The sequence below is a fragment of the Mytilus edulis genome, chromosome 4 (genome assembly GCF_963676685.1).
Source record: "Mytilus edulis chromosome 4, xbMytEdul2.2, whole genome shotgun sequence".
Taxonomy (NCBI): domain Eukaryota; kingdom Metazoa; phylum Mollusca; class Bivalvia; order Mytilida; family Mytilidae; genus Mytilus; species Mytilus edulis.
The window spans coordinates 46,076,765-46,220,943 of record NC_092347.1 but is presented as its reverse complement, the minus strand read 5'-3'; the positions used below and the strand labels follow the sequence as shown (position 1 = coordinate 46,220,943).

At 31.7% G+C, this 144,179-nt stretch overlaps 7 protein-coding genes across 9 annotated transcripts in view; 1 reads left to right on the top strand and 6 right to left on the bottom strand.

Annotated features, from left to right (window-relative positions):
- LOC139519793 (uncharacterized) overlaps positions 1 to 11,674 on the bottom strand; it is a 14,377-nt gene extending 2,703 nt beyond the window's left edge. Inside the window, exons 1-3 of one of the 3 annotated variants that reach the window (XM_071312057.1) lie at positions 11,577 to 11,668; positions 4,428 to 4,637; positions 2,534 to 2,566 (exon numbers count right to left, since the gene is read on the bottom strand). In XM_071312057.1, coding sequence (XP_071168158.1) covers positions 2,534 to 2,566; positions 4,428 to 4,620 — 226 coding nt within the window. In that variant the 5' untranslated portion in view covers positions 4,621 to 4,637; positions 11,577 to 11,668. Of the gene's footprint in view, positions 1 to 2,533; positions 2,567 to 4,427; positions 4,638 to 11,576 lie in introns of all 3 variants that reach the window. The other 2 variants (XM_071312059.1, XM_071312058.1) reach the window with 2 other exon arrangements.
- A 7,318-nt stretch (positions 11,675 to 18,992) lies between these two features.
- LOC139519823 (microfibril-associated glycoprotein 4-like) lies at positions 18,993 to 22,864 on the bottom strand. The gene is made up of 6 exons (XM_071312097.1): positions 22,757 to 22,864; positions 22,371 to 22,460; positions 22,009 to 22,139; positions 21,487 to 21,583; positions 20,737 to 20,901; positions 18,993 to 19,283 (listed from the first exon to the last, which is right to left on the bottom strand). The coding sequence occupies exons 1-6, from the start codon at positions 22,860 to 22,862 to the stop codon at positions 19,036 to 19,038; spliced, it is 837 nt and encodes a 278-aa protein (XP_071168198.1). The 5' UTR covers positions 22,863 to 22,864; the 3' UTR covers positions 18,993 to 19,035.
- A 29,982-nt stretch (positions 22,865 to 52,846) lies between these two features.
- On the bottom strand, positions 52,847 to 98,572 carry LOC139519792 (microfibril-associated glycoprotein 4-like). The gene is made up of 6 exons (XM_071312056.1): positions 98,474 to 98,572; positions 93,578 to 93,706; positions 93,316 to 93,446; positions 92,602 to 92,698; positions 65,789 to 65,953; positions 52,847 to 55,718 (listed from the first exon to the last, which is right to left on the bottom strand). Exons 1-6 carry the CDS (start codon positions 98,556 to 98,558, stop codon positions 55,465 to 55,467), a joined length of 861 nt encoding a protein of 286 aa, XP_071168157.1. The 5' UTR covers positions 98,559 to 98,572; the 3' UTR covers positions 52,847 to 55,464.
- Positions 98,573 to 102,445: 3,873 nt separating this feature from the next.
- On the top strand, positions 102,446 to 103,039 carry LOC139521409 (SUMO-specific isopeptidase USPL1-like). The gene has a single exon (XM_071314887.1). It carries the CDS (start codon positions 102,446 to 102,448, stop codon positions 103,037 to 103,039), a length of 594 nt encoding a protein of 197 aa, XP_071170988.1.
- Positions 103,040 to 111,897: 8,858 nt separating this feature from the next.
- LOC139519820 (microfibril-associated glycoprotein 4-like) lies at positions 111,898 to 119,802 on the bottom strand. The gene is made up of 6 exons (XM_071312095.1): positions 119,704 to 119,802; positions 115,371 to 115,532; positions 114,903 to 115,033; positions 113,809 to 113,905; positions 112,990 to 113,154; positions 111,898 to 112,187 (listed from the first exon to the last, which is right to left on the bottom strand). The coding sequence occupies exons 1-6, from the start codon at positions 119,786 to 119,788 to the stop codon at positions 111,940 to 111,942; spliced, it is 888 nt and encodes a 295-aa protein (XP_071168196.1). The 5' UTR covers positions 119,789 to 119,802; the 3' UTR covers positions 111,898 to 111,939.
- Positions 119,803 to 127,820: 8,018 nt separating this feature from the next.
- On the bottom strand, positions 127,821 to 133,872 carry LOC139519822 (microfibril-associated glycoprotein 4-like). Its single transcript, XM_071312096.1, has 6 exons — positions 133,779 to 133,872; positions 132,782 to 132,913; positions 131,677 to 131,807; positions 131,178 to 131,274; positions 130,424 to 130,588; positions 127,821 to 128,113 (listed from the first exon to the last, which is right to left on the bottom strand). Exons 1-6 carry the CDS (start codon positions 133,861 to 133,863, stop codon positions 127,866 to 127,868), a joined length of 858 nt encoding a protein of 285 aa, XP_071168197.1. The 5' UTR covers positions 133,864 to 133,872; the 3' UTR covers positions 127,821 to 127,865.
- A 5,070-nt stretch (positions 133,873 to 138,942) lies between these two features.
- Positions 138,943 to 144,179, bottom strand: part of LOC139519819 (uncharacterized) — a 28,039-nt gene continuing 22,802 nt past the window's right edge. Inside the window, exons 17-18 of the mRNA XM_071312094.1 lie at positions 141,828 to 141,922; positions 138,943 to 139,676 (exon numbers count right to left, since the gene is read on the bottom strand). Coding sequence (XP_071168195.1) covers positions 139,476 to 139,676; positions 141,828 to 141,922 — 296 coding nt within the window. The 3' untranslated portion in view covers positions 138,943 to 139,475. The remainder of the gene's footprint in view (positions 139,677 to 141,827; positions 141,923 to 144,179) is intronic.

Genomic DNA, 144,179 nt, shown 5'->3' with positions numbered 1-144,179 from the left:
TGAGGGTCTCCTAATGGAGCTACACATACAGGTATTATATAAACTCTTTTAAGTCCCTGTCCTAACCTTGCATTGTTGCCTAAATGTACAAAGGTAAAATTTCAAATTGATGTCAACCTTTTCATATCCAATCTTTTGTAGTAATAGTCTTTACAAATCACAAAAATGTGAGCATTTACCTCATAAACATACCAAACCTTTAAACAGACTTATTGAGAAGGGATGTAGTTAAGATACTGTTGCCAGGTCATTAAAGATGGCACATCTTTGTATTTCTATTTATTCACTCATATATATAGGGTCTTTGCATTGGAAATAAACACATTTATTCTAAAACCAGTTGTTGGCATGATACAGGTTATGTCCATCACATATATTTTAAGATGGAATGATACTAAACCCCTAACGGGAGTGATTGTGTCTGATTTTTCACATGATGAAGGCATAATCTTTTAATCAGTGTAATATATAAATTCAGGTCCTGAGCTGGCATGCCAATCATGTCAGTAACTGCTAGTAGTCCTTTGTTAATTTACGTATCATTGTCATTTTGCCTAGTTTCTTTTGTTACCTTTTCTGACATCTGATTTGGATTAGTAACTCAGTTTTAAAATGTCTATTGCTGTGTGTTTGTTTATTCTACATTGGCTCGAGGTATAGGGGGAGGGTTAAGATCTTACAAAACATGTTAAACCCCAACACACTTTTGCTGTTCCATAGTCTGGCGCCTCTGGCCTTTGTTTGTCTTGTAAGATCCCCGTGCCGGATTTTTTTCATTGTATTAAAGACACATTGGTCAGATTGTTGTCTCTTTGACACATTCCCCAATTCCAATCTCAATTTTATTTTTTTTATCCAAAGAACAAAATGATCAATTCAAATACGTACAGGTACAACAAGTGGCATGAAAGGGATATTTAGAGAGCAAAGCAATGTAAAATGCTACAGTGCGGAAGCTCAGGAAGTATTTATATCTGGTCAAAAGAAACATTTCTAAGATGGAAGGGGAGGTAATTTCTTACTTGTCTTTCTATCAGACAATTGACATCTTAAATTAATGCTTTTGATTAAGTTAAACCAAACATGTTATTTAAGTCCAATATATTGCCTTTTTCAAATAAAGAAAAGGGCGTACATGATAAGTATGTACAACATTAACAAGCATTTTTTGTTATCTCATAACTCTATTTTATGTATGTACAATTTATAATTTTAAAAATATCATTATCAAAAAATTTAGTAAGTTAGTTACACAATGTAAAAATCTTATAAAAGGTGACTCCACAGCATTTCTTTGATTTCAGTGTATAAGTTATTATAAAAGGAGGTTAAATCATGGGCAGTCAGTGACACATTCACTAAATTCTCTCTTAAATCATGGGCATGCATTGGCATTCACTAAGTTCTGTCTTAAATCATGGCCATCCCTGTGCACATTCACTAAATTCTCATTTTAATCATAGGCAATCACGTGCACATTTACTAAATTATCACTTAAATCATGGGCAGTCGCATTCACTAAATTCTACTTTAAATCATGGGCAGTCACATTCACTAAATTCTCCCTTAAATCATGGGCAGCAACATTCACTAAATTCACTCTGGAATTAGTATAGGTTAAAACGACCAATGATATTATTGTAAATCCAAAACCCTAGTTTGCATTTAAAAGGCCTCAAGAACATTTGAAATTTCTGCATAATATTCTTGAAAATTATTATACTTACTACATATTTACTAGTAGTGTGTTAAACATGGTGTTATAGGTATAGAACCACTAATTCGGCATGTTCACAAAAAACATACAAGACAGTAGTACAATGTATATGATTTAAACAAAATAGTTCCTTTGCATAGCTGTATATTCGTAACTTTGTCAAAAAGTGAACATTTGGGTAACTTTTGGTTTTAATTGAAAGCTTTTAAAGGACTTGGGATCACTCAGTCATGGCTGTTGCAAGTTTCTCTTGTATAACAAAATAAATATATGAAGTTTTAATAGTAATGCATTTTTGCTCTGTTGCTCAGATCAGAAGTGCCTTTTTTGTACACCCAAGTTCTTGGAACCAGTGCACTCTAATATGCAATTAAAGGTATGTTGAAGTTTTCAGCACAAGTCAGGATATGGTATAGTCTTGCTATGAAATGTACATAAGACCAAATAGTTATAAAAGCTTCAAATCACATTATATGAAATGAACATAAGACCAAATAGTTATAAAAGCTTGAAATCACATTATAATAGAAAAACAATGGACTAAGAACTAGTGGTTTTATTCCTGTAAACAATGGTAAATGCCAGGCGGAAGATATCAAAAATATATTCAAACTATAATCAATCATATCTTAAAAGATTTGCATTCACTTTAAACTAATAATGCAAGAATGTGGTTGTTCAAATATTAGAAATCTCTCTAGACAAATAAAACATCATATCACAAGAAAACAGTTGTAAAATATCTCTACAATTAGTTTACAAGTTATACAAAGCTGAGGAACAGAATTGGGAGAATTGTTGTGTGCTTAGTTCTACCTGTTCTGTGATGTGGCAGACATTGTTTTTGTCCTGTAAGATCAAATCAAAAATACAGCTCACTATATTGTGGAGATTTATCTCATTGGTGAAGTTGTTAAAATCAATTTAATTTGGTTTTTGGTGGATATACATATTAAACCACATCTCATTATACATGTATATAATATAAGTCATTTATAGATAAAAATTCAAATAAATTGGGAATGTGTCCATGGGACATTAATGATGCCCATGCTTGCATAACATATATTGTATAAAGAACGGTTAAAGTGATACCAAAATGTGTACTTGATCTGAGTATTGCAGTTTTAAGTATTGTGTAAGTTTCATAACATTTGGTTCAGGCAAACTTAAAAGAGGGACGAAAGATACCAAAGGGACTGTCAACTTAGAGAACGGAAACAAAAAATTCAGCAATTTTTCCATTTGTAAAGAGGCAGAACTCTAGAACAGTAAAACTAAAAGTGACACCACCCAAATCCAATCTTAATTGGTATTTTGTGGTAATAAGAATTGTGTATAAACATTTTTGGTTGAGGGGGTCTTAAATGAAAAAACGCAAACAAAATTTCATCAAATTTTTCCATTTGTAAATGGGCATAACCAGTCTAGAACGATTAAAGTGTTATCACCAAAATTCAAACTTGATTGATTATGTGGTTATAAGCGTTGTATATAACATGTATAAGTTTCATAACATTTGGTAAAAGCAAACTAAAGTAAAAGAATGGAAACGAAAATTTCAGCATTTTTTTCATTTGTAAAGGGGCATAATTCTAGAACAGTTGAAATGATGCTACCAAAATTCAGACTTAATCAGTGTTTTATGGTAATAAGCATTGTGTATATGTTTCATAACATTTGGTTGATGCAAACTTAAAAGTAAGAGAACGGAAACAAACTTTGGGATTTACAGACTAATGAACGTATGTACGGACCTACAAGGGTAAAACTTAATCATGAAGTTAATGCTCCCTCTGCTACGAAGTTCTATGGAACCTTTTTTCTCAACTTCCATTGCTGCTGTGAGTGCAAAAGTGTAATGTTGACCAAAAATACAGAATGAAAAATATAAAGCTTTTTCTTTAGATGTTTTTTCTTGATCTTGAAGATTACCTTCTGTCTTAAGTTTCATAACAATCAATGAAGGTTTAATTTGTATGTCAAAAGAATTTCATCCGAGACAGTCTTTTTTTAAAGGTGGTGATGGTTAATTTGAGCCATGCATAGATTGAGACTGGAATTTAAAAAAAAATGGAAATAAAATGCATATAGGCTTTTACTTTTCCTTTTCTATACGTCTTTACAGCTTTAAGATTTAAATATTTTTTTATTATAAATATAAGTAAAAATAAAATTGTCTCTATTTTCTTCTTCTCTTGAATTTCTTCTTGACTATACATTCCACTAATCAGTAATGGAGTGTTTAACTTTGTGTTATTAATAGCTGCCTTCATTATGAATAAAAAAAATACTGCTGATTTATAAGGGGCAATTTTTGAGAGCCTTAATTAATATCTTTGGGCAACAAATTTCTTTTCCTTGTTCTTGAGATTAAATGTTGAAAATTAACTAATAATAAAAAACAAGAATACTTATGTTAAGGCATTTTTTAACATCCCAAAAGTTGAGAATTTGAGAGGTTGTAAAAAAACCTAAGCAGTCTGATAGTTGTATAAATAAATATTTGGAGAAGATTAAGGGGAGACAATTCAAACCTGGAAAATAAATTAAAATCTTACAAAATTACTTTGTAAAGTAAATATATTTTACATTTTCAAGTAAATAAGGACGACTTGTTTAAGTATTACCCCTGACTGTCAGACAGATATTCATAAATTCTCAAACCTTGAAAAACTATAATTTAAAGGTCAAATGTCTTATATCTTACCATCCGTTTCCTCTGGTATAACATTAGTATATCTTCCAAAAAAAGGAAACAAATTTAAACTTCTAGGGAGCTGTGGTAGAAATCCATATCCACTGCTGGCCTCACTTTTGGCAACATCAACTTCAGGCAAAGAAAAATCTTTTGCATCTATAGTTGGCATTCCACCACTTTGCAAAGCATCTTCGTTCTCCATAATTCAGTTTTAATTTTCTAGAATAAAAAAGGATGAAATCAAAACATTAAAATAAGCCTTCAAAATAAATGTATAAAGTATCATTAAATAGACTATGTAAAGAGTATAATTTTCACTGTATATATTAATTTCAATAATTACTATAAAAGCTTTTGAAAAATAATGACCAGTACATGTAGATGCATATATGACCTGGAAAAAATAATTTCATGATCACAGAAAATTACCTACATGTACATGTAACCACAATATAACAAGAATGTACACATGATGTAACAACTTTTTAAAGGATGTATATGTACAAAAAAAGTATTTTTAATCCTAGATCTCCATTACTTAGCATGAACATGTAACTAAAATGTAGTTTAACTTACACATGTACATTTTTTTATGTACATGTAGTTTTAGACTTATAGACTTATCTATCTTTGAAATTTTTTTTTATATGCTTTAACAAATGGTATATTTACAAAATGTAAATGATTAAATTTTGTGTGGGCACACATAAACATACTAAAATGTAAGTTAATATTATGTTCGTATTGTGTTACAGGAAAACAACTTAAACATGTCAATAAATAGGAAGTTGAGCACCAGCAGTGATCATTGATTGACATTAAATAAATCACCACCCACTCATTGCTTATTGATGTACACTTTGATACATGTATACACATACACATGTATGTATGTATACACATATGTGATTGGGGTAAAAACATATAAATTGATTTTATTGAAAGTCATAACATAACATTTCCTATCATCTCCTACTATAAACAGTTGTACAAATATTTTCAATAGATAAGATTGTGTTCATACATGTACAACAGATTTTTACTTATTAAATTAATATTTCTCATCTAGTATGTCTATGTAAAATAAAAATTAACAAAAATTTAAAATAAAGTCAATGCTGCTGTGTATTGCAGTAAAAGCTGTTCATCCTCCAATAAAACCTGAAGATCATAATTATACTTTTATTGTGTTTGTGCCAACAGATTGTCAATGGTCCATTTGGGTGGAATCAGAAAAAATGAAGATTTTAACATATTGGGGCATATTGTTTCCCCCATTATATTTAGGAAAGTAAATTAAATGTCAAACCAACAAGTTCAATACCAGCTAACTTGCAGCCAAATTTCATTTAGATATCTTGTACCAGCCAAAAGTTTTATTAAAAAAAACATGTCAAATTTGTCAGGAGTGTGACGCTTTTTGTGTGACAGGATTTTTTTTTAATAATTTACATGTTGAGTAAAAATTATTATGATGAATGCATGTATATGAAGATGGTTTATAACCATTCTTCAATACTAGGTTTTGTAGATTATAGATTGGTGTTATCATTGCACAAATATTATGTAAATAAATATACATTGTGAAAAGGTATGTACCAAAAATTAATATTGGCAAAATTTGATAATTTCTAAATTAAAGTGTTATGGTTGTATTTTAAAGGAGTATTTGTGTGTAAAACTGGTAAGTATTTATTGTATACATGTATAAGCTATCCATAAAAGGCTATACAGACATCCTGAGGTGCATAATTCACATATTGGATTAACTTCTATACAAGCACCCAAAAATGTCAGGAGTGTGACAACTGTCTTTAAACATGTACCAAAGAATACATAGGACTTAAATATGTTCTTCTTCTTTATTTTTCAGTAGTGGCTATTCCAAAGAGAAGAAAAAAATTTATTACAACTGTGATATGTTTATATCATAGATGTGGGAGTGCATTATATATGTCAGGAGTGTGACGCTTTTTTTAAGGCATTTTCTGTCAATTCATAATTTCACAAGGACAAGTTCAACAGGTTTCTTTGTGTTAGAAATGTTAAAACAAAGTTATATTCCTATCATTTACCTCTTAAATGTGTTATTTATCATGATTGTTTTGACACAATAAGTTTTAATTAGTCATTTTTCTATTTTTTGTGCACAGTAATGTCACACTCCTGACATGAATTTAACAATTTAAGAAAAATATGAAAATTAGCTTTATTTTTAGGACAGATAGTTGAAAGACAGCTAGTAATTTAGAAACTTTTGGTAAATCTTCCATTCCTTAAAACATCCACTAGACTTGCTGACATAAGCCAGGCAAAATTATCTGGAAGAAATGATTCAAAGAAAGAGACTTGGAAAAAGAAAACCCGCAAATATTGGCTGAATATAAAATTAAAAAATTATCAGAGGAAGTTGGACAATCTTAAACAAAAAAAAAACTACAAAACCATGCTAACAAAAAAAGGCTTAAAGAAAGAAGAACTTTGAATTCCAAATTTGATAAACAATATAAAGAAAAACAAAGGCAGTAGCAGAAAAACAGTAGAAAAAAAGGAAGAAAGATAAAAAAGAAGTTGGGTTAAATAAGGACTTAGAATCGAACAAAAACAGCTTAAAAATTCAAATGAGAACAGATCTGTAACTGTGTCAGATTCCAGATCTACAGTGAGAAAACCTGCACAACACACAAGAAAACAACTGCCACAAAACCCAAATGCTTGGACGAGTTCTTTGAAACACATCATAAAAAATGCTACACCCAGAAGGGCCTTCTAGAAGGGATCATTTATAAGCATTTTTGTTTTGTGGCAATTGTTTTCTTGTTTGTTGTGCAGGTTTTCTCACTGTAGATCTGGAATCTGACACAGTCACAGATCTGTTCTCATTTTAATTTTTGAGCTGTTTTTGTTCGATTCTAAGTCCTTATTCAACCCAACTTCTTTTTTATCTTTCTTCCTTTTTTTCTACTGTATCTCTGCCACTGCCTTTGTTTTTCTTTATATTGTTTATAAAATTTGGAATTTGAAGTTCTTCTTTCTTTAAGCTTTTTTTTGTTAGCTTGGGTTTATAGATTTTTATTTTAAGATGGTCCAACTTCCGCTGATCAATTTTTAATTTCAGATTCAGCCAGTATTTGCGAGTTCTCTCATTCAAAGTCTCTTTCTTTGAATCATTTCTTCTAGAAAATTTTGCCCTGCTTATTTCAGCAAATCTGGTAGATGTTTTAAGGAATGGAAGGTTTACCAAAAGTTTCTTCATTTTACTAGCTGTCTTTCAATTATCTGTCCTAAAAATAAAGCTAATTTTCATATTTTTCTTAAATTGTTAAATTCATGTCAGGAGTGTGACGAATTACATCTGAATGGTTAATCCTTGAAACATCTTTAAATATACCATTTTAAATCAAAATAATTGTTCTATTTTGTACAAAATTCATTTCCTCACTTTCCTATATGATATTATAGTTGTACACACTTATTTCCTTTGATAAATTTGCATTACTCAGTGCACAAAAAATAGAAAAATGACTAATTAAAACTGATTGTGCCAAAACAATCATGATAAATAACACATTTAAGAGGTAAATGATATGAATATTACTTGGTTTTAACATTTCTTACACAAAGAAACTTGTGGAACTTGTTCTTGTGAAATTATGAATTGACAGAAAATGCCTTAAAAAAGCGTCACACTCCTGACATATATAATGCACTCCCATATCTATGATATAAACATATCACAGTGGTAATGATTTTTTTTCTTCTCTTTGGAATAGCCACTTCTGAAAAATAAAAAAAAATAAAACATTTAAGTCCTTTGTATTCTTTGGTAGATGTTTAAAGACAGTTGTCACACTCCTGACATTTTGGGGTGCCTCTATTTGTGTTTTTTTTAAATGGTCCTAAAAAGAAAGTCCTGTTCTATGGGTAAAGATATCAGAAATTGAAATCAATGATATAGCAATGTGTTTAGTGATTTTTTGTGAAAGTTTAAAGCATTTTTCAATCTTTATAAAATATGTCAGGAGTGTGACAAAATACTGAAAATAGAAGGCTTTTTCTACATACAATTACATTAAAACGGTACAATGAAATGACATTTTGTTTTTTGCAAATGATCACAAAATCTCAGGGCTTTCAAAGTTTACTATTGTAACTGAAATATATTAAGATTCTTTTTATTGGCAAAAACTTCAATCACTAGTTACTATTATTTTTTTCAAATTAAGCTATTCAATTTGATTGTTATTATATGATTTAGCAGAAAAGATGGAAATTTTGGTTTTAAAATTTTCCTTTTTATATTGACTTTCATTTGGAAAAGGTCTGAGCAATGTTTTCTTGACTGTTTTATTACCAAACTTGTTTTTAAGTAGTATGGTTTCTGTTAAATATTTTTGAGATGTATGTTATTAAAATTTAAGATTATTCAATGTGTCTGTTTCGTTCGGCCTGAAACTTTGGAAGTATAAAATTTAAAGTATTGGTAATAGGGCAAGACAAAAAGAAATACAAAATATTAAGTTTGAAATTGGACCCCCCATGTCACACTTTTGCTTCATTTTTTCTGATTCCACCCATTTGCCTATTCCCTTAATTTGAACTTGTAATTAGAGACCTTTTTTTGAGTTGTCTCCCTTATGAGGGACATTAATTTTTATCAACAATGGAGAGCTAGCAGAAGGACCAAATTTACCTGTGCTTAATATGAGTAATCTTTAGACTGTTAATGTTATCAAGGTTTTTAAATCTTTTTTTTTCTTCATTATGAACTAGAACTATTTTTGACCTTGGTGCCTTATTTTTTGTTAAAATCTAAACACTGCGACGTGTTTTTAAAATCTTTGTTCCCATAAAACTTTATTTCATCAAGGTCTCTTCTCAGAATATCAGCCATCTGTCTGGCACAGGATAACAAATCAATATTTAAGTAAATTTAAGTTGTGTGGTAATTCTTAGTACATTTGCGTAAATTAATCTTATCTTTGTGCCGCATAAGCATCTCTATAATTCAGCACATCCCTGAGCCACGACATTATATATTTTATGCATTGCATGCGCTTCTTTTTATTACAATTCAGACCGGCTAGTAACCGTTGTATAACTTTACACGTCTGAAGACGAATATTTGCGTGAAACATTTTTGTATGATTTTAATTCTGGAAATCAATCTGAAATCTACAACAGTCCATTTCCGAAAGTCGGGCTGGACCTTTACTTTTATGTGCATTCGGGATTTACACAAATTGTAACCCGAATAATTCAGTCAGTTACAAGTATCACAAAACTTCCCTGACCTCTTTTCTTTAACCATAATAGAGGGATGGAAGGAGGGATCCAGATCCCGAAATCCTGGGCTTAAAAACACGAAATCCTGTGAGGTCCCGAATTAAAAAAAAGTTAAATCCCGACTACCTGAAATTCGGAAATAGAATTCCCAGATCCCAAAATTCCAAGCTTAAAAACACCCGATCCCGGAGTTCCGATAAAGGTCCTACCCCCTCCCTCCCCCGTAATTCTATATTCTATTCATTCATAATCTTGAATTGAGACTTGATACTTCAAAATTACATTCTCTAATTGCACACAGGCACAATAAAAGAAAACAGATTTCGCTCTATATCTCTTCGAAATTGGAATTTGTGAAAGAAGAAATGACATGTTACATTTTATCTTACATGTGTACGTACTTTCAATTTCAATATGGTTCTAAATTTAGATTTAGTTTTCCCATAAATTGCGGACGGAATAGAAGACACCTGTTTATTTTATGCACATGTAGAAAAAGTTGAAAACTGGGAGTTGAATGACATATATTTTACTTATTTTAAGATAAATGTTAGAGTGAGACAATTTTTAAGTTACTGAGTAATTTTTGGGGCATAATTTGTTTATTTTTTGTTTCTTTTCAGTCTTTGTTCTTCCGACTGGTAAGTTTTGCACTAGTGGTCAAATTATTCTCTAGGTTTCTTATATGAATATAAATCATGTCTTTAAATTTTCAATAGCACAAAATACGAACATTTCAACGTCTTTTTAATTAAACAATTAAATTCACACTCTTTCATTAATTATTTGTAACCTATTATGAGGGGGGATAGGAACTTTATCGGGACTCCGGGATCGGGTGTTTTTAAGCTCGGGATTTCGGGATTGACCCTTTCGGGATCCAAGTCTTTTTTCGAATTTCGGGACCTCAGGATTTCGTATTTTTAAGCCCGGGATTTCGGGATCTGGTGTTTTAAAGCCCGGGATTTCGGGATCAGGACCCTTCCTACCCCCTCTCTATTATAAAACTTACGTTGAGTACTGTGTTTTTTGTTCAAGACTACGGTTTTTTAAAACGATATTGTTGGGTCAATTCAGGTTTCATTTTAATTAATTTGATATCAATAGAAGAAAAATTTTTACATGTTTATTTGTTTATAATTTTGTTGTGAGGCTTTTTTTCTTTCTGTTGATATCATAAACACGAAATGCCTTCTACGCGTCTAAAACAAAAAAAACCCAGTGTTTTTAAGTCAGGCTGCACACAGAACAACGTACAGAATGCTGTGATTTCTAATAGGAGTTATTTAGATAATTTCTATGGGGTTTAAGACAGCACAGGCGTGCTTGTTGGATTCATTATAAACCGCAGAAAGTAGTTTCTCTTTCGTGTGTCCTTTCTTGGAGTAAGGGAGATAACTTGCGTAACTAACGACGAACGTTTTTAATCCCGTATTCCGCTAGAGGCGTGCAATTACTTACACTTCGCCTTAAATGAATTAAAGAAAACATGGATCCATGCCTGTGATGCCTTTAGAGCGTTTTAAACAGCAGATATCTGGTTTAAACTAGACCATCATGTCCTGTTTTAAACTATTTTTATTCCATGATGGCTACTCAAACACTGCCATACAGTACTTGTTTATACTTGTTTTATCTTAGAGAGAATCAATAAATTTCTGTCAATACGTATAATCTAATTAACACAATCACTTGGACTTTTATTGTATTGTTCGTGTATTATATTAAATTACTGATTTAGCCCATATTATCATCCCCCCTTTTTTCATTGTTATCACTCCAATCGTCTAAAATCCTACCTAAAAAGTAGGATTTATACATTTTAATAATCTAATGTTATTCCTCCTAAAATATAGCAGAAAAAATACCTACTATGTATTATATCAACAGAGAATTATCATTGCGTCTTTCTGATCAGCTGTCTCCTTGTTTGCTATTGGACGTCCTTTACACACCACAGAAAGTTCAAGTTGAAGGTCGATTAAATCAAAGTACTAACGTACTGTTTACTCTGATGGCTAAAAAAGGAGGGTAAACACTCTGAGGGTAAACATTTTTTGGCTAGCCTATTTTGCCGGCACCGGCAGAGTAGAAAATATCTTATTTTGCCGGCTATTTTTAAATTCGTTTTCGTTGCTGGGGAAATAAAAAAAAATTGTTTACATCATTTTGGTCTTTTGTGGATAGTTGTCTTTTTAAACTTGTTTTTGAAGCAATGCGATTGATTTTGAAATATTCAGGGACATATGTATTTACAATGGGCTTTACTTTTATTTTTCATATAAGTTACACATAGTTAAAAAAAAATAATAAAAAAAACAACATATGACATTTCAGTTCAGTCAAGTATATGATTAGTTTTTGTCAGTGATAATTTTTTATTTTCACTTTGCCTGATTAATGTTTTTAAAAGATTAGATGTATCTCAAATATTGTTAACTGTTTTCTTACTTAACTACCGGTAAATAAGTAATTATTTGATTCTTTAATTACAGAACAAGAAAAGTCAATATTCATTAAGTCTTACCTCTCCAATTCATTAAACATAACTACAAAACACACAAGAGCCACTCAAAAACGGTTATTATAGGGTACCTATGAGAGATCTCGAGTCACAGGTTTTATTTGACAACTCGCAAGTTGAAACTTTCAAAAGTAAATATCAAATTTCAAACAAGGAACCGACTATTTTTTTTGTCGTCTATTACTAATTAATGTGTTCAGTGACGTAAAACCGTGCAAAGAAATCCTCGCTCAAAACTCCGGTGGACCTTCTACGGCACCCATTTGCAGTTAAATATCTTATTTCAACAAATTGATTTTATGCCCTGCATGTGTAACAGTAAATTCAGTCCAGTAGTAAAATTTGCCCGCAAGCCTTTTAATTTCTTCTTAGGCAATCAAGTCCGTCACCGTAGTTTTATTAGATATATTAGTCCCTGGATAAAGCTTGTGTTGTCATTTGTTATATAAACTGTTATCGGCAGAAAACTCATTAGAACTAAACCGAGATTACCCAGAGAAAAAAAAACATTTTCCCATCCGGCAAATCTTCTGGACAAATTGTTTATTTTTCTCAGCAAGTAAAGAATTTAACTGGTAGTATGACTATTTTGATGCCTTCTTCAGGTATATTAACAATAATGCCTTAATCTAGCGTATCCCTTTAAAGCTGAATGCTGAATTCTACTGTTGGAGATCGTTTATATGTTGACATGCATGGATGTCTTTCTGTTTTATTATCATAGTGTTTTTATGTGCATTACATGATTTTAGATTCCTCTAGAAAACTTTCACATTCAAATAATCCAATGCCCATGCACAGGTTAACCTAGTACATATTTTCATCTTTTCCTTTTTTGTATAACATGTTTAGTATAAATAGTCATTTTGTTTTTAAATCACACACATTTCATATGCTAAATAATAATGTCACTACCACATCTGAAGATATCTGAACATTTGAAGGTCCCCACAATTCAATGGTTACCTTAACTACGTGCTTTTAATGATCCTTTTGTGGAACAGAATCTGCTGACCCTTCAAGAGCACCTGCATGAGACCACCCCCAGTTTTTGGTGGGGTTTGTATTGCTTAGTCTTTATTTTTCTATGTTGTGTTTTGTGTACTATTGTTTGTCTGGTTTTTTTTTAATCATGGCGTTGTTAGTTTATTTTCGATTTATGAGTTTGAATTCAATTCAATTCAAAGTTTTATTGCCATATAAACTATACAGTTTGTGACATATAACAACAACAAAAACAAATAAAGACAATAACTAAGTAACTCAATATATATATACACAAATTCAGGTAAATATTAAAGGGTCCCCTGTCCTCAGTTCCATTGACTTTTTTATAAAGGATCCTAGTTTATTCACTTGTGTTGGTGTTGATGGGTTAAGTATATATATAACTTTAAATTTGTCATTGTCAGTGAGATTAGCAAATGAATTACTTTCTCTGTTAATGCAATTAAAATATGTTAATCTAATATTTGAATTTTGAGAACAATTTATTAAGAAATGTTTCTCATCATCTAGTACTTTGCATTTTTTGCAAAGTCTCTCTTCGCGAGGAATTTTAAAATGCCTTCCTTTTTCAATTAATAATGAATGGTCACTGATTCTATGTTTTGTGATTAATTTTCTAAATTCAAAGTTTGGGTTAGAGAGGTAAGGTTTGATCAATAGATTTGGCTCAAGTCCTTTATAAAAATTTAATTTACTTTTATCATCAATAGATTTCAACTTATCCATCAACAGGTTGTTGTAATATGAGTTTATTTGGGGTTTAATATAGCTTTTAATATTTTTTAATTGTTTTAAATGATTACAGGTTTTTAGTCTATCTATATCAATGTTAGATTCAGAAAGAATATCTTTTGCAAAAGTGAACCATGAATAGGAGCCACTAGAATCCAAAGTTTTAGTTAATTGAAAAGATTCATGTAATAAGGGATTCAAATTTGAGGTGAAAAGCCTTGCTAAATACATAATAGTTTGGGTTTTTATATGACATTCAATAGGCAGTCTTCCCAATTCGTTCCTTGTACCAAAATTTGAGGCACTCTTGTTAGTGCCAAGGGTAAACTTGCAATAACGAAGATGCAAGTTTTCTAGTGGAGTCTTGTCAATAAAATTAAATGGGTCCACAATTTTTCCAGAAACCAAAGCTCTTTTTTTAGCTTTGAAATATGTTATATATGAGTCCAAATATGTTATCTCAGAATTATAAGTTAATATAGGTCTCACTAAGGTGTCAAATAAGTCTCTTATTTGACACTCTGATAGGAAGGCTGTCAAGAGAATTAGTATATGTTTTAATAGAAAACAAAACCTTTTTTGCCTTTTTTTGTTAATTCAGCTGTACTATGACTGAGATTACCATTTGATTTAATCAGCAGACCCAAGTAAGGATATTCCATAACATTCTCTATTTTTTGGTTTTTATATACAAGTATAGATGTTTCAGGCTTTTGCTTTGTTGTTGAAAAGACCATACTTTTTGTTTTATTTATGTTTAGAGAAAGCTGCCAGTTTTCACAAAACATGGAAACTTTATTTAGACTATTTTGGAGACCCTCCTTAGATTCTGATAGTAAAAGAAGATCATCAGCAAACAGGAGGGAGCCTAGTTTACTATTTATGAGCTCCAATGGACTTGAGTTGTCATCTTCCAAACCTTTAGTGATATCATTTATAAAAATATTGAACAAAGTAGGACTTAACGAGTCCCCTTGTTTCACACCTCTAGTAATGTCAAAATAGTCAGAAATGTGATCTTTATATTTTAAAGAGGATTTTGTATTTAAATATTGTTGTTTTATTACCCTGTAAAAAGACTTTCCTACTCCCATTTTGCATAATTTATATAGAAGGGCTGTCCTCCATACAGAGTCAAATGCCTTTCTTAAGTCAATGAAGCATGCATATATTTTTTTGTTATTTTTGTGTATATATTTATTAATTAAAGATTTTAATATGAAAATACTGTCAGCAGTTCTGTGGTTTTCTCTGAAGCCAAACTGACAGTTATTCAGCTGTTTATCCACAACTGTGATTAGTCTATTATTGAGTACAGCATTGAATATTTTAGGAAGATTACTGATTAAAGATATACCTCTGTTTGTTCCACTAGTTTCTTTCGCCCCTCTTTTGATTCGGTTGACAGTTTTGAATTTTCCATTCTCTATACTACACTTCCAAACTATCTTACCAAACGAATGTTTTTCCTATCTTTTTTAATGGTCGTTTGATACTCTGAATCTGGTTGCAGATTTATTTGCTGCAACTCATTGTCTCTAAGGAGAAAGGTAGTAAACATGCTAGATATATACTTCATGGAGGTGAGAAGAAATGATTTAAGCACTAAATTTTCACTTGACAACATTTATGAACGTTTCTTAAAGTTTATCGACAGATTGTACCATAACCATAAGGCCTGTGGGCACCAATTATGCACATTTAATAGCAGACTTGTTTATTTACTATTATGAATCACATTTTATGATCGAACTCAGTAAATTTCATTTAAATAGATTCAAAATCACTTTCCGTTATCTTGATGATAGATTCGTTAAAAATTTCTTTAAGAATTTCTTCATGACCAGCTTCATGTATGACATAGAACCTATGTCTCTAAGGACCTCGATGGTTCCCTTGTGTCTTCAGCAATCAGACATGTGTTTAATACGAAAGCAAAATTCCAAATATTGACAATTAATTGTGTTTAAAAAAAGGTCACTTTATCAATATTGAATATTGTCGGATAACATTAAATTTGAAGAAATCAATATCTTAATGTAAAAAACTAGCCAAAGCTTTAAACAGACTTATTCACAAGGGGTATAGTTACGATACCTCTGCCAAGTCGTTAAAGATGGCATATCTAATCATTTTGATTCACTCATTGGGTCTTTGCATCGGTAACCATTTATTCTAAATCCAGTTGTTAATCTGATGCAGGTTATGTTTTTCTTGTAAGATTTATGATGTCATGGTACTATACGCTTAACGGGAGGGATTTTGCATGATTTTCATATGACGAATACATGATCTTTTGATCAGTTTGAAGTAAGTAGCATGTTGGTCAGTGTTAGTAGGCTATAAGTCCTGTGTGTATTTATGTTCATCACTGTCATTTTGTTTGATTTCTTCTGTTACTTTCGCTAACATCGGACTTCGACCTCTTTTAAAATGAGTTTAACTGTGTGTATTCCTGTGTGTTTTTTTCTTTCAACATTAGCTAGAGGTATTAGGGGGTCTGGTTGTTATTTAAAAAAAAAACATGATTAACCCCACTGCAATTTTTGCACTTGTTCCAAGATCTTCAAAGTCAGTAACCTCTCGCCTTCTTTAGTCTTATGTGGTGTTTTTTTTTAGTTTTAGTTCAATTACTAGTAAATGTTCCGCCGGAAGTTTGATATGCCGTCCATTTCATTGAATAAGTATACATTATCATGTTAAGGCCAACTTAAGTCAGCGTAAGTGCACGGGGTTATCTCGCTTCTTGATGACCCATGTGTGGCCTTGGGCTGATTTCTGCTTTTTGTTTGAGTTGTTGTCTCTTTGACACATTCCCTGTTTAGATAACTAATTATATTTTTTCCTGTATCTTTTTGACAAAAAATTAAGTCTGCGTCAGTGCACAAGGTTGTCTCGCTTCTTGATGACCCATTTGTGGCCTTGGGCTGATTTCTGCTTTTTGTTTGGGTTGTTGTCTCTTTGACACATTCCCTGTTTTAATAACTAATTATATTACCTTCATGTATTTGTTTAACAAAAACGGTATGTCGATGTAACACAAAGGAACCGATAGTCATTTCTATGAGTTTTTTTTTTATATATATGCAGAGATCTGAGCTGAGATTAAGGTCAAAGGTCAAGGTCATATATATAATACCATTGTAGTTTTGTTTTACGTCTTGATGCAACATCAATACATTTGTGTAAACGTTTTCTAGTTACAATTTTTAAGAAGGAAATTAGTTCCCTCAAATTTAAAAAATGGTCAGTTTTGCATTATAAAAGCATAAATCTTGCTTAAAAGATACCAATGGTCTTTCGAATAAAGATTCATAATCTCTGACCTTCATTTATGTCAAGGTCGATTTGACGTTCTACAAATTGACCATTTCTATAACTTCATTTGGTATATTATAAATCTATAAGGTATTTTGCATTGGATTTGATGACATATAATGGTCGTTCGGTTTATGATGGACATTTGTCTCCTTGCCAACCATACCAAATCTCCTTATTTTATATATGTTATTGATAAGGTCAACTGGGAGTGGCCTCATGTATAGCGAAAGTAACATACTTTAATTATAATGTATGTAAAAAAAAACCCAACTAGAAACAAATATCTTTTTAAAGCAGTGTCATGTTACCTATCATATCATAAAGGGAAGTAGCATTTTGTCACTTGGAAATTATCTCCCTTATTTCAAACAAAAGTTCATGGATATCAAATGTTTCTAGGGTTCACTTTAAAAGTCCTATCAACTGTAATCAAACGTAGCTTTTTAAACCGTAAATTGCTTATTACATGTTTTTTTTTAATTCAAGGAATAATATTTTTTTGGAATCAGTCTGAAAAAAACTATCGTCTATATGAATGGTACATTAAACCGTAAGACTTTAAGTTACTTTTCAACTGCCATGTAAAGAAGCAAACATCTAATGTCTAACATCTAATGTCTATATTATTTTTAATTCATATCTGCATTTTCAGTACGCATCCTTTAGAATACGGATCAGGAACTCATCTCACCATGGGGTGATATCAATCTAAAAATCTGATAATAACACCAATTAATGTTTTTGACTGAAAGTAGTCCTGTGTTTTTTTGTTTTTTTTTTGTTTTTTTTTTGTTTTTGAAATATTGTCCAATCGAAAACAGTCCTAAATTATCAGACTATTAAATATGTGTCAAGCTGCTTCAAATTAAGCTGCTAGGTAAAAGTAATTGCAATCCGTGACAGTATATAATTATCACCTAGTAAAGGGATGCGATTCTGCAGAATTTTTTCATAAATTGAAAAAATGCCCATAAATCATTTCTTTGGTTAAAACTTCATGTACTTTGAGTTAGTCTATTTGTTTCTGACTTTGATTCTCTCATGACAACATAATGAACTCATCATAGATGACACTGAGAGATACCAGGATTGACAATTTGTATTTGCGCCAGACGTGCGTTTCGTCTATAAAAGACTCGTCAGTGTCACTCAAATTACAAAAAAGTTAAAAATGCCAAAAAGATACGAAGTTGAAGAGCACTATAATATAGTTTAACGGCTGAACTCACAACAAAGGTAAGATACTCGTACAGTCTACTACTAATACCTTATTGATATATGATAATAAGAAATTACATATAAGATATAATAAAATAAAACTTTTTAATCCAAATAAAGCTTCATTAATATATCATCTTTGACATCCTTTAGAATACAAAATAAGAACTCTTTTTATCTATGGGGTTTGATACCAATAAATAAATGTTAATGGATAAGACAATTCAAACTGTAGGGATCTGTTGACACTAATAATCTATTAACAAAAACTATAAAAACAAAGACTGGTTCACTCTGCATAATGATTTGAATAGAAAAAAGTAAAATCACAAAAATACTGAACTCAGAGGAAAATCAATTCGGAAAGTCCATAATCACATGGCAAAATCAAATAACAAAACGCATCAAAAACGAATGGACAAGAACTGTCATATTCCTGACTTGGTACAGGCATTTTCAAATGTAGAAAATGAAAAAAGAAACAATCAAATATGTTTTATTAATTGGTCAGCATTTATATTCATCTATCTAGGCTTTGCGGATCATCATGACTGTTTCTTTCAGTGAGTAGTGATAGCCTTTCCAGTGGTACCAATTCACACCATCAGCATATGATTTGTGATTCCCTTTTAGATAGGAACCATTCAGGTTGCTGTAGTGACATCTATTATACCACCAACCTCCCTTGTAAGCCACTGCACATGACTTCCCATATGTATCGTTATCCTTATCTTTTGTTGAGAATTTCTGTCCATTCTGAACAGCGAACGAATTTCCTATAAATGTAAGAAGTATTTTACTATAGAAATTAAACTACTTAAGTCATATCCAAAATGCGTAACAACGATGGTTTTGGCAATTATGTAGCTATGTGTCGGATGATCATGTAACATATAGTTGTGACAACTCGCAATAATTTTTTGAATCTACGGTACTTCGATGTTTATAAAACTCGAAAAAGAGTTCATGACACTATTTATATAAACAATTCACCACAGTTTCTTGAAAGTTGGAGAAAGTGCGTTTTAGTTATTGTCAGAATACTGCAAAATTCCCTTTTTTGTGATGAATAAAACCCCATAACTCGGAAACGTAAAAACTTAAATATAAATATAAAAAAAAATCAAAACGAATGAGAGCCCAGGTCAACAGATATAAACAATTCACCAAAGTTTCCTGCAAATTGATTGAAGCGTTTTTTAATGGACTGATATGCTGACGACGGACGGATGGACGGACAACGGTACACAATCATACGTCCCGTTAACAGGCGTATAGAATAATTCTGTGACCAGCTTCCCCTCTTTAACTTAAAGAAATTTTGGGAAATCATTTTAAACCGAAACACTTCAAAATTAAAGTTTAGACCAATTTTAAATATTAATAACATTTGTAAAAGTCCAAGATCTTTAAGTTAATTTTAGTCAAAACATTTACTATTCAGTAAGATTTTGGGAACGATAGGAATGTAGTATAGATTTAATTTTGAAAGGAGTAGGTCCGGTAAGGGCCGATTTTGGCCTCAAATTTCAGGTTCATCTAACGAACGTTTTTGGACACTTTTTAAACACTTAAGTGTCTATTTCAATTGATTCGATTAGTTTATGTGAAAGATTTTAACTGATTTAGTCATTAAAAACGCTCTGATTCACGCTTAAATATGAAAAATCGATCAAATATGCCAAAAAACGTAACTTTTTAGATGGTTTTTGTCAAAAATGAATGTGGCCGCATCTGTGTTCATCCTCAACCTTTATATATGTTTTGTATTATCATCAAATACAACTTACATTTCAATATTATGAATGAACACGTATGCGGCCACTTTCATTTTAGACGGAAACCGTCTAAAAATTGACCAAAATGCTAACATTTTGAAGATTTCAGTAATTTAGCATGACTTAATGATGCTAGAACGCGATATTTGTGCATTTTATCGTCAAAAACAGCTCATATTTATGTAACAGAAGCATTTTACCTTCCAAAATATAGCTTAAAGATTACATTTTCACAATTTTCTAAAACTGCTATATTTTGGGGCCAAAAAGGGGTCTTAGTGAAACTTCTCCTTTAAAGTGGACTTGAATTCCTCAAAAAATTATAAAAATATTACGTCACCAGACAAATGTTCCTGTCAAGAAACCAAAGGTCAAAGAAGAAAAACAAAGTATAAGTTAATAAAAAAAAAAAAAAAAAATTAAATGTTAAATTAAAAAAAAATATGCCTACCTGCATCGCCAGAATAACCACTCACATCCAAGATATAACCAGAACTTTTGCTACCAACGCCGAACTTGTCATACAGGGCAAACTTTTTGTTGTTTTCGAAGTCTTCCATATCAATCCTCATTTTATATTTACCTTGAGAGGTAAGTTGATGCAGATGGTCGTTACCTATATAAATTTAAATTAATTGAACTGCTAATGACTATTCACTTTTTTAAGAATAAATTGATAATGTCAAATCTTGATGGCATCTGCTAAATTTAACATCTGTATGTTTTTGAAGACTGCATGTGACCATCTATTTGCCTTTTTGGTCGATGGATTGCTAAATACATATTTAGACCAATGAATAAAAGGAGATTGTATATATTTGTCATTATCACAGCAACATATGTAGGCAAAATGTGTTAAGCTCTAAATCGACCAATGTCTAGAAATAATATACTAGATTTTACAGAAGTCACAAGATCCGACAGCAAAGCTGAATTCCTTAAAAAAACGAAAACATTAAGTTAAAACAGTCACCACAGAGTTTCTCTACTAAAAAAGAGCACATAAACGTGTTTTGTTTACACCTTTCGTACTTTTTTTACATTAAAATAAAGAAGCCACATGAAAAAACGAACGATAAAATCAGTATAGAAAAACTCTTAACAAAGTCGAATCTTTTTTTTTTATTACATTTGTTATCTCCGAGTATAAAATGACAGTATAGTAGACGAACTATATATTGATGCGAAAAGTTTTAATTACCCAACCAAAATTCTTCATTCTGGTTACCAAATCCTTCTTTATAAGTGTCCCAGTCTCTATAGAAATTAGTCTTTCCATTCATTCTACGTTGAAAAACCTGAAAATAACAGCAAATATCAAATTACAATTAGGTACATATGCAGACATATGGTCATATGAAATATAGCAACTCAATGGAAAATGTAATATTTTTTCAAACACTGAATTACAAAAAAGTTTTGATTGTTAATAAAGAAAACAAAAAAAACAAAAATAATATTGATAAAAAAATTATAATAAGAAAAGAAAAAACAGAAATTATTCATAATGATTGAAATATAATATAATACAATATAAGAAAACATGTTTTCTTCTTTAGAGATAAGCAATACAAATATAAAAAGTAATATGCAAACTTTCTCCCTGTGATATAAATTGAATCGTAGTTTGTTAATATACAATATTTCAAAAAGATTGACTAATTTGCTAATTCAATAACATTTAGCTGTTTAATTTTTCATCTAGTATTCCCTTTAAACTCACAGTCCAGCCCCCACCATGTTTCTTCATTTCACAGAAAACCTTGAAACCAGATGTTTTATCAGGAAAGATCTTGTAAATTCCACTTTTACAAGTTGATTTGTCCAGGTCACCACAATCGGTTGGTCGTTTTACTGAAATATAAAAAAAAGTAACTTTTTGCCCCTAGCAATTTTTATTCATAACGTATAGTGAAAAAAATCAGTTGGCTTGATGTCTTAATTGTAATTCAATAACTAATCAAACGGTTAATTATTACAATCTTGATCCACATAAACACTTAGAGGAACGAATACACCCATGTTTAATACCACATTAGATCAGATAATATGTAATTAATTATATGAATGGCTTAAATTTCATACCTGTGCATGAGGAATCGGCTGTTTTGAATGCACAGTTGTCAGAGAGTAACTCGACGACTTTATTAGCTGTTTCACCGTAAAATGTAACCGCTACAAAAGAAATAAATTTAACGAAATAATTCATCATACATATGATAGTTTTTCATTTAAATATGAAACTGACGAAACAAAAATCTCAAACTTAAGGGAAGTCAAAATAAAATTTCCCAGTCTTCATTTAAACTTTATCAATCAAAAATAGGATAAATTTTCTTTTGCTCACCAGTCAACAAATTCAGGCAAAAAATGCTTCAAGAGCGATTCTTTGTCAATATATTATGCGCTTTTTTTCATTTATTATTAAGAAATAATCTAAAGCAGAATTAAATTAAACAAAAATAGCATACCAGATGCGCAGTCCTTTCCTGGTGTTGGTTCTGCAAAAGTGTTTCCCGTAAAGAAAATCAGCGTTATGACCGTTAAAAGAATCATCTTGATGTCTAAAATGTGCATTCCGAAAGTTTGTTAACCTTGTAAGAAATATCGTTTATATACATGTACTTTAAATTGATTTTTACAAGGTGTTACATTTTTGGCAAATTGAATACATTTCCTAATACTCTGTTAGCATGACAAAAATAAATAGATATGTTGACATATTTTAATAGAAGATGAACAATGTCAGAAAATTTTCTTTGAAAACACATTATTATAGATTCGACTTTTAGAGTAAATTTCAAATTTTAGATAATTTAAAAAAATAACAATAAAATTTTACTGCAAATATATTCATGAATTAAGTAACATAATACCCATCTAAAGCCTCGGTCACACCTTACCGGATAGCACGAACGGACGACTAACGGATGAAAATAAAAGTTATCCGCTGGGAATCCGTTGATGTACTGACCGAATAAAACGGACGTGTAACGAATGTATAAACGGACATGCAACAAATATGGACGGACGTCTAACGGATAAGAACGGACGTCTAACGGACATGAACGGATTGAAAAAAAGTGATCCGTTAGGCATCCGTTCGAGCTATCCGTTAAGGTGGGACCGAGGCTTAAGGTTGCAATGATTTTATCAATCTTAATACATTTTACATTTTTGACTGAAAATTACATAATGTCTGTGCAAAGCGACAAAGATACTTTCATGTTAGATGGAAAGACAACATAAAACGCAGCAAAGTTTGAAATAAGGGGTATCGCATAGAATGTCCGCCTTTTTATTTCATCTAGTACTATTTTTCCGTTATATATAGAAATGATCCGTATAGTTTACATTAAGTGCATACGCTACAATATATATGTTACAGTGAATTTGTATAATCAGTGATTTTATAGAACCACTGGCTAGTTTAGGGATTATGTAGAATCACTAAAATTTTCAGGGATTATGTATAATCACTAGAAAATACGTCAGGGATAATACATAATAACTGAAAAGAAGAGATAGTTTTATTTATAAAAATAATGAATAATAATTTATTCTATAAAATCATATTAAAACATCATTTTAAACATAAATTGTTAATGTTAAGCACAATATATTAAAATGATAACCCCAAATGTTTAAAATGTTAGGCACAATATATTAAAATAATATGCTTCACATCTGTTTTTACCACAATATCCACATTTAAAAAACCTTATCCTTCATATATCGAATCAGATTTTATGACACGTCTAAGAGAAATAAAGTATCCGTAAAAACATCTGTAGGTTCCCCCCAAAAAGGGAATAAGCAATCTCGAACTGGTTCGAGCAAGATACCATGTTTTGTGGCCAGACAATATCCCTTTACAGACTTGTTGTGAACAATTGCCATTATGTTTTTCAGGTTTTCCTTTCCTTGTTTACCCTGCTATAAGACTATTACACTAAATGCCAGCTTCCTCTAAAATTTAGTTCTATTTGTCAATCCTTAGTTCTGCCTGTTTTTCTATACATTTAAATGTGTAAGTTCTCTCAGTTTGACTTTCTTGTTCATTTGATAACATTTTTTTTTTAAAACACCAAAAAAAACCCACCACAAAACAGATGTTCCGTAATCTTCTTGCTTTACACGTACCACAAATAACATGATCTGTGGATTTGAATATCCATTTGACGCTGGCTTTCAATAAACAAACAATTCATGTCACGTTTTCGCTATAAAGGGAATGTTGATATTATTAATTTTGAAGTCTTCAACTTTATCTCGAAAATCTGTGTTGGTTATATCTTTAAGAGCATACTCTCTGTTTAAAAGCAAAATCATTTCATCTGGCAAGGAATATGAAAGAAAAAATGATAACTTGTCTATATTATTTGTTTTAACAAACAAAGGATCCTTAAATTATTGACAATCCCTCAAATCATATAAGGGAATTTGTAGAATAATTATTAAAATGTTCAGTGATTATGTAAATTCACTGGTCATTTTCAGGGATTATATATAGTTACTAATGATTTTAGTGATTCTACTAATTCCCTGAAAAATCAGAGATTCTACATAATTCCTGATTATACAATTCACTGTAACATATATATATATTTATTGATCCGGCGTTGATTTTTTAACGAAAGTTTGCATACAAGCTAATTTTCACCTAGTGAATTCAAATGCGCAATAGAAATATAACATTTATCAATATACAAATTGACTGATTAATGCGTTTCCCTCAGTTTTAGTTTTAATATAAAAAAGAAGATGTGGTATGATTGCCAATGAGACAACTATCCACAAAAGACCAAAATGACACAGACATTAACAACTATAGGTCACCGTACGGCCTTCAACAATGAGCAAAGCCCATACCGCATAGTCAGCTATAAAAGGCCCCAATAAGACAATGTAAAACAATTCAAACGAGAAAACTAACGGCCTAATTTATGTAAAAAAAATGAAAGAAAAACAAATATGTAACACATAAACAAACGACAACCACTGAATATACAGGCTCCTGACTTGGGACAGGCACATACATAAATAATGTGGCGGGGTTAAACATGTTAGGGGGATCCCAACCCTCCCCTAACCTGGGACAGTGGTATAACAGTACAACATAAGAACGAACTATAAAAATCAGTTGAAAAAGGCTTAACTCATCAGATGGACAAAAATATAAGTGGACATGGCCTTGTACTTATACATCCCGACACAAAAGACACAATGAATAGATCTGAGAGTACTCGCAGTTATCTGACAGCTAGTTCAAAGCCACTAACAACTAATAAAAAAAATCATGCATCTCAGACTAAACTTTCAATCCGTACACATCCAACATCCAATGGATTTAGTGTAAAGACATCATAAACAGCCAGAGAAAACATGACCTTGTGCAATGCCAAGTTACAGGTATCGACAGATTGTAGATCCATGAATATGTATATGTATAACATACTAGTAAAATTTAGTTAGCTTTTAATCTACTGATAACAAAATCAATATTTATTCCAATAAAAACAATATTCAATGATCTTATTACAGTGTTGAATAGGTAACCTTTTAGAATAAGTTTATTTAAAGGAGCGACAAGTTTACATGGATCATTTCTAAATTTCCGGGCACGGTAAGGTAGCAATACACAGTTAGGAGTTTAGTTTCGCATTTTGGCCCCTGTGGATTTTTCAAATAGGAAAGTTTCAAATAGGAAAGTTATTGTGTAATAAAATTCATTTTTAGACAGATGAGTGCTAATTTAGCCTTCAAAGATGGTTTATAAGTGCATCAAGATTATTTTTTACATGTTTTATGGGCTGTTTTCTGTTTGACAATCCGTATTTTCATAGCTAGACCGGCCATCGGTCCAGAAATTAATGTACAATTTACAAACACTCTTTTTCTACACGAAGTTTTTGACGCAATTTTACAAAAAAATGAAACGAAAGACATATGATTTTCATTGGATTTGCTGAATGATATATGTACACAGTTTCAGAAAAGGTATAAGTTCAAGCAATTGAAATTCTACTTTTAGCTAAATTTTGGGGAAATATGTGACATCTTTCCCCCCCTTTTTGCAATATTTTATAACAAATGAATGCAGATTGTTGCCATGGATACACCAAAAAGAAATTATATTTTACCATTTTATATACTGGTTATAAAATCTATGGAAGATTCTGATTACATACATATGCCCATATATGACACAAACAGTAAGCTTGATATTTAGAAAGCAATGAAAAGGGGCAAATTTTAGTATTTTTTCCTAACTGTTTATTGCTACCTTAACAACATTTCCGTAAAAATGAGGATGTGCTATCCCGTTTGAAATAAGTTTTCTACAGGTACATCCAAACTTCAAAACCAAATCTTTATATCTATGGAAAAATTTAGTAAAGGTTTTCAGTAATTTATGGTAACGATATCCCTGGTTTAATAATTTACCAGTAATACATAGGTTGCGTTCGTTAAAATCAAAAACGTCACAACAGACACGGACATAGCGAACAAGTTGTAAAATATAAACACCGTAAGATGGTGCCAAAGGAACATCACCATCTAAAAATGGAAAATTAACAATAGGGAACGAAAAATCGTCTCTTTTGTCGTAAATTTTAGTGTGGAGTTTCCCATTTAAAACCGAAATATCTAAATCCAGGAAAGGTCAGTTATTACCGAATACATTTGATTTATTTAAAGTGAGTTCCTTGGGGTAAATTTCAGCAGTATATTGAGATAATTCTTGATTATTTAACGAAAAAATATCATCAAGATAACGGTAAGTGTTGTTGAATTTATTAATTAAATGCAATTTCGACGGGTCTTTACTGAGTTCAGTCATAAACTGTGATTCGTAACAGTACAAAAACAAGTCTGCTATTAAAGGGACACAATTAGTGCCCATGGGGATACTTACAACCTGTCGATAAACTTTTGGTTACATCTTCTGACATCAGACTCGGACTTCTCTTGAACTGAATTTTAATGTGCGTATTGTTATGCTTTTACTTTTCTACACTGGTTAGAGGTATAGGGGGAGGGTTGAGATCTCACAAACATGTTTAACCCCGCCGCATTTTTTGCGCCTGTCCCAAGTCAGGAGCCTCTGGCCTTTGTTAGTCTTGTATTATTTAAATTTTAGTTTCTTGTGTACAATTTGGAAATTAGTATGGCGTTCATTATCACTGAACTAGTATATATTTGTTTAGGGGCCAGCTGAAGGACGCCTCCGGGTGCGGGAATTTCTCGCTACATTGAAGACCTGTTGGTGACCTTCTGCTGTTGTGTTTTTTTATTTTGGTCGGGTTGTTGTCTCTTTGACACATTCCCCATTTCCATTCTCAATTTTATTTGTTGCCGAAACGTACATTAATATTATCAAGGAGAAAATTAACAGCTTCAATCATCTCATCACACCTCCAGTAAGTATATCTAGCATATTTATCTTTCTCATTAGAGAAGAAGGCTTTAAATGAGTTGCAGCAAATATATCTACATTCAGCTTTACCAAACGACCATTTAATTAAATAGGAAAACTTTTATTTAATAAGATAGTGTGGAAGTGTAGTATAAAGAGAAGAAAAATCAAAACTATTAATAGAATCAAAAGGACCATCAAAAGCCCGTAATTTATCTAAAACATCCAAAGAATTTTTACACTCCAAAAATGGTTTATACCACTATGTTCATATATTTTATTAAAATAGTTTATGATAAGCTCTTTAATAGCAGTTAATGAACTAGTTAAGAGCACTGACAGATTAGTTGTAGAACACTTACTAGAGGCCGAGATGAAACGATGTTTAAATGGTTTTTTGTGTAGTTTAGGTAGCCAATACATAGTAGGGACCTTCAAATGTTCAGAAGAAGCCTTAAGCTTTGATGTGGTTGTGATATGCTTGTTTACTATATGACTCTCTGTGAAGCGGATGGACTTGAATGTAGATGAATTTAAAATTTCATTCTTAAGAACGTCCGTGTAGTATTTACGGCATACCACCACCACATTGTTGGCTGCTTTGTCGGCTGGTACAAACACAAACCGCTTTGAAAGTATTTGAAGTTTATTTCTTATTCTGGAAATAGGTGTATTATGTACTCTATTATTTACTTCTAAATTATTTTCAAAATGTGATATTAACCCGGATTTGTTTTTTTCTCTATCGATTTATGAGTTTCGAACAGCGGTATACTACTGTTGCCTTTATTCATTTGAAAGGTAAACACAAGCGGATTTTTGTAAAAAGATTATAAAAATCTTCTTTACATAAGTATGCTCTAAACTTTATACACTTTTTTTTTAAATAATTAATTTTTGTTAAAATGTCATGACTTAACAAAACAACCGGCAACTTTTGCTGTTTATTTATCTAATTAGTAAAACATTTATAACAATTGGTACAAATAATCTTCATACGTATTCAAACCTAATGTGATTTAAAAAAGAGGACTACATGAACTTGTTTTCAAGTTAAATCAGTTTGAAAGATAAAAATTAGCCGAAACATACATCTTTTCCAGATATATCGCAGTTTACATTCGCGAATCATAACATCTTACGTAAGCAACTTCCCAATCTCCTCTGGAACGGTATGGTGTTCCTAAAAAAGCTAAAGTCACCTTAATTGTCTAAAAGTTCTTTTTTCCGCATTAAGGAGCAAGATTATCGTCCGTCCGTCCATCATTAGAGCAAATCTATATCAAATGGTCACATAACTGGAAACCGGACGAAAACGATTGTTTCTGATATATAATCACGCCGTTCTATACACCGAATCTCTTTTCTCGATTGCTCTGCCTCGGAGGGGATGACAATAATGCGCGCAAAGTCATAATCAGTACAGAACGATGTTATTTTGACATACAGAAATTAGTTTGTTCATGAATACAATATACAAAATACAAAAATATAATAGTGAAAATATGCGTTGGAAACAACCCAATCTACCCATAAAGTCGAATCTAAAAATGTTTTTTTTTATGTTTGTTAACTATGACTTAATGACAGTATAGTCAGTATAGGAGATGAACTAAACATTTTATATATGATATATATATATATATAAATATATGTAAAATGAAATTCATAACAGTGTAGGCGCGACCATTGATAATTTAATTGTTGCGCTTAAATTTCCAATTGACTAAACAGATTGGAAGAACGTTCTTCTGTAATGCCTACTGATCACGACGTATTTATAATGATCTATTATATACATTTAAACTGTGGTGATTAAAGGTTCTCAACGGGGTTGTCGAATTATGTCATCCTCTAACTTTATCCTGGTTTAAAATGTTATCCACTTTTAAAAAGTTGTGCAAATACAAAACATATCGACTAAATATACTTCTGTCCTGTCTTTTTCGTACTTGAAAGTTATTGGATAGTAAAAAATAAAGCTATTTGGAATAAGCCTTAGGAAACTTGCATTTACATTATTGTATTGGTAAAATGTATCATTTGATGTATACAGGAAACTTGTACTGTTCTACTAACTACTATAGCTGTGAAAAATCCTTGGCAACACAAACGTAATCATTTTCTTGTTAAATCGACTCAATGTACAAAGTAATTGACGACTCCGTAGATTTATAATCGCAAAGAAATAGGCACTGGCTACGGTTACATGGACATGTTACAATAATAGAAATATTTTTGTTACATTGGAGACTAATTGTCGGAATGCCGGGTTGGGCAAGGAACCAATTAATTACGAATGTAACAATAAAACTTGTATCTATAGTTACATTGAGTTATTGATGAACTTCTATATACGCTAGATAAATTAAACTTAACCTTTCTATAGTTCTGTTGCTTAATCGAATTATGTATATGATATGTACTAAAAAGTATTTGAAATAATGATAATAATAAATATTATTGTATAGCAATATAATTTTTCCCACAGAAAGTAACCAAACGTTAGCGTGCAATAAATTCTAATATTGAACTAGTACAATGAATCTTCAAAATTCATGACGTCATCAACGACAAAATCTTAGTTTAAATCAATTTTTACTTTCAAATGTTATATTTCTATACAATAAAAGGGTTATTGCATGAATATTGGGGAATATTGTCCCTCGTAGAACATGTATTGCACTCGCAAGCTCGTGCAATATAAGATTCTACTCGGAACAATATTCCCCAATATTCATGCAATAACCCTTTATTATAATATTATTCAACAAATAAAAGAAAGATATAGCTCAATTGTTCGTTGTAATAAGAACTTGGACCGAGAAAGTGTTCACTGACTTAAATGGAATTGCACACATACCCCTTTTACGCACATAACACTTTGGACAATTATAGATGAAGATTCCTATTACCAAACTTTTACAGTTATACAAACGCAGTTAAAAAAAAACGATACATCAAAAACAAACGGCTTGCTAACAGTGAACTAAAATAAATACTATGAATTTCTGAATAAATGTTTCCATGGAAATCACTTTCATTTAAAATCTTTAACTTCAAAAAGGGACAGTGCAAAATTGAATTGTACAGTTTGCAATACAGACGTTTACAATGCCGCATCACTGGTTTGTTATGGCTCTTTGGAGTTGTTTCACCAAAACTGCGTCGCACTATAAAAACATGCTTATAAAACCACATACTGGATTGGTATAAACTGTCATTGTGTAAATAAATTTACTGAAAAAAATAGTAATAAGTATTAAAATAAAACATTAAAACTTTTATTTGTAAATATCAAATAAAAGTTTTAATGTTTTATTTTAATACATATTACTAGTCCCATCGTACATTGCAGTGCATTAATGATTATGTAACAATAACGCAATGTAACCGTAGACACACATATTATTGTTTGTAATTAATCGATTGCTTGCTCAATCCGGAATTCCGGCAATAAGTCTCCAATGTAACAATAATACTAATGATAATGATAATTAAAATAATACTAGTAGTTTAAAAGAGGTAAATAGTAAAACCAATTTTAGCCAGATTCAAAATCATCCGTGGGAAAGGGTTTTATAAGGTTATTTTCTACTAGTATTTGACAAAGCTTAATTAAATTTCTTATTCTTAGACCTATCAGCTACTTCCCATCTAGTTTTCCCTTTAAACTCACAGTCCATCCACACCATGTTTATCCATTTCACAGAAAACTTTGAAAATAGACGTTTTACCAGAGAAGATCTTGTAAATTCCACTTTTACAATGCACTCTCATGTGATACTGATGGAAATGTATACTTAATTTTCTCGTTTGATTTGTTTTACATTGTCATTTCGGGGTCTTTTATAGCTGACTATGCGGTATGAGTTGTTCATTGTTGAAGGCCGTACGGTGACCTATAGTTGTTTATTTCTGTGTTATTTTGGTCTCTTGTGGAGAGTTTTCTCATTAACAATCATACCACATCTTCTTTTTTATATTAAGCTGAGTGTGTGATATAACAAAATCTAACAAAATATGTCGTATGATAGCCAATAAGACAAATATCTACAAGAGACCAAAGATTACACATACATTTTACCACTATAGGTCACGACCTTCAGTAATAAGCAACACCCTTTCCGCATAATCACCAATAAAAAGTCACGAATTGACAAATGTAAAACAATTCAAACGAGAAAAACAACGGCCTTATTAATTTACAAAATAATAAATAAAACAACAAAAATGTAACACAGCAAAAAATGACAAGCACTGAATAACAGTCTCCTGTCTTGGGACAGGCACGTACAGACTGTGGCGAGGTTTAACATGTCTGCGGGCGCCAAACCCTTTCCTTACATGGGACAGTGGTGTTTATAAAAAGAAGATGTGGTATGATTGAAAATGGGACAGGGCTTCACAAGAGACCGAGTGACACAGAAATAAACCACAATAGATTACCGTACGACCTTCAACAATGAGCAAATCCCATACCGCATAGTCAGCTACAAAAGGGCCCGAAACAGGGAATGTTTCAAACATACAATAAGGTTTATTTCAAATAGTGGTAGATCTAAATTGTTGTTCAAGTCATTGAACGCATATCATCAATTTAGAGATTGCAAGACATTTCTTTGATCACCTGAAAATAAACATGGTTTGATAAGATTTGTAGGTAAGTATGCACTATTGCACTACAATGACTTTGATTTGCAAGAACATGACGACGTTTTTCTAGAGGGATCTTCTTAAAATCCATAGACTGTGGAGCAATTTTGTGCAGGTTCTTGTAAGTGACCGAAGCGGTAGATATAAGAATTATTCTGCTGCCTCCGTTTGACAATGAACAGATATTAAAAAGGTTATTCCAGGGGTTGAAACATATAAAATCAAGACCGTTTCTTTTATTTCTACTAAGGTCTTTTCCTCAAATGTCAAACATGATAAATTGTGATTTTAGACTGCATGGAGGGGTTTCTTAAACCAAAGCCACAAAGCAGATTTAATTACTTATTCACGATTAATAATAATGTAACGTTTTTTTAAAAGTTATTGGACCCCTGATGTCTGGCACACCAATAGCAGCTTGCGCTCTTACAGGATACGACACATTTTCACAAATCGAAATTGGCAAAAGAAGAAAATAACAAGAAGTCGGGGAAAAGTGCATGTTTTTAAAATCTGTCACTCTAGCTGGTTCTTTTATTACTACATTTGTTGCAGTGAAAATCAAAATGACCCCAGAAGCAATGTTCAATCAGTACATTGTGATATGCATAAACTCATGAGTATTATCGAAGACATACAATGATCTACAATGACATCCACTTTTATTTTATCTTGTATTGCGTTACCTGTTCAAATTGATGTGCATATTGGTTTCTAGTATTAGTGTATTATAATTATACACAGACAGCTTCTTTTGAAGCGTAATATCTCTGTGAATCGTGTTTGTTTGACGTTACAATGTATATATGAAGTACTCTAAAGCGCGATGGTCACGCTAAAGTGCGATGGTCTACGCTAAAGTACGATGATGTCTCACGCTAAAGTGCGATGGATGTTTGTTCGATAAAGTGCGATTGTGTGTTAAGCTAAAGTGCGATGGTCCAAAGGGTAAGATTCGAGGGATTAAAACATCGAGGTTAAAAACGTCTTTTTTGCAAAAGCTAGTATGCTAAGGTATAACATCAATATATATGTGATAGGCTTTATAATTTACCGTTTAGTCTTAAGTGATTGCTTCTAAATTAACAAGTCCTATCAAGCAATAATTGCTAACAAGGTAATTTATGTGTCGCAAAATTTTTATATTTCATGTGAAATGAATTTTTAACAGTTCGGAGCGTATTGAATATTTGGATAATTGGAACGGTTAAGTTTAAATCAATTACTAGTAAGTCATGGCCTTTCGATATAGAATGACTATGTCGATAACTTCTGTAAATAAAGATTTTTAAAATTTTCTAACATGTTTCATGTATCAGACATAAATATGACTTGATGCACTCGTGGAGTATTCCTAAAGCATGCATCCATAGAAAAAAAATATCAGTTAACATGAGAGACTACCGAGAAATTGTTCCTTTTGACATTTGACCGCAGTTTGCAAACATCTGCACCACTTTGACACTCTACGACATGCATTAATCAAAGGGAATTATATATATCTACAAAATAAGACCAAAATTAGCCGTGAAGTATTTCGATCAGTTAAGTTTTCAAATTTACCTTGTTTGTCACCGTACTATAAGATATTCTGAAATTTCAGTCTTTTGATCGATTACTCAGACTGCATTGATATCTACATCTCACTGTAGTTCTATGGTCATTCTGTAAAGTATGGATCAGGAACTCATTAACGTGCGATTTGATATCAATTCTAAAAATGAAATACTAAAAGTATACCAAAGTATTTTTGCATATCATGTGACTGTACAGAATCTTTTTGAATCTGTAATTAGATCAAACCTTACAAACATGGAACCAAAAAAGACACTGACAACATTTTACGTGAAAAAACAAAACTGCAATCAAAACGAAAAACTAAGACCATTTGCATTATAATATAAACAATTGAAAAATAAAATTGAAATTGAAATTTTGCATTATTTTATTGGACATAATTTAAATTCATCCATCTAGGATTTTCGGATCATCATGATTGTTTCTTTCAGTGAGTAGTTATTGCCTTTAAAGTCGTGCCAATTGACGCCATCTGCATATGATTTATGTTTTTCTTTTAGATATAGACCATGCAGATTGCTATGGTGACATGCATAATACCACCAGGCTCCCTTGAACATTACTGCACATGACTTGCTATATTTATCGTTATCTTTATCTTTTGTTGAGAATTTCTACCCATTGTGGTTAGCCAATGAATCTCCTATGAATATACAAGGTATGTTAATATTGAAATTTAACAACAATTAAGTATCCAAAAGTTCATATCAATGATGGCTATATGGGTATAGTTGCTGGAGGTCATGATATCAAAATTCTAAGACAATGAACTTTTGAAAGATTCGATTTTGTTTTGATAGGCTGTATCACATTGTTTTCTTTTTTTTATATAAAATGTTATGATATTTTATTTATATGTGTTTTTTATTTCATGAAAAAGCAAATCGTTTATAAAATAGATACATGCACACATTTATAAAATCTATACTATGGAAAATGACTGTTTGCTGTTTTACGAATTCATTTGTCAACTTAAATTAAAAAGTACAATAATAAAAATGCTGAACTCAAAGAAGTAAAACGGAAAGTCCCCTATAAAATTGAAAAATCAAAAGCTTAAACACACAATATAAATGGAAAACAACTGTCATATTTCTGACTTGATACAGGCATTTATTTCCATATGTAAAATGTGTTGGATAAAACCTGGTTTAGAAGCTAACCCAAACTCTCACTTGCATGACAGTCACTAAAAATTCTATGATATTGACAACAATGTGTAAGCAAAACAAAGTGAACAGACATATCAGTTAGAAATGTCAAAAATTGGGGTTCTGCAGTCGTAAATCATTGTTTTATAATCTTATTCATTAAATACCAAACAATATGACCATAGCACAATTAAACAATGTCAGAATGCATAAATATTGACCCACGCGACAGATGTATGTCATCTACTGAAAATGGAGTAAACAGTAAAGTGAAAGAAACACAAAGACAAATAAAAAAAAATACCCACCCAACTATAAATATTAGACATTTCAACCAGACCACACCATGTTTCCAAAGCTTTAGGTACATGAAGTTACGATGTATTCGATGTTCATAATAGTTTCTACTACAAGAAAAAAAAGAGGAAAATTCGATTAAATATATTTATGGGCGCTCAATCCCCCTCTTGAAACATAAAACCTAGTTGTTTCTTCTTCCCCTAATTACCCGAAGGTGTTATGAAAAAAATTCAAAACAATAACACCAGCAATATTGGATTGAGACTACGTCACAAATTTTGAACGTTTGTGAATCATTATGTATCTGAGTTTTTAATTAATGATATTCAAAACACATATAATATAATTAAATATTTGTAACAAAAGGAAACGTGTGAAATGGCTTCATTACGTGTAGAATACATTTTTTTATCTTTTAATTAATAGTCGACTGACTTGAAAATCTGCATCAGTATGTTAAAATATTAGACATTTTCCCTCTAAAATAGAAAAAAACAGTAACAGAAGAAAAATGATTAAAGTCTGGATTAACAAAATAATAATTAAAAGAAACGCTTACCTGCATTGCCAGAATAACCACTTACATCCAAAATGTAACCAGAACTTTCGGTACCAACACCGAACTTTTTATACAACGCATACTTTCGGTTATTTTCGAAGTCCTCCATATCAATCCTTAGTTTATATTTTCCTTGAGAGGTCAGTTTGTACAGATGGTCGTTACCTTACATAAATTTAAAATAAAATCTACTTATAATGACTATTCATGTTTTAAAGAATTAGGTGATAATAATAGATATTGATTGCGTCTGCTAAACTCAACACCTGTGTGTTGTCAAAGACTGTTTGTTGCCCTCTTATTGTATTTTTGTTGTTTTGGTGTTGTCAAATGACAAACATATAATAAATAAACTCATCATAGATACCAGGACTAAATTTAGTATATACGCCAGACGCGCGTTTCGTCTACTAAAGACTCATCATAGATACCAAGAGTAAATTAAGTATATACGCCAGACGCGCGTTTCGTCTACTAAAGACTCATCAGTGACGCTGGAATCCAAAAAAGTTTAAAATGCCAAATAAAGTACGAAGTTGAAGAGTATTGAGAATCAAAATGCCTAAAAGTTTTGCCAAATACATCTAAGTTAATCTATGCCTGAGGTAGAAAAGCCTTAGTAATTCAAAAAAATCAAAAATTCAAAAAGACAGTAAATTTATAAATATGACCATATCAATGACAATTCATGTCAGCACAAAAAGTGCTGACTACTGGGCTTGTGATACCCTCGGGGAAATAAATCTCCACCATCAGTGGCATCCAACCAGTGGTTGTAAATAAACTCATCATAGATACCAGGACTAAATTTAGTTTAAAAGATCAATGAGTTAGAGAAAATTTCATAGTATTGTCATTATTACAGCAACATAGTTACACAAGTCAATGTAAGCTCTCAATTTACCTATGTTCCAGTGATGAATTAATATATGTTAGCAGAACCCATCACTACAAAAGTCTGAAAGTCTGAAAAGACCAGTTTTTGTCTTAATTTGCATGAACTTTTACTCGACATTCTCCAAAATTATGACTTGTGTCTTAATTTTTCTTGACAAATTCTCATTTATATTAAATTTGTATAGAATTAACCCAACATATTCTCGACATTCTGAATATGGTCTTTAAATTTCTTAAGAAATTCTTGACATTTGAATACTGTCTTGATATTTCTCGACAAATTCTCGAAATTCTTATTTTTTCTCAGTATGGCTTGACATATTCTCAACATTTTAAATTGTGTTTTAAATTTACTTGACGATTCTGAGTTTTACAAATGAAGACCAATATTCATGATATAACTTTAATCTTCATTTCTCTTTATATATTATCCCGTTGTTTAAAGTTGCACTCCTTACAACAAAAATAAAAGTAGGGCATGTAAAATGATTGAAAATTGGGGTGTTTAAAACAATTTACAAATGCAAATATAGCTATGAAATATCTAAAGTATTAATAATTCAAGTGTTTGTATGTTGATATAAAACAATTTGAATGAGGGTTTTAAAATGACTACAAATTTTGATTCCTAAATTTTATAAATAATTACTAAATGGTTAAAACAGGGTCTTTCAATTTAGTTGCACCTAAATGGTAATTTTTCTATTCAAACTTGATCCTTGATTCTTCAAAGTTAATTTTAGCCATAATTAAAAGAAGTATATAACAGCAATAAAAAGTTCTAAACACTGTAGAAAAAAACTGTTCACATTTCACGCGAAATTTATACTGTTGTGATAGTATCAAGAGATATTTAAGATTGTCAAGAATTTACCATCCCGTTTGAATGGTTTTACACTAGTAATTTTGGGGCCCTTTATAGCTTGTTGTTCGGTGTGAGCCAAGGCTCCGTGTTGAAGGCCGTACTTTAACCTATAATGGTTTACTTTTTAAATTTTTATTGGTATGGAGAGTTGTCTCATTGGCACTCACACCACATCTTCCTATATCTATCAAGATATATTTAAACAGCTTTAAGACTGTCAAGAATGGGTCAATCCATATTCAAACATTATTTAGAATGTTAAGAATATGTCAAGACATATTCAGACTTGATATGCCAAGACTGATCGAGACAAATTTAAGACAGTCAAGAATTGGTCAAGACTAATCAAGACTCTTATCAGAAAATACAGGAATTGTCGAGAAATTTTTAGACAAAGTTCATACTGTCATGACACTTGTCAAGAAAATTACGAACCTTATTAGACAAATTCAAATTATGTCAAGAATTCTTAAAAAGTATTCAGACAAATTAAGAATGTCGAGTAAAAATTAATGCAAATTCAGACAAAAACTGGTCTTTTCAGACTTTTTTACTTTTGTAGTGCATCAAAGGTCCGACAGCAAACGACCTTAATGCCTAGAGTGACGGCGACATTAACTTATAGCAGTTATCGAAGTGTTTCCTGACTGGCACAAAAACGTGTTTTGTTAACACCTTTCGTACTTGTTATCAGTGAAATAAAGAACCTACATTAAAGATGAAATCAGTACAGAAAAGCACCAACACAATGTTAAAAAAATCACAAAGTCATTAGTTAATACAAACATTTTAAGATAAATTTTGAATCGTAAGATACCCTAGGCCTTTTGGTGCAACTAAGTTGGAACTAGCCAATACTTTGAATAATCCCCCATATAGTTGGAATATATGTCGAGGTAACTGACAAATAGCATTTAGATTTTTATCATTCGCAAAACTGCCAGTAAAGCTTAACTAAAATAGATGTCTTTTATGTAGTTTTAAACTGTGATCATGTGTCTCTTTTGGACCCAACAATTCATCTTTTGGTTTTGTGTGCCTAAAAAGAGAGAGAGAGGGGGGGGGGGGAGTCTTGTAGGTCAAATCATTTTGATTCAAAAATCTTATTCATTTTTTTTAACAACCCAAAAATATTTTTTATTCAAATTTGAGTGATGGATTGCACATTTTTTTTTTTATCAAAAATAAATATTTGTGATAGCTCCTTCCTGAAAAGAAAAATATTTAGTTCTTTATTATGCATGTCTGTTTGAGATCCATTTCATCAGATTTCTATAGAAATCATTGATGGGGCCCATTAAAAATACATTTTTTATTATTATTCATGGGGAAGATTATACTATTCTTTTAATCTTTGGGAATTATTCAATTTGTCTTTATATAAAAAAGAAGATGTGGTATGATTGCCAATGAGGCAACTATACACAAAAGGCCAAAATGACACAAACATTAACAACTATAGGTCACCGTACAGCCTTCAACAATGAGCAAAGCCCATATCGCATAGTCAGCTATAAAAGGCCCCGATAAGGTAATGTAAAACAATTCAAATGAGAAAACTGACGGCCTTATTTATGTAAAAAAAATGAACGAAAAAAAAATATGTAACACATAAACAAACGACAACCACTGAATTACAGGCTCCTGACTTGGGACAGGCACATACATAAACAATCTGGCGGGGTTAAACATGTTAGCGGGATCCCAAACCTCCCACTAACCTAGGACAGTGGTATAACAGTACAACATAAGAACGAACTATAAAAATCAGTTGAAAAAAGGCTTAACTCATCAGATAGACAAAAAATTCAAGTGGACGTGGCCTGGTACTTATACATCCCGACAAAAAAGACACAATGAACATATCTAAGAGTACTCGCAGTTATCTGACAGCTAGTTCAAAGCAACTAACAACTAATCAAAAAATCATGCCTCTAAGACTAAACACTCAATTCTTACACATCCAACATACAATGGATTCAGTGTAAAGACGTCATAAACAGCCAGAAAAAAAACATGACCTTGTACAATGCCAAGTTACAGGTATCGACAGATTGTAGATCCATGAAAATGTATATGTATATAACATACTTGTAATATTGTTTATTAAAATAGATTTTCTTCAACGATTTTTTTTTCCATCAAAGTGATGATTTTCATAATTTTCATCTCGACTTTTTAAATTGTAGTGGCATGGTTGGTCAACTGATAAGTTGTATGGCTGATTACACGTAAATTCTAAAATTAATTGCATGGGGAACACCCTGTCCATGTGTAATACTTAATATATATTTCAACAGATGACATTTTTTTCTTCTGTTAAATAAATGATTTGTATATCATCATAATTTGCTATTGATTAACCATATTAAAATTAAATATTATGAATGTAGAATTAAATATGTCTACAGTATGATTTGTTGTATTCATTTAATTTATAAGGTTAATTAATCAAAATATGTAATTTCTTTTAAAACACATTTAAACTATTTCATATCAACACACCCACATTTAAATTATTTTGTACATACGATTTCGTAGCCTTATTTGCATTTGTAAAAATATTTAGGTACCCAAATTTTTAATTATTTTACATGCCCACTTTTCATTTTTGTTGTATGAAGTGTAACTTGAAATATAAAGAGAAATAAAGATTAAAGTTATATCATGAATATTGGTCATGATTTGTAAAACTCAGAACTGTCAAGTAAATTTAAAACACAATTCAAAATGTTCAGAAAATGTCAAGCCATACTGAGAAAAAATAAGAATGTCGAGAATATGTCGAGAAATTTCAAGACAGTATTAAAATGTCATGAATTTGTCAAGAAATTTAAAGACCATATTTAGAATGTCAAGAATATGTCAAGTAAATTTCATACAAATTTAATATAAATGAGAATTTGTCAAGAAAAAATAAAGACACAAGTCATAATTTTGAAGAATGTCGAGTAAAAGTTCATGCAAATTAAGACAAAAACTGGTCTTTTCAGACTTTTATACTTTTGTAGTGCGTCTACAATGACTGAACAACAGCAACATAATGATACAATTGTATTGATTTAGAAAAGGTAAAACACCAGTTCGTATGATTTGTTAGCTTTATGAATAAGATAAATGTATCGGATAGAACTCCCTGTATATGTATAGTATGTGTTACCCAACCAAAATTCTTCACTCTGGTTACCAAATGCTCGCTTATAAGAGGCCCAATCTCTATAGAATGGTGTCTTTTCGTTCATTCTACTTTGAAAAACCTGAAAAGAACCGTTTATAACAAATATGTTCCTATATTTGTATAATTCATTTGAAATAGCAATGCCAAGAAAATTATTATCTTAAAACAATTAAAAATCTTTCAAGGGTAATTGAAAAACCAGAAAAAAAGATACATATATATATACTAGAACACACCCGTGAAATCGCGGGTCCGTGACTGAATTAAAGTATATAACTATGCGTAAGTCTTATTGTAGTATTCGTATTGACATCAGATAAAGTCATGTCGATAATAAGCTGCACAGTTTTCTCTGCTTTCAAAATCTTTCTGCTTGAACCCGTCGATCTGGAACTTATCAATTATAGGTAATATTAATTATTTGGAAATCAAAAGGTCCTTGAATGGATTATTTTTTAATCAACAGCATTGTCCTATAAAAGTTATAAATAAAGTTGAACTATTTGATTCGCTGTTTTACGTCATGCCCGCTAACAATTTGCAAACTACCTATACGCCTTATTTTCAAGTGCAGATTTTTAGTATTCGTATGGTCATCTTAGAAAGTCTTACTGATTAAAATACTACAATAGGGAACAAATTGACAATGATTGAATTTAGCAGTGTCAACCCTGTTATTATGACCCGTCTAAAACATGTAGCATCCTAAATACAACTTTTGGTGGTGCGCCTGTCAGATGCAGAACGTACAGATAAGGTAATAGGTAACAGGTGAATATATATTATAATATTAGTATCGGAATCGGATTCGACCCGGAACTTGTTAATTATTGGCAATATTAATTATGTGGAAAACAAAAGGGTCTGAAGTGGTGTAATCTTTAATCAACACCATTGTCCTATATTAGCTATATATAAAGTTAAATTCTTGGATTTGTCGTTTTAACCTGATGACGGCTGACAAATTGGACCTCGTTATTTTAGTACTAGTATTATAGATATATATATAGGCGTAAAAAATAATTTTCACATGTGCAGATAAATATATATTTATTAAATAAAATAGTAAAAAAGTAAAAAGTTAACAGTTCCATTCTACCGATTTCATCCTTCCATTGGTACTCTTCAGGATAATTGATGTAGTGCCGCTATAGGCGACGTCGTTAAGGAGGTTTATGACGTTCCGCCATTGTTCGTTTTTAAAAATTCTCTTTAAATGGTTTATTTTACAATGTGTTACTTATTTGGAAAGTAACCTATGTTTTCTATTTCCTTATATGCTGTTAACATGATCAAATGAATAGAGATACTCTTGTAGATTTAGAATAAAGCTAAATAATGGCGTAAAGTTTATTTAAAAACGCCATTAGAGAAATGGTTATCAAAGTGCATTTAGCTCTTTTACAACTTACCTTTCAGCTTTTATAAAACTTATATCTTAAGTTCATATCAGCATTGTCGTTGTCAATGTTAGAGTTATGCTACTAGGAAATTTTAATTATAAAAACAAAAATATACAAAATGTTGGTTTTTTTTTAGATTCTAGTTTAAAAATAACTCATAAATTGCTAGATGTAAAATTTCTACTTGGTTGGGGAAATGTATTTACACTTAAATTATATACAATGTTTTAGGTAATCTTTCAAATCGTATATCACGACGATTAGCTAATTGAATACTTCATTAACCAATCGTTTTGATTTGTTTCATCTAGTAATCTTTTTAAACTCACAGTCCAACCCCACCATATTTCTCCATTTCACAGAAAACATTGAAACCAGACGTTTTGCCAGGGAAGATCTGGTAAATTCCACTTTTACAAGTTGATTTGTCCAGGTCACCGCAATCGGTTGGTCATTTTACTGAAAATACAATATATTTATTTTAATAAACGTGACAATTTTGCACAAAATTACTTGAGACATATGCTTTTTTGAATTTCATTATATAAATATATTTCATACCTTTGCATGTCAGTTCGGATTCCTTGTCATTTTGTTCCGTTGTTACTTTTGGTTTCTCTGTAACTGTTTTTATTTCTTTTTGATTCTCTGCAACTGTTTTGATTTCTTTTGGTTTTTCTGTGACTGTTTTGGACGCAATATTGTCAGAGAGCAACTCGACAATTTTATTCGCTGCTTCGCCGTAAAATGTAATAGCTACAAAATAACGATATTTCACAAAATGATTCAGTATGTATTAGAATAGTTTATAGTATAATGGTCCCAATCATATAAGTAGTTGTTCTCTAAAACATGTTTGTGATATTAATAGCGGATGAAATAGTTCCTAACTTAACTATAATGTATAATGGATGTAAATAAACTTAGACAAAATTGAGGAAATATGGTCTTTTATTGGTTCAATGATATCTTTTCACCGTATCTAAAAGTAATAACTATAGTATCATGATATAAAGAATAGTTTACCAGATGTGTTGTCCTTTCCTAGTGATGTTTGTGAAAGCGTGTTTCCCGTATAGAAAATTAGCAATATTGTCGTATAGAAAATCATCTTGGTGTTTTTAATGATTCCCTTTTAGTTTGATAACCTTATTAAAATATAGTTTATATACATGCACTGTGAATTGATTTTTAACAATGTGTTACATATTTGGCAAGTTACCTTTGTTTTCTATTTCCGTATATGCTGTAGAGATACTATTGTAAATTTAGAATAAAGCTAAATGATTGTGTTAAGTTTATTGAAAAACAACATTAGAGAGTTGGTTAACAAAGTACTTTTAGCTCTCTTACAACTCCTTCCAGCTTATACAAGAACACATATAATACATATTGATTAGAAGACTTTATACTTTATGTGTAATGGTTGATTGTTAGATCATGATTGTAAAGATGGTACATGTATGTCCTACGTGGGCTCTTGTCAACAATTCAGTCTAATTTCAATAACTAGAAGAGAGTTAATTGGTGCAGGTTTGACAATATGATGGGCTTCTTAATATGTTTAATAACATTCATTGAATAAAATAATACATGTAAATATAAATCAAGAAAATCAAACAAATAAGTTTTAGACTGATTGTTTCATTGAAGGTTAAAATTACATGTACATGTAAGTACAGTAGGCCATATACTCACATTCTATAATAACAATTAGTTGATGAACTGGACATACGCAAATGTCCCTATAAATTGTCCAGATTGGTAAAAACATGTAGATTAAATTCAGCTTGAAAGGTATTCATCTTTGTATCTTTATAAAAACTATTATTGTCAATAAGTATAATAGTAATAGAAATTTGGTAAACTGTTATATTCAAAAGAAATGTATATAAACTATTGTTTGTACTGTTGAGAGGTGACCGTCCGTTATGGACACTGGTATAGAGCGGCTTAAATATGTTTAACTCCGCCACATTATTTTTGTATGTGCCTGTCCCAAGTCAGGAGCCTGTAATTCAGTGGTTGTCGTTCGTTTATGTGTTACATATTTGTTTTTCGTACATTTTTTTCACATAAATAAGGCCGTTAGTTTTCTCGTTTGAATTGTTATACATTGTCTTATCGGGGTCTTTTATAGCTGACTATGTGGTATGGGCTTTGCTCATTGTTGAAGGCCGTACGGTGACCTATAGTTGTTAATGTTTGTGTCATTTTGGTCTTTTTTGTGGGTAGTTGTCTCATTGGCAATCATACTACATCTTTTTTTATGAATAAATTAGTGTTCCAAATAACCTTGTGTTGTGTTTTACACGCACCAAAAGTTTGGGCCGGAAATGTGTAGGTTTTTGGTGGAAAACAGTGAAAAATATTATATAAACAATCTTTATATTGAGTTGATTTTAGTCCTCAATTGACAGAACTGGTCCAATTCAATAAGTTATGATACTGCTATAAGATTTAACTTAAGTGAGAAGTTGAGGATAGTTATCAAAGGTAACAGGATTATAATTTGATGACATTGAAAATTCTTTAAGTGCAGCTGATGAAACGGAATATCATCTTATTTTTTTTTTCAAGACTTGATTTTGAAACTAGTGAATATCAGAGTTGCGTCTACTGACAAATTATTTGTATTCCTCATTTCAGATATGGGAGTAAACGCAGACTTTCACCTCAATTCTCATCAATGAATTTGATTTCAAGATGACACATTTTTAGGACCCTAGATTTACAGACGCATCTACTGACAAAATATTATTTCTCTACGAGTTGTATCTCAGATATGGACTCTTACACAAACTTAAATCAGTGTCACAAGACGCATTTATGAACAAAAAATATCATGAACTATAACCTATACTTCCACAAATAGATGGGGAGTGGTGGTGTAGTGGTTAGTGCATCGGACTACCAACACAAAGGTTTCTGGTTCGATCCTCGATCCGGCTCTCCCTTGACAGCATTTGCGAGTGTGGTCTTGAGATGATAGTCAAGCGGAAGGGGACAAATAAATGGCTGACCGTGTTAAGGGAGAGCCATATATCTTGCACGTAGAAGACATCCTTGTAGATTTCGAAAAGAGAAGGCTAGTTCCGCTCCAAAGGCAACACTCGCCCCCACAAAGTTGAAAAAGATTAATACAAGTTGCAATAACTTGTTTCCCAAATCCACTATAATTAAACATGTTTAAATTAGATAGACTGACTATAACTTTATGGTGGACAGATGAAACATAAATCCCTTCCCCAACTTCGTTTGACTAAAGATCCAAAAATCCTAAAGCAAACAAATATCAAATTAGCTCTCTCAGTAAAGGTTGAGAAATCCTAAATATGATGTTTTGATTTCTATTCACCTTTGGTGAAAGTTCAAAAGTATTACAATGGCTTGTCTATAATGTTATTGTGTAGCTTTAACTGATTTCAAAATTGACAATAGAATAGGGACATTTAATTGACCATTTGGTTTTGTTAGATTTTTATCTACCTTGATTCTACCTGTTCAGGTTTTTAATTGCCTATTCGAACTTTACAGCATGCTTTTTTTCCTGAAGTTTTTCTACCTAGGATTATTCCATTTAGAAATTGGTGGGTAAGAAAATATTGTTAGTTTTCATTCCATTTCAGAAGGAGTCTTTGCAGACAAACATAAACAAAACTATATCAAAAATAAAAAAAGACGTGAATATTAACAAAAATACGTTTACTTATACAAATTTGGGTTTTTCCTGTTAAGTTATACATGGTGGAACTATGACCGAATCATTCTCTGTTACAACTGGGCTACGTCAAGGTTGTCTTCTCTCTCCTCTGTGTTTTTTAATAGTAGTTGACTGGGTAAGTAAATCAGTCTTCAAAGATCCGAAATGCATTGGATTAACTCTCACAATACGTCTTGAAGACCTTGAATTTGTTGATGACATTTGTGCACTATCCAATCGCTTTCAAGATGCACAACGTCAGACCAAAAGTCTGGAAACAGTAGCAAAACAAACAGGCCTAAACTTCAACGCGCAGAAAACTGAATCAATGAGGCTAAAAACAAACCAGCAAGATTGTCTTAAGATTGACGACTCTACTGCTGAAGATGCAGAACAGTTCACCTACCTTGGAAGTATTGCCAGTACATCATGAGGCACAGACGAAGACATATTCGCAAAAAAAAAAAGAAAGCACAACCGGTATTTTTCATGCTTAAAACTGTTTGGAGGAGTAATGCTTTAAGACCTAGCACAAAGTTAAGGATATTTACCACCAATGTCAAATATGTACTCTTATACGGATCAGAAACCTGGAGAGAAACAGCTGCATCCACCAAATTTATCCAAACTTTTGTCAATAAATGTTTGAGAAACATCTTCAACATCAGATGGCCAAATAAAATATCCAACAATGAGTTATAGAGAAGAACGGAACAACAGCCAACAACTCAGACAATAAGAACAAGAAAGTGGAAGTGGATCGGGCATACCCTTAGAAAAAAAGACACAACATTACCAAGCAAGCACTAGAATTGAACCCCCAAGGAAATCGAAAAAGGGGGAGGCCAAAACACCTGGCGCAGGGGACTAACAACCGAGCTGAGTAAAATCGGGATGACCTAGAAAGAAACCAAACGAACAGCCATAGACAGGAAGAAATGGAGAGAAACTATGGTTGCCCTATGTCCCCGTTGGGACGAAGTGGATTAAGTAAAATATAAGTCATACAAATTTAGGTGACTTTTAAGAGAATAACAATCAAAACCAAGGAGTAAACAAAGACTCACAAAACCAAAAAACATTTACATCAACAGTAAAAAATAACAAATAAAAAACAACAAAGACTGAGGAAGAATATCAGATATGATTTCTGACACACTTTTGTCGTAATGGCCAATCAGCTCATGATGGCGACAGTAAAATTTCTTGAGTGATGACCTTAATTTGAATGATTCATAACCCTGTCTTAGCAACTTTTTATAAAGCAGTATTCCTTGTTCAACAAAATCAACGTACATGTACTTTGATCTAGCTCTAGAGTAACGTATCAATTGAGACACATTTACTCCATATGATGGTGCCGTTAGGATGTTACTACACAGAAATAGAAAGTTGACTATAGGGAAATTAAAATCATCACATTTGTCATAATTTTGGTATTCAACCTACCATCAGTAGTCATTTCAAGAAAAAGGTTTAAATATGAACCAGATTTATCTGTGTCGGTAACATCTTTAATTTCAAGTTCAATTAAGATTATTAAATGTAAGTTATCACTGAATCTATTATTATTAAAAGACAGTACATCATCAATATACCGAATGGTGAAATTAAAAGACTGAGCTTTCGTTTCCCCTTTCTGTACAAGCCCTCGGATAAATTCTGCTTCACAGAAATACAAAAACAAATCTTCAAGGAGAGGAGCGTAATTGGTACCCATAGGGATTCCAATAGTCTGTTGGAAACCCAAACCTTAAAATTTAACAAATATGTTATCAATAATAGTCTAGCATGGCAGTGATATCGGATCATATCTACATAATACAATATTTCATGTTGGAAACTATATTGTAAATACTTTTCACAACGATACTCCGTTAAAAGTTTACTGGTGTATTTTTTTCTCTATTTAGCATTATTCTTGGAATTTCAACGGAGAACTTGTGTCATTTGTTGTCGAAAATTTCATACAAAGCAAAATACAGTTCATCATTGCAAACCTAGAAAGGTGTTATTTTATTTATTTTATGCAATATTTGCAAAATTATTATTTGTTTAAGTATGCTTTATTATCTGTTACTTTAAATGGTCCTGGATAATTAACTTGCTAATGTCGTATTTCAAGAAAATTCATGTCATTATTCAGATATACTAGTATTTCCAAATAACATATTGAAGTATGATTATACATTCAGTCATCATGCCAATTTAACAGCACACCAGGAAGTAAAAAATAAAGGTAACTTGCAAGACATGTAACATATTGTAAAAACCAGTTTTCATTGCATGTATATAAACATTTCTTTGTTATGGTTATAAAGCTTTAAGAAGAAAACATAAAGTACACCAAGATGATTTTCTATACGGCATTTTGTTTATTTTCTTTACGGGAGACATGTTTGCAGAAGAAACACCAACTCAAAGTGCTGGATAAAACCTCTGGGAAGTTTGCAATAGTAGGTGTGTATTATTTTAAATAGGTTATTTAAGGAATGACTGTATTTTGTTTTGTGTCTATAAAGAAATAACAACAAATATGTGGTTCACATTAAAATCGCCTGTAGCCGTTCTATGTTCCTTTGGAATTTCAACCAAAAATGAAGAACTGGATCTTCCATCACTGAATTTGATACCTTAACTATATAAGTGTCCTTACAAACAACGGTATATTGCTGGGTCTTCCAAGTGCTCCATGAATCCTCTTTCTAAATTATTAACATTTATTTTATCAGCAATCAAAGACGGGATTCAAAGTTATTGTGACTGCCTATTCTAGAGGTGGCGTGAATCAGATGTGGATACTTAAAAATTCCAGAGATCTTTTAGATAGATATAGGAATATATGGTTTGAGTGCCAATGAGACAACTCTCCATCCAAATAACAATTAAAAAAGGTAAACCGTTATGTACGACCTTCAACACGGAGCCTTGGCTTACACCGAACAACAATCTATAATGGGCCCCAAAATTACTAGTGTAAAACCATTCAACCGGAAAAACCAACGGTCTAATCTATATAAAGAAACGAGAAACGAGAAACACGTATAAATTACATAAACAAACGACAACTACTGTACATCAGATTCCTCACTTAGGACAGGTGCAAACATTTGCAGCGGCATTTAACGTTTTAATGCATAGCCAGAAATTAGTAGTGGTTTTGCTAATTAATATTCATAATATGTAAATGAGAATTGTACCACGTGATAGTAGTTTGAACTGGACTGGTTAGATAGGCTTGATTCATTAAAATCTTTAAAACACGGATATTATAAGTTGCCCGTCACAGAGTCCTTATTTACAATCACTTTGATATTTACGTAAAGTTGTCAGGCGGTCAAAATCAAAACAATGAACGCGAATTTAGTGAATTTTTTGTGCTTTCGTGAGTTTATTCTTCTTGAAATAGTGACATTTTAATTTTACGTGGGAACCTAGAGTTCAACGACTACACATACAAGGTTTGGACTTGCTTATTCTTTGGAAATTCAAGTTTCAAATTTCTACCCGGCAACCTCTTTTTGCAAAGACCTTGTAAGCCAATTTTCAACACGAAGTTTGCAAATTTGACGTTTCAGCCATTTTAGCCTGTATTTTACACTGCAATGTTAAAGGCCTCTCGCTTCGATTTTTAAAATAGTTCAGGAACCTGTATTTTTGTAACAACAGTCAATATGTTTTGTTTAAATGGTGTATATTGTTGTGTATATTCATTTTCTGCCCCGGCAACCTGTCTATCACTTAAATTAAAATTAAAACAGACATTTTTTTAAAATCCCCTATCATTTTAATGTAATTTCCGTGACCCGTATCCGATTTCTTTAGTATAATAATCAAATAAGCAAAGTGGCGTTGATTTCTGGATATGGGTACCAAACCTTCTCTTTTTTTTCTGAAACAATAGTATAACATCACAACATAGAAAAACACACAATAAAACATTAATTAGCAGGCTTAACTCAATAAAAAAACGTAAATTAATACAATATGAACGAATAAATTTGATCGGCGATATCTGAATGCAAATGCACAGTTAGAAAATATTAGGGACAAACATTCAAGGTCAAAAAGCAAACAAACAAGTCCAAACAAAGCCATGGCAAGACACCACTGCGAAGTATTTAAAATTATCACTTTTTGAAAAAAAGCCGGTTTCAATTGTACAGGTTAATCTTGAAGTTTATACAACTGTAGTAAGAAGAAGTGAAAATAAGAAGATATTCCAAATAATCAAAGCTGGTATATAGACAAGATCCATATTAAAATTAAATAACAAAAAAGCATTATAAACAGTATCAACATATCGAATTAACAAGAAAATACGATTTGAGAGTACATACAATCTAAATCTCTTTCATCTTGTAAAAGTATTTAAACATTTGACTTTTCTACTCTTTACACAAGTATTCCACATTCCAAACTCAAAGCCTCATATCTTGATTTACGTTTAGAAATTGACAATGAGGGTCGATTGAAAACAAAACTTTACGACAAAAGAGATGATTTCAGCTTTCCAATTGTGAATTTTCATTTCTAAGTAGCAACATTCCAGCAGCACCTGCATACGGGGTATATATCTCCCAATAGATAAGATATTCCCGTGCTTGCATTCCTATCATGATTTTCTTGATAGAGGGTTGCTGCTTACAAAGAAGCTATTAAACCAAAAGTTCTAAATTCGTAAATTTTACGGACGCCATCACGATTTGGGTGACCGTTATGGAATAACCGTTTCACAAATGATATCGGATATGTTCCTTACTTACGTCATTGCATGTGGAGCAGAATCTGCTTATCCTTCCGGGGCACCTGAGATCACCCTTAGTTTTTGATGGAGTTCGTGTTGTTTATTCTTTAGTTTTCTATGTTGTGTCATGTGTACTATTGTCTTTTCATTTTTAGCTATGGCGTTGTCAGCTTATTTTCTATTTATGAATTTGACTGTCCCTTTGGTATCTCTTTTAAAGTGTGCACCACATTTTTAAATGTTATTTCGAAAAGACAGAAAAATATTACAGCCATTTCTTATATTTTAAATCTAAATTCCATTTTAAACCTGAGTAAACCATGAAAAAACGTTGTTGACGTCACGGTCACATGACAAAATTATGTCTATGAGCTGATAAACATAACAAGGTCAGCCAATCAGAAGAATATTGATGTGCATTATTTTAAATATGTATTTAATCACAGCTTTGATGTTTTCAACTAAACCTTTTTCTTTTCAGTAATTATCCAAAATCTCTTTTTATCATATGCGATCGTCAAATAACATTTGATATTTTCTATTACAACCTTAAATTGTTGTTTTAAAATAATCAAATATACACTAAGCTCTTTCAATGTCAAAATGTTCCTCTCTATACTATCTTTTGTTTGTAAGAAGGTTCTGTCCAAGTTAGTAAAAAATTAAGGATAGTTTATGAATCTAATAAATGTTTAAAAAATAAACTGCAGACTGTATGTAATGTTAACTGGCAGAAAAGCTAAGTCCATTAATAAATAAAATATGGAAAGACAAGAACAAAATTTTAACTGATCTATATACTAACTTTTGATCATAAACAAGCTTCTGTCCAAGTTTGGTACAAATCCAGGATTAATGTCTTCTTTATGTGTAATACCACCAAATCATTTTAATAATTTTCTTAAACTATCCTGGATTAATGTCTTCTTTAGGTGTAATACCACAAAATCATTTTAATAACTTTCTTATATTTATCTTATGTGCCTACAAATAGTTGAATATGATACTTAAGATGATTTTAGGAAGATAAATACCACAAATGGACTTCTTTGTTTTCTTTAAAAGGTCTCTTTTTGTCAATTTATACCTCACTTTTCCTTAAAATTTCAACTTTTCAGGCCAATAAGTAAAAATAATGGGGTAACTTTCACTCATTTATGATAAAATGTTATCAGAAATGATCATTGTAGTATTTTAGCAGAATGAACACAATATACAAGTTTACTATAAACTTGTTTAACCCCGCCGCAATTTTGCGCCTGTCCCAAGTCAGGAGCCTCTGGCCTTTGTTAGTTTTGTATGATTTTTAATTTTAGTTTCTTGTGTATAATTCGGAGTTTAGTATGACGTCCATTATCACTGTACTAGTATACATATTTTTTAAGGGGCCAGCTGAAGGACGCCTACGGTTGCGGGAGCTTCTAGCTACATTGAAGACCCATTGGTGGACTTTGGCTGTTGTCTGCTCTATGGTCGGGTTGTTGTCGCTTTAACACGTTCCCCATTTCCTTTCTCAATTTTATTACTGTATCCAAGGAGGTTTCAATAACTCCTTACGTCAAAATTAAATTTATGCCGTGTCCAGAGAGGGTCATAAAAGGCTTATCATTCAGTGAATAATCGTTGTTACAGCATCAAAAATGATTTCATTAACTTATAAATATATATTTATTAAAGCGTTTCCTAGGAAAATGTTCTACCATAGCAGAATATAAGGAGAGCCCCCCCCCCCCCCCAAAAAAAAAAAAAAAAAAAAAAAACAACACAAAACAAACTTGAAATTCCTGGAATGTTCCTACTTGAAGCAAAAATTTCAGAGACTCAATCGACTCAGAATATTTCATTTTTTGTAATATTTCACTTAAATAACAAGAAATTTTAACACATAAGATTACTCACATGCTCAAATGTGAATGTACAGCTTCCCATATTAGGTGTAATACCACCATTGATTTTACCCTATTAGCTTTGTTAAATTTGCACTTTCCAAAAAAATGTGTAGAATTCATATCTTTGTTTCAAATAAAGAAATACTTGGCAGAAGTAGAGTTTTATTATTTCCAGTACAAAGAAAAAAAATCACATAACATTTCATTGCATATAAGAAAATAACCATCACTGGAAGTTAACCAATCAAATTTCTCCACTTATTCTATCTGTGTACAAGGTTTAGTCACCATGTACATGTAACCTCAAGATTACAAAATATTCTATAGAAATCCAAAATAAAAAAAAATAATGGTGCTTTGAAATACCCAAGACATATTATCTTTTCCTGCAATAAAATGTAGGATTAATTACCAGTCAAATTTAAGGGACTATTTTTTCGACCTATTTTCCTATACAACTGGGTGTGACGTATCATGATTTGGTAGTATTACACCAAAAGTATAATGCCATCATGTTATTGTTCTAATATAATTTTGAATATACTTTAAACGACAAAATTGTTTTATATTTCTTACTGTGTGACATTTATATTTTCTGACGTCAAACAAGCGAAGCAATAAATGTGGTTGTTTAATTTGATGGATGCATGTTGTGCTTCGTTGTTAAATATTTGTTTATTTTGAGATTGTGAAACAGTGTTGACTGATGTACCCATATTTTGACAATTTTACCTATTGTCTGATTGTTCACGTAAGGTTGTAAATATAATTGAATTTTATGCGAATGTCATACAAAGGAAAAGTTTAGCGCTTTAAAAGCTTGTTCAATCCACCATTTTCCTCATTCGAAAATGCCTGTACCAATTCAAGAATATGACAGTTGTTGTCTATTCGTTTGATATATTTTATCATTTGATTTTGGCATTGGATAAGAGACTTTCCGTTTTGAATTTTCATCAGAATTTAGTAATTTGGTGATTTTACTTCTTAGTTATATTTTTCTTTGCTTTTTAGTGAAAACTGAATTTGGTACATTTATCCTGATACATTATCCACTTATATTTCCCCATCTGAACTTGATTTAATGTCAACATGGTCTACCTGATAGTTGATTATTTGACCTTCACTTGACTACAAGGATTAAAGACTGTGGTAGTGATGGGACAAGCGACTTTTTCAAAATATTCAATCATCAGAGTGAAAATCCAAAAAGTTGTCTGTTGGTTTTTTAACTACTTTCAACTATTTTATTTGCCGCAATGACCAACTTTAACTGCATAGTGTGCTGTTCTAATCATAGGGTAAAGTTGATCATATTTTCGTCTTCTTTGCAAATGAGTTAATTTATTTCTGATACATTCAAATCATCATACCGTCTTACGAATTATTTTTGAAGTGCTGTCTTCTTTTAACTTAAAACTTGGCTTCATTTACATAACTTATAGTTTCCCTTTATCTTTCACTTGTAAATACTGAATTAGTAGAAGAAGTATTATTATCATCTAACAATTTATTTATTTTATCATGTTTTTCTACGCTGTTTTCGATTTAACACCTAAATTGCCAACTTATCTGTACATATTTACTACCATATTTTTCAAAAAAAAAGTATTCTTATGTTACAAGTTTATACTTTTGCGCTTTTTATAAATCGTTTGTTTAAATGGAATGTTTTGTTGAGAGCAGCACATAAGTCAAGGTAGAATAATGATTTGTACAAGTTATTGTCTTTTCAATACAAATTGAACAGTTAAGTATACTTGTAAAATTGAATTTGTACAAGCAATAACTTGTATGATGGCATCATATAAGTAATTACTTGTACAAAATGATAACTTAACACCTGGCAAAAGTTAAATCTCTTTGTTCTTACTGTGCTATAATCTGGATAATGCACAGCAAAGGTGTGCATTAACTACCTCAGATATACTGCACAGTTCTAATCTATGCTTACCTTAAGGGCCGGTTCCTGGATTTTGAAAGGGGCGTTATTCTATCAAATTAAAAAAAAATGTCACCGAGTGTAGCGAGACTTAAGACAAGAAAATTTAGAGAACACAATACATAATGCAGGAAACCTTTAGATCCCAGTCTTTAAAAAACAATCAATTGTTACAATAAAATGCAAAAATACTTGAACAGAAACAATACTTCTCAAAAAAAAAACCCGAAGGCGTTCTATATATGGAAGCTAGACATACAAAATCATGACTTAAAAATGAAATGCAAACTACGAAACGTCGATTAAGAAGTGCACAACGTAGGGCATTAATTTTTTTTGTACATAAATTAGGCCGTTAGTTTTCCCGTTTGAATTTTTCCTTCTTATAACAATATGCATGTGCAATACATTTTCTGACTTGAGGAAAGTTAAGGAAACTAAAAGAAGAGCAAATATATAATGTTTGAATAAAAGTATATTATATAGCTTTATGTATATAACTGAAAGGTTTATATTTCGGTAAAATAGTTAGTTATTGTGCATTTATTTTTTATTTTTTGCTTATTAGAACATGGTTTTGTTCAAACAACGGAATAGTGACGTTATATATGAATACGAATCAGGAATTTACCGATACGATCTGACAAAAATTAAAGTAAATAAACTAAATAATATTAAAAAGTCGATTCGGACTGTAATACATCATTGAATTCTGCGGTTAGATAAAACCTCGACACTAGGGAACAAACAACTACAATCAAAACATTTTACGGAAAGCAAAAACACTATGATCCGAAATCCAATGAAAGACTGAGACACGCATAATAATTTAAAAACAAAGGAATCGAATTCAAAATTTGCATTTTTTTGTGTTAATGATTCATATTTCAACTATCTATAGGCTTTGCGGATCATCATGACTGTTTCTTTAAGCGAGTAGTGATAACCCTTCCAGGTCTTCCAGTCGATTCCATTAGCAAATGATTTATGTTTCCCTTTCAGATAGAGTCCATTCAGGTTGCTGAAGTGACATCCTCTATACCACCAGGCGCCCTTGAACCTCACTGCGCATGACCCTCTATAATGATCGTTATCCTTATCTTTCGTTGAGAATTTCATTCTGTTCTGATAAGCCATCGAATCCCCTGTAAATATACATATTATCTTGGAATTTCAATTTAAATATTCAAATCATATCCAAATGAATAACAAAATAGGCATTGTAAATTATGTTACTATGTGTTTGGATGCAAAATGTAACATTTTTTTTAACAATATATAAATAAACAAATCATTACTATTTCTGTTGAAAAATCGAACATGTTGTGTCTATGCTTTAACAATAATTACATTTGATGTATGTTTCATTATAATACTGTATTCTGATAGGCTAACTGCACATCACGTGTTATTCCTTCAGCAATTGCATCACTCAATAAAACTTTTCATTCATGATAACACGTGGTCACAAAATAAAGTGCACAGGTAAATTAAATAAAAACTTGATAAAAATCGTGTTTTCATGATTCTAGCAAAAAAATGTAATTATAAGTATTGAATGCTTCTTTTTGTAACTTCATAGGGTTGTAAAAGCGTTGACCGTGCGCACATTTTTAGAATGAAACGCTTCCGCGCTTCATACAAAATGTACTTCGGTCAACGCTTTTACACCCCAAAAAAGTTACAAAAAGAAGCATTCAATTCTTAAATAAAGAATATTGTACTAAGGTATTTTGATGTTTCATATATTAGAATTTAATTCAATACTAATTAAATTCAGTTATTGTAATTATATAACTTGGTATGCCTATTATTGATTTAAATTGACGGTGTGTTCGATTCATTTTATACTGGTCACTTTAATATGCTAATTAGTTTAGCCCGCGAAATGTTAGTCCGTGCAATTTACCTCGTGTGGTTTGGTCATTTGAATTCAAACCTTACACGGAGCTTGACCAAAGCTATAGAATTTAAAACACAGAAGAAAAGATGAGTATTCTTTTTTAGTTTTAGAATTAAGCAACATTTTATAAAAAATAATAGCTCAACAATTTGAACTGTTAATCTGGTTTTTCTTTCTTAAATAATTTTAACTTTGTTAAATGCTTTAAATAGTCGTGAACTTTTTCTTTGGTGTTATAACTGAATTTAAATTCTATCATTGTTTAAATTGTCAATCTTTTCTTGGATATTATTTTATATTTATATTTGTAAATTGAGTAGATGGTTATACTTATTGTGCGAGTTGTTATATCTAATTGTTTAACTGTCTTAATACGCTAATGAACATTTACCATGTTATTTATTCTTAATCCAAATCCAAATCTTGCAGCGCGAAGTAACCGGTGAGTAAGCCACATACTAATTTCAACATAAATGTATATATAAATTCTTTAAGTCCTAAATATGCATGAAATAGGTGCCACTGGACATAAAGAAAAACAATCTATGAATCTAGGTATGGCAACGAATGCTATTCACATTCAATGCATTTTGAACTTCAGTCCTGAATGAGATTGGTTTACAGATTTCACTGCATAAATATTGTAACTGATATACAGATGAGTTTACTTTACTTTTATACATACAAGAATTTTAATACAGTTATCTGACATAATTATTTGTTTGAAATTTCTGGAATAAGAATATTGTTATATTATTTTCATTGTTTTTCAGTGCAAAAGGTTTTTTAGTCCAGTAGAATAATTGTTAAAAGGTTGTTGTTTATCTTTATTTATAAGCATTCACTATACATGCTATATAAGAATAAGAATATTTCATTAAATGTTAATGAAAAGGGAACATTCTAAAACTATCATGACAGTAAAAAGACAGATGACATATTTCAAAACTTTTCTTGTCTCTCATGGTACAACTGATTTTTATAGTTTGTTCTTATGTTGTACTGTCACAGGTCAAAAGGGGGGGGGGGGGGGTGGATTGGGCACCTGCTAACATGTTTAACCCCACCATGCACATTCTGTATGTATGTGCCTGTCCAAAGTCAGGAGCCTGTAATTCAGTGGTTTTCGTTTGTAGATGTGTTAAATATTTGTTTTTCGTTCATTTTTTGTACCATAAATTAGGCCGTTAGTTTTCTCGTTTGAATTGTTTTACATTTGTCATTTCGGGGCCTTTTATAGCTGACTATGCGGTATGGGCTTTGCCCATTGTTGAAGGCTATACGGTGACCTATAGTTGTTAATTTCTGTATCATTTGGTCTCTTGTGGAGAGTTGTCTCATTGGCAATCTTACCACATCTTTTTTATACACACACACAAACATATGCATTTGTATATAAAGAGTAATATTTCATATTTTGTTTCTTTACATTCAAATTTTAATAAAGTTTTACTTTACATTTTCAATATACCAACTGATGCTCTGAAAAAAGGAATAAACAAAAATCGTCATGTTCTGTGACTTTGGACGATAGAATTTCATGAGAGTGGTTGACATTTTCATGCTTTAAGCTTCTATTTTGACCAAAAAACTTAATATGGAGGATTGAAATTGACTAACATGATGTAAAAGAAGCAAAATAAACAAAAGCTATAACCCAAATGATTAAAAAAAAAAAATATATATATATATATATATTATTAATTTTTAAAGAGGCAACAGTTTTTCCAGAGTAGTAAAAAATTACCATTTTGAAAATTTGCTATTTCTTCGTTGTTATTATGTGTATTGATAAAAGTGAAACTGTTTTGAAAATGTCTGACTTCACAATGCCTTTAAAATGAGGTCAAGTTTTCTTAGATCAGTTGATTTAAAAAAAAAAAAAAAAAAAAAAAAAAAAAAATCACTTTCCGTACCTAATGAATCATTTCTTTTTGTAAACTTTTGCGAGCCATCAAGGATGTTAGTTGACTATTTAAATGTATATACTTTTCGATTTAATTGTTTCATAGTTTTCATGTATTATAGTCGATTATAGGATAGGAATATTTCTCATTAACGAAGGCCACTTCAATTGATATTCGGTAGATACAATAATTATTTTATTTTATGACTTTCGTTATCAATATGATATTATCATTATGAGTATACTTGAAATATCTGCCACTGGACATTGACAGCCACAATCAAGCATTTGCGGCTTTTTCTACTTTGGTTATTGCCATTGTATCTTAATACTAATTAGTCAATGGTAAAAATTGAAATATTTGTATTTCAATATTGATTGAATTGTTTGATTAAGGGATATAACATTGACAAATGATATAATATTTTACTAATGCATTGACTAACATTGTAATTATTTGTTTAAGCCAGTATGCCGAGAGGAAAAGGGGAGAGGGTACTGCCAAATCGTGCTGTACGTAGGCAAAATCAAATAAAGCTACCGGTAAACAGAAGGCTTCGCCCAAAGAGAGTTGAAATTGTAAGACAAAATATAACCATTCCACAACAGCCGTTAATACCACCACAACAGCCATTAATACCACCACAATAGCCATTAATGCCACCACAACAGCCATTAATGCCACCACAACAGCCATTAATGCCACCACATCAGTTAATACCACCACATCAGTTATAACCACAACAGCAGTTATTACCACAACAGCAGTTATTACCACAACAGCCGTTTGTACCACTACAGCCAATTCTACAACCACAACTCATTTGAACTTCAAACTTCCTCTGCAGCCCGCTGAACAACAAGTTCCTGATCAGGGATGTGTACACCCAGGGCAGCCCACAGCTCGTAATTCTGTACAAAATGGTGAGATTTTAGTTATACCTACTAGTAATGATGTTGATGTGTTTGTACCACAAAAAAAATTATAAACCAAATATGAAATTTAGAATATGTTGATTTGGCACAATTACTTTACAAAAACATTTTGTTTCAAAAATTGATCAACCGAAAAAAGTGCTCGGTTTTGATGAAGATGGAGACATTTTAATTGACAGAAACAAATATTCAAAAGTAAATCATTATCTAACTTAGGTGAGTGGACTGAAGGGTTTTTAAATTATATGAAAATTTTATTGCAAAGATTCCCGGAATTGGCAAATGAATTGATTAGCTACATGACGATTATAAGGGGGTGTACCTTTTGAGAACGTTTATAAATTTGACATGCAATTTCGACTTAGAAAAGCTCGTGATCATATGCGTACATGGGACGGCATTGGTGGGCAGCTATGGCTTCAGTTTATTGCAGTAGGCATAAATCATGTTCCACAGACATCTTCTTATACTTCTCACACAGTTATTAGTCCTTGCTACGATTATAATTTTAAGGCCGTTTGTACTCGTATGAATTGTGTATACAGCCATGAATTCAGGTATAAGATGTAGCCAGTTCCATCCTTCGCTGTACTGTACAAATTATTCATATAACAAGAATAATCCTCGAAGTTCTGTAACTTCGGACTATTCTGCTCCTAGGTATTAAAACTACCCTAGGGCACCTGATGCAAACAATTTTGCACCAAGGTATCAGTCCAGTGCTAGAGCAGTCAAACAGGTTTTTGAATACACATGGAAATTTTAACCCAAATACTCGTTTTTCGATAAATAATTAAAGATTTCCCTGTGAGCAGGCAAATGTTCCACGGATGCAATTTAATCATTTCAAATTTTATAATTTTGTTTACAGCTTGCAATCACCGTATGATATTTGGTATGTTTGGTTGTTCCCCTGTTAATACTACGGTTTAAAGGAATATGTTGACTGACTACCCTGTTAAAATGTTGGCAAATTTATTATATAATGGTTTTAAATATGGTTTTCGAGCACATCATACAAGCAAAATATTAAAGTCTGTTTTACAAGATCCAAATTTAGCTTGGAAAAATCATGAGTGAATTGAAATGGTAGAATTGCGGGGCCTTTTTATTATCGACCTATTTCTAATCTACGTGTTTGGAAAATAATTTTAGAAATTATAATGGCATTTCTTATATTTTGAGTGACAAGTGGTTGTCGAGTTCTGTTTTAAATCTCTTTATCGGTAGTGCAAGAGTTATTCAAATACTTGGCTTACGTATCAAATGGACTAAATTAATTTCAAAACTTTAAACATAAACTAAACCTGTATGACGTATGGCCATGCCCCGTTTCACATTTAGTTAATAGTAGCTGACATGTTTAAAGATGAATATTCTTATTCCACTGGGAATGCGTACCTTTCAGGCATTAGGTTTAATCATAAGATCAATGGTTTATTGGACAACACTCATTCTTTTATTGTTCAAAAGATGCTCAGTGACATAAGCGACACGTCTGTCCTAAGCCTATTACTATTGGTATATTAACTAGACTTTTAGATGCGCTTAATTTAGTTTGTAACAGTTATTCAGTATATGAAACATGTTTATTCAAAGCTTCATTTTCAGCTAGAATTTTGGGTTTCTTAGTTTTGGAGTAATTGCAAATTCAAATTTTAATGAAAATCTTGTTGTAAAACGATCCAAGATATAATTTGATGCTTATTCAGGGTCACTTAAGTTATTATAAAAGTTCCTTCTTAGCAAACAGATCAGCTGGGTAATTCAGTAACGACAATTCTGGAAAAGAATAAACTACTTCAATTTGTCCTGTCCGGTTGATATCGGACTACATTGCTGAGACACAAAGACGATGGACATTTTCATACACTTTAAAAAAGGTTATGCAAAAACAAACCTTGCATTGTATACTAGTTGAAACACTTTATTTCAGGGTACCTGAATGATATTTGGGTAATTGGCTCTTTTATTGTTATAGGAGCTGTCATATTAAGCTTATATGTGCATCGTTTGGATTGGAGATAGTTGGGTGTATTCCTAAAGCAGATTCAAGGAGCTCTGAAAATGTTATGTATATATTTTCTTTAAATTTCCTCATTGTTTGGTTTTCCCTTACAATGAATAACATAGCTTAGATGTTGACAGTATTGCATTTTAGCTGACGTTTATGTTGATGTTGCCACATGAATATCAATTTAATGAAGTTCAAAGTATTGAATTTAAGTTGATATTGAAGTTTTTGATGTTTGTGTTGAAGTTGATAATAATGTTGTAGTTGATAATAATGTTGTAGTTGATAATATTGAAGTTGATAATAATGTTGAAGTTGATAATATTGAAGTTGATAATATTGAAGTTGATAATAATGTTGTAGTTGATAATATTGAAGTTGATAATAATATTGAAGTTGACAATATTGAAGTTGATAATATTGAAGTTGATAATAATGTTGAAGTTGATAATGATGTTGAGTTGATAATGATGTTGAAATTGATTATGATGTTGATAATGACATCGAAGTTGATAATGATGTTGAAGTTGATTGATGTTGATTCTTGCTGTTAAATTTGTCATGCGGTAAATTTTATGGCGGATTACAAGTTGTGCAACTAGTTACTCAACTTGTAATTTTGGCGGAATTTACTTTAAGCTGCTATGGACTACCCAGTGGCTCCTGATATAACTTTGTTACTGCTGGATCGCCCTTCAGTAATTCAATCGTCATCAAGTTTTGATTGACAAGTTGATTGTGTTTCTTTCTTGCAATAAATGCCATGACAAATTTACAGCCAAATAAAACATAATTTCTTTAGTGATTTTGATTTATAGTTTATTCGTTGGATTCATTAATTACATCATGAGGTCAAACAATGAGAATACAGATTTAAACAATACAAGTACACTTACATTTTATCTAGGCCCCCCTTTCAATCTATGTGTGTATATATATATATATATACAATAATAGAATTTAATTCAATACTAATTAAATTCAGTTATTGTAATTATATAACTTGGTATGCCTATTATTGATTTAAATTGACGGTGTGTTCGATTCATTTTATACTGGTCACTTTAATATGCTAATTAGTTTAGCCCGCGAAATGTTAGTCCGTGCAATTTACCTCGTGTGGTTTGGTCATTTGAATTCAAACCTTACACGGAGCTTGACCAAAGCTATAGAATTTACCCGCCCTCCCTTTTCCCCATTATGAATATTTTCTGCTGCTTTTCATTTATCGTTTCAGTTTTGGAAGAATGACTATAGAACCAGCGTCATGGCATATATAACAGACTGAGTTTGGAGCTTTTTTGTATTGTGAATGGACAGGCGGAATTTACTTTAAGCTGCTATGGACTACCCAGTGGCTCCTGATATAACTTTGTTACTGCTGGATCGCCCTTCAGTAATTCAATCGTCATCAAGTTTTGATTGACAAGTTGATTGTGTTTCTTTCTTGCAATAAATGCCATGACAAATTTACAGCCAAATAAAACATAATTTCTTTAGTGATTTTGATTTATAGTTTATTCGTTGGATTCATTAATTACATCATGAGGTCAAACAATGAGAATACAGATTTAAACAATACAAGTACACTTACATTTTATCTAGGCCCCCCTTTCAATCTATGTGTGTATATATATATATATATACAATAACTAACATTATGTGTTTTTATTTCATATAAATGTATAAGCACAATGAGATTTAGTTTATATATATATATATACCATAGAAAATTTCTAAAATCAAGATCTTTCTTATGAAGGCATTGCATCGATGTGCAAAACGATACAATACATTAATTTATTTAAGAAAAATCGCATTGAGTGTTTACAGCACTACCAAAATACAAAATGGAAAGGTGAATAAAATTTTCAAATATGTACAGGGCCGTAACTACCTATGAGGCAGGGGAGGCAACTGCCTCCCCTGAATTTTCTATACCAATTTTTTTTTTTGAAGTAATAAAATGAAATATTGACAATATGTACATGAAGAAATTGAATTAATATCATAAACTACACAAGTTTACAGTTTTAACAGTGATATCATGATATATGTGATATATCTGTCATTTTCCGGTTTTTGATCGAAAGTGAACCGTTTCAGTATTTTTTATTTTTTTCGTGTGGCCGTCCGTCTGTTATTCAGTATTCGTACGAGAACACATATGCAACTTTGCTTTCGACAATTTTGAATAAAACTCAACTATGCTCATTTATTTAGGGGCTCAATTAAGCAGAGGTAGTTCCCTTTTTATTGTGAATCTTTTATGATATCGGAAATTCGTTACCGGCTGAATCAGTTGTTGTGTAATTTTTTAACGTCTCAATGCCTTAGTAGTAAAACTAGCAGGGACTTCTATACTAAGTATATACTAGTATATATAGAAAGTCCCTGGTTGTAGTTATATACATGTCTGTTCAGCTTTCAACAATATTAAAATTCAAGGTCCTCGATAAAAAAAATATCTTGCGTTCTATGATCTTGCTTTATATGTTTTTATTTTAACTTACCAGTTTGATTTCTAACAAAAATATCTTTAAAACGGATAGCAATTGTATGCATAAAAATTGCTTCCAGGATCCAGCAATACTGATGTTTCTTAATCGAAGGAAAACGGGTGATTTTTAGCCATATTGAGAAAAAAATGTATTTAATGTTAATAATTATAGGTCAAAGTACGGCCTTCAAGACGGAGCCTTGGCTTACCCGAACAGCAATCTCAGCTTGTTTTTTGCATATAAATTGCTTCCAGGTTCAAGCAATACTGATGTTTCTTAAAGTAAGAAAATCGAAGGAAGATGGGTAATTTTTAGCCATCTTACTGAGAGAAAAAAATCGGCGGGGGCTGCGCCCCCCAACCCCCTCTCTATGGGGGCCTCAATCGGCGGCCCCCAAACCGCTGCCTCCCCTGAATTCGAACCCTAGTTACGGCCCTGATGTATCGTAATTGATAGTTATCCTGCAGCCTTATAATATAGATTAATCGAAACAATCCGTGTTGATTGCTAATTAGATCTGGTTTTGAAAAACTTACATAAATAATTGTCCCATTTTTAACCGGATTTTTGTGACAAAAATGTCGGTTATTGATTTGGGGATGCTCGGCGGGCGGCCGGGCGGTCGGGCAGTCGGGCAGTCGGGCGGCCGGGCGGTCGGGCGGGCGGCAATCAAATGTTGTCCGTGCATTAACTCATGAACCGTTTGGCCAAAGCTTTTAAAATTTTAATATGTTGTTACTGACAACTAAATGAAGGTCAAGTTCAATAATGGCGATTTTGACTTTTACCGTTCAGGAGTTATGGTTCTTGAAAGATTGAAAAATGGAGTTTTCAGTCGTGTCCGTGCATTTACGCATGAACTGTTCTACCAAAGCTTCCTAAATTTTAATATGTTGTTACTGATGACAAAATGGAGGTCAAGTTAAATAATGACGATTTTGACTTTTACCGTTCAGGAGTTATGGTTTTTGAAAGATTGAAAAATGGAGTTTCCAGATGTGTCCTTGCATTTATGCATGAACTGTTCTACCAAAGCTTCCCAAATTTTAATATGTTGTAACTGATGACAAAATAGAAGTCAAGTTCAATAATGACCATTTTGACCTTTACCGTTCAGGAGTTATGGTTCTTGAAAGATTGAAAAATGGTGTTTCCAGTCGTGTCCGTGCATTTTATCATGAACCATTCAACCAAAGCTTTTGAAATTTTTATATGTTGTTACTGATGACAAAATAGAGGTCAAGTTCAATAATGACGATTTTGACTTTTACCGTTCAGGCGTTATGGTTCTTGAAAGATTGTGAAATGGTGTCTCCATTCACGTTGTTGCATTTACTCATGAACCATTCAATCTAAGATTTCAAATTTTAATATGTTGATACTGATGACAAAATGGAGGTCAAGTTTGATATTGACGATTTTCACTTTCACCATTCATCAGTAATGGTTCTTGTGATATTGCCAGGACACAAATAAATATTAATAAATCCGGTTTGCTGTCGTTGTGACAGCCTCTTGTTGTTATTATTTTGCGATCCTTTAAAGTTATTTACTTCCATGTTAATGATAGTTTATACTAAAAGTAACTGATACAAGAGTAAATGAATATTTTTGTCCGTTCTAATTTAAACAAATAAATGATTAAAATAATTACGCATTTAATAGATCTTTATTTGTATGTGCACCTAGTGCATTGATTTTTTTTTTATAAAAATAGGAAAATTTGACAAAAGAATAAATGAAAAAAAAAGACATTTGAATATTATTTAGATTTTATTTGGAATTTAACAATAGACTTAAGATCTGCTAAACTATGTTCAATATTTCCTCAATGTAATAATGTTTTCCTTTTATCAAATTAAGATGTAAGGAAGATATTTGATACATATAAGGGTCAACAATATAGTCCAATAATTTAAAAGGGGGGTAGAAATACAGAACTACAAACGGCTTACCTGCATTACCAGAATAACCACTAACATCTAAAACATAACCAGAACTCTCTCTACCAACACTGAATGTCTTATACAGGGCATACTTCCGGTTGTTTTCGAAGTCTTTCAGATCAATCCTCAGTTGATATTGTCCGTGAGAGGTAAGTTGATGTAGATGGTCGTTACCTAAAGTAAATTTAGCTTAAAAGCACATGAAGTCAATAATAAAGGTGTAGGAAGGTGTGATTTCTTAGAAGCCTCGAACATACTGTAATAGTTTGAAACCTGGTCTTGTTTGTTTTACAGACTAGGGGAATAGCTCTGGTAGCATGGATGGAGGCGATTACATACGGACACATAAAAACACATCAGCTTCATTTTCTACATTTTAATCAGACAAAGATGACGTCAATAACAAAAACACAATTACTGACAAAAGGGGAACAACTCTCTCTTACACACGAAACATAATCCGACCATACATACTGATATATAACATATGTTGTTCTTTTACGTACGCTTTGTTAAATGTAATCTACTGGTTGGGACTGTGATAAAAACAAATCTTTATCCTGACACAGAAGTTGTCAGGATTTCAATGCAGAAAAGGGACAAATAAAAAAGCGATGTTCCTTTCCTCCTTGTTTGATTTTTGATGTGCATGAACTGATTTTGTGTTGTGGAAAGATACCCGTAGCATTTATTTTTCTAATATTTATATTAACTGAAGTTTAATTCCCTTTTCATGATTGTCCGGGAGCTGCACAAACATATTGATGTGTTTTCAAAACTTAAATACATAAGATTTAAATTATGATATATAGTTATATAAAACATTACTAAATAAATAAATGATTTGGAAAAAACGTTAAAGGTATCAAAAGTCATCATAATTCCGAATGCAATTTTGTTATATCCGGGAACTATGGTTCTAAACCTTGGTTTCATCTGGGTTTTTTTTTGTTCTGAAACTTGGTTTTATCCGGGTTCTTTGGTTCGAAACCATGGTAACTAGTTCAACATCCGGGTTATTTGGTTATATCAACCCAACATCTTTATTCCATCTGGGTTCTATTCTAGATCATTCTGATGTTCCCGCTGAACTGTGAGAAGATAACCGCAAGTATACGAATAAAAAGATTAAGTAGCTCAAAGACGCTAAAATTGTTTCATTACATTAAACATTTCTGCATCGACGGTAAAGGAAGCTTATCTTCTCACTTTGATTATTTTAATTAAAAAACTAGATAAACGTAAAGCATCGTATAGATTTAAAAAATTCCCCGAATTATACAGTATATCGAACATCCTTTAATTTAATTCAGTCGTTCTGTTTTCAATATTTTTCCTTTACTCCCTCGTCCCTTATTTCCGCTTATATTTCTAGAAGTTTTAAAACCACCCAATTAGGACATTTCATTCAAATGCCCAATGATATGTGCATCTAGCCACTTGACCAGTTGACGACTTTCAAATTTATTTGATTGTTCATTTATTTTCAAGTTCGACTGAATTTTATTTAATTAGCTTTGTAATAGTTTCAGATTTGATAAAAATGCATGTGAAGTATCTGTAACAATCCTTTGGAAAGGCATGCATATAATCATTCGGCTAAAAATATCGAGAGATCTGATATTAAGATTGAATATCTTTATCATAAAATTGTGTGTATGTTAATGACAGTGCTAGTGGGATGAGTATCACCAGTACAATAGTCAAAACTTCTGTGTTGGAGCATATATGTAATACTGTAATGCCGACATTCCCCCCTTTTTATAGTTAACCTATGTCTGTATAGTTTCTTGAAATTATTGAGGATAAAACTAAAGATGTTAGTGAGATGTCTAATGTTACAAGTAGTGTAAGACTTGTCATTTGTTATTTTGGCTGTTGTTTTCATGATACGACAGATTTGTGTATGTTAGTTTGTTAAGAAGTTTCAGTTCACGTACTGATTCCGTATTTTCGCGGTAGTTACCTTATTATACTATAAACTCAAATAAGACTGTTCTAATGATCTACTTATAAATTTAATGTCGAAACCCATCTTTATTGATGAAGATCAATCATTGTTTACAAACAGTATCAACATTACGGGAGTTTCCCTAATATGATCCATGGTTGCCGATTGGTAAACAATATGTAACAAGCTCTGTCATTGGTCAGTCGAAAGTATAAATACCAAAACAACAACAGAAACGACGGAGTGTTGGGTTGACAATGAATGGATAGTGACAAACTTTAATAGAAGCTGGAATATGTCTGAGAAATACAGACAAGCGTTGAAAGTTAACTTTGTTTTAATTTAAGATTGTCGGTGCCGGTGACGGTGCTAGATACGGGTGCCGGTGACGGTGTTAAATACGGGTGACGGTGACGGTGACAAATACAGTCACCGGTCACGGTCACGGTGCTAAATACTGGTGACGGTGACGGTGCTAAATACGGTTACCGGTGACGGTGACAGTGTACATTAAGAGTTATGTTGGCGGTTTTGACATGATTAATATGTCATTTAATGTGTTATACTTAGTTATTGTCTTCTTAGTTCTATAATGAAGAAAGGTGTTTTAAACCTTTAATTGAGATTATAGAAAGATACAAAATAAGTGACAACCTTGTTACTTGACTGTTGAAGTATATGTACTAGTTGTGTGTGTCTATGTAAGACCAACCTTAACCGGGAACCTGTCCAGACCAGTGACGGATCCTGCAAGACCCATTCTCTCCGGCGTGGATTATTTTTGATATTAATAAAATATGAAACTTTATTTTATTCAGATATTTTATTTCATAACTGAGAACTATATATAAATACAAGTATACGTTTTCCCTTTCTGTAACGCGTTTTGGTCCGACGGTTAATAGTGGACGTCGAACCTTACACTTTATAGATCCTTTAAATCCCTTTTTATTTGTGACCCTGTGTTCTCTGGTGGCCGACTCTAGCACCAGGGAGGCGGCGTTACAATTTGGTGGCAGCGGTGGGATTGATTTATAGAGTCTGTTAGTGTTTGTACTTTAAGCAAATTAATTATATAAAATGGATGATTCAAACGTCGTTACTTTTGGCCCACATCTCAATGAGATTGGTGATGAAGCTGATGCAACTATGCATGACAATTTATTAGAGAAACAAAGTTCTGAAATTTATAGAACAACGGAGAGAATGCTGGCAGAGGCACGTTCAGAAATGAAACTTCGGATGGACAAATGTTTTTCCGATTTTTCAAAGGATATGAATCAGTTGTTTGCAAAATTTGAAGGGCAAGCTATGGAAAATAGGTCAACTCCAATTTTGGGAAGGGGAGTAGAAACCCCAGCAAGTAGTCTGGAACACATAACCCGGCAAGACAACTGATAAAAATAACAGTCATATTCCAAATATCCGACGGTCAAAATCTGATATTTCTTGCAAAATAAAACCACAAATATATGACGGCTCGGATGATTTGGAGGAGTATTTGACCCAATTTAATTTATTGGCAGAACTAAATGATTGGGACCCTAAGACTAAGGCCTTACTTTTGGCCAGTAGTTTATCTGGAAGTGCTCGGGCTATATTAAATGAAATCACAGATGGGGAACTACACAATTTTGACAGTTTGGTCACCACTCTTAAGAATAGGTTTGGTTCAGTCAGTAGAGCTGAAGTGTTTAGAGCAGAGTTGCAAACACGAGTACGATTTAAAAATGAAAGTTTGCCTGAATTAGCTCAGTCTATTAAGAAACTGACACGCAGGGCTTATCCTGGTACCTCTCCACTGGTTAGGGACACATTAGCTTTAGATTCTTTTATTGATGCAATACCTGAGACAGATGTACGTCTCAGATTAAGGGAGGTTGGACCAAAATCAATAAATGAGGCAGAAAATCTTGCTGTTAGACTCGAAGCATTACGAGTTGCCGATATAAGGAAAGGTCGAAATGTTCGCATTGTCGATATTGAAACCGTTCAAGAGCCTGATCTGAAACGGGAAATAAATTAAATCAAACAAAGTATTGAATCTTTGACGAGTGAAGTACTTATTATCAAAAATCAAAATGATCAGCAATTCCGAGGAGATAATAATTATAGAGGAAATAAAAATAATTCCAATAGAAATTTTAACAATAAAGGAGCATTTCGTCGTTAGGAAAACGGAAAAATGTCCAGTCAGGAGAGAGAATGATTTCTCGACACTGTGAATACTATTATTTTAATATTGTGTTGTGCCACCAAAACAGTTGTTTTGTTTTGGCTACTATAGATGTATATATGCAATTAAAAGTTCGTATGCTCGTTTTAGTTGGGGCTAGTTTGTTTAATTTTTTTATTTTGAAGACCGATTTGTTCTGGACAATTATTATACCGAAACAGATGTTTTATGTATAGATGTCATGTTGATTTCCTTTCACTAAGGATTGTTTAATAATTAAGGATGATGTTGTCCTTTGTCTCAAAATCAGAGGTAATGCCTCTTGCTGTAGAATCTCCGTAGCAGAGATTGTAGAATTTCCGCTCTAAATATAAATTATTAATGAAGGCAAAAACTGCAGTGGCGCTAAATACTATATTTTTTACAATGTGTTTAATACTTATGAACACGTTTAGTGAATATACTGATCTGTACTGGTCATTTCTGATGCAGACATTAAAAACAAAATAGAAGGTCAACTGATAACTTGGTTAGAAACTCTGGTTGCAGGTAGTGCTTTATACAATTGTTGAGCACACTAGCATGATGCAAATATATTATTACGATCTTAGTCGGTAGCCCTATCTAGAGAATTGTTCTCAAAACTCGTATATAGAGTAAAATATGAAAAATAATAATAGGAGAGTATGTAGAATTGAGCTAGATGATAAAAGCTCAATACATGATAATTAAAAATGTCTCAGTTAAATACTGATACGGAGATATTTTGGCTTGGCCAGTCAAATATATACCTTGAAGGTATGATTCTTGAGACTTGAGCAGTAAGAATGTAGTAGACATTTGATCTGAAGATAACGAGAGGTACACAACGAGGCACCTTCCGAAAGAAAGGCTGCGTGTACATGTCATATTTCCCAGATCAGATAGTAAGTTAAAGTTGTGATTGATTGCTCAAAAGAGATAGACACATGTTTGACCTAATTTCTGGTCAGTGTCTATGGAGCAAAGCTTGACAAAAGCGGGTTTGCTTAAATATCTTTACAATATTTGCAAGCCCGAATATTAGTACATGTATAAAAGAGAGAAAGAGTCTAGTCAATGTCAAATAATGTTGTAAAAAAAACCTGGAAGAATAAATAGTAAAGAATAATAAATTGATAGAAAGAGAAATTTGCTCAATAGAGATAAACATGAGTGACCAGATTATTGGTCGATGTTTATGGAGTAAAGCTTAGTAGAAGCGGGTTTGCTTAAATATCTTTACAATATTTGCAAGCCAGAACGTATAATATAAAGTGAAATAGGTATATGTAATACAAAATAGGGCTGTATAGGAAAACTAAGAGAAAAAGAAAGTAATAATTATTTAGGAATAGATAGAAACGACAGATTTGTTCAATAGAGATAGACACATGAGTGACCTAACTTCTGGTCAGTGTTTATGGAGCAATGAATGATCAAATGGTTTTGCTGGTGAAATATTTTACAATGTTTGCAAGCCTAAATATCAGAAGTAAAGGAAAAACCTGAAACCAGAGTGGACAGAAATCAAAGTACAAAAGTTCTTTAAGTGTAGGTTGTTGACATGAATGAATTTATTCGTGTAATTCTTTTTGTATGTTCGTCAGCTTAAGAAAAATAATAATAATGAATTGGATTCTATTTTAATTAAACCTTACAAACGAATGTATTTGGGGACCAAATCCTTAAAGGTGGGGGCAATGTAATGCCGACATTCCCCCCTTTTTATAGTTAACCTATGTCTGTATAGTTTCTTGAAATTATTGAGGATAAAACTATAGATGTTAGTGAGATGTCTAATGTTACAAGTAGTGTAAGACTTGTCATTTGTTATTTTGGCTGTTGCTTTCATGATACGACAGATTTGTGTATGTTAGTTTGTTAAGAAGTTTCAGTTCACGTACTGATTCCGTATTTTCGCGGTAGTTACCTTATTATACTATAAACTCAAATAAGACTGTTCTAATGATCTACTTATAAATTTAATGTCGAAACCCATCTTTATTGATGAAGATCAATCATTGTTTACAAACAGTATCAACATTACGGGAGTTTCCCTAATATGATCCATGGCTGCCGATTGGTAAACAATATGTAACAAGCTCTGTCATTGGTCAGTCGAAAGTATAAATACCAAAACAACAACAGAAACGACGGAGTGTTGGGTTGACAATGAATGGATAGTGACAAACTTTAATAGAAGCTGGAATATGTCTGAGAAATACAGACAAGCGTTGAAAGTTAACTTTGTTTTAATTTAAGATTGTCGGTGCCGGTGACGGTGCTAGATACGGGTGCCGGTGACGGCGACGGTGACAAATACAGTCACCGGTCACGGTCACGGTGCTAAATACTGGTGACGGTGACGGTGCTAAATACGGTTACCGGTGACGGTGACAGTGTCGGTGACAGTGTACATTAAGAGTTATGTTGGCGGTTTTGACATGATTAATATGTCATTTAATGTGTTATACTTAGTTATTGTCTTCTTAGTTCTATAATGAAGAAAGGTGTTTTAATCCTTTAATTGAGATTATTGAAAGATACAAAATAAGTGACAACCTTGTTACTTGACTGTTGAAGTATATGTACTAGTTGTGTGTGTCTATGTAAGACCAACCTTAACCGGGAACCTGACCAGACCAGTGACGGATCCTGCAAGACCCATTCTCTCCGGCGTGGATTATTTTTGATATTAATAAAATATGAAACTTTATTTTATTCAGATATTTTATTTCATAACTGAGAACTATATATAAATACAAGTATACGTTTTCCCTTTCTGTAACGCGTTTTGGTCCGACGAATAATAGTGGACGTCGAACCTTACACTTTATAGATCCTTTAAATCCTTTTTTATTTGTGACCCTGTGTTCTCTGGTGGCCGACTCTAGCACCAGGGAGGCGGCGTTACAATACATCTACGGTTGGAGCCATAGTGGAGAGGCAGCATAAAGTGTTACCATAGTCTACCCGTCCCGAACGTCCCGAAGATGGGTTCCGTTCTCTAAACTTTAGTTTGCCTCAATTGAATACTACAAAAATTATACACTATTTTTTTTAAATAAAAAAGAAGATGTGTCATGAGTGCCCATGAGAACTCTCCATAAGAGACGACATGACACAGAAACTAACAATTATAGGTCACCATACGGCCTTCAACAATGAACAAAGTCCGTACCGCATAGTCAGCTATAAAAGGCACCGAGATGACAATTCAAAACAATTCAGACGAGAAAACTAACGACTTAAATTTATGTACAAAAATAAACGAAAAACAAAGATGTAACATATCAATAAACGGCAATCACTGTATTTAATACAGGCTCCTGACTTGGGACAGGCACATACATACAGAATAAGGCTGGGTTTAACATGTTTGCGGGATCGCCACCATCCCATTACCTTGGACAATGATTATTATCAGTTGAACGGCAAACGATTTAATGGCGTCTAAGTTCAAGACATTGGTCACGTGATAAAAGGTCAGAGTTTACCGTTTTTTTGTGAACGTGCACACCTCGTGGTTTTTTACCTCGTATAGTCTTATTGCAACTCGTACTTCAATAAACATTATAGGATTCAAATCTTAAATGAATAAGCTTCATTATTATGTATACTTATTCATGAAAAGTGTTATAAAAGTATGCTAAAACAACGATGGAAGTTGAAATATTTTTTGGAAAATTTACGTAGGTCTACGGAAAATCTCAAATCATTTCTTAAATAGGTTTGGTAACGTGTGGAGGGGTATAAAATATGAAGTAAAACCATTTTCTAGATCTAATTTATGAATTATAGATCATAAAATCCCCGGATACGCAATTCTGTCAGATTATTCGTGGCGAAGCGGAGACCAAAGGGAGATAACTAGGTCCACGCAACGTACAGGGAAGTGAAGTGCAAGTTCAATAAAACTGTAAAATTTGATGCATGATTACAGTTCAGTTAAAAATATGTCGGGATTTCTTTAAATCGTTAGTAAATAATAAACATCAAGTTAAATTTTAATAAATTATAATTACACAAAAATAGATATGAAACGATTGAATATTGCATTTGAACATGCATGTTCTTCCACAGTTTATAAAAACTTCAAAATTTATTAATCTTATAAGAGAGAGGAACTTCCCTAAACTCCAGGCAATTAAATTTAAAATTTTCAAACATAAAAATAATGTATTCATTAAATTCAATTGTTAAGAGGGGAGAATTTACAATTATGCTAGTGTGGTTGAATGCTGCTTTGTATTAAATTATTTCTAGACAGTGTGAAAATAGTAAACAATCAGGGTTTTTTAAATGACTTGCAAAGAAAAAGTGACATTTTGTGACATGATAGCCTTCTATAGCAACAATTTCAATAAAAAAAATCAGATGAAAACAACAGCCTTAAAATGATTTATTGTTGAATTTTGGCCAACAATGAAAAAATGATTTCAAACCAAAAAGTCAGACTGAGAGTATGTATTTCACTTAAAATAAAATAAAAATATAGAAATAAACACGCCCACCGGTTTTATTGGTGGATACACTGCAGTACCCTTGCAGCGCCCTCTAGCGATCCAACAATAGAAAGGATTTATATCCAATTTCGGTTGTTGATTCATCAGCAGAACTCGTGTTATAATTAGAAAAGAACTTTTTTTTAACAATTTTATCCAATTATGTACTTTACAAATTGAAAATGTAGACAGTTGGTAAATATTGATATCTAAGCAATAAAACATTATTTGATGTGAACAGAAATATAAACATTCTTATTATATTATCTTTCTAGATTAAAAACTATATCAGATGTACAAGTTCTACTGCTGGCTTTAAATTAAGAGACATTCAAACATCCAAAAGCCAGAAATGGATTTAAAAAATGCAAAATAAAGTAAAAATAAAAATGAAGAAAAATCTGAAATGCAATATGGTATTAACAATTCACATTAATGGCAAAAGGAGTTAGTGATATTTTTTTCTGAAATTAAAATATTCAAAAGTTCTAAAAAGTTCAAGCAAAAGCAGAGATTGCTTTTAATTTTTAATTCAATTATGAATATCGAAAAAAAAAGGGTCTGTGAAAAGTTTATCCTATGTGTTTTTCTGCTTTTGGGAAATTAAATAATTAAATAAAAATTAAATGTTATTGCATTATAATTAAATAAATGGTACAAATATAAATGAACTGTACCATGTGTACTGCAATTTTAAATTTAAACCAAATTATGTTGTTATTTAATACTGTTTTTAAAGGAAAATAAAATAATAAAAACAAAGCAAAGCAGTAAATCATAAAAAAAATAAAAGTTAGCTGAACTAACAAATAAGTAAAAAATAAACTGATAAATATTTGTTTTTCTTACACCTCTCCAGCATCCTCGCAGTATACATGAAATGAAATATGTTTCAATAAATTAATAAGAAAAAAAGATGAAGAAAAAAAAGGGAGCAACTTGTACATGTACATGTATTTGATGTGCAAAAAAATATACAGCCAGTCATTAACTCTTGTCACAACAGGGGATATTATCAACAAATGATTACTCAGTCACTAACTACCAATGACTTCACTTAACCCTTTCCTCCATAATGATGCTTTTTGACGCAACCACCTATACTCCATAATGACGTCTTTTTAATGCCTAATTTGAAACATCTTACCTAGGACAAATCTATCAGAATTAATAAAATTTGTTCTAATATAAAAAGTATATCATGAATATATGACTAGAATTTTATTGATGGAATATGTGTTTTCACACTGTATAAATTTACTACTTTAAATCTTATAAACCTAATAAATCTTTTTAATTTTAAAAATCCTATGCAAATCAAATTATTTTAAAAAAAAATCCGTAGAGGAAAGGGTAAACTTATGTGATATTTATTTTCTAATATAATTGCATGCAAAAGCAATTCTGTATGTTAATAGAAAAGAACTGTTACAAAATTAGTATGCAACAAGAATAACACTTTGCTATATAATTTGCATGCACATTGAATAAGCAACTATTCTGTTAAAGAGTAATAGGAATAGAGCATAAGCAATACTATGTTGTGTGGTTTAATGGCAACAAAAACAAAAACAAAATAAACAAGTTCTATAATATTAAATCTACAGGTAAGAGGAAAACTACAAGAATTCTATGTTATATTGCTTCAGCCAAGGAAAAACTAATACTAATCTACACTATATTAGATACTAAGCTACACTATATTAGATTATCTAAGCTACACTATATAAGTTACTAATCTACACTATATTAGATACTAAGCTACACTATATTAGATATACCCTGTATTCATCAGGATACAATTAGAAAGCACATTCACCTCAAAAGAAAACTTAAATGGGACTTACTAAATATTATAACCTGAAAATGTGTCAATGTTATATATTAAAATCAGTTACATGTTTGACATATAATGGATATGGATTACTTTTACAAATTATGACTTGAATTGAGAGTTGTCTTATTGGCAATCATACCACATCTTCTTATATCTTTTTTATGTGTAATGACCGTGCATGACTATGTTTTTTTAACTTGTTTTTGTGCTTGGTACCAATCAGGCAATCTGTAAAGTTCACCAAATCAAAACTCTCCAGGTGTTGAGGGTTAACAATCATTTTACTTGCCATACTTTTTATGTAAAATTGAGAAAGGAAATGATGAATGTGTCAAAGCGACAACAACCCGATTATAGAGCAGACAACAGCCAAAGGCCACCAATGGGTCTTCAATGTAGTGAGAAACTTCCGCACCCGGAGGCGGTCTTCAGCTGGCCCCTTAAAAAATATGTATACTAGTACAGTGATAATGGACTAAACTATGAATTATACACAAGAAATTAAAGTTAAAAATCATACAAGACTAACAAAGTGTGTCTGTTCCAAGTAAGAACATGGGAGATTGTTTGAATTGGTAAATAAATTGATGTTTATTTTTTTGCATGCCAAACTGGCAGTATGGGTTTCACTGTGAAGGTGACCTTTAGCTGCTTACATTGTACATCCACATCATTTAAACATTGGTCTAAAGTCTTAATCAGATTCACAATCATACCACTTGTCCTTATTTAAATAAACTATTTCTCCATCTTTACTCATTCATTTTAGCTAATTTAAAACCATGTACATTGCATGTTGGACTGACTGAAGTGGCTTGTAAAGACTACCAATTAACAGAACATAAGCTGTTGACGTATCTACAGAAATGTCTCGCCTATTCTTTTTATACTAACATACAAATTTTAAAATTTAAATATAGTATTCAACAAAGTAATATTCAAAGATCCAAATATCAATGACCAATTTTTACCATTTAAAACCAGATATTATCATGACCTTAAAAACATAAATTCAGCAAATGTTGACAAGAAAACAGACCAGGAATGTGTGAAAAAGGCCAAAATATCTTCACCAAAAAATTGAATGTGCTGGGAACCTGCAAACAACTGACAACTGCAAACAATATTATTGACTTCCACACAAACTTAAAATTTTAACAAAACTATAATCATGTGGAGAAGGATCTGCTTAAAAATCCTCCCAGAGCAACGGAGATCACCATAATTTTTTTGGTGGAGTTTATGTGGGTTCATAGTGTATTGTTTTCTATGTTGGACTTTATATGCCTTTAGGTCCTTTACTTTTTATCAAGATTCCTCAGTTTATCTTTGACTTACAATGCAATGACTTATAGGTTCTAATGTTCCTCTAGTTTCTTTTGTCCCTTTTTTCCAAAATGAACAGACCACAACTCAGAAAAAAAGTAAAAAAATAAGATCCATATAAAAAAAATGGGGTATAGCACTATCATTTAATGACATTACCCAAAATTTAACAGGAGACCTTATCAACTTTAACAACTTAACTGACCTTATCACAAACTTGTTTACCCTGCCGGAAACAGCATGCCTTTGTATCGCCTTGAAAACCAACTTCAAAGTGATAAAAATAACCAAATATGATTTCATTTCCACTTCTCTGATACATAAATAAAAGAATTGAAAATAAAATCATCATTAAGTTACTGTTCATTCATCAAAAGGGATATTGGAATGGCAGTTTTAGTTAAGAATTAATGTAAAATAATGATTTCATATATCTGCAATATTTTTAACACTCAATCTTCAAATATAATACAATAACTATTAATCTACAACCCCCTCCATAGTCATAAGATAACAATGTTTTATCAAATGAGCATAATACAGTCTTTGCAATAAGGAGGAAAACATTGTACTTTTGATAAAATGATTGGAATTAAGGAGTACAATTACAATTAGCAAATCTCTTAAAAATAAGTTATTTACTGGAATTGTCTTTCCTTTAGCAAAATCATTAGTAACACTTTTTGAATGAGCAAAAAAATTTAAGCAAAAGAACTTTCCTAAACATTAATAAAACTATGAAAGACCAATATGAATTTTTAAAATTGTGCTTGAATTTTATTAACATCTGAAAATCCACTAAAATGGTCAATTTTTATTCCTAAATCAAGAACATTAAGAGTTTGATCTTCCAATATATACAGAAAAACTTAAAGGACATACTATACAGTTTTAACTCGCACTGATATTTTGATGAAAGTTTGATTAAGATCTTTTACCCCTTCAGTCAATTTAAATTTGAAATGAAAAAAATGATGCACAAATTTTTGGATAGAATTTCTGTTTTTTTTTCCACATTTCTAACCTTTGCTAACATATCAACACTTTTTGTTTTAAAAATATAATCACAAATTAATATAAAATAAATTTGAAAGTCTTCTTTGCTCAAGTTTAAAAAAAAATCTTTTCCAAATGTTGCCAAATTAGTTTGTTAGCGATTAATTACAGTGAACATTACCACATCTGTAACTGTTTCGTATGCCCTAAAATTATTGAGATTACACACAATAAAAGTTAATGATGGACTTAGTAATACCATAACGCAGAATATTTCAGCTTCAACGAAATTCAAATGTTTTACCAACAACATGAAAAGCATTGTAGACAATGATCTACCACTCTCCATGAAGTTGTACATTTTATTTAATAACTGATTATTGTTTGCTTTACGTCCAGTTGCAAATATTTTATGCATGTTCAGGACGATACCTTTTATTTCACTACATTTAATAACAACAAAGTTCCATCTATTCCATATATTTCTTCAAATGTTCGTCAGTCATAAGTTTCAAATAACCCATAAATAGCTAATAATTATTAAATAAAAATAAAATGAAATGTTTTTAAACTGTTCCCAACGACATGAAAAACTTTGTAGACAATGATCTACCACCCTCCATGAAGATGTATGGCAGTTTAACGAGATTTACTTTTAAATAGTAAAAAATTTACTAATTATTTTTCTTTTGTATTAACCAACCCATATTTCATGTATTTCTCAAGTAACTTTAAAACAGAATTAAAATCATTTAAACAAATATTTTAAAAATAATAAAGAAAATTAGATAACTTAATTTATATAATTAAAAAAATAACCTCAAATTGAGGGATGTCTTTCTTTTGATTTGTTGGATTTTATGAAAAGGGAAATGACCTTTACCTACTATAATTTGAAAGGGGTTTTAAAAATGAATTAACATTAAATCATTTAAAGATGACCTAAAATTTTTGCAAGGATAAGGTGTTAAGATACGGACACTAAAGTTAAATTTTCCCTGTAAAATGATTTATTTTTTACTTTTATTATAAATATTTCATTATTCAATAGTTATTTGAAATCAGAATTTTGTAGAAGGAGCTAAAATTAATTGAAATATTGAACAATTGCATGTTTTTTGTAATTTACACTTCATCAAAAAGGCATTTCATCACAAAGCTGCAGAGCTGTAAATCATTACATACACCAAATATAGTTAAGCAGTATCTAATAAACTTACAAATTAGTGAAAAATTATCATTGACCAATGAACAAGGAAAAAAGTCATGAAACCTGCCAGACATATACATGTATTCCTTCCTCATTTAATGCACCAAATGTAATATACAAAAAAGAAACAAAAACAAAACATTGAACCCTACAAGTTTAAAGTCACATTGGGATGAAACATGCCAAACAAAACTTACACCTTACAATCATTCAATACACCAAATAAAGTAGCCCTTATCATTCAATACACCAAATATAGTAGCCCTAATCATTCATTACACCAAATCTAGTAGCCCTTATCATTCAATACACCAAATATAGTAGCCATAATCATTCAGTACACCAAATATAGTAGCCCTAATCATTCAATATACCAAATATAGTAACCATAACCATTCATTACACTGAATAAAGTAGCCCTTATCATTCAATACACCAAATATAGTAGCCATAATCATTCAGTATACCAAATTTAGTAGCCCTTATCATTCAATATACCAAATATAGTAACCATAATCATTTAGTACACCAAATATAGTAGCCCTTATCATTCAATATACCAAATATAGACATGTACATATTAAAAGGAACCTATATATATATATACCAATTTCTAAATATAGTTATCCTTACAAATTCAAGGAAAATAGACATATGACAGACTAAAACTTCGTAACAGAAGAACCCAGGTACTTAGTTAGGCACATGCAGACAGTAAGAAATTTTTAAAACTTGAAGGGCGATTAAACTACAATGGGTAAATACTTCCAATAGCCCTTCTGATACTAAAGTAAAAACGTTTAGTTCCATCCTCATTTAGATGAACACGATCAACCTTCTTAAAATAACGGGCTGAACTTGTTACACCACCCCTGTGGTACCAAAAAACAACATCAGGTGATACATGCCTAACTGAATAGTGAGCATCCAACTCTCTATTCAACTTGTCTTTTTCCTCATTGTAAAAGTCAACATCTGTGTGGCGGACTTTAAGACGAGGAAAAATCTCGCACAAAACAACTTTTTGTACCTGGTATTCAGTTTGAAGCTTTGTGATGAAATGCTTCACAGACTCCATATACACCTGTGGATGATAATCTTCTTGATCAATATCATTACCACCTATCTGTAGAATCACCATTTCTGGTCGAAAACTACGGAGTTTGCCATTCAGTCTCCTTGACTCATCTTTAATAAGGGTACTGATAACACCACCCCCGAAACCAAGACAGTGAACTTCAGCCTGATCAAGTCCAAAATCAGGTCTTAATGAAGGAATGGTATAAACATCATTTCCCAACCGAGTAACAAAACTATGTCCAACCACCAGAACATTATGTTTCTTTGGTGCTTGAACAGTAACTAAATCTAAATTACTCATAATTTTTGGAAAAAATTATAAAAATTATAAAAAATTAACTAATATTTATGCTTACCCTGAATACACCTGAAAAGTGTATACAACAAGAAAGTAAAATAAAGGGCATTGTTTAAGTAGCAATCTAAAGTGAACACTAGAAAATGACCTAATACATTTGTACAAGAATGTATGATAATATAAAATATTAAGAGTATGTAAAAAACATTTCGTTTTAACTTTATGAACCATGAGTCCATAGTTTAGATAAGCAGATAACAGTTATTTAAAATACTAGTCTTTATACTTGCAAAATTAAATTTTAGACTTTAGGAATTCTTACATTATTAATATATAATATAATTTTAAATTTGTCACAAAAATAAATTATAAAAAAAAATAAAACAGTAACACCAGATTTTAATTTTTTTTCAAAAAGGAATAAATTTAAAGAAAATTAATGAGAAATTAAGATGATGTGAATTCTCAGATACAACAGTATAAATGGTCATTTCTAGCCTCCAATCGAAAAATAAAATAACTGAAATTAATATGATAATGTAAATTATTTTTTCCCTTCCCTTCACCCCTTGTCAATGTGTCCAAAAACTAGTCATGTTCCATCATTTACATTAATCTAAAACCATTACTTATAAGGGGGTTTTGGCCATAATTCAATAAACTCATTTTAAAGGTGGTTGCAAGTACTGGATATACAGAATGCTACAGTACTAATTGAAATTCATTAGGGTTTAGAATCCTCTTCGCACAAATTAGTGGGCTGCTGTCTCACTGGCTATATATATATACCACATAGGGATTTATCTTTGTCGGTGGAATACTGTCTCACTGGTTAATATACAAAATCATCTTATTTCTATTGATGGAGTGCTGTCTCAATGGCTATATATATACCACATAGGGATTTATCTTTGTCGGTGGAATACTGTCTCACTGGTTAATATACAAAATCATCTTATTTCTATTGATGGAGTGCTGTCTCAATGGCTATATATATACCACATAGGGATTTATCTTTGTCGGTGGAATACTGTCTCAGTACTCACTGGTTAATATACAAAATCATCTTATTTCTATTGATGGAGTGCTGTCTCAATGGCTATATATATACCACATAGGGATTTATCTTTGTCGGTGGAATACTGTCTCACTGGTTAATATACAAAATCATCTTATTTCTATTGATGGAGTGCTGTCTCAATGGCTATATATATATACCACATAGGGATTTATCTTTGTCGGTGGAATACTGTCTCACTGGTTAATATACAAAATCATCTTATTTCTATTGATGGAGTGATGTCTCAATGGCTATAATATATATACCACATAGGGATTTATCTTTGTTGGTGGAATACTGTCTCACTGGCTATCATGGCTTTATACCAAGTTTTTTTTTATGTGGCATACTGTCTCTGGTTATTATATATATTAAAGATCATTGATTTTTGGTCCTTAATCTCTGTCAATTTCAAACATTGTAGTTGTTAAAAATGAATCATTATGATAGATATTTGATTTGACATTTGTACTTAGGGGATTCTGGATTCTAGTGTATTTCAATTTTTACTGTATTATCTGTTACATACATATTGATACAATGGAACTAACAGAAACACACCATACAGCCGTTACATATCATCCATATTAAAAACACAACAGATACAACCAAACCTTGCTGCGTACTTAAATAAGGGTTGGGTGGAGTAGGGAATAGGTAAATGGAGTGGATATAGGGGATAGGTGAATGGAGTTATTAAACAAATGAATAAGAATGAAAGAACAGATGGGGCTTTGCTCATTGTTGAAGGACATTCTTACACTGATAGTTGCTTAAATCCACTGCACAAGGATAGCTGTCTTGTTGGCATTCATACCTTATCTCCTATTTAATATGTATAAAATTTAGAAGTAAATAGGGTCACCAATACATGCAAGAAGTCTGTTATAATTGGAATAGTAATAGAAATAAGCTCATTTTCCCAACTTGATACATAAGATATAAGCCTTTGAAACTCTAATAATTGTGTATCTTTCACAATTGCAACATTATAAACACTTTTTCCAAGGAAGTCACTTCATTAGAAATTATTGAATACAGAATAGGACTAATTTTTTAAACTTGACAGAAACGTTACTGATATCAAACTGTAATGTAACTTGCAAAAAACAGTATGCTTCATCTTTTTTTCATGGACAACATATATACTTAATTGACTCTGAATATCAGTGGTTCTCTGCAGGTTCCTGTACGAACTAGAAAAGACGGCCATAAAAAGTCCTCTGTCCAAAAGTAATTAAAGTGGTGTTAAACATCAATCAATACATTCTTTAACGGACTGGAAGGCGTCAATAGACCAAATCGTGCTAGGAAAATGGACTAAACTTAAAAATGAAAGTGTTATATAAAAACAGCAGGGCATGGTTGTATTGGAAGGGTTTTTAAACAAAATGAATATCAATTGTAAGGTGAGAACAAATACTCGGCAGATTTACAGATCTGGTACTAGTTCACCTGTTAAAAATCCAAATGTATCCCAATATTGCTGAAACTCTTCTGATGGGTGAGAAGGGGCAATTTGCACTTCATCCTCACCTTCATCAGAATTTGAATCAGAATCAATATCGCTACAAGCATCTAACTCAGTATCAGAAAAACATTCTAATTCATCAAACAACTCAGGAAGTTCATTTTGACAACTAGCAATGTTCTTACAGTTCTGACACTTACAACCTGGACCACAATAACCACCAACACTAAAACCAGACTTCTTACAACTGCATCTATTAGTGGTACAGCCACTTTTGCAAGAGCAACCCTTGGTGTACCACTTAATAGTTTTCTCCACTTTATCTATGTTTACATCAGAATCCCAAACTACAGATACAGTTGTGTTTTTAATAATCCAACCAGATTTGTCTATGGGTTCTAAATGCATAGAATTGTCAAATGCTTGCTTCCAGTACTTGGCAACCCAACAACTTCTATCCCAATGAAGCTGTAAAGCATCTGAATTGGGGAGCATATTATCCTCAGATTGTATACGCTCCCACATATGCTCACGTATAATCTTAACCAATGCTGTGTGACTTTCTAATCCGTCACCCAGTTCAATAGTGTTATATAATTCACTAATAGAAGCAGATGGCCGAAAAGCAGGTCTATGTTTAGCAAAATATACTGATGCTACCAATCTATAAAATGAACATAGCCCTGTTTCATCGTGTGTGGAAAGGTTCAAATCACCTGCAATAAACTGTGCATTCTGGTAAAAGCCATCTAAAAATGCTTTCTTACCACAACCATGGAAGAATGACACAAAATCACACCCACTGCAAATATATAACATCTGAATGCACGATTCAATATGATGTATACCTTGCAGTGAGAGGTCATGAGAAAGAAGTGAAACGAAGCTCATCATGTCTATAAAAGTCTTCTCATAGGGAGTCTCTTTAGTCTGTACAAAAACAGACTTCTTTAGAGACTTGACAATAGGGAGACCAATGAAAAAGGTGTCTGTATCTGGACTATAAATAACTACTCTACTGGCAGCTGCCTGAGACGCATGTAACCAAACCCGTGTATCACCTTCTTCATGATTCCCAGACAGCTGTGCAAACTCTACAATGCCAACGTGAAGACAAGAGATTCCAAGTGCTTTGTCATGGTTGTCGTCATCAAAACCACCAGCTGTAATGACAGTACACAAACCTTCTATGAAAAATGGTGATGCTAGTCTTAAAAGTTCATAGGACAAAAAATTCACCAAGTTTCTCTTGTTTTCACGGTTGGCTAGAAAAGACCTCCAACTGGAAGGCAGCGAAAGACCTGTATGTATTACTGAACTCAACACAGTAGGATCAGACGTCTGAACACTACTATCTCTTCGTGACCTCTCCACATCCTTCGGACTACAACCATGCCTGTTTGGGTGATCAAACACAACATGGATTTCTGAAGCAGAAAACTGCTTATATGACCTAACAATCCACCTGTCAAATATAAACTTAGCGTAATCTCCAAAGTTCTTATGCTGAGGGGCTGGGTTGGAGTTAATCATAAACATGCCTTCCAGTATAACTGCAGTAAGTCCTGCCTCTGTGGGTAAAGCAGAAAGGAATGCATCAGGATAGCGTGACCTAAAATGATGAAGGGACAATGACTTCTGACCTTTCATGGGAATGCCTTCCGCATCACAAATAGCTCTAGGCAAAGCCAAAAACTGATCCAGATCAGAAACTGGTTCTGAGGAGAGTTTTGAAAAAGCTATTTGCTTGCGTAAACAAGAGATCACAGTCTTGTTATCCTTGATCTCCTTCTTCTGCTTATGAACAGTGACCTTAGGAGAAGAAAAGGTTTTAAGGTTTCGCCTTTTCCTGTGTGGCTGCTTAACTGAAATATCTGGGACCCTGATCAAGAAACACTGAATATAATTATTCATGTCCTCACTACCATAGTACCTGTACCTCAAAAGGGAATCTGCCTGGTCACTAGAAGCTGTGGTGTGTGTAAATATGTGGTGAAGACCACCTACCAAATCGTCAACAAATAGTGAGGAAACCTTCAAATTTTCCACATATTGGAAAATCGTCTGCTCTTCACTATGAATGTAAGACTTAGACAATTCTTTGCGTTTACCTGACTGACCACTTTCAATATCTAACTGCACCTTCAGATTATGCAATGATTCAGCTCTGTAAGGCAGATAATATGTCATGGCAGTCAATGAAGGCAAACTGAAGGTGTTTATTGCCTTTTTGGTCTTTAGGTTGATCTCCATCTCATGAGCTTCATCAAGAGCCACTGAAAAAAAATTATCCCCAGACAAAGACACTGCAAAGCAACCAGCCTTAAAATGGTGTATGACATCAACAGGGAATGTAAGTAGGTCAGCAAAGTGATAAGGAATCATACGCATGTAATTATGCCTGTCGAAAGCAGTGAAAAGGCAAGCCAAGTTCTTCAGCGAGGCATTTCGTAAATCCCAATTTTGTTCCCTAATGGCAAGGTATAGACCAAGGTATGCCATAAAGTCTACATGAATAAAAGTATCCCAAAAACGAAATGTCTCGCTTTTTTCACTTGATAGCTTACGCCATTCATCAAATTCGACTTGTACACCTTGCAACATCATAGAAAATCTATCCTTCTGTTCCAAAACAGAAGACCAAACCTTGAAATCTTGAATATCACCTTCAAGATTCCCATTACAGTCTCTACTGACTGTAATGTCAGCACTTTCCAAAATGACAGAAATGATTTTCTGAAAATCATTATCAAAACAAGCAACACCCGGTGACCTGTGTGACCTCATGAAAGACTCTACCTGATATCGGAACATGGCTTCCCAAACATGTGATAAAAACCGATGGGTCATGGGAAATCTAGTGCACTCTGTCAACACCTTCAGAGTGGCCCCGTGATGAAACTTCACAGCTAGTTCTTTTAGACCGGCATCATAGTAAATTTTCATAAACACTGGTAGCAGGTTTTTCAGAATATGCCAATCTCCAGGGTATGGCAAAACCCAATCTAGTGCATTACCATATTCTGATTTCAGCTTAATAAGAATATCGTAAGACTTGCCATCACCAACTACAACTAAATAGTTGATCTTAGTTCCAACCTGGAACTTACCATACAAAATATTGAGTGTCAACTCAACCGTAGCTTTGGAGTCGGCGGTTTCATCCAAAACTGCAATTGAGTGAAACTCAGAAACCTCTGTCTGGCTACAGTCATATGCTAAATAAGCCTTAAGTCCGGGAACTACAATATGATTTGTTTTCAACACTGATTTAGAGAAACAGTACGCAGACAAATCTGACACGTGTTTATCCCACGCAACTTTCTCTACCTCAGATATGGAAAAATCATCTAAAGATAACCGAGTAAACCTATTTACTTTAATGTTTGAAGGTTCACCAATGTTGTCTCCAGGTTCCCTTAAGGCCTTAATCAAATCAGATGGAATACTCCTAGATACTGATTTTACACATGTATCCGAAGCACTCTGATCTGGATCACCAGACTCAGATGGCTTTGGAACATACGTAAAATCATGCTTAACACTCGGCTTAGGTGTAACTGCTTGAATAGTCGTGCCATGAAAACCTGATTTGTTTGCTCCTGTCCCAACTATAGCATACTTTTGGTTTTTATCCAAATTGTCAAAAGATGCAACAGTGAAACTGTCTGAACTTAACAAATTAGGTTCTTTATCAAGCTGAATGCACCTACTACTAATAAAACGCCTCAATGACTCTTTCGAAACAGTTGCACCTAGTCGATTGCTTATTGCTAAAAGTTCTGTAGAAGAACCACTGTATTTGTCCAAGACATCACTTAGAAGCAAATGAAGGGGTTGACCACATTTAGAACTTTGAGCATTAAAAATGCAGCTAGCAATAAAAAGCCTAGGAAATAATCTCAAACATGAATCATCTATGCCTAAATAGCTGTTTTCCCATGAATTAAACACATCTCTGCGCAATTCTTTCTCCTCAATTTCATTTGCAGTAAGTCTATAAATAAAATTCCAAAGAACAGGGTCAAGCTTCCGTATCTCATCATGCACATCAAAGCATCTAATATCAGGTAGTTCAGAAGAATTAACACTTGAAGAAACATATGATTTAATACACTGTCTAGTGATTTTTAATGTTTCATCAAGACATTCAATCTTCTTCATTGCCTGTAAACTTTCTGACAAGTCATCAAGTTTAATCTGCAAGGCCTTATTCACAGCTTGAAGTTCATCGATACTCTTTTTATGACCATGAAGCTGTGAATGTGCACAGCGCATGAAGTCTGTACCTACTCTATATACCATCCTACCTGTCTTCAAACCCTCTGGCACCCAATAGTGAAGTGCAGATCCTAGGCATGACTTAAGCATTTTAAAAATCCACCTAATATCATGCCTAGCTCTATTTTCACTATCAACATTTAATGAAATGTTCAAAGTGTTGCACAATTTTGAGACATGTCCACAATATTCTGAGTACAAAGACTGAAGTAAAAGTGGTTTATATGTCAAAAATTTGTTTACAACTTCTGCCAGAATCATCCTGAAACAAAATAAATCAATGTTTGTGACGTCCACTGATTTAATATCAATCTCATCAAACTCCTGTAAACAATCAACTAAAAATCCATCAGACTGTGCATGAATTAATGTGAAATTAGTAGATTTTGAAAACAAGTTGTATGATCTATAGCAACTCAAACATACTATCATGCTTTCAAAATCTATTTCTTTTTCAACATTTAATTCTTCTATAATGTACAGGTTGAAATGGTCATGTTTATCTGGAGATATATTAACAAACTTTTTAGAATATTTCAAAGATTTGTCACATATACAACAGTTAATATCATAAACACATTTCTGATACTCTCTATAATGATGCTCACATAATGTAACCTTAGTATCAATGGAATGGGGAAGGGGTTGCTTAGATGAGTCCCAAAGTTTAAAGCAATTCTTAAACTTGTGGGGCTCAACTGAAGCAACCCTACATGATATATCACAATGTAAAGCTGAAAGGAAACATGAACCTGAAATAGAGACACATGGATCTTGTGCAACACTTGTACAATCACTTAAAGTGGAACATGAACCTGAAATAGATCCAGAAAAATCTGGTGCATTACTAGCACTATCACAGAGTTCTAGACTTCTGCGTTTAGTAGGGGGTGTAAAATCATCACTCACGAGACGACTGTCCCTTGTTAACTTTGCTGTTAACTTTGCATCACATTTCCTGCAAATGCAATCATCATCTTCTATAGAATGATGTTCCTTTACATATTCATAATATGCAGGTAGTCTATCCTTTTTCTGACACATATGAACATAGCGCTTCGTGAGATCATGTGTGCCACAAAGTTTACAGGGACCTGGCTCCCTTCCACTATGTACCAAGCTACAATTAGTGATATGTGGCATTGTCCAACTGTTAACAATCAATTTATCAATCAATCTAATGCCCGTTACAATTAAAAAATAAGGTAATGCTAAGTGTACAGGGACAATAACGTATGAAAATACATGTACATGCTGACTTAAAATGGATGGCTGTGTGTATTGGAAACTGATAAACAAGGACCTAAATCGGTTGAATTTACACAGATCTGTGTTTAAATTGACAACAAACACGTCTGGATACTTCGTAGATGTTATAAGTGTGTGTGTGGTGTTACAAGAGCTTAATATATGGCGATATTACAAACAAAAATGAGTGTTTTTCTGAAGAAAATTGCTAATACAACCTTCCGTGAGGAGTCCTCTTCAAAAACAACGTGGTTATGTAACGAAGGCTGGTAACGTGTAGCCACTTTATAACGGTAAATTTAATTGGATGATCTTCAGAAAACAATTATAAAATTGCTAATAAATGATTGGATATCAAATTCTGTCAGATTATTATTACACGAAAAAATGTAAACATTGAAATCCGCCATTTTTAAATACGGAACAAACTCATTTTCAATGTAGAATTAAAGAACATTGCGCATATTGCCAGCATATCATACATAGTTAATCATGGAAATATATATATTCAAATATGTTTTCTATACTTACTATTGTATGTTTCAGTTAATTTAAAGTGTTAATTCCTTAAAGAACGGAGCATCGTGCTCAAAGACGACGAAGAAAAAATTATAGGTGGCGCTGTTTGTGGGCGTAAACATTTTACATACGGGTTCTTTTTTTGTCGACAAATTGACCTCTATCTGTCAGATTCAGGCGTCTGCCTTCCAACTGTATCACATAGCACAAAATCAAATTTAAAATTTGGTAGCGTCACTTTGAGCGTTCATGAGTTATTTCTGAATTTTTCGTTTCCGTTCTCTTAAATTAATCTGACTCAATCAAATGTTATAATCTTTATACGCAATGCTTATTATCCCATATAACAGATCAATCAAGTCCAATATTGGGTGGCGTCACTGTTCATGAGTTATTAGATGTAAGAAGATGTGGTACGAGTACAGATGATCCAATGTCCACACAGAGCCTTAAGATAGGAAACATGCTAAATCTGTTGTTTCCGTTCTTTAATTTTAGTTTGCCTCAACCAACCAAATGTTTTGAAATTTATGCACAATGCTTATGGTCACAAAATGGTCAAAATTATGTGAGTCCTGCATCTATATGATGAAGTTTATTCATGTTTTTCCACAAGCAGGGGCATCTGTGGTCCATATACACGTTCTACATTTATTTTAGTAAACAGCTTATTTACCTCAGTTGAATTCTACTAACATAATTAACTTGCATATTTTTTTCAGGATCTCGGTGCAGTTTGGTAATAGACAGTGATATTACAAGTAACATGTGGCCAGCATAAAAAAGTTATTCGCTAGATTTAGCTCTCCGTCTAAGTGTACTTAAAAGGTTCTTTGCGGAGAGTTCAGTTTATTGATATGTGTATACCTTCTGTGTGAACTTTTAAGATGTAAAAATAAATTACCCATATCTACATGCCCATTAAATGAAATCTAAGGTAAAATGATTAAAGCATTTTTGTACTATCTATCACAACAGGCAGCACATGGTGCTGCTGAGGCAGTAAATGTTCTCTCTATTTTCACGGAAATTAAAGGATTTAGTTTTCATTTGAACCAAACATTCTTTAAAATTGAGAATGAAAATGTGGAATGTGTAAAAAAGACAGTAATTTGACAAAAGAGCAGAAAGCAGTTTCAAATGGGTTTTCAACAATGCGAGAAAATCCCTCTCCCGGAGGCGGGCTTGAGACGACCCTTAAACAAAATGTGTACTAGTTCAAAATCCATGACATAAATCTGAACTTAGAATTAAAAACATATACAAGGCTTAAAAACCCAGAGACTCCTGATTTGACGTCAATGTAATCATATCAAGAGACACACCGAATATGCATAGGTCAAGAGTCAAAAAGTCATAGTCTGGTCAAGAGTTCCTTGTCAAAAAACACAAAGCAGATTTTGTTGAAAGGGTCATCGTGGTACACAAAACTAACAAAAAGTATCTATCTATCTTAATATAGATATAAGAAGATGTGTTATGAGTACCAATCAGAAAATTCTCCGTTTAATTAAAAAAAAATATGCATGTTGTACATTGAGGACAACGATCAAGCTCACATGAAGTTTCACGTGTCACTAGACTCACCATCTTATGACAATAAATCTACATGACACATATTCAATAGCAAGGTCAGTTGAAAATTATATTTCTAAGTCAAGGTTTACCAAGGAACACTGTATCATGATGACACACCTAACGCGCATAGGTCAAGAGTCAAAATGTCATAGTTTGGGCAAGAGTTCCATTTAAAAAAACACACGGTGCCCAGTCCTGCACGAAAGTTCATCATGATGCATGTTACAATGTCTTATGTCATGATGCACTACATATGCCAAATACAAAAAACCTAGTACATATACAGAATCACAAGACATATAGTTAAACTCAATGGAACGGTACCTGTATTACAGTTCCCTACAATTGCATTCAATATAGAACATAAACTCTCGCAAAACTACAAAGTTAAAACCGTCTTTCACAAAAGTTTGAGCAGGATTCTTTGCAACGATTATCTTATCACTGTTATTTGAGAATTGAGTCATGCAGTTATGTCAATAAATAACAAACGGTAAGATTAGACATTAAAACACTAAAAACTAGTAATTTCTAACCTAACCATGTGCTAGTTGTATGGGTCACTGATGGAAACACAATATGCAGTTATGAAATTGAATATTTGCAATAGTACAAGACGGAGTTGTAGAAAAATGAATGTAATGATCCATACGAATTTTAATCTTAATGCACAAATAAGGAACCATAGTTTTCATTCAATTTATTTATCTAAAATGTACACTTGCGTTAAACACTGGAAATTAATACTGTATATTTATTTTAATAAATATATACCTAAATAAATGAATAAACATAACACGCGTCCACAATGACTGACCAAGAACATATATACAATTTTATTGCTTTAAAAAAGTCATTTTATTTATGTGCCTGTCCAAAGTTAGGAGCCTGCAATTCAGTGGCTGTCGTTTGTCTATGTGTTACATATTTGTTTTTCGTTCATTTTTTTTTTATATAAATAAGGCCGTGAGTTTTCACGTTTGAATTGTTTTACATTGTCATTTCGGAACCTTTTATAGCTGACTATGCCGTATGGGTTTTGCTCATTATTGAAGACCATACGGTTCCCTATAATTGTTTATTTCTGTGTCATTTTGGTACCTTGTGGATAGTTGTCTCATTGGCAATCATACCACATCTTCTTTTTTTTTTTATATAAAAACAGTTCGTATGATTTGTTATTTTATGAATAAAATACCTGTATCAGATAGATGACCTGATGAAATCTTAAACATTACTCCCTATATATGTAAAGAATGTATTACCCAACCAAAATTCTTCCCATTGGTTACCAAATCCTCGCTTATAAGAATACCAGTTCCTATAGAACGTTGTCTTTCCGTTCATTCTACGTTGAATAACCTGAAAAGAATAGTATTTACCAAATATGCTCATATATTCGTCCAATTCATTTAAAATTGCAATGTCAAGAAAAATATTATCTTAATTCGATTAAAGTTTTTCAAGGGTAATTTAAAAAAACAAATATTACCCTTGATATATATATAATTACTTCATTTCCCCATTTTATCAGTGTTCAGATAATACAACGGAACAAATGAGAAATACGAAGAAATTTGTTTTATTAAGAATAATTGAACAGATGAACGATAATGCATCCGATTTTACCTTGCGAGATGCACACGCCTGATGAAGCTAATTTGTTTAGCGAAATATTGCATATTTCTATTCAAAATCTAATAGAACTTTCAAATGTATTAATAAAGTGTTTAAATTATATTCTTAGACATTTATATTTATATACATATATATATAAACCAAAATCTGATTTTTTTTGTTAGAATCTAGTTTAAAAGATAACATAACTTGCTGGATATAAAAATTTTACTTGGTTGGAGGAAATGTATTTACAATTAGTTTATATAGAACAAAATTGTACGTAATCTTTTTAATCGTATGTTAACTGAATACTTCATTAACCCATCATTTTTTTCATCTAGTTATCTTTTCAAACTCACAGTCCAACCCCCACCATGTTTCTCCATTTCACAAAAAACCTTGAAACCATATGTTTTGTAAGGGAAGATCTGGTAAATTCCACTTTTACAAGTTGATTTGTCTAGATCACCGCAATCGGTTGGTCGTTTTACTGAAAATACAATATATATACTTAAATATACGTGACGTTTTTGCACAAAATTTAGTCCTGGTATCTATGATGAGTTTATTTACTTGAGACATATGCTTTTTTGAATTTGATTATATAAATAAATTTCATACCTTTGCATGTCAGTTCGGACTTCCCATCATCATGTTCCGTTGTTTCTTTTGGATTTTCTGTAATGCTCGCAATTTTGTTATAGAGCCACCCGACAATTTCATTCGTTGCCTCGTCGTAAATTGTATCAGCTACAAAATAAAGGTATTTCACAAAATGATTCAAATAATATTGGGATAGTTTACAGCATAATGGTGCCATCCATATTAGTAATTGTTCTCTAAAACATGTTTGTGATATAGCGGATGAAATAATTAATAACTTAACTATGATATTTAATGGATGTAAAGAAACCAAGAAAAAATCGAGTAAATATGATCTTTTGTTGGTTCAATAGTTTAAACATATTTTATTGTTCAAAATGACAAAGGGATCAGACACAAGTTTTACAACTTAGTAACGTCTTCTCCAAAACAAATACAAATTATACACATTAAATAATGAACACACCAAATATTTCTTACTAACAAATAATTTAAGAATAAAGACATGAAAACAAAAGGAAACTTTTTGAAACGAATCAATGGATTTTAATCGAGTGCATCCTTTTACAGTATAATTACGACACAAACACACCGAATAAATAGTGGAATTACCTATGCGCAAATTTTGTTCTTGTGGACATAACTTAAATAAGTGTGTGTGTTTTCTCATAATAAAGCGTGGGATCTTAATATATTATCCAAGTTTTCGAAAAGGATGTCAGCTGCACAATGGTAAGTATAGATTTGAAACTTATTCTTTTATTCTTTCGTTAAAATCCATTGAATCGTTATTGATAACAAAACGTAACAGTAAATATCCATCAAGATCATTCGATTATTGTCATTACATGTATATAGAAATATCTTTAATCACATGTGTTGTAAACAGAATTAAGGTTGTCAATGCAGAGAAAAACGTTTGGTATCTTTTATATACCTTTGAACAGATAAACAAATAACATAATTTTCTTCAGTACGTAAAGCATCATCGCCAAATAATAATAAATCGATAGTAATATTTACATTTAAGACATTAATTTCGTTAAACATCAGATTTCTATGAGCTGAAAAATTAATACAATATAATAGATAGTGTTCAACATTTTCATTAATAAAACCACATGAACAATTTGCATTTTGTATCAAATTTGCTTTGAACAAGTCAGCACGTAGTGCGCTACATCTGTTACGCAGCCTTGTGTGTAAAACAGAATACAAACGATCTCCTAAAGAACCAAATCTCGGAGATTTATTATTTCTATAGTATAGTTTGTGCAAGGTTAATTTAAAAAAGGAAAATGTAGGAATATGTCTTATACTTAAGTCTAAAGAGTTCCACAGTGCAATAGATGACGGAAAATAAGACTGTTGATAAGCTGATAAACGATTTACGGGAATAGTAATATTTTGACTGTTACGCAAATTATAATTACAAATATCTGATACAAACTCCGGAACCAAATCGTGTAAATAATCTGGCGCTTAATTATTTATAATCTTATAAAACATATATAATTTTTTAACCTCCCGTCTGACGCTTAATTTCTCCCATCCCGTCTCTAAATAGATGCTGTTCCGGCTAGCGTAACTTGTTAATCCCGTAACTATTCGAGCAGCCTCGATTTGGATATTTTCCAACCGATCAGAATTTTTTTGTCCACAGTTATCCCATACTTCTGACGAATACTCCAAAATTGGCCGAATAAAAGTCATATAAATTTTTTCCAAATATTCCCTCTTAAGTCTAAATTTTAGTTTTCTTAAAACATTAAGCTGCTTGGAAGTTTTTTCTATCAGCTTATCAACATGCTTACTCCATTTACAATCACTACTAAATATGACACCAAGATGTTTATGCGTATGAACTGGCTCTAATATAGTGCCATCAAAATCAAAAGAAAAATTACTTTGTATAGTTTTCATACTGAATATCACAATATCAGTTTTATTTGGGTTAAACTTCACTAGCCATCTGTTTGACCATGCATTTAAATAAACAAGATCTGTGCTGATTAATTTTTTTAAAATGGATTCATTAGGAGCGGTATGACCTATTGAAGTGTCATCTGCAAAAAGCCTCCCAAATCCAGAAAAACCATCAGCTATATCATTAATATATATCAAAAACAATAACGGTCCTAATACCGAACCCTGAGGCACACCGGCGTTTAATTTTCCAAATTTTGAAAGTGAATCTTTTAAGACAACTTTCTGAGATCGGCTACATAGGTAGCTTTTTAACCAACACAGCAAGTCTCCTTTATACCATATTTTTCAAGTTTGTGTAGTAAAGCCTTAATCCAAACCGTATCAAAAGCTTTACTTATATCAGCAAATGTAATGCTAGTAACTAGCTTAAATCCAAATTGATACTTATACAACAGTTTATTTTCATGTAAATGGTTAAAAATATTTTTGGAAACAATTTTTTCTAATAATTTACTCACACATGACAATAAGGAGACAGGCCTGTAGTTAGAAGGTAGTGATTTGTCACCACTTTTGAATAATGGAATAACATATGCAATTTTCCATTGATCGGGAAATACTCTCTCATGAAGTGATTTATTAAAAAGCAAACATAATGGTTTTGAAATTTCATTTCTAACAGCAAGTAACATTCTGTTGCTAACAATATCTGGTCCTACCGCTTTATTTGGATCAAGCGTGGAAATAATATCAAGTACATCTTGTTCACTAACAATTATCTGCGAAAGAAAATCATGACAGCGATCATCAAATTCCGGTAAATCTTTATTAGCATCATCTATATTAGAAATAGAACAAAAATATTTATTTAATATCTCAGACTTTTCTGTTCCTTCATACGCAAGGTTAAAGTTATGATCCGGGTCTCTTAGCGGAGGAATATCATGAGTTGGTCTGTCGCTTTTAATTAGCATATTGATGGTCTTTTAATATTGTTTACAGTTTGCAACTTTAAGTTCATCCAAATTCTCGTTTATAGTCGTATAAAAATGCTTTTTAGCTTGCTTTATTAAATTATTAACTTTGTTCCTTTGTTGCTTATATTTATGTTCAGCAGATGTACTATGTGAACGCATAAAAAGTTTTCGAAATCTGTCCCGTTTTCTCGTTTCCCGTCTCAAATTTGAATCAAACCAAACTTTATCATCACATCTTATAGTAACGTCCCTTGTAGGGATACACGCAGATGCTATATTAATAAAAGTGTAAGTGAAATTCGTAGCAGCAACATGAACATCACTTGCATCAGAAATCAAATTTTCCCAATTAGCGTTAAGTACTGTTTGTTTCATCAAGTCATAAACCCCTCTTTTATAATCCCATATAGATCTAATATATGTTCGACTTTTACTAAAACCACAATCAATTGTGACATATGTACCATCATGATCACTTATACCTCTATCAATAGGTATTGTGTCTTTATTTTTACTTGTTTGGCTTTATAAATATTTTGATTTGAGCGTCACTGATGAGTCTTATGTAGACGAAACGCGCGTCTGGCGTACTAAATTATAATCCTGGTACCTTTGATAACTATTTACACCACTGGGTCGATGCCACTGCTGGTGGACGTTTCGTCCCCGAGGGTATCACCAGCCCAGTAGTCAACACCGAATATCAATAATGTAGTCCTTTTTATAAATTTCCTGTTTACAAAACTTTATATTTATCGAAAAACTAAGGATTTTCTTATCCCAGGCATAGATTACCTTAGCCGTATTTGACACAACTTTTTGGAATTTTGGATCCTCAATGCTCATCAACTTTTTACTTGTTTGGCTTTATAAATATTTTGATTTGAGCGTCACTGATGAGTCTTATGTAGACGAAACGCGCGTCTGGCGTACTAAATTATAATCATGGTACCTTTGATAACTATTTATCTAATACTGGTATAGAGTCTGTAACTAAAATAGGGTCAAGTAGTGACGAGCTACTTGTTCGTGTGTCAAAGTGCGTGGCTTTGTCAATTATGTTAATCAGGCAATTAATAAAAATAATATCTCTAATATTTAACGGTAGATCAGACATAAAATTTTTATTCAGATCACCTAAACAAATTATACAATTATTTTCATCAAGGGCGTTTTTCAACATTTGATCAAAGTATTGCCAGAAATAAACTGTAGATTGCCTTTCCGACCTATAATTTATATTAATCAAAAGAGATCGAAGTTTGGTCTTTAACTCAAACCACATACTCTCAATTTCATCATGCTCTAAATCTTGTCGACGGATTATGTGAACGTAATTTTTAAAATACATGATAATACCACCACCATGTGAATTTCTGTCTTTTCTAACTGGTGTTTCAAACCCCATAATAGATATATCGTAATCAGTAATATTAGAGTCTAAATGTGTTTCTGTGAAAAATACTACATCATAATCCTCAATAATATCGGCAATATAGTTCAGTATATTTCTAAGGCTTCTAATGTTGCAATGGAAAATTGACAATGTTTTCTCGGAATACTCGTGTGTGCGTTCAGGACCCGGGGTTCGGTTCAATGTCACCACATATTAATAATATAAAAAGAAATCAAATTACTACAAGTTCTATATAAATTGCGTATACTAAGTTTAAATCTTGAAATCATCTTTAGTAATTCTGCCAGCATATCATTTAAGGAAAAACAATACCGGTAAACTGTTTTCCTCAAACAACCCAAACTAGTCTTGTGATACAACAGTCCTATTGTTATCCTGTACGATACAATATCATTACCCATTGTCAAATACAATACAATAGAAAAGGATAACAATATAGGACTGCATTGTAAAACACGATACATAGCATGGACAATTATAATTCGAATGACCCTTCATGAATTTCAGAAAAATAAAAAGTTGGTTCAATGATGTCTTTTCACCTTATTCAAAAGTAATAGATATAGTATCATGATAAAAAGAATAACTTACCAGGTCGGTTGTCCCTTCCTAGTGCTGTGTGTGAAAGCATGTTTTCTGTATAGAAAATTAGCAATATTGTCGTATAGAAAATCATCTTGGTGTCCTTGATGTTTTCTCTTAAAGAAAGTTTGATAACCTTATCAAAAGGTTTTCTATATACATGCATTGTAAATTGATTTTCTTATAATGTGTTACATATTTGGCTAGTTACCTATGTTTTCTATTTCCTTATATGCTGTTTACATGAAAAATTTGTTTGTAAGCGCTCTCACGTGTATAATTTTAGCCAGATCGTTAACTAATTTATATTAAAGGATCATATCAACATTGTTTTAGATATTATTGAATGTCAGTGACGATTAACTATTCTAAAAAGAGTTGGAAACATTAATCATATCGGAAATTGCATTGCATTTTCTCTAAAGTCTGCATTTCTCTATAATTAACAATAGTTGGGAAGGGCATTTGAAATCTACTCTTTAGTCAGTTTGTTTTTGCCTTTTGAATAAAATATGTTAATGAAAATATCTTTTGATGACATGTTTCTGTTCGAAACGCTCTTCTTGATTAACATTTATCGAAGCACCGATCATTCAATTATTGTGGGGGCAATGGTTTTTAGTGAATCATTTAATTGTAAATTTCTAGATGATAATTCATTTCAGAATAGAATTGAAAGAAAGAAATATGACGGGATCTAAATGATGACATTTTATTTTGTCCCAACAGAGAGCACTTTCTAAAGTGTTGACATCCCATATGTGTGAGCCTTTGTTAACTTTCTCCTTTTTGTGGTATAGCTGTACTGTTTGTACGATTGGAATGTCAGTAGTTAATTTTAAACAAGCATCCGAAACCGTGTCGAATTTCTTGTGTACAGTCAAATGAATATCAAATATTGTTTACACTTGAACTATACCAATGTATAGGTAACGTTGTTAGGTAATAATACCTAAGCTCAATTTCTCTTCACTTTTCATTTCATGACAATAAATCATTGTCTATTTAAGTTTATACCTCTGCTTGTACGGTGCCATTTTTTCCGCTAATTTGTATCCTTATTATTTTCTGAATAAATATCCCTTTCTATTTTGCTAGCGACACTTTTCGGTGATCATTCTAAAAGAAAGAGATTCTTGGTGGAATTGCATTAATTGTGCTAACTAACTAAAGGTGAAAGTAGACAAACATCAGAATGCAACAAATATTTGTCAAAAAGGCTTAAAGGTACCTTATGGTACATAGTATTTACCATGGAATTATCAGCATGTAATGTAGAAATGATCCGTTACACTTAACATTAAAAGACACCACAATTTGTAACGTTACTCGTTCTTTATCTAAATATTCACATTGTAACTCGATAAGGTAGTTTTTCTCCCGAATTTAACAGTTTTGATACACGATAAGACTTCTTGTTTATTGTTTTTTCTACTGACAAAAATTTAAGAAATATTAAATAATTTCTTTACATTTGTCATTAAATTAGATTGTTTGTATTTCACCAAGTGATACATTTCATGTTTGTACATTTCGGCATATTTCTTTCGTTGTTGGATTCGGCTAATTTTTTAGGTCTGTTTATGGTTTAAAGCTCTTCACATTTTGGTCATTATACATGAATGGCTTTCAAATATTCGGCTATGAGTAATGAGCAGAGGCCATACCGCATAGTCAGCTATACAAGGCCCCGGAATGACAATGTAAAACAATTCAAACGAGAAAAATAACTAAAAACTCATTCCTTTCATTCAAAGAAATTGAAAATGCAGTTTGAACGTAGATGTTATTTTAAAGACCTATTTATCAAAGGCAAACGATGTTTTTCTTCACCATGAACAACGTAAAATCTTTTAGTGGTCAATTGTCATGTAAGAAATAATTTTGCCTGCTTCATAGGCAAGCTATTTCGTGACAGTGAGTTTTTATGCCTTAAATTACAACAAATGATTTTTTATTGTAAATGTGTATATGTATATACTTTTAAAGGTTTTTACTACGTCGAAGATGAATGTGTACTTAGTGTCAATTTGATGTTATGATGATTTCATGTTGAACTCCGATTCTATTATGTTATATCTGATATGGGAGGGGCAAACAGAGTCAGAAACAAAATAATACCTTGTCCAGACAAATAGACACAAGAAAGCAAAACGAATTTGATTTGAAACAAGATAAATTATGCAAAAAACTACAGACATGTATTTGTTTACCTTGGTGAAATAAAAAACAAATAATTTAAATACAAATAAAAAGAAATTATTTACAAGATAAGATTTTAGTCAGTAGAAATAAAGTCGAACACAAAATTGTATCTCGTATCAAAACTGTTAAATACGAGTAAGAAAATCACACTATCGAATAACAACGTGAATATTAAAAAAAAATACATATAATTTTACAAATTTGGGTGACTTTTAAGAGACTTGAAACGGATCATATCTACATAAAAAAATATGTCATGCTTAAATAGTATATTGTAAATACTTTTCCACAAGGATATTCGGTTGTTTTTTTTTTTTTATTTTTTACTGCATTTTTTTCTCTCTAATTACCATTATTCTGGGAATTTATACGGAGAACTAGTGTCATTTGCTGTCGAAAATGTCAAACAAAGCAAAATACAGTTGATTATTGCAAACTTAGGAAAGGTGTTATTTTACCTATTTTATAATCCTGGTACCTTTGATAACTATTATGCAATATTTGCAAAAATATTATTTATGTAATTAGTTTAACTTTAAATGGTCCTGGATAACCATCTCGCTAATGTCGTATTTCAAGAAAAATAATGCCATTATTCAGATATACAAGTATTTCGAAATAACATATTATAGTATCAATATCCATTTAGTCATAATGCAAATTTTACAGCACACAAGGAAGTGGAAAATAAAAGTAACTTGCAAAACATGTAACATATTGTAAAAATCAATTTTCATTGCATGTATATAATATAAACCTTTTTTTGTTAAGGTTGTCAACCTTTACGAAGAAACCTAAAGGACACCAAGATGATTGTCTATACGGTAGTTAAACTTAATTTCTTTACGGGAGAGATGTTTGCAGAAACAACATAAAAAAAGGACTGCAAATCTTGTACACTAATCATATAACTATATTTATAACTTAGAAATATGTTGAAAAGAGATCATGGTACCGCTGCAGGACATTTTTCCCGATTATTCTTAGTTTTATCTGTTATATGTTATAATTGAGTAATGAATTAGTTTATATGCAAGTCATATTACATATCTTAGAGTGAAAAATAATGTTAATAGGACCAGTATGTTAATCAACTAATTGATTTCGGGAAATAAAATGATTGTGTAGCTATTACTTTTCATGGTGAAACAGCGAATAAAATCGTCGAGTTGCTGTCCGATAATTGTGCGTGTAAAACAGTCACAGAAAAAACATCAAATAAATCAGAACAGTTACAGAAAAACCAAAGGATATCAAAACAGTCACAGACAGTTCAATCGAAATCAAAACAGTTACAGAAAAATCAAAAGAAATCAAAACGGTTACAGAAAAACCAGAAGCAATCAAAACAGTTACAGACAATCCAATAGAAATTAAAACAGTTACAGAAAAACCAATACAAAACAAAACAGTTACAGACAATCCAATAGAAATCAAAACAGTTACAGACATTAAGAAATCAAAAAAGTAACAGAAAAACCAATAGAAATTAAAACAGTTACAGAAAAACCAATAGAAATCGAAACAGTTGCAGACAATCCAATAGAAATCAAAGCAGTTACAGACAAACCAATAGAAGTCAAAACAGTTACAGACAATCTAATGTTACAGACAATCCAATAGAAATCAAAACAGTTACTGACAATCTAATAGAAATCAAAACAGTTACAGAAAAACCAATAAAAATCAAAACAGCTACAGACAAACCAATAGTTATCAAAAGAGTTACAGACAATCCAATAGAAATCAAAACAGTTACAGAAAAAACCAATAGAAATGAAAACAGTCACAGAAAGTCCAATAGAAATCAAAACAGTTACAGAAAAACCAATAGAAATCAAAACAGTTACAGACAAACCAATAGAAATCAAAACAGTTACAGACGAACCAATAGAAATCAAAACAGTTACAGAAAAACGAATAGAAATCAAAACAGTTACAGAAAAACCAATAGAAATCAAAACAGTTACAGACAATCCAATAGAAATCAAAACAGTTACAGACAAACCAATAGAAATCAAAACAGTTACAGACAATCCAATAGAAATCAAAACAGTTACAGACAATCCAATAGAAATCAAAACAGTTACAGACAAACCAATAGATATCAAAACAGTTACAGACAAACCAATAGAAATCAAAACAGTTACAGAAAAACGAATAGAAATCAAAACAGTTACAGAAAAACCAATAGAAATCAAAACAGTTACAGACAAACCAATAGAAATCAAAACAGTTACAGACAATCCAATAGAAATCAAAACAGTTACAGACAATCCAATAGAAATCAAAACAGTTACAGACAAACCAATAGATATCAAAACAGTTTTGTCTGATGCTTGGTCCGTTTCTGTGTGTGTTACATTGTAGTGTTGTGTCGTTGTTCTCCTCTTATATTTAATGCGTTTCCCTCAGTTTTAGTTCGTTACCCCGATTTTGTTTTTTGTCCATGGATTTATGAGTTTGAACAGCGGTATAATACTGTTGCCTTTATTTACAGACAATCCAATAGTTTAAACAGAAGAATAACCCAAAACGAATATCAAGAGTACATTAAAGTTAGGGTAAAAACTGTTCCAGAAGATGGACAAATAGAGCGCTGTTTTGAGTTTAATGGATGTGACATATTAAAACTGTACAGACAACGTTTGACGGTAGATAGATAAGTAACCAATTGCCAAACTGGCGACAGAATTGCAATAGTTGCTCCACTTAGTTAACCATTACCTAGAACACTAATTATAGGCAAATACAAAGCTTTGGTAATACATCAAGGACAAGATAATCTTACTGGACATTTTGAAACAACTGACAATAAATAGTTCCAGAAGGGGCATAAATATGCTCAATATCCAAACGATTGGGTGTGTCGTCAATGTCATATAGAGTGTCACCGGCAAGCAGAGTGTGCCTCTCCTCTTAGTGAAGTTGATGATACACATGTCCAAAATTCAGATGGAGATGAAGCTTGAGTAGAAAACCAAGAGCTGCAATCCCTATATGTACTGCAACCAAACCAAAACGCAGTCAGTCAAATATTTATTGCTCCACTGATAAAAAAAAACCATTAGAGATACCAGTGACGATAGCTAAAAAGCTCTTAAAACTCAATAGCAGAAGATAATCAAGGTAAAAAAATAAAGGGCATAAAATGAAAACGGGGATAAGAAACACAAGAAGGACTACACCACAAGGAGGTATTATAGCCAATATTTCCATTAAACACCTGGTACTGTAAGCCCTGAAAATGATAAGACTACAAATAATACCAACAAAAGAAATACAACGACCCCACATACGAATAGCACAAACATGCAGCTTCTGCACAAAAGACAAGTAAAACATAGTGCTAGAGTGTACTATAGTATAGTTTTATCAAAATTTATACATTATAATACTTAAAAACAAATGTACAAAATGTATATAATTTTTATTATTTTTATTATAAGCAATGAAAAAAAAACATGAATGTGATGTGATTATAGATTAAATACACCCAAAAAAAAAATGACAAATTGAAAGCAAATATATGTTTGTTGTGAAAAAGGAAAATATTCCTACCAGAAACTTGATATTATGGTACATGTACGTTATAAATAGCACAACAGTATCTGCTTTGTCTGGTAAAAACGTAATTCTTGATGTGAAGTTAATAACTGAGACCTTTTTCCAACATCCATTTTTCCTTGTGTAAAGAATTCAATTATCCACGAAAAACACATTTATTATCAAACGTGATAGTATGTCTCACAAATCTTCGCTATCTACAAGATGTATAGCAAGGGAACGTCCAATTCTATTTTTAGTCAACGACTGGCAATATATAGTAACACGTGTCTCAGAACACAGTACTAGTCCATGAATAATACATGCAACTTTCAAGTTCCTATAACACATGAATTAAGAAATTTTACAAATCCACTATCACATAAATCTTCTATCGATCAAATCAACTGTAAACTTCATATGGTACTATTTAAGTTCATCACGTCAGCTCGATGAGGTGAAACTGGGTATAATTAAAGTCAAGGTCGAACATCGACTGAAAATAGACAATAAAACAACAATTATTACAATGTCACAATATAATGAGATACACATTTTTAAAGTGATAATTTACAGATTGTGTTATATATATCCCTTAACATAATAGTATATTTATTTTATTAAATTAATAAGTGTATGAAGAAGGTGTATAACGAATAGATTTACAAAAATGCATATTGACTATGCATGTATCAATATTATATTGTTAAAATCAGTGAGATTTGGGTAAACATTGTATTTTTATTATGACACTTTGACAAATAATGAGCGAAACTATACATTATATGTTCTTTGAATTGTCAGGAACTAGGATCAAAAAACAAAAGACAAGTCAAAGGCTCCATATGTGGATGAAGCATCAACATTATAATATTTTATTTATATACAAGAAAGCCATTTCACTGTTAATTTAGAGAAAGATTTGAATGAAGAATTCAAAGATGACAATAGCTATAGTAATTCACAATCTAGAGGTGTGTCAATTTATATTAATGAGCAAATAGAATATAAATTTATCGATAAATTTCCGGATAAAGAAGGTTGAATGATTTTGCTTTATATAGAAATTAAAGATAGCATATATACTTTAGTGAATATTATGATGCTCCAAATTAACCACAAAACAGAAATGTTTTTGTTCGAAAAAAGTAAAGAATATGATATCAGATAATAGTTTAGGGATGGTAATTGTTGGTGGAGATATGAATGATACTCTATCAAATATGGACAGGGAAAAAAATAAAAGCACAAATAAAAAAAAAACTCAAAAACCAGCTCACAGTTTAGAAAATCTAATTAAAACACAAAAGTTGATAGACTTTTTGATAAAGTAACAATACACAATTTACATGGAGGCGCAAAAACCATATGAATGAAGCCTCTCGCATAGATTTCATTCTTGTATGCCCACAAATAAGATCACATATTTTTTTATATGCTCAGCAGATATAAGACCTGCACTTATATTTAACACAGACCACCAAGCTATATTATTAAAGTTGAAAGGGAGATCACAATCACAAGGGAAAGGATATTTTAAAATAATTAACAGCATTTTGAATAACTTAACATCAAATATAAAAACATAATAAATGGCTTAATTCATCAATATAAAAACGATACAAAACTTACCAAGAATATTGGACACCATAGGTACTTATTCAAAATTGAGATTAAAGAATACACGATTGAATACTGTAAAAGAGAAGCAAAACAAAACATTAGTGAAATTAAGACGTTTTTTGCGAAACAAAATGAAAAAATAAAATAAAAAAAAATAACCGACATTGTAAAAATGAGGTAATAAAACATTTTTAAGAAGAATTAATTGATAATGAGAGTAAACTAAAGAAAATACATGAAATAAAAACAAAAGGAGCTCAAATCAGGCCGTGAATTCACTGGATAGAAAAAGGAGAAAAAATACGAAATTCCTTTTAGGTTTGGAAAAGGCTTGAAAAACAAGACAAACTATTACCACATTTAGAGATATAAAGAAGGAGTGATACAAACTGACTGACTCATCCAAAACTTTACAATTAGAAAAATAATTCTATAAAGATATTTATAAAAGTAAAAATCCAGATATAAATTTATATTTGATTATATTAATGATACAAATTTTGATAAAATTAACAACACAAGAGAGTGATATTATGGAAGAAAAATTAACTATGATTCATTATTTAAGATGAAATTGAACAAAGCACCTGGAATTGATTGTGTAAGCATAGAACTTTATAGAACTTTTTGGGAAGAATTAAAAGAATCCATTGTATTCACATTTAATTTTTCATATAAAAAAGGAGTGTGAACAACTTCTCAGAAATTAGGAGTTATCTCTCTTATCCATAACAAAAATGATCCACTGAGTTTAAATAACTATAGACCAAAAACTCTATTATATGTTGGTACAAAATTAATAGCATATTCATAAGCTCAGCACATTAAAAACATTTTACCAAAAATTATCCATGAAGATCAAATTGGGTATGTAAAAAAATAGATATATAGGTTATAACATTAGACAAATCCAGGATATAATTGATTAATATACAGACAAATTTGATAAAGAAGGAGCATTATTATTTTTAGACTTTTCAAAAGCTTTGGACTCTTTAAAATGGGATTTCATGTTCTAAGCATCAAAAATAGGTTTTCCTGATTCTATGCTCAAATGGATAAAAACTTTGTATACCACCGTGTAGAACGCCACATGCGGGTTGTCGGCTGTGCTTGACACGGGGTGGCGGTTTTGAAGCGGAGACAAACCATCACGGCAAGTTCAAGTATCAAAATTTCTTTTTTGAGAAGCTAGCACCAAACAATATATCGCACGGAAGGAACCGAACATAAAAATTTTCCTACAAGCAGATGTAGACGTTTTCTCAAACACCTCTCCGTAGTTTCCGTGTTACAGATTTCGAAGCTTTATATGCAAGTTTCAGAATAAAATTCTGTTCTTTAGTGTATTCTCAAATTGTCACTCTCGAGTTATAAAAATACATTTGTGTAAACTAAAGAAAATACATGAAATAAAAACAAAAGGAGCTCAAATCAGGCCGTGAATTCACTGGATGGAAGAAGGATACAAAATACGAAATTCCTTTTAGGTTTGGAAAAAGCTTGAAAAACAAGACAAACTATAACCGCATTTAGAGATATAAAGAAGGAGTGATAAAAACTGACTGACTCATCCAAAACTAAAGAAGGAGTGATACAAACTGACTGACTCATCCAAAACTTTAAAATTAGAAAAATAATTCTATAAAGATATTTATATAAGTAAAAATCCAGATATAAATTTATATTTGATTATATTAATGATACAAATTTTGATAAAATTAACAACACAAGAGAGTGATATTATGGAAGGAAAATTAACTATGATTCATTCTTTAAGATGAAATTGAACAAAGCACCTGGAATTGATTGTGTAAGCATAGAACTTTATAGAACTTTTTGGGAAGAATTAAAAGAATCCATTGTATTCACATTTAATTTTTCATATAAAAAAGGAGAGTGAACAACTTCTCAGAAATTAGGAGTTATCTCTTTTATCCATAACAAAAATGATCCACTGAGTTTAAATAACTATAGAACAAAAACTCTATTATATGTTGGTACAAAATTAATAGCATATTTATAAGCTCAGCACATGAAAAACATTTTACCAAAAATTATCCATGAAGATCAAATTGGGTATGTAAAAAAATAGATATATAGGTTATAACATTAGACAAATCCAGGATATAACTGATTATGCAGACAAATTTTATAAAGAAGGAGCATTATTATTTTTAGACTTTTCAAAAGCTTTGGACTCTTTAAAATGGGATTTCATGTTCTAAGCATTAAAACATAGGTTTTCCTGATTCTATGCTCAAATAGATAAAAACTTTGTATACCACCGTGTACAACGCCACATGCGGGTTGTCGGCTGTGCTTGACACGGGGTGGCGGTTTTGAAGCGGAGAAAAACCATCACGGCAAGTTCAAGTATCAAAATTTCTTTTTTGAGAAGTAAGCACCAAATAATATATCGCACGGAAGGAACCGAACATAAAATGTTTCCTACAAGCAGGTGTAGACGTTTTCTCAAACACCTCTCCCTAGTTTTCCGTGTTACAGATTTCGAAGCTTCATATGCAAGTTTCAGTATAAAATTAGTGTATTCCCAAATTGTCACTCTCGAGTTATGAAAATACATTTGTGTATAGTGCCGAGGAAATTTTCAAAAACAGAAACTTTATCTTGTATTTCATTTCGCCATTTTACAACCACTTGTCCAAAATGATATAGTCAAAAATTCAATCATGAAAACAGTCCCAATTTTATAAATTCAGTTGATTTTATCGGTATTTCGATTAGTTATGAATTCAGTAAAAAAACGATTCTGGAAAATTGTCATGCAGGTATTGCTTAACGAGATGTATATATCTGTTACGAAAATAGATTAAAACTGACGAGGAAAGATAACACCCGGCCAACGACAGGTCTTTTTAGAGCCTAGGTGGTAGAGTGGTCTAGCGCGTAGGTCACAGTGCAATGCGATTTGGTGATCTAACATTGTTGGGCTGATGTTAAGACGAATATATACAGACTTGAATCACCATCACTGCTGGTGATCTGATGGATAAAATCTGTTGTTGAATCGTCACTGGTTCAGACGTTCTTATAATATAATTATTTCTGTGACTGCATTTACATGAATTTGTAAGATCCTTTTACAATAGATAATTCTGCTGATCTGTAACATTTCCATCTTTATGCCTGATATATCATATACTGTGTTACAACGCTAGATTAAACTTGACGAGGAAAGGCAACACCCGGTCACTGAAAGCTCTTCTTTTAAGAGCCTAGTTGGTCGAGGGGTCTAACGAGTCGGTCACAGTGCAATGTGATTTGGTGCCGCGATATCTCAGTAGCATGCGTTCGAATCCCGGCGAAAGAAGAACAATAAATTTGCTAATGCAAATGCAAATTTACAGATCTAACATTGTTGTGCTGCTGATGTTTAGACGAATCATATATAGAGAATGTATTTTCAGCCTTATATCACAATCACTGCTGGTGATCCGATGGATAACATCTGTTGTATAGTCGTCACTGGTTCAGACGTTCTTATAATATAATTATTTCTGTGACTGCATCTTACATTAATTTGTAAGTTCCTTTGCAATAGATAATTGAGCTGATCTGTAAATTTTCCGTTTTCATGCCTCTTATTACTAGTATTCTTTTTATTTTGTCCAATTAAATATTGACAAACTTGTTGGCTTAGATTATCAGACTAATAAACATTTATCAATCTGTTTTAATGTTAGCTGGTAGGTAAACGTAACTGAGATTTTTGAATTTTATAATGTTCTCCTAGTTAACGCATGTGACTATGTATGAGTTTATAAATTGCCAAAAATAAATATATCTAATACATATCGTTCATCTGAAATACATGCATCTGGATATAGTTTATTTGTATCTTGCGATTACAGTTGACAAACAAACAAGGGGTCATCTCAAAATTAGAAAAAAATATAGAGATACACATGTACAAAGTAAAACCAAATGATTTGTTTTTTGTATTGTATAAAGATGTTTTCGACAACATGCTAATGCAGCCCATATGGTGACAACATATTAGAATCGCTGTATTGGATGTCACAAAAAATCCGCATAGCTTTGTATATTTATTTTAATTCTCCGATGGAGTGGTAAACCCTTCCTTTATAGTGTTGAATAAGTGTGTAAGACTATTCAATTTTGCATTTACTCTACATATTCTGTGGATTTCAAACAAGCTGCTGTCTTGGATAAGTTGTCAATGCTGGATGTCTGCTCGGATATATTTTGTCACCCACCAACAACAGCAGAGAAACAGGGTACTACTCTTTATGTGATGTTTCCAAAATTGTGTCTTTATTATTTTTGTGTAGAAAAAAATCAACAAAAATGTGTCTGCGAATGGTACACTTAAAATACGGTAAATATTTAATTTACACATTACAATTATTAAACCTACCGCAGCGCAGTGCTTTTGACCTACATTTGTATCAATGTTCTTTGTTTCACGATTACACTTTTGTATCAGCAACTGCTCCCTAGCCGACACAAATAGTGTGTGACTTTTTTTAATAACTTCTTCTCGTTTGATTAACCGTTTACCTTTTATCCCTTTCAACCAAAGGAACACTTTTGAGGATAAACTTTGTTTTGAAATGAATACCGTCTGATAAGTGCACTCTAAAGCACACTTCCATGAAAATTGTCCCGGTCACAGATCATGTTTTAAGCAGACCAATTGGAGAGAATCATCAACAAATTGAGAAAAAAACGGCCATACTCAAATGATACACATGCATGAGTTCTATATACAAAAACAAAGAACACATATAACCTTGTAGTAATTTTTTCCCTGTGTCTCTAAAGGAGAAAGCAAGTTAAGTAACCGCTCAACTCTGTCCGTCTGTCTGTCCGTTCACCTCCTCTCAAAAAGATTTTGAATAGAAAACTGTCTTGGCTTTTATTGACAGAAATCATTCTCTTTCTTGTTATAATTAGTAATTTTAAATTGCAGCGTTTGAGGAACTTTTACATCTGCCGTTCAGCTACTTCCTGTAAGGCAATATTATACCAGACTCATTCCACATGAAAGATTTTCTTGACTTGATGAAAGGGAATCATCATTTATGCTTCTGAATCAGTATAACCCAACCTCAATCAAATACATTAAAGAATATTTTTGTGTCGAATATATAATTCAAACTATTCTTAAGACTTTGTTGAAATGTAAAATGGGTGTACTCAATAGGAATTTTCATATCTATCTTTTCAAATTAATCCGTGAAGACCAATGCAGGGTCTGGACCTGCGTAACGATGTTCTGGTTTTTTTTCGTATATTTTTTTGTATACCAAAAAACGTAAACACTTGATTTGCCTCATCATAAAAAAGGTAAGAGATAATGAAATTATTTCGAACGCAAGTACAATGCCATGAAGATGAAAATATTTCATAAACACCAACCCGCTGAACTTCTCATTCTCTTTTGAAAAAGAAAAATGTGACGCAAAAACATTAAATATTGTCAACGTGCTTCTTAGTTAATCTCCCTTTCTGAGCACTAAGTTTTGCTGGAATAAATTGCTAATTGTCACAACTTAACCAAAGACAACTGCATTTTTTTTAAATTTATTAAATTAGGTTTTACAATTCTATCATACTCCGTACAATTGCATCACTTCCAACGATGATAATACCATGTACAATAAAGAATATATACACACTACTATATACATTTTTTATAACCTCGTTGTGCAACTATAGAACAACTTCATAGCAGTTATACTTTTTTTGGGAACGACGTTTTATAACTCACACTTTGAAATGTCTAAGACGACCAAAGATTTAAATGCTACCTTTAAGTGTGATCGAATCCTAATCGTAGGTGTTTGATATTGATTTGAAATTAAAAAAAAATAATTAATGAAATATAATAATGAAGACGATTTGGACGTCACTGTAATGAATCTTTTAAAATCTGGTATTAGATAAACCTAGGCGAAAAGGAATTAACAAACACAATAACAATATCATCGACGAAAAAACAAAAACTATAAAACCACAATCCACTGAAAGACTGACCACGCATAATTATTTTAAAATAAAAAGTCGAAATCGAACATTGCATTTTTTATTGTTCATAATTTATATTCATCTACCTAGGCTTTGCGGATCATCATTACTGTTTCTTTCAGTGAGTAGTAATACCCCTTCCAGGTTTTCCATTCCATCCCATCAGCAAATGATTTATGTTTCCCTTTCAGATAGGGCCCATTCAGGTTGCTAAAGTGACAATAATTATACCACCAGCCTCCCTTGTACATCACTGCACATGGATCTCCACCTGAGTCGTTATCCTTATCTTTTGTAGAGAATTTCTGTCCATTATGGTAAGTCAATGAATCTCCTTTAAATGTACGCATAATGTTACTATACAAATTCAACTAATCACGTCATATCCAAAATGCGTAATAACGATGATATTGGCAATCATATAACTATGTTTCGTATGTAGAAAATAGTTGTAATTTCTGAATCTAGACTCTACAGTATTTTGATATTGAGAAAAGTTTCTGATACAAGTAAAAAAACAATAGATAATTTTTTTAAAAGAAGGAGTTATAATTAATGAATGTGGTTAGTTTTTTTTTTTTTTTTTTTTTTTGGTTTTCACTACTCCTGAAGAACTTAAAAAACTCTATTTGCCATCTCCCCGGTTTTTAACTGCGAGTTTTGGGAATCTTTAAAACCAAAACACCAGCAGCATTAGAATTGACTGATTTGAAAATTGTGAATATTTGTTAATGTCTTAGATTTTATAGTTAATTTGACATAAACATTACGTAGTCAGATTTTGCGATCGATGGGAAGTGTTCAATGACATGCGTTCCTGAAGTATAGATGTAAATTCACAGTGGACCTGAAATCTGCCATATGTTAAAATATTACGTCAGCATACCATTTTTTCTAAATCATCAGACAGAAAGTCAAAGATGAAAAACTTTTTAAAGTATGAGTCGATTAAAAAAAATCTAAATTTGGAAGGTTAAATTGTATTTTTCAAAAAAAAAAATTCCAGGGTCTTTTATAGCTGACTATGCTTTGTGGGCTTTACGCATTGTTGAAGGTTGTACGGTGACCTAAAGTTGTTAATTTCTATGTCATGTTGTCTCTTGTGAAGAGTTGTCTCATCTTCTTTTTCATATTACCTGCATCGCCAGAATATCCACTAACACTCAAAACATAACTATAACTTTCGCTACCAACACCGAACTTGTCATACAGGGCATACTTCCGGTTGTTTTCGAAGTCTTCCATATCAATCCTCAGTTTATATTTTCCTTGAGATGTAAGTTGATGTAGATGGTCGTTACCTTATGTAAATTTAAATTTAAATTTACTATTTATGACAATTTAGTTATTTTTTTATTTTTTTTAAATTAGGTGATTATGGCAGACAGCAAATCATAATTCATAGAAGGACAGAAACATTAAGTTATTATAGTCACCGAAGAGTTTCTCTTCTCAAGACGGGTACATAAGCGTGTTAGGTGTTAACGTATGATAAAGTCAGTACAGAAAAACACTCAATAATACAGTTAAAAAAATACAAAATCATTAAAAACAAATATGTATCCAATAATAGCAATATAACTGGAAATCGAATGAAACCATTGTTTCTGATATAAAATCACGACGTTCTATACACCGAATCTCTCGATTGCTCTATCTCGGAGAGGATGACAATAAAGCGTCATAATCAGTCATTTGGACATGCAGAATTAACATTGTTTAATAATACAATGTACACAATTGATATTGATAAATATGATAGTGAAAAGATACGATGACTATATAAATCACCACCGTTGTAAACCAGTCTATCTAACTTCAAAGTCGATTCTTAAAAATCTTTTAAATGTTTTATATTTCTAAGCTATGACTAAATGACAGTACAGGAGATGAACTTAACTTTCTATATATGATATTTAATTATATTTGTATATATACGAAACAGTATTTATTACCCAACCAAAATTCTTCACTCTGGTTACCAAATCCTTGTTTATAAGTGGCCCAGTCTCTATAGAAATTAGTCTTTCCGTTCATTCTACGTTGAAACACCTGAAAAGAACAACAAAAAACAAATATGTTCACATAGACGTATGGTCATTGAATTTTAGCAACCCAATGGAAAATGTAATATTTTTAAAATACTTTAATGCAACAAGTCTTCGATTGTTAATGAAAATGACAAATGATAGAAATAATTATAATAATTATAAAAAAAAAAATAATAATATGTTGATTAAAATAAATGACGAGGTTAGTTATAATGATTATAGTTATCAGTAATAAAAAACCAAGAATTACATTTTTTCAGAGATAAGCAATACAAATATAACTAGAGTTGCCATTGCAAGCAATAGCGGATGTCACCCTGGTCCACCAATTGCCACTAAACAGCAGCTATGGTAACGGCAGCCATTTTGGAAATTTTAAAGTTGAATGCCGCATCTAGATTTACAAGTCGTAACGTTTCATACATTATTGAAGAATTTTCAAAATTTTGTTATTTTTGAACAGTTTCCATGGCAACATTTGAAAATTCCAAAGTCATACTGCTGCTTCATATTGTGCTCCTCATAATATTATACCATCATATAACATTTAATGGCCGTAGAATTCATTTAACACTAATGTTCAGGAATGTTCCATGAAAGTTTTCATATTTTTGCTGTTACCATGGCAATGGCAGTCATCTTGGAAATGCCAACCCCCAATTGCACATCTGCACATAGGGGTTAACATTATGGTAAAGTTCCATCAGCATTGGTCCATGCAATTCCGAGAAATAGTGTGGACAAAAAAGTGTGGAATAATAATTATAAATAAAAAAAAAGAATCGAGCAATAACAATATGTCACCCGACCTCCGTCAGGGTGACATAAATAGTATTTGCACTAGATTGCAGAATTTCTTCCAGTGTGATACACTGACTCGTAGTTTGTTGATATACAGTATTTCAGGGTAATTTTTATTTCAATTTTTATAAATTAATAAAATAAATTCATGAACAAGTCTTTTTTTATTTTTCATCTAGAATTCTCCTTAAACTCACAGTCCAACCCCCGCCATGTTTCTTCATTTCACAGAAAACATTGAAACCAGACGTTTTATCAGGAAAGATCTTGTAAATTCCATTTTTACAAGTTGATTTGTCTAGATCACCACAGTCAGTTGGTTTTGTTACTGAAATATAGATATATAAATTTTTACAATTAAAACAAGTTACATTTTGACCGTTGATTATTTGATGCATAAAGTATAGTAAAATAAATCAAGTCATATGATTTGATATCTCTAAGCAAAGTTAACGGTCAATAACGTTTTTACCAAATGTTCATGACAATCTTGATGTAACTGACTGTTATTTAATTATTTTTTTAAAGAATTGATCTTAATGTTTATATTTATATGTATAAAATTTTGGTATTAAACTATTTATTCGACAAAAACACTAACAGTCATGTTTACTAACACATTACATCAGTTATTTTACAAGAAGTTATAAAAATGGCTTTCATACCTGTGCATGAGGATTCGGGTTCATCATCCTCCTCCGTCTCATCATCATCATCATCTTCATTAACTATTTTCTTTTGTGGTTTTTCTTTGACTGTTTTGCATGCACAATTGTCAGAGAGTAACCCAACTACTTTATTAGCTGTTTCACCATAAAATGTTACCGCTACAACAGAAATAAATGTCATCAAAAATTCATTATACATTTAACCGTTTTTAATATAGATAAAGGGTATTGATATTGATAATTTTTCTCTAAACTATGTGTCTTCTATATCAAACAGAGCATATCGATACTATATATAATATATAACTTTATTTGCAAAACAAACAGAAACCACTTTTATGTTATAGTAAATACATATTAATAACTAGGTACTTCCTTTTTATTTCATTTCATTTGTTTTATTGTCCCTAACAAGAATATATATGGTTTAGGGGTGGGGATCTGGACCGTTTACAAGATAAAAGCACATTCTCAAATTGAACGGGGTGGAGGTGACCCCCTGGGACTTCCCTTTAATTTCATTTGAAGAGTTTTATTGCCCCCAACAAGAATATATATGGTTTAAGGGTGGGGATCTGGACCATTTTAAAGATAATAGCAAATTCTCAAATTGAACGGGGTGGGGATGACCCCACGGACTTCAATTTAATTTCATTTGAATTTTTTTATTGTCCCATTCAAGAATATATATGGTTTTGGGGTCGGGATCTTGACCGTTTACAAGTTTTCAAAAAAAGGGGTGGGGGGACCCCCTAGGGACTTCCCTTTTATTTCGTTTTATTTGTTTTATTATTCCCTACAAGAATATATATGATTTAGGGGTGGGTATCTGAACCGTTTACAAGTTAATGGAACATTCGCAAATTGAACGGGGTGGGGTGACCCCCCGGGACTTCCCTATAATTTCATTTGATTTGTTTTATCGTCCCATTCAAGAATATATATGGTTTAGGGGTGGGGATCTGGACCGTTTACAAGATAATAGCAAATTCTCAAATTTAAGGGGGTGGGGAAGATACCCCAGGAACTCACCCTATATTTCATGTGATTTGTTTTATTGTCCTATCATCATTTCTGAAGACTGCATGTGTCTATCACTTACAGTTTACAAGTTATATTCATTTGAAATTTTTAGAAAATAAAATCCCATAGGGTTCTATAGTAAACCCCTCCCTTCTTTCTGCCCCCCAAAATACCCCTGAATAGACCCCAATGCAAAAACGAAATGGCCCACCTAGACCTAGACATATTAGTCTAACATTCTATGAAACCCTAAGTAAATCTGAGAGGTGGTTTTGGAGAAACGCTGCGGACAAGTTCATTTGTAAAGTTGCGGAAGAATAGGAAGAGGATGAAGAAGAAGAAGAATAATAAAAAATATAAATCAATTGCTTTAAAAAAGCAATTGTAGGGGGTCTTTCCCCCTGTAAAATTAATTGAATTGGGGGGTGTTTGTTTGTTTGTTTGTTTGTTTCTGTATGGGGTCTATATTATTGTTACCGGAGAAGTTTCATGTTTAGTTTGGAAAGTTTTTCTTTTATTTTAGGTACAGCGCGCGCGCCACATCACGTGACACGGGTTTATAATAACGAAAAGATAGTCTTTTTATTTCTTTTTAGGTGGGGACGTTAAACAGACAACATCTATAGAGATGGAATGTACACAATGTAATTTCTTTTGTCATTGTAGGAAATTGACATTTTGATGACAGTTCACAAGTAGTGCATGTTTTGGATTTAATTGATCCGGTGTAACTTTAAAACACATTTATTGATTATTTTCTGATAATGTACATTTTTCAGCACCTGTTTGTAACACAGATTAGTATTTCAAACTCGGAGCGGACATTTTATTGTAGGTTTTTACTGAGATTTACGGACCTAGCAAGCTATTTTTACAGCATTGCCATTTCTTTTCTCTAGGAAAAGCTTTGAGAGATATCTGCACCAAGTTTTTTTATAAACGTTTAGTACATGTATGCCCTGCTGACTGCAAATTTTGAGGTCGATTGTACTTGTAGTTTCAGAGAACATGTGGATTTTTTTTTCAGAAGTGACGTAAGAACAATATTAAATTTCAATTTTTCTTGAATAATTGAGAGTTTGTTCCTTCAATAAACTGTCATGATTAAACAGTCATACAGATTGATTGATTGATTGATTGATTGATTGATAAGTTGGTTAGTTGGTTGTTTGGTTGGTTGATTGGTTGGTTGGTTAAACACGTTGGATAGGGTCAATTGAAACACGGAAAAAGAAACAAAGAAGATCTTGGACCCTATATTAAACACATGAGACGGAAACATGATTGATTGATCATGATCATGATTGATTGATTAGTTGATTGATTAATTGATTGATTAGTTGGTTGGTTGGTTGGTTAAACACGTTGGATAGGGTCAATTGAAACACGGAAAAAGAAACAAAGAAGATCTTGGACCCTATATTAAACACATGAGACGGAAACATGATTGATTGATCATGATCATGATTGATTGATTGATTGATTGATTGATTGATTGATTGATTGATTAGTTGGTTGGTTGGTTGGTTGGTTGGTTGGTTGGTTAAACACATTGGATAGGGTCAATTGAAACACGGAAAAAGACACAAAGAAGATCTTGGACCCTATATTAAACACATGAGACGGAAACATGATTGGTTGATCATGATCATGATTTATTGATTGATTGATTGATTGATTGATTGGTTGGTTGGTTGGTTGGTTGGTTGGTTGGTTGGTTGGTTGAACCCTATAAGAAACACACGGAAACATGATTGATTGATTGATCATGATCATTATTGGTTGATTGATCATGATCATGATTGATTGATTGATTGATTGATTGGTTGGTTGGTTGGTTGGTTGGTTGGTATGTTGGTTGGTTGGTTGGTTGGTTGGTTGGTTGGTATGTTGGTTGGTTGGTTGGTTGAAATTCAAACACACATAAAACTGTTTAAATAGTGCCAAAACCACATAATTTGATGACCTTGACCTTTGACCTTGTAACCTTCGTCAAGGTCATTGCTCCACAAGGTCATTGCAAAAGACCCTATGGGTCAAGGACCTTTTGTTTAAGAGTTTTGCCTAAAAATGGCCTTTTAAAAACCATCGATGGGAGTTATGTCCCTTACATGATGGTAAAATCAATATAGTCATAATGTAAAAAAAAGTTGCCCCTTGAAGTACCAAGCATTTTTCACTGCTTAATTTTTTTGTATCTATAACCGTTCAAGAGTTATAGGGAAATCAAAGACATATGAAAATCTAAAATATGACCTTGACCTTTGACCTTGACCTAATTTTCTAAGTTAGGAATCAGGGGACTCAAATAAAAACATTCCAGGGTTATACGGTTAACGGTTTATGAGTTAAAAAAACATACCGACAAATTTATTCCGAAAAGATAGATAACTCCTATAAAATTTCTTCGAATCGCTTCGATCCAAATACGCCAAAAATTACTGAGGATGTAACGAACAATTTTGTAAAATAAATTTGTCATAATCTTTAACGGTTGCGAAGGAGATGCCATAACAAGGAAAACAGTGTTTGGGGAGATAACTCCTACAAAGAAAAGTATTCGTTTACGCAGGGTAAATTTCAAAAGCGCATAAACTGTTCGATATCATATACAAAATATCTAAGCGACATATTGCGAAACAAATGTTTATCGCAAGAACAAAATTAGGCGGAAGAAAAAAAAAATAATCAGAAGAAAAACAATAGGTCTTTCCACAGAAAAGTGAAAAGACCTAATAATAAGAACTGAACAAAAACAATAAGTCTCCATACTTTGTTTGGGAGACTTAAAATAATAATACTTTGTTTCGTAAACAAATACAGCTCATAGAATTAAACAGATACATAATTTATACAGTTTACATATACATATATAGCATTAATATCATAAACAATTTCTAACATGTAGCGGAGTTTGGCATACACTTTTCCACTAGTATAAACGGTACATAACAAACAGTCAAGTGTATCGAATTTTCTCTGCCTCATAAAGGTATTTACCCAGATTATTTAATTCCTTAATATTTCTTACAGATGATAACTGTACTAGTTTGAAAGTGGATTGATTTACTTCTGACATAGACAAAACAAACATCAGAAAAACTCGACATTAGTAATATACATGTTAAAAACAGTTATTGGTCTCCTTTTCTCAGTAACAAATTAAATAAATTAACCTGGAAAAAGGAACGAAACAAAAAAAAATGCCTCAAGAGTGATTGTCTTGTTAATCATATTATGATATCTTTTCAACTAGTTCAATAAAAAATAATTTAAAGCAATATGAAATAAAACAAAAATAGTATACCAGATGCGCAGTCCCTTACTGGTGTTGATTCTCCAATGATGTTTCCCGTAAAGAAAATCAGCGTTATGGCTGTATAGAGAATCATCTTGATGTCTAAAATGTGCATTACAAAAGCCTGTTCACCTTGTATGAAATGTCGTTTATATACAAGGACTGTAAATTGATTTTTACAAGGTGTTACTTTTTTGGCAGGTTGCATACATTTCCTAATATTCTGTTAGCATGACAAAATTAATAGATATACTGTTATTTGAGAATAGATGTTGTTTGTAAATTTTCTTTACAAAGATTTTGATTATCAAAGTACATTTTTACTTGTAGAAAATTTCTAAAATTACGCTTAGAATATTTTATTAATTACGTAACATAACATCTTAGTTTGCAATGATAAAATCAATGCTACTTCGATTTACATTTTCGGCAGATGACAATTTTTCCGTACTGAAGCGTCCAATGTTAAGGGGAGTAAAAAGAAACAACCACAAAACACAGCAAAACTTTGAAATAAAGAGTATGCAGGATACTATCCAAAGGCGGAAGCAAGTTTTGTACCCGATTGACTCCGTCCGTCCATCCATACGAAGTTGAAAGAAATATTTTGTCAACGACTTCTTGGCTTCTTTGAAAAGAAATGATTTAAAACTGTATCAACAGATTGTAGCTATAGTAAGCAATTTCTACATATGCTATCTACCCACTTCTTGTTTGCCGACAGTTTGATATTTTACATCATTCATTGTACAAGAAAAGTGTCGTCAAAGTTTTTTTACAGTTCCCATTGGAAAGAATGATTTAATTATTAGTCTGCGGTTGATAATGTTTATAGCGAGTACGCAATTGTTGCATCTGACATGCAAAAATGCACTCTCTGCTCGCCGATAGCCTGAATTTTACAAGCCTTAGACTCAATATACAACCGGGAACTTTTTCTTGACAGTTTCCTTAGCGTCTTTGAACGAAATTCTGAACGATCAGAAATGCTTCAGCATAAATATTACCTTAATCTACCGACGCAAGTTCTTATAAAATAACCATTAAATACTACCCTTCGATCAGTTTTCGACATACCAGCTCCAGACCGCTATTAAACTGATCGAAAATTTATGTCTCATTCATATTAAAGATTCAGCACAATCCCTCCCGTTTGGTGTTTAGTACAAGAAAGTTTATACACCTGCCCTTCGGAAGAGGTTTGAAAACTTAATTTTGTTTGTTAATAAGGCTTTCGATGTGATTTGTAAGTTGAATGTGCATTTATGATATTGTATCACTTGGAATTTTATTAAAAATCTAAAAGTTTACACAGTTAAACGCGGTTCTAGTGATCCAAAATACTTTTTACAGTTGTTCGTATGTTTTGCACTTACTTGTGATCCTGGTAACGCATGTTATAACATTTAAAAAAAAAAAAGAATTTTATTGCCACTTTGGCGTGTACCAACCCAACCCTAAGAGTACAAATCAAGAGTATAAAAAAATCTGCATAGAATCATAGCAACTAATACCTTTTTATACAAAATTAAATTAAAAGACACCAAGATGTGTACTTTTTGTAAACTTGGTGAAGAAACCATTGAACACCTTTTTTTGAATGCCCAATAAATCTTTTTTTTTTGTAAACTTTGTTCTTAACAAAGAGAATGTGTTTCTTAGTTGCAAACATGAAAGTTTATTACTGAATATGTTAGTCATAATTACAAAGAATTATATATACAAATGTAAATTAAATAAAGAAATACCAATTTCTTGAACATTATATTGCAGAGAAAAATAACAGAGTCCAAATTAAATAAAGAAATACCAATTTCTTGAACATTATATTGCAGAGAAAAATAACAGAGTCCAAATTAAATAAAGAAATACCAATTTCTTGAACATTATATTGCAGAGAAAAATAACAGAGTCCAAGTGTGTGAAAAATTTTGGTCTCCTTTACATGTAATATTTAACTAATTATTGTTTCATATAAATGAGAAATTTTATTTTTAATTTTCATATATGAGCCAGTCCATGCGAAAAGGTACAAAAAGTCCTTTTGGTAAACTTTACAGGACACGTTATCAAAGTTTGTTATAGTATTTTTGAAAAACGATTTTATCCGAAAAAAAATTACATTAATGTAAACATTCATAAGATTGTCAATTCTATCCCGAATTTGTCAACTAAAACCGAAAAAGACGTAGAAATATCTGAATTTTTGGTATTTGAGCAAGTGTAAAATCATTTGTTCCCCGGACTAATGCTATACCGACCAGAAACTATAAAAAATTATGACACTACAGAGACAAAAGTCAATAATTTCCGTCAGTTCTACAGGTTTAAAGAAAGAAAGACAACATTAAAACATGAGGGAAAATGCAAAAACTATGACATCTTGTGTTTTAGAAATTGAAATTTAAGTTAAGTTAAGTTATTTAAGTTATTTAATATTATAAGTTAAGTTAAGTTATTTAATATTATATAAATCAACCTTAGTTGCACGGGATTCGAACCGTTGCCCGGTTTGATTGCATTGATATCCGCATCGTAAGCGAGAGCCTTATCCCCACTGCTACCAGGTTTAGCGTTATCAATTGGCAAATCAAGCCATTTAAACTGTACTTTGAAAATGATTGAAATATATGAAATAATTCACTAAAAATCTTGATAAAACTAGGGGGGGGTCTCAACACTCGCAGGTGCGTGTAGCTCACAGCTTGATGATACGAGGGAAAGTAAATGTGTTTTATAAATCACAAGTAAACCAATATAAGTTGAACATTTTTAAAGTTTTTTTTTTTTTATCTTTTATTTGTTTTTCAATAGTCAGGATTTAACATACATTTACCCCTACACTACAACCTGACAATGGTATCAAGGGGTTACATATTATAGAAAATAATTCAGTATACAATTTTTATCACTGACAACTTGATTTTTACAGTGGGGATAAGGCTCTCGCTTACGATGCGGATATCAATGCAATCAAACCGGGCAACGGTTCGAATCCCGTGCAACTAAGGTTGATTTATATAATATTAAATAACTTAACTTAACTTATAATATTAAATAACTTAAATAACTTAACTTAACTTAAATTTCAATTTCTAAAACACAAGATGTCATAGTTTTTGCATTTTCCCTCATGTTTTAATGTTGTCTTTCTTTCTTTAAACCTGTAGAACTGACGGAAATAATATTACCAATAATTATGCACACTTTTTAGAATTTCGTAAATTTTTCGTTTTTGTACCTTTTCGCATGGACTTTTCGCATATTACCAATAATTATGCACACTTTTTAGAATTTCGTAAATTTTTCGTTTTTGTACCTTTTCGCATGGACTGGCTCATATATTATGAGCAAAAATGTATCCTGGAGCTTTTGATTTTTGATTTTTTTTTTTTTGTCTTTAAAATATATATTTTTTAAATGTTATGTCAAGATACATATTGTAGCAAAACAAATGAGTATTTGTATTGTATGAGAGAAAGTCAGAGAGCGAGAGAATATTACCTAATAAAACATATATGTAACCTTAAATATTATAAATTATTGTAAAAATCAAGTTGTCAGTGATAAAAATTGTATACTGAATTATTTTCTATAATATGTAACCCCTTGATACCATTGTCAGGTTGTAGTGTAGGGGTAAATGTATGTTAAATCCTGACTATTGAAAAACAAATAAAAGATAAAAAAAAAAAAAACTTTAAAAATGTTCAACTTATATTGGTCACTTAAAGATATTTATCCTCAAGTTTACATTAAAAGTTTTCGTATGTTCTACTCACCTTTAATGGTTTTTGTGCTCGTAATACTAATTGTTTTAAAAAAGTACATCTTTTTTAGATTAAACCATCCTATTTTCAAAATATGTTTTTAATTCATTTATGATTTTTTTTTTTTACTTTTTGGATGAAAAATAGAATAAGAAAATAAAGGCCATATGATGTTTTGCTAATATTTTTTGCGATAAAGGCATTTAATTGTTATTAAGTATCCATTGCAATCTTGTATGAAAATAATGGTTGACATTTGATCTTGATTTCTGAAAATATTGCAACATATTTTGTTTTGACGGCCAAATTAATTTTAAAGTACACATATTTTCGAATCGCATGATACATGATACAGCCGTATAATATTTTTGACGATTACATTTTTGAAATGTTCACTTTTTTCACCGTGCTAATACTTTTTCTACGTACTTAGGCTTCTTTTAAACTGATTTAACTGTATGTTTTCCTGTGTATTTGTAGTTCACATTGGTTAAAGGTATAACGGGTGGCTGATACAAAACAAGATTAATCTCGCCTCAATTTTGCGCCTGTCCCAAGTCAGTAACCTCTAGCCTTTGTAAGTCTTGGTTGGGTTGGGTTTTTTTTTTAAATTTTGGTTCAATTATAGGTTTCGGAGTTAAGTGTGGCGTCCATTTTGCTGAAATAATTTTGCTAATAACACATTATTAGTTTGGGTTTTTTTTTGGGGGGGGGGGCAGCTGAAGCCTACCTCCAAGCTCGGATTGTCTCACTTCCTGAAGACCCATTTGTGGCTGTAAGTCTGGTATAATGTGTCTTTGCTACATTCCCCGTTCCATTTCAAGTTCTATAACTTTCCTTTATGTGTTTGAAAGAAACGGAATGTCGATGTAACAAAAACGGAGCGAAAGTCAAAAGTCAAAGTCCTGTAATAAAACTTCAGTTTTGTTTTACGTCGTTATGCAACGTCAGTACGATTAGAATGATGTTTTCTGGAAACTGTTTTTTACGAAGGAATTTAGTTTCATTTTGAAATAGTCTGTTTTGCATGATACCTCATAATTTACCATGCTTATAAGAGACATTTGATCATAACCTCTGACCTTCATGTTATGTAAAGGTAGATTTGACGTTCAAAAAATGATCTTTTCTATAAACTCATTCGGTATGCTATAAAGTCATAGGGTATTTTGCATTAGGGTTGAGAGAATATGGTCATTTGATTTATGATGGATATTTGTCTCATTGCCAGTCAAACCTTACATTGCATAAGTTTAACTCGGAGTACGCTTATGTATACCGAAAATATGACACACTAATTAATGTATGTGAAAAACGATAGAAACAAATACTTTTTATTTCACTAAGTATGATGTAACTTATCTCTAACACAAAGATAAGTGGCATTTTGTCACTGGGAAATTTATAGATATCTTATGTTGGTTGGCGTCATATCAACTGAAAGCAAAACCGTTAATTTCTGTGTATGATTATTTTTTCAAGAAAAACAAGAGTGCATACGCTGAAATGTCTCGCCTTCTCTACAAATCATTGATATTCTGTTGATCTTTCTAAATATTAAGCTTTACTTCAACTATCCTATAAACTGAACACTTTTTAAGAAAATAACGTCAAGGGATAGAAAACAAATACCTATGCACCTTACAATAATTCAATACACTAAATATAGTTGACCTAATGCCTATAGTTTCTAAGAAATAGACTTAACCAAGAAAACTAAACAAAGACCGATGAACCATAAAAATGAAGTCAAGGTAAGATGAACCATGCCAGGCAGAAATGTACAGTTTACAATCCTTCCATACAACAAATATACAATATGTAGTTGACCAACTGATTTAAGTTCAAGAAAAACAGACCAAAACACAAAAACGTAACTCTGAGCAATGCACCATGAAAATGAGGTCAATGTCAAATAAAACCTGCTAGACTCGTATGTACATCATAAAATATTTCCATTCACAAAATATAGTTGACCTATTGCATAAAGTATTAGAAAAAAGACCAAAAACTCATGAACTTAACTTTGACCACTGAACCTTGAAATGAGGTCAATGTCAGATGACACCTGTCAGTTTGGCATGTACACCTTACAGTCCTCCCATACAGCGAATATACTCGACCTATTACTTATAGTATCTGAGATATGGACTTGACCACCAAAAATTAACCTTGATCCATGAAATGAGGTCGAGGTCAACTGAACACTGTCTGACGGGTATGAGGACCTTGCAAGGTACGAACATACCAAATATAGTTATTCTGATACTCATTATAAGAGAGAAATAGACCAACAAAAATTCTTAACTTTTTTTGCAAGTAGTCACTAAGCCATGAAAATGAGGTCAAGGACAGTGGAGTTGTGACAGGCAGAAACCTCGTAACATGAGGCGTATATAAACAAATTTAGATATGAAGCAATCAGGTCTTCCACCTTTAAATTATAAAGCTTGTAAGAAGTTAGCTAACGTCGCCGCCGCTGGATCACTATCCCTATGTCGAGCTTTCTGCGATAAAAGTCGCAGGCTCGACCAAAAAAAAACAGAAATGAATTATCGTCTTTTAATGGAACTGACATTAAAACAGTTAATTACTTTTCTTACCAATCATTTAATTTCTAGCATAGGCATCCTTTATAATACGAAATAAGAGCTCATCTTACAAATTGGGTTTGTTATCAAACTTAAAAAAACAAAAATATGTTAATAACATGATCGAGTACTACACAATTGATTTTTATTTGTATTCTTTGAAGGTAGTGTGTTTTTTTTAGCTCACGTTGCCCGAAGGGCCAAAGTGAGCTTATGCCATCACTTGGCGTCCGTCGTCGTCCGTCGTCGTCTGTCGTCGTCTGTCGTCGTTAACTATTTCAAGAATCTTCTCCTCTGAAACTACTAGGCCAAATACTTCCAAACTTTAACTGAATGTACCTTAGGGTATCTAGTTTATAAATTGTATCCGAAGTTTTGATCTATCAACAAACATGGTCGCCATTGCTAAAAATAGAACATAGGGGTAAAATGCAGTTTTTGGCTTATATCTCAAAAACGAAAGCATTTAGAGCAAATCTGACCTGGGTAAAAATGTTCATTAGGTCAAGATCTATCAGCCCTGAAATTTTCAGATGAATCAAACAACCCATTGTTGGGTTGCTGCCACTTAATTGGTAATTTTAAAGAAATTTTGCAGTTTTTGGTCATTATAGATAAAGATAAACTGTAAACAGCAAAACTGATCAGCAAAGTAAGATCTACAAATAAGTTAATATGACCAAAATTGTCAATTGACCACTTAAGGGGTTATTGTCCTTTAATGACAATTTTTCACAATTTGTTCATCATATTTGCTAACTTTAAAAAATCTTCTCCTCTAAAACTAATCAACCAAATTCAACCAAACTTCAACTGAATGATCAGTAGGGTGTATAAAATAAAGTTTGTGTTTTATTTTCTATTTCGTCAAAAACATGGCCGTCATGGCTAAAATAGAACACATGGTAAAATGCAGTTTTTGGCTTATGTCTCAAAAACTCCAGCATTTAGAGCAAATAAGACAAGAAGTTAAAGTATTTATTAGGTCAAGGTCTACCTGTCCTGAAATTTTCAGCCGAATTGGGTAACTGGTTTTTCAGGTATAATGCCCCTGAATTGATGATTTTAAAGAAATTTTGCAGTGTTTGGTTATTTTCTTGAATATTATTATAGATACAGATAAACTGTTAATAGCAATTGTATTGTGAATCATCAGATTGACCTAGACTGTATCTTAATCAAGTGTAGGGCGAACTCATGCCCATTTCTTTCCAGAGGTTCCTAAGAGGCTTTAAGAGGTATTTCCAGGATAGTACATGGCCTTTGTTACTCTGTTTAATTTACAACAAACACTAATTTATTAATTTAGTTAATAAGGCATTGTTTACCAGGTGAGCGATTCAGGCTCTTGAGAGCCTCTTGTTTTGTTTCTTGCTTTTTGTAATTTTTTTATTTTGTCCAATTGAATATCCTTGAAATTATATTATGTTCTCCTAGTTAAGGTATTTGATAAGGTATTACTTTATAATTTGCCAAATAAAATGTACCTAATACACATCTTTGGTCTAAATTACATGTATTTTGATAACCCATTTGTATCTTGCTTTTATCCTCTGACAACAACATGGTCCAACCAACAACAAATGTAATATACTAGTATTCTTCTTCCAGTACCCTACTCATGTATGTATTAAGTATTACCTATAAAATATACTGAAATTTCTGTGTCATTTGCTCACTTGTGGAGAGCTTTCTCATTGGCAAATCATACCACATATTCTTGTTTATGTGTCACGTATAATTATCTAAAAATAAAAAATTAAAATCAAAATTTGCATTTTTTATTCTTCCTAAATTACTATTCAGCTATCTATGCTTTGCGGATCATCATGACTGTTTCTTTAAGCGAGTAGTTATAACCCTTCCAGGTGTGCCATTCGATTCCATCAGCAAATGATTTATGTTTCCCTTTCAGATAGGAACCATTCAAGTTGCTTGTGTGACATGCATTATACCACCAGGCTCCCTTGTAAGCCACTGCGCATGACTTGCCCCATCTATCGTTATCCTTATCTTTTGTTGAGAATTTCTGTCCATTATGGGTAGCCATTGAATTTCCTGTAAATGTACGAGGTATGTAACTATAGAAATTCGACTACTTAAGTCATATTCAAAATGCGTAACAACGATGCTATAGGCACTTATGGAACAATCTTTCGGTGTAAAATAATCAGGTTAAAGGAATCATTAGTAAACTATTATCAAGGATGTATGTCTCGCATTTTTGTAATTTTGATTATGCAAATGTTTACATGTAAATAGCAATACTTTATAATCATGACTGAGGTACTTGGCTTAGCAATCGCCATTCAAATGTGATGTGTCAAAGCTAATACAACTGCATACCAAATATCATTGACTTATTATAAGTCGTTCCCTTTAAACTAAACTAAAAACAAACATTAACTGGTAAACTAATGTAAAAGTTTCAAAGTCAATGAACCATGTAGAGAGGATGGATCTATATAATCTCCATGAAAACAATTCGTACAGATGCCAATAAAACTGAATACCAAATACCGTTGACTTAACATTAATATTTCATCTTAAACTGATCTAATTACAGAATAATGCATATGTTCCGGACCATATGAGTATTTGGACCATACGCGTATGGTCATGACCATATGCGTATACTCATATGGTCCGACCATACGCGTATGGTCCGACCGTACGCGTATGGTCGGACCATATGAGTATAATACTCGTTTAGTTATTAACGGGCCGGACCATATGAGTATTTGGACCATATAGGTATATTTATTTTTCCAAATTACATTATAAACGTTTCAATAATACAAGAACTTTATCTAAAAAAAACAGTGATGGTTTAAAACATGACAATTTTTTAATTTTATACTAAAAAAAACTACGTAAAAATTTAATATTGATGCCATAGTTAGTTTTCATCGCTAGTTACATTAGTGCATGTAGGCTTGGATGACATTCACTTCCACACGGTATCATAGCTTTTTTGCATTTGCAAGTTTTGTGCACGATCTTTTTCATTTACACATTTTGTTTGCGAGTGAAAAACAAGCCTTTTTTGCAGCTGCGTACAGTGATACCGAGGTCTTTGGCAATTCTGATGTCTACAGTGTTTTTAAGAAGCTCTAGATCTCAAATATTGTAAAATGGTTGACTGCAATACACCATCTTCACAACACAACTTAAATAAACTAATAGTATGCTACTTTCCAGTGACTTCTTATGTAACAGTTCATTAAGAAATTTTTGGAATTTAATTTTTTAGTCAACATATTGCCATTTACTCGTAATAACAAATCGGTTATGACCATCGGTAATGACCACCGGTATAAAATGTGTTTACTTTAAATTTGACAATTAAGTAAAATTAACAATGTGAAACTTCTTATTTTTATTTAGCTTATCTTTTTATTATAATATAACGATAAAATTACCTATATGATAGCGTCTTTTGAATGAACGGTCATACCATATGAAGAGTTTAGAAGTATTAAAAGTAAACTGTAACCATGGTAACAGAGTGTTAATTACCCCGACCATACGCGTATGGTCCGACCATACGCGTATGGTCAGACCATATGAGTATATACCCATATGGTCATGACCATACGCGTATGGTCCAAATACTCATATGGTCCGGAACACATATAAACTTAGCAAAAGTTTCAAAGTCAATAGACCATGACTGAAGGGATGGGGGTCAAATATTCTCCATGTAAATGAGATGTGCTAATGCTGATACAACTGAATACCAAATGTTAATACATGTTAACTAAGCAAAGTCAATAGACCATAACTAAGGCGGCCGAACCAAATATGAATCTCCATTGAAATGAGATATGCCAATGCTTATACAACTGCATACTAAATATCATTGATCTACCACTAGTTGTTCCCCATAAACCGACGTTATCACAAACTAATACATGTATAATAAGCAAAAGTTTCAAAGTCAATAGATCATGACTAAGGGGACGGGGCCAAATAATCAGAAAGTCATACATTGTTGACGCCGCCACCGACGCCGACGCCGAAAACAACATACCTATGTCTCGCATTTTTGACTCCGTCAAGCGAAGTATAAACCGAAACACCAGCAACATTAAAATTAACTAATTTAAGAATTATGAATAATTGTGAATGTCTTCAATCTCTTAGTTAATTTCAGTCAGATTTTGGGAACGAGTAAAAATGTCAAATATCTTTCTTTCGTGTAGAATAGATTTAATTTTGAAATTCACCGTGGACTTATAAAAGTTGAAATCTGCAAAAATATGTTAAAATATTACGTCAAAAGACAATTTTTCCTGTCGTAAAAGTATGAGTTAAAATATAATTAATTCAAAAATTTAAAATTTTAATGGAATACTAAATGCTTACCTGCATCGCCAGAATAACCACTCACATCCAAAATATAACCGGAACTTTCGCTACCAACGCCAAACTTGTCATACAGGGCAAACTTTTTGTTGTTTTCGAAGTCTTCCATATCAATCCTCATTTTGTACTTTCCTTGAGAGGTAAGTTGGTGCAGATGATCGTTACCTATAAGAAATTTAAATTAATATGAACTCTAATGACTATTCATTTTTTAAGAATAAGTTGATAATGTCAGATCTTAAATGCATCTGCTTTTAATACATGTGTGTTTCCAACGACTGCATGTGGCCATCTGGTTGACTTATTTGTCGATAGGTTGCTGTCTCAAGATACACACATATTTAAAAAAAAAATGAATTAAAGGAAATTTCATATAACTGTTATTAGCACAGCAAAATATGTTATGCTAAAAATCGAACAATGTATTATAATAATTTAATATTTCACAGAAGCCACAAGATCCGACAACAAACATGAATTCCTTGAAAAACGGAATCATTAAGTTGAAACAGACACCGCAGACGTTTCTGACTAAAGAGGGCACAGAAACGTGTTATGTTTACACATTTCTTACTTTTTAACATTGGAAAAAGAGCAACATTAAAAACGTACAAAAAAATCAGTACAGAAAGGCAATAAACAAAGTCGAATATTCGGAACAATTTATGTTTACATTTGTTAGCTCTGAGAATAAAATTACAGTATAGTAGTTGAACTTAACTTTCTATATATTGATGCGAAAAGTATTAATTACCTAACCAAATTTCTCCATTCTGGTTACCAAATCCTTCTTTATAAGAGTCCCAGTCCCTGTAGAAATTCGTCTTTCCATTCATTCTACGTTGGAAAACCTGAAAATAACAATTATGTACTCGTAGACGTATGGTCATTCAAAATATGGCAACTCATTTGAAAATATTTTAAAATACTGAAGTCTTTGATTGTAAATGAAAAAAAGAAAAAAAAAAGAAGATAAAAACAAGTACTAGTAAAAGAAATAATAACAAGAAAGAAAAAAACGGAAAAAAAATAATAATTGAAATACAATGCGATACAAAACAAGAATGAAACAGGTTTTTTTCTTTTCTTCAGAGATCAGCAATACAAATATGAATAGTTACATGTAAAATTCCTCCCTGTAAGATACATTTACTCGTAGTTTGTTAACATACAATATTTCAAAAAGATTGATTTATTTGGTTATTCATTCACAAATCTGTTTGCTTTTCATCAAGGATTCCCTTGAAACTCACAGTCCAACCCCCGCCATGTTTCTTCATTTCACAGAAAACCTTGAAACCAGACGTTTTATCAGGAAAGATCTTGTAAATTCCACTTTTACAAGTTGATTTGTCAAGGTCACCACAGTCACTTGGTCTTGTTACTGAAATATATATATATATATATACGAGTCTAAATTGAAAACTACGTTCAAACCTATGATTGCGTTGGATAAAAACCGCAATTTTTATACGTGTGCATGAAAAACAAATTTCGTTGTAGAAGGGTCTAAATACAGCACAAACGACATTTCCCAAAAGACCAAAAAAGTGAAGAAGTATATTTAAACAAAACGCATTTGACTAACAGGTCGAACAACTGATGTTCTTTAACCCTGCTGACTGCCATTGGCGATTACCAAATAAAATTGATCACAAGATGTAACAAAATGGATCTTAATATAAATGTAACACTAAACAGAAAACAATAAACTTGTGGCCACGATGTTATGCCACAAACATAAGGTGTTAATATTTTTTTGTACACCAGATCCGAATTTCGACAATAAATGTCTCTTCAGTGATGTTAGGGATCGAAACGGTATTTGGAAGGCCATACAAAATGTACCCTCATTTTTAGATAGACTCTTGAATTTTAAGAGTCAATATAGGATGAACGGATCATATAAACCGGAGGGAAATATGATACAAGCCCAAACGAAAAAATATTGAAAACTACGTTCAAACCTATGATTGCGTTGGATAAAAACCGCAATTTTTATATGTGTGCATATAAAATAAATTTCGTTGTAGAAGGGATGTTCTTTATATATATATATATGTTTTTATCATTAAAACACCATTTTGCCCGTTGATTATTTGATGCATAAAGTATAGTGAAATAAGTCATTTGACTTAATATCAAGTCTTGTTAATCAATATCACTAAACAAAGTTAACGGTCGATAAAGTTTTCGCTAATGTTCATAACAATCTTATACTTACTTTTTATAGAATTGATTTTAATGTTTATATCTATATGTATAAACATTTTGGTATTAATTCGACAAAAACACTAAGTCATGTTTACTTACACATTACATCAGTTTTACAATAAATTATATAAATGGCTTTCATACCTGTGCATGAGGATTGGGGTTCATCTTCATCATCTTCATTCTTTGGTGGTTTTTCTTTGACTGTTTTGCATGCACAATTGTCAGAGAGTAACCCAACGACTTTATTAGCTGTTTCACCATAAAATGTAACCGCTGCAACAGCAATAAATGTCATCAAATAATTTATTATACAGTTGACAGGTTTTTTTTAATATAAATAAATGGTATTGATATTGATAATAGTTCTCTAAACTATGTGTCTTCTATATTAAACAGAGCATATCGATACTTTATATAATATATAACTTTATTTGAAAAACAAAAACAAAATGGTTATATCAAATACATAACAATATTAATACTTTATTCCGTAAACAAACATAGCTCACAGGATTGAACAGATACACAATTTATACAGCATAAATATCATAAACAATATCTAACATGTAGCGGAGTTTGGCATACAATTTACATTAGTATTAACGGTACATAACAAACAGGCATGTGTAACGAATTTTCTCTGCCTCTTAAAGGTATTTACCCAGATTATTTAATTCCTTAATATTTCGTACAGATAATATCTGTACTAGTTTGAAAGTAGATAGATTTCTATAATAGTATATCTAAATATACTTACTTCTGACATAGACAAAACAAACATCAGCAAAACTCGACATTACTAATATATATGTTAAAAACAGCTATTGGTCTCTTTTTTCAATTCTTTTGACGGTGTAACACTGATATATTAACCGCGGAAAAGGAGGTTATGCATGAAACTGACGAGAAAAAAATCCAACACTTAAAGGAAGTCAACATAAGATTTCATCAAAGTCTTCATGTAAACTTTATAGAACAAAAATATTAAAAGTTTCGTATTGGTTACTAGTTAATAACAAATTCAGTCAAAAAATGCTTCAAGAGTGATTGTCTTATTAATCATATTATGTTATCTTTTCAACTAGTTAAATTAAAGAAATAATTTAAAGCAGGATGAAATAAAACAAAAAAAGCATACCAGATGCGCAGTCCTTTCCTGGTGTTGGTTCTGCAATAGTGTTTCCCATAAGAAAAATCAGCGTTACGACCGTAAATAGAATCATCTTGATGTCTAAAATCAAGTATATACGTCCTTGCTAAAATGTGCATTCCGATAGTTTGGTAACCATGTAAGAAATATCGTTTATATACATGTACTTTAAATTGATTTTTACAAGGTGTTACCTTTTTGGCAAGTTGCATACATTTCCTAATATTCTGTTAGCATGACAAAAGTTAATAGATATGATATACTGTCGTTTGAGAATAGATACTGTTTGTAAATTTTCTTAAAAACACATTTACAAAGATTTTGATTATCAAAGTACATTTTTAGTTAGTAGAAAATTTCAAAAATTACACTTACAATATTTTGATAATTACGTAACATAACATCTTAGTTTGCAATGATAAAATCAATGCCACTGCGTTTTCTATTTTCGGCAGATGACAATTTGTCTGTACTAAAGCGTCCAATGTTAAGGAGAGTGGGGGGAAAACGCAAAACACAGCAAAATTTTGAAAGAAAGATTATGCCAGATATAATCCAAAGGCGGAAGCAAGTTTTGTACCCACTCGACTCCGTCCGTCCGTCGGTCCATACGAAGTTGAAAGAAATATTGCGTCAACGTCTTCTTAGCTTCTATGAATAGAAATGATTTGAAATTCATCAACGGATTGATAATGTTGAGTTTTAGCTAGTAAGCAATTTCTACATCTGCCACTTCTTGTTTGCAGGCAGTTTTAAATTTTACATCATTTATTGTACAAGGAAAAGTTTCGTCAAAGTTTTTTTACAGCTCCCATTTGAGGGAATGATTTAGTTATCAAGAGTCTGGGGTTGATAATGTTTAGTTGTAGCGAGTATGTAATTTTTGTATCTGACATTCAGCGGCATGCACTCTCTGTTCGCCGATAGCTTGAATTTAACAATCCTTAGACTCAATATAAAACCGGGAACTTTTTCTTGAGTTTCCTTAGCGTCTTCAAAAGAAATTCTGAATGATCAGAAATTCTCCAGCATTAACATTACCTTAACCCACCGACGCAGGTTTATATCCAGTTTATGTCTTGTTGATTTCTATATCATGTGGGTATTGGTCTTTATATTTGACCGTTTTCAACACAATTCTTTCTATTTGTCATTTGTTTTCATTTTATGTTCGTATTTTGCAGCATATTTTTACCTTCTATCTGGACTATCATTCTTTACTTAATATAATATTCCTAGCTTTTACACATGCAATTCGTATTCTGTGTTATTTTTGTCAAAACTAATTAAATCGTCCCAGGTAACAATAGGACTGTCTGTTCTGAGGAGCCTCGTGTGTGTTTGTAACCTTGATTTTGCTTGAGTAATGAAAATTTGAACATCGATAACCAATTTTGCATTAATTCATTCAGAAAGAACATTCTTTCTTTCTGGTTTAATATATATAGATATATGTGGTGTGAGCGTCAATGAGGATTGGATATTTTCTGTATTTTACTGTATTTTGTAGTAGTCCTTTTCCTGTACAGCTTTCTATTGAATTATCCTTTATTGTTAGTCCAGTGATTTAAAACAAAATAGGGGTGAATGAGATTTACTTGGCTGCCAATCAACATGTGTGTTCAAAGGGAAAACTTAGACAGTGGTTAACTTATGTTCTATCTTTAATGATCCTTAATATTTTTGATATTTGAAGAATTTCGGGTTCATGTGTAGTTGCTGTTTCGTGGTATAAAGTCAACATCTCTGTTAATTCCTGTTTCTACAATTTCTTTGGTAAAATCAACCACAGCAAGCTGTCCCTCCTGAGCAAGTTTGATTTAAATGCTCAACAACTATTGCTGTAATCTCTGGATAAGTTTCAAATAGTACTGAGCAGATGCTGCAAAATTGCATAATATACAAATCTGAATATATTAACAGTGACTGTCTTCTGTACTTTTTTCATTTTAAGTATAGCTGATTCAATAATATAAATACAAGGATGTTCTCATTTATAAAGCATTTCAATCATTATTTATGGTAATAGGTTAACCTTCTTAAGGAAAATCCTAGAAGCCTTTAAAATATTTAACTGCTTGTTCATAAATTTTGAAGACTTTTAAAGAAAAGTTCATGTGATATTGGTTTGAAACCAAAATCGAATAATTGGTTGAATGATTGGTGTTTAAAGCAACTTTCAACACGAATATGTTTTTTCGTGCCGATCAGTTTTTATAGGTGGAGGGAGTGGGAGAGTCCAGAGAGAACCAACGGCCTTCAAAATTGAAACAATACATTAAATGAGAGAAGAAAATTTACAAAGGGACATTCAAACTCATAAGTTTTAAATTGACTGAAAATGATATGGCGAAAAGAAACAGACCAAAAAACAAACAACAATAGACAAAAAAACATAGATATCAAAATAAGACTTAGATTACTATAATTGACATAGCTACCCTTCATAAAAATCAGCATACATCACAGTAAAGAATTCACAAATTTGGATGTACAGAACTATTCAGGTCTAAGCATAAACTTAGAAAAATATTATCAGGAAAATTCAGATCACAGATCAATTGTCAGAAATACACCAAGATCTTCATAAGAATTTCAGCTCTAAAGGAGAAATCATAAGGAAATCATCAATGTCAGACATCTAATGTACACTATCCATGTATTATCGTAAGCGGATATATACAAGTACCCTGCCACATCTACTCTTTTTTTGTTAGATGTATTTCTATTTGTATTCATCTGGTAAGCTTAGCCTTTTTCAAATGATTTTTATAGTTCCTTCTTATGTTGTACTATTACACCACTGTCCCAGGTTAGGCGGATAGGGATCCTGCTAAACCTGCCACATTCTGTATGTATGTGCCTGTCCCAAGTCAGGAGCTTGTTTTTCGGTGGTTTTTTGTTTGTTGATGTGTTATTGATGTGTTACATATTTGTTTTTCATTCATTTTTTGTACATAAACTATGCCGTATATCCGAGGCTATACGGTAACCTGTAGTTGTTTATTTCTGTGTCATTAGGTCTCTTGCGGAGAGTTGTTATATTGGCAATCATACCACATCTTCTTTTTTATAATCAACAGATAAAAATAAAATCATTACAATATGTCTGTTGAAGGCTGATCAAAACAACTACCGTATTTGGGCATGTATAGTCCGCACTTTTTTTCCTTCAATCTGTAGTTTGTACAAGGGGTGCGGACTATACACACCTATAGACGGTTTTCGAAATTTATAAAAAAAAAAATTTTTTTTTTTTTTTTTTTTAATTTCGTTTTTTTCTGCACTAATAATGTATATTGGAGACGTTATTTATATTTATTTCAATTAATTCTTATTCTTTTTAAACTTTTCTCTTCAAAATTGATTAGTCAAAGTAAAGGTGTGACATCCTGTATAGGTAATCAAGAGGGGTAATTAAGGATTAAGTATGGGTGTGTAGCAATTAAATAATGATGTCAAGTTTTGACAGATGTTAAATATTATAATCCCCAGGCAATATAACAACATGATCAATGAAAAGATTATATAAGATTAAATAGTTTAAAAATTTTGATTACTGCTAATTAATTTAGATAAATGTTTGATCTCTTTTTTCTTTTGTTCCATAATATTCAAATTATTTCTGTTATATTATATATCAGCTTGGACATACTTAGACAAATGTTGATTTTAAAAGGGATATTTTGATTAATAATTACTTTTATAAAATTATCAAATATTAATTATCTGATGAAAAGCTCTACCATTTCATTATTTTTCATGAAATAAATAAAACAAAATTTATTATTTTTATAAAAAACATGAAAAATAGATCACTTTCAGTGGATTTTAACAGTGAACTAGACTTTGTAAAAAAAAAAATTTTTTTTTTTTTTTTACAAAACTTTTTTTCTCGATTTTAAGGGGATGAAAAGGGGGTGCGGACTATACATAACTGCGTACTATACACGGCCGAATACGGTACAACAAAAATATATAAAATTTATAAAAAGCAAAGAGACTTCTGTTTAAGCATATAAAATACATATTACAAGGTGAATAAATTAATAAAAGATATTCCATTTAAAACATGCTGATAAAATATTTGAAAAAAGAAAACAATGAAGAAAATTAAATTAGAATATATCAATATATAAATACTCATCATACAACAAGTTGTGGATTTCAAAAGTTTCCTAAAAGACCAATAAATATAACTATAAATAACAAAACAACAACATTCTTAAACAATAATATTAATAACAGAATCTTCCACAACACTATTTAAATCTAGTTCGATACATAAAATATTATTTGAAATCAGCTTAATAGAAAGTTGTGAAGAAGACTGTTTATATAGATGAGGAAAAAAACAAATAAATGAAAGGTTTTAAAACATCTTTGGAAAAATATGAATAGTTATTTACCTCCAAATATCTACAACATCATACCACTTCATATCTTAATCCAAAACTTGTATTTTGTGTGAATTCTTTAGAAAAAAAGAGTTCATTAATAAATAATTTAAAAAACAAAAGAAGGTAATAACAGTGTCAAAATATTCATTTAAATTTATATCTGTAAGTAAGCATAAGTTTCCAGATTGAAAGTCTTGGTTTGCAAAACAACATGTACATGAAAATCTAACTGTTCCTTATTCAAATCCACTGGCATTTCATTTGTTTAAACAGGTCTATGAATTTCTTTTGCACTAATTTCCTTATGGAAAAGTTAGATATAAATCTTTTATTTTAAACAAATTCTAAAAGAGAAAGCTAACTTAGTCTTTTGGAAATATCTAGATAAAGAAAAAGCTTCTTTAAATACAGAACTTAATTTTCAATTTTCACTAGGGTTACTAAACATGTTGTAGAATATTATAATGAAATTAAGATAAGAGTTTCAATTACTAATATTCCATATTCATCTTGTTATTAGTGTTCCTTTATGATAAAAACTAAAGTAGTATTAACTTCTAAAGTTACAGTGCATCATCACTCTTTCTGGAATGATAAACAATGAAACATTCAATTCACATAAACAGTTTCATCAAAATATTTATTATTTAAAAACATATTAATATACTTCATAAATTTTTTTACAGTGACCTGCATATAAAAGAAAAGGCAACACTGATATTTCTGTTTTAAATACAAATGAAAAAAAAATCCACATGCAATATTTGGAATGTTAGATGAACACATGTTGATGAACTATAAAATGAACAACAAATGAATGCTTAAAAGTAAAATGCTCTTCAGTTATTTAACTTATCTTTAAAAATTTAAATACTTCATATTAAATTGTCCAACTTTCAACCTTAAACCCCAGTTACACTAGACCACGATGGCACCACACTCACTCCATTCTTAAATTAATTCATATCGTGGTGAGGTCGCAGTATTAGTTGCATAAAAATGTTAATTTTAGTTGTTTTGAAGATGATACTACGTCCTCATTACGCTTCTACAACGATTCTGCTACAATTATACCACATTCTCACCAAGTTTATTCTATGATTATCATGATCCTTCTACGCTCATCACGTTCTCTTAATTTATACAAATTATTTACCACTTCAATTTTGTGTACTAAAAAGCACAAATCTAATCTACTATTAAACTTAAATTATTTCAAATCATAAATTAGGTTTTCAAGTCATCACATTTGTATCTAAAATTAAAATTCAATATGTTAGATCTTTTAAGGGAGTAATACTGTTGCCATTTTCCTTAATGCTGTATTGGGACTTGTAGTGGGTACATTGATGCTACTGATTTGTTCTGATAGTCTTTCTGTGGAATTCTGTAAAATTACTGATTTTACCACCTGTCCTATTTGTTCTGGTGTTGCCATGGCACTGGATAATATGGACCAATCATTTTCACTTATGTCTTGAGGTTTCTAAAAAAAAAAGGAAAAATATTGTTAAATCTGATGGTGTTGTCATGGCACTGGATAATATGGATCAATCATTTTCACTTATGTCTTGAGGTTTCTAAAAAAAAAGGAAAAAAATTGTTAAATCTGATGTCAAATGCTTGTTTTTGACTCCTATTTCCTAAAACCTTGGTACCATACCCCCGAAAATCAATCCAAACCTTCCTTTTGTGTTATTTAACCTTCTTGTAAAATTACAGAGGAGATCCAATCACTTAGACAAAAGTTATTGTCTGGTACCAAATGTGTCTTTGGACAACGACAGCATTCTACGAACCCCCAAAAAAATTTGCTGATCGTATAAAAATTAAAAGAATGTCCTTTCAAATCTGTCAATAACAATTACATATGATGAAAGGAAACGGTTTCAAAACGTGCATTTGATAGTATTTGGTTAAGTTCTGTTTCATTGCATTTTTTTTGGGTAGAAGTTGATACTGATGCAAAAAAATATCAATGAAGTTGTTTCTATACATAAAATGTATCTAAAGGTTAATTAAATGAAAATACAAACTGAAAAAGTTCATAAGCAGACAGAAGAGAAAACAAAATCTTAAGTTTGGGTTATTTTCCTGTAAACAGAAGATTGAACAATTGTTTGTTAGTTGCTTATGTCCTGTGGCAAATATTTCATGCATGTTCAAGAGTTAATCAGGACCCAAAAGAAGAAGAGAGGCAAATACCAAAATGAAAACCTTTGATGACACAGCCGAAACAAACAGTGATTGTGACCACATCTAGTTTTTATTGTTACAAACTGTAGCTGGCAGAATTATAAAAATGATTATACTGTACTAGCAATTTTTTTTTATTTCCTCAGTATACATTTACTTATCTATTATGTCCAATTATAAACTGGTGACAGTCACTTAAACTTACACAAAAATAAAAAAAATTAAAAACCAATTGTTCAGAGAACAATTGAAGGTCTTTCCATCAAAACAATGTATTTTGATATGAAAGTTGTGAAAGTAAGTTTAAAATGTCATTTCAATCGTCAAATGACAGCTTCTAGTACGCTGATTCCAAAAATATTTGGTTTCCATACATTTTTTTAAATAAGGGAGATAATTTGTTACTTCCGGTTTGAAAAATGTTACTTACGATTATATTTGAATATTTACTTGACACTGATTCCAAAAATATCTGGTTCTATATACTTTTATATTAATAAAGTACAAAAAATAGCTACTTCCGGTTTACAAAAGGTCACTTCCGGTTGTTTCTTTCAAGGTTAAATGGTTTGATACCTTTTTCCAAAAGTTTCATAGCTTTATCATGTATACATATAAAATAAAAGCAAAGGTCAAAATCTAGAATGTCAAATTAAGCTATGACCTTGAGATCAATTTCAAGGTCATGAACTAAGGACCTCAAATCAAAAGACCATAGGTCTTAATTGTTAATGTGGTTAATGACTTATATCACCAAACACGTATTTTTAAATACAAGAGGGGAGAAAACTCCCTTTTACGTTCAACGTGCCCTTGCAATAAAAATTTATGTGTTACGACATGTCGCAACTAACAATTTAGTAAAAATATTTTGTTGATATCTTATACGGTCTTTGGATATAAGTGAAAATAAGCCAAATTCAAATATTAGAATATGACCTTGACCTTTGACCTTGACCTAATTTTCATTTTTTTGGACCAAGGACCTCAAATCAAAAGATCCTAGGTCTCTTTCACTTATGGTTTATAAGATAGAAATGCATATCACTTATATCAGATGCATAAGGGGAAATAACTCTCATATGGAGCGGTCATATTGCTTCGGTCAAAATAGGACAAATCATGCAAAGGATATAAAGAGCAATTTTGTAAAATAAATTTGTCGTTATCTTTTACGGTTGCGAAGGAGTTGTGAGCACAAGGAAAACAGTGTTTGGGGAGATAACTCCTACAAAGAAAAGTATTCGGTTACGCAGGGTAAATTTCAAAAGCGCATAAACTGTTCGACATCATATACCAAATATCAAAGCGACATATTGCGAAGCAAATGTTTATCGCAAGTAAATTAGGCGGAAAAAAAAAAAAAAAAAAAAAAAAATAATCAGAAGAAAAACAATAGGTCTTTCCACAGAAAAGTGGAAAGACCTAATTACACATTTACCTTTGATATTTGTGCCAGATCTTGACATAACACTGGAATAACCACTTTTTCATTCCATAAGAAGCTGTCAATCAAATTGGAAATTTCTAAGTTACCTGAAATAAGAATATCAAACAAAAAAATTGGTCCAGGAATGATTTTTCTTCTGACAGAGAAATGAAATTATTAAAATTAGAAAATACAATCATATCTATGTTCAGTTTTCTCATCTGAGATTACTAATATGTTTTCAAAGTTAGAACCGGATAACAGTATATGTCATCTATCAATATTGAAGGTACCGTTTTTCTGCACTAGATGCTCATTTTTACAATAAATAATTCTTCATGCTAAAATATTTGAAATTCCAAATAAGTCATCAAAATTCTACACATCATCTAGAGCTACATTGGGTCCCGGTAAAAGCATGGAGTAGATATAAACATCAATAGACTCAGGTAGAACTTTAAAAGAATGTGAAGTTCTACCTGATTCTATTGATGAATATATCCCTTTTCTGCTTTTACCTGGACTTAATTACACTACAAAAGACTGTCATATAGGAACCAAATAAAATGAAAAAAATATTGGATCAAAGAATGTCTTTTTCGTAAGTTTTCAGTTTCTTTGTAGTTTTTTGTCCAAATGTTGTATCTAATGGCAATATTGATTTTTCCAGGGAATATATGTAACACTCAGAAATGTGCTTATCCCCCCAAATATGTCCGATTCCCCCAAACGTGTCCAAATGATCTTGCTGACTTCAAAACATGTGTAGTTGCAAAATGGTGCCTAAAAGCATGATTTTTTTTAATGCAGAACCGTGCCCTTTCCCTCAAACATGCCCATAACTAGTATAAATGTTTCCTTATATGAACGCTAAACCTGGTTTATATTTTCAAATGTCCATTTAATTAATCTATTTTTTTACCTTCAACAAGCAAGCTAACCAAAGATATTACCTTTCGCTACACACTCAATGTAATCCGCTGTAAAACAAATTTTGGTAATTGTTCTTCTATTGACGTATATTCCTATTAATTTACTCTTTCACCTATTTTGTCCTACTTCCAAGCATAAGTGGAGAATAGAAACATGGTTAATTAGGTCTTCTTCCAAACGAAAATTAAATCCTTGCCAAAGTTAGGCATGCATTTGGCTGTGGGATGTAAAAGTACGCAGCCATGTCTGGTCATAATGGGGTTGTTAAATCGGAACCTGTTGTAGAATAGGTTACATTTTGGGGAATTGAACATGATTGCCCCCCCCCCCCACATGATTGGGGGGATGGACATCTTTGGGAGTGTTACACATATAAAGCCAAAGCAGATATATTGTTAATATAAATATTCTGTTTAACAATAATACTATAGCAGGATTTTAATATTTGTCTCTTTCTGTAAAAACAAGCACTTTATACTTTTATGAGTTAACAGAGCCATATATCAAAAAAGAGAATATTAGTTGGAAAGACATAATCATAAGCAGACATGGGGTAATTGAAATATGTAATTGTAATTGACTGTAATTAATTACAATTTATCATGTAATTGAATGTAATGTGTAATTGAGCATTTTTTCAATTACATGTAATTGAATGTAATTAATTACATAGCCAAAATTGCCTGTAATTGACAATTACTTTTCAATTACAAGTCAATTACATTTGAAATTTTGGATCAAAAGATTAAATCTTGTGTTTTCTCAAAAAATTATTAAAAGCAATAATCTTAACAAATGTTGTAAGCTGACAAAGAAAAGCCTTCACAGTATACTTTCTGTATTAACACAACCATGGTAGATTCTTCATTTTGTATTGAATGATAAAAAAAATGTAGACACATGCCATAATTTTAAAAGAAACCACTAGGAAGTCACTGTCTTGACCTTAATTAGTAGATTTAGATAGATATTTTAAGACATTGATTTAACATAATTAACTTTATTCAAGGACTTAAATAACCAATAAATATAACCTCTGGCTATTTGTTTTATTACAAACTATATAATGACTGTTTTTATAACAGTTATGTTAAACAGATATAAGGCTAATTAGAGAGAGATAAATATACCCCTAGGGCCTATAGGTACATGTTTAAATTCTTGAAGGGATAATGCATATGACAAAATCTCACTTGCAAAATTTGTTCACTATATATATGAATGTTGAAAGAAAACATTTTATCAGATTTAAAAATGAGCTCCAAGGGTGTACTGGAACATTTTACTGTTCCTGATGACTTCCAAAATGGAAATACTTTCAAAGGAAAATGTATGCATTGTGGCACCCTCATTAGTGGAAGTTATAAAGTTACATCCAACTTTGTTACACATATGAAGGTAATACTATATAAGAATTTTAAAAATTAATAA

What these genes read in the sequence shown, in the direction of transcription:
- LOC139519823 (XM_071312097.1), bottom strand. Translation starts at nt 22,862, where the DNA reads ATGCACATTTTAGACATCAAGATGATTCTTTTAACGGTCATAACGCTG. An exon ending in AGCCGATTCCTCATGCACAG is followed by an intron (nt 22,140 to 22,370) that starts GTATGAAATTTA and finishes TTTATATTTCAG; the next exon opens with TAAAACGACCAACCGATTGT. An exon ending in GAATGAAGAATTTTGGTTGG is followed by an intron (nt 20,902 to 21,486) that starts GTAATTAAAACT and finishes AAATTTATATAG; the next exon opens with GTAACGACCATCTGCATCAA.
- LOC139521409 (XM_071314887.1), top strand. Translation starts at nt 102,446, where the DNA reads ATGAAAACAGTCACAGAAAGTCCAATAGAAATCAAAACAGTTACAGAA.
- LOC139519822 (XM_071312096.1), bottom strand. Translation starts at nt 133,863, where the DNA reads ATGATTCTATTTACGGTCGTAACGCTGATTTTTCTTATGGGAAACACT. An exon ending in AGGAAAGGACTGCGCATCTG is followed by an intron (nt 132,914 to 133,778) that starts GTATGCTTTTTT and finishes TTGCTGTTGCAG; the next exon opens with CGGTTACATTTTATGGTGAA. An exon ending in TGGTTATTCTGGCGATGCAG is followed by an intron (nt 128,114 to 130,423) that starts GTAAGCATTTAG and finishes GTACATTTACAG; the next exon opens with GAAATTCAATGGCTACCCAT.
- LOC139519792 (XM_071312056.1), bottom strand. Translation starts at nt 98,558, where the DNA reads ATGATTTTCTATACGACAATATTGCTAATTTTCTATACAGAAAACATG. An exon ending in AGGAAGGGACAACCGACCTG is followed by an intron (nt 93,707 to 98,473) that starts GTAAGTTATTCT and finishes TTTATTTTGTAG; the next exon opens with CTGATACAATTTACGACGAG. An exon ending in GTCCGAACTGACATGCAAAG is followed by an intron (nt 93,447 to 93,577) that starts GTATGAAATTTA and finishes TTGTATTTTCAG; the next exon opens with TAAAACGACCAACCGATTGC.
- LOC139519820 (XM_071312095.1), bottom strand. Translation starts at nt 119,788, where the DNA reads ATGATTCTCTATACAGCCATAACGCTGATTTTCTTTACGGGAAACATC. An exon ending in AACATGGCGGGGGTTGGACT is followed by an intron (nt 113,906 to 114,902) that starts GTGAGTTTAAGG and finishes TGTTCTTTTCAG; the next exon opens with GTGTTTCAACGTAGAATGAA. An exon ending in TGGATATTCTGGCGATGCAG is followed by an intron (nt 112,188 to 112,989) that starts GTAATATGAAAA and finishes GTACATTTAAAG; the next exon opens with GAGATTCATTGACTTACCAT.